The sequence below is a fragment of the Haliotis cracherodii genome, unplaced genomic scaffold (assembly GCF_022045235.1).
Source record: "Haliotis cracherodii isolate W230 unplaced genomic scaffold, xgHalCrac1.p SCAF_1, whole genome shotgun sequence".
Taxonomy (NCBI): domain Eukaryota; kingdom Metazoa; phylum Mollusca; class Gastropoda; order Lepetellida; family Haliotidae; genus Haliotis; species Haliotis cracherodii.
The window spans coordinates 79382182-79517518 of NW_027266264.1; the positions used below are offsets into that span (position 1 = coordinate 79382182).

General features: G+C 39.7%; 3 protein-coding genes across 7 annotated transcripts in view; 2 read left to right on the forward strand and 1 right to left on the reverse strand.

The window, feature by feature from the left end:
• LOC139469331 (15-hydroxyprostaglandin dehydrogenase [NAD(+)]-like) overlaps nt 1–4871 on the forward strand; it is an 8187-nt gene extending 3316 nt beyond the window's left edge. Inside the window, exons 4-8 of the mRNA XM_071251475.1 lie at nt 950–1056; nt 1870–1966; nt 2833–2909; nt 3509–3654; nt 4637–4871. Coding sequence (XP_071107576.1) covers nt 950–1056; nt 1870–1966; nt 2833–2909; nt 3509–3654; nt 4637–4784 — 575 coding nt within the window. The 3' untranslated portion in view covers nt 4785–4871. The remainder of the gene's footprint in view (nt 1–949; nt 1057–1869; nt 1967–2832; nt 2910–3508; nt 3655–4636) is intronic.
• Nucleotides 4872–15267: 10396 nt separating this feature from the next.
• Nucleotides 15268–36632, forward strand: LOC139469342 (15-hydroxyprostaglandin dehydrogenase [NAD(+)]-like). 4 transcript variants are annotated; one of them, XM_071251503.1, is made up of 8 exons: nt 15268–15356; nt 16619–16749; nt 21671–21794; nt 27519–27625; nt 27955–28051; nt 30578–30654; nt 31093–31241; nt 35250–36632. In XM_071251503.1, exons 2-8 carry the CDS (start codon nt 16657–16659, stop codon nt 35386–35388), a joined length of 786 nt encoding a protein of 261 aa, XP_071107604.1. In that variant the 5' UTR covers nt 15268–15356; nt 16619–16656; the 3' UTR covers nt 35389–36632. The 4 variants fall into 4 exon arrangements, with proteins under 4 accessions (XP_071107604.1, XP_071107611.1, XP_071107597.1 ...); XM_071251510.1 differs by lacking the exon at nt 15268–15356 and adding an exon at nt 15579–15697; XM_071251496.1 differs by lacking the exon at nt 15268–15356 and adding an exon at nt 15714–15830.
• A 9996-nt stretch (nt 36633–46628) lies between these two features.
• Nucleotides 46629–93169, reverse strand: LOC139469366 (synaptotagmin-C-like). 2 transcript variants are annotated; one of them, XM_071251522.1, is made up of 4 exons: nt 92967–93169; nt 55162–56625; nt 54675–54789; nt 46629–46963 (listed from the first exon to the last, which is right to left on the reverse strand). In XM_071251522.1, exons 2-4 carry the CDS (start codon nt 56596–56598, stop codon nt 46629–46631), a joined length of 1887 nt encoding a protein of 628 aa, XP_071107623.1. In that variant the 5' UTR covers nt 56599–56625; nt 92967–93169. The 2 variants fall into 2 exon arrangements, with proteins under 2 accessions (XP_071107623.1, XP_071107632.1); XM_071251531.1 differs by lacking the exon at nt 92967–93169 and adding an exon at nt 63965–64046.
• Between the last annotated feature and the right edge of the window lie 42168 nt (nt 93170–135337).

Here is a 135337-nt window from a genome sequence, read left to right on the forward strand (position 1 = left end):
ACAATATGTGGAGCTCATTTTCCAGTGTCCCCCGCCGTGATATTGATGAAATATTGCTAAAAGCGGCGTAAAACCATACTCACTCAATCTTACAATATGGAAAACGTGCTGTGAGTATGGGACTCTCGGCTAGAAACTAAACTTCTGTTAATATAACAGCATTGGACCAAGACGGAATGAAGAGATGTGAGCTATTGTCACTGAATTGCCTGAATTGTTTTCATGTTGAGGTGAGACCCGTGAAAATCGGGGGTAGAATAGGTCTTCAGCAACCAATGCTTGCCATAAATGGCGACTATGCTTGTCTTAAAAGGCGACTAACGGGATCGGGTGGTCAAGGTTCGCTGACTTGGTTGATGCATGTCATCGTATCCCAATTGCGTGGATCGATGCTCATGATGTGAATCACTGGATTGTCAGGTCCAGATTTGGTTTAGTATGCTGGTGAAAACAATGTTGTTTGGCGTTGTTGTTGGGGCGGTCTTTGCTACACGTTAAAATAAAAATTCTTTTTCGAAACAAAATTATTTTGGACTCATACTGATGTTTAAAGCAGGTCAAGGTTATTCTATTTAATTTAATTAACTTAATAAAATAGTGGATAAAACGTTTGCCCGAAGAGCGGAAGGTCAGTGGTTCGATCCCCGGCCGCGTCGTTAGAAAAAAAGCATAATTTTACTTGTACTTGGTACTTGTTGTTACCATGTCTTCCACACGGCATTCAGGGGATAAAACAAGGACTCGACGATTCCGCACACTGTGTGAGTGGGTTATCCATCTTAAACTGCGGCATGGTATCTCACTTGGCTAGCACTATAAAACCGGCATATGCACGCGCGCACGTCCCTGTATAAAGGGAAATAATTCTCTTCAATGCAACGTTGTAAGCCATTTCACCTCACCTCTTAATAAAGTCCTTCATAAAACATATGGACATGTTATTATCTAGATGCTTTCCAATCTGCCGTGACAAAATTTGGTCGAATTGATGTCATGTGCAACAATGCAGGCATACTGGATGAATCTATCTGGGAAAAACAGCTCGACATCAACTTCGTAAGTATGTGAAACTTCTCCTACTGTTACTTTTGTTTGTCTGTTGTTTAACGCCGCACTGAGCAATATCCCAGCTATATGACGGCGGTCTGCAAATAATCGAGTCTGGACCGGACAATACAGTGATTGATAACATGAGCATCGATCTACGCTATTGTGATACGATGACATGCATCAACCAAGTCAGCGAGCCTGACCACACGATCCCGTTAGTCGCCTCTTACGACAAGCTTAGTCACCTTTTATGTCAAACATTGGTTTGTGAAGACCTATTCAACCCCGGATCTTCACGGGTCTACACTGTGTTACTATTATCAACTTCATCCACAGCATCGATATAACAATTTATACTGTTTGAACCTTCTGAATGGGACAGTCAACATTAACGTGTATGTCATATAATATGCTTTTGCTTTTGTGTTTGTAAGGCAATATAAAGCTGAAGGGTTTCATTTTACAAAGCATAACTCATAACTATTCAATATTTCTTGATTAATAAGATACCATACATCACACGAGGAATATGACATGCTGCAGGTGATTTTATGCACATATCTCAAAGGACGAGGTGTCGATGACTTTGTATTCCTGTTCTAATAACACTGCCTGTTTTGTGTTTAATAACGCTCAAAGCATTAGTAAACTATAAGTAAGAACCAACATTCCCCACCCCCTTCCGCCCCACCCCTTCCCACAACCCACCTGACAGAGTCAACACAGCCAATCCCCACTGCTTCTCTCAAACGTATGCCTCAGTGGTGTTTCTCACTGCTATACTTCTCCTCTTTATTTATCTTTCTCCTCTACATACAGGGTGGCGTTGTGCGAGGGACCGTGATGGCGCTGAATCACATGAGGAAGGACAAAGGGGGTAGAGGCGGCGTCATCATCAACACCGCTTCAATGGCAGGTGGGGCGGTCGGTTAGCCTAGTGGTTAAAGCGTTCGCTTGTCATGCCGAAGACCCGGGTTCGATTCCCGACATGGGTACATTGTGTGAAGCCAATTTCTGGTGTCCCCCGCCGTGATATTGCTGGAATATTTCTAAAAGCGGCGTAAAGCCATACTCACTCACTCAATGGCAGGTCATACATTGTTATTTCTTTCGTTCAATGTGTAATTGTTTTTCTGGACCTCACGTCTGGGCTATGGTGCACATAGATGTTCCATGGGGTATGCGTGGATCGATGCTCATGTTGTCAGTCATTGGATTGTCTGGTCCTGACGCAATTATTTACTGACCGCCGTCATACAGCTTCAATATTGCTACGTATGGCGTTAACAACAAACAAAACAAACATTTGATATTATATGTATGTGTATAATGAATGATAATGAGTTGATGTGACATCTTCTAGTCAATTTCTTTGGGATATTGTGCGAGTGGCGGGCTGCTACTGGTGGGACAGAACGTGGGTACCTTTTTCGCCTGTACCTTGTATCATCACTAATTTTCAGTGATCTATTCATATACAGTAAACTACGGTTATAGCGAACTCTAAGGGACTACTGTTTTTAGTTCGTTATAACCGTAGTTCGTTATAAGCATATATACAGCATAACTACAGCAAATAGTCGGGACTAAAAAGTTAGTTCGTTATATCCGTCAGTTCGTTATAAGCGTGTTCGTTATAACCGTTGTTTACTGTAACTTCATTATTTTGCCTTTTCGCCCCACAGACTCTGTGTCGGCAGATAATGGAGACTGGTTATTGTCTAGCGTTGACCTTATGAATTTCGAATGCCAGTATTAAGCTCACCTACAATTCTGTTGAAGGTTTGCGTCCTACATACTGGTTTCCTGTCTATGGAGCAAGTAAGAGTGCTGTTTATCATTTCACGGCGAGTTGGGCAGTAAGTGAGTCTTCTATGCGCTCGACACAATCAATTTGAGGGGCAATTAAGAAATACATTTGTACATAATTATTATATTATAATAATTTTGTTATACATATCACAGTCATGTCGATCCTGGCAGTGCCATCTAAAAAAATCGCTTCACATTTGAACCTTATTTCTACTTCGCGTTTGAAAGTCACAATGTACAAACAGTAAGTCGTCATTCAATGGAAAGACTTCAATGGAGCAATCACAGGTGGTCAATCACTTGATTGTTTTGACCCGTGAAGATTCGGGTCAGAATAGGTCTTCAGCAACCCATGCTTGCCGTAAATTGCGACTATGTAAGAGTGTGGCCAGGCTCGCTGACTTGGTTAATGCATGTCATCGTATCTCAATTGCGTGGATCGATGTTCACAATGATCACTGTATTGTCTGATCCAGGCTCGATTATTTATAAACTGCCGTCATATAGCTGGAATATTGCTGGAAGTGCCGAGTGTGGCGTAAAACAACAAACAATGGAACAGGTGAGTGACCGCAGATGATACTTCATTGGTTGGTTGGAAATGTGTTTACAGCATACTTAATTATGCATTTATATATTTCATCAGCAAAATCCTGACTTGACGTCCGCTGAGGTCCGCCTGGTCAGCATATGCCCATCGGGATCCAAGACAGCTCTTCTGGAAGTGACTGATGAACAGATGATTAACATCGAGCACTTCAAGCAGGTTATGGAACAGGTTTCCTACTGCACGTAAGCATGCATCAATAATATTCTGAAACTGACCAGGGACCTCAGCAACAGTGCGATTATTGCTCATACAAAGAAATGTGTCAATCGTTGATATGTTTTTAATTTTTGCACAAATAATAACATCAGGTAACTTTATTTGGCACGTTAGTTATAGAATTGTTCATGTTGTGGCATATATTTATAATGCGCAACCAGATGCGCGACTGGTCCAATCACATGAAGGTCCGCAATTGGGTGTAAAGAGTTGCGTCCCTTAGCCGTCGCAAGGCCCGGATCCCCCTGGCTTGACTTCGACAGTGGCTTTAATTAATATCTTTATTTTAACGCGCTATGCCCGTGCCCTTGCCAAACCGGTGTCTGTTGTAACCATTTGAAGCCTTACCCATTCTACACGGGTTAAAACGGTGTAATACCAGAATATCAATCGTTTAAATGTCATTTCCTTCCGGATTGTTTTGCACTGAGCATATATAGTCCCCATTACACGTTGTTTAACTACAACGAATACTACGAAGCTACTCTCTGCCACGGTTACAAATAACGGAAACGAAAATTGTTAAATACATACACCCATATAAACACTTTACATGCATAAAAAATACAAAAGCACACTCGTTCTCGTTAGATACGAGGAGGTTGGGGTAGCCTAGTGGTTAAAGCGTTCATTGGTCAGTCATAGGCCCAGGTTTGATTACCCACGTAGGTACAATGTGTCAAAACCATTTCTTGTGTCCCCTCCCATGATATTGCTGGAATATTGTCAAAATCGACGTTAAACCATAACTGTTACGAAACTCACCTCCGCTTGTGCGTGATCAAGGAAATGGTATCAAACAAGAACTGTAAAGGCCTGTCGACTGCACTAAATGAACGTATCTGGAAGAATGAGACAGGTGTAGTATTTACGAAATAATGGATTTATTACTTATTTTATGTTCGGATAGGAAATTCAACATTTGTTATGTTCTTCTGTACGTTCAAGGGTGAACCAGGTGGTTGAGGCGTTCCTGTTGGCAATGGAGGACGACACCATCGACGGCACCGCCATCACCATCAAGGGCAAAGAAGGTGTTGAAAAGGGAAATTTTCTCCTTGACCCCACTACTAAGACGTACGACATAAGAAAATAGTCTGTGAATACCCGACCTGAAAGAAGACTTAACATTCCTCAGTCTCAAATTATGTATCAGCCATGGTCTGCTTAATCCCTGTGTCAGAGAATGGAAAGAATAAAAATAAATCTGATTGAAACTTGAAACAATCAAAATGTTTCCATTAATTGCATTCGCCTGGTTTTGACAATAATAGTTGATTGTGTACATTATGTTTGGTTCGTCACAGCAGATCAAAGCTTTCATCCCGGTTTCAGGATTACGGTCAAAATGTCAAGAATACCTTGGACCGAGTTCGACACGAGCTTTGCGGATAAACCCTCTTAGCTGATAATTTACGATGTTTCTAATGCTTGTCGTACCTGACATGCATCCAATACGTGTACGTGTAGATAACCTCCCTTCGTATTCTTAACAACCCTGTTCCTGCTTGAGTTACATGATGTGATATGAAATGGGGTTCTTTTATATCCACGCACGTGTGCGTGGCTGCATGTACTAGTCCAGAGTTATGCTGGTTTTATAGTACAAGCCAGCTTAACGTGGATAAACCACTCAGACAATTTATACTCCGAGCCGGCCTGTCCTTGTTTTATCCCATCAATGCTGAACGCCAGGCAAAGTAGTGAGTGAGTGAGTTGGGTTTAACGCCGCTTTTAACAGTATTCAAGTATATCGCAGTGTGTCAGCTTAATGTGGGAGGAAAGCACGAAGTGATACAGATCTCAGCGTTTACCACTTCGGTGAAACCCACGAGCATGGGTATGGTGCCGACAAACCTAGAATTATAATCGGGGAGAACCGGGATTCAAACCCACAATCCTAGGTTTCTGGCGTGCCCAAGGGACGCAACTCTGCACAGCGAATCGCGGCGCCTTAGACGACTGGGCCACCCGTGCCCCCGCCAGGCAGAGTAACAACAAGTACAATCGGCCAGGGATTCGAATGTGTCAGTGAATTCAGCCTGGGAAGGGATAATGCTTTTGGATGAAGTCTTTTTTCTCAACGACCTCAACTGCTTGAGGCACCTGTTGTACATGTGCTTAATGCACCCTTACACGAGGGTGGATATACACCCTTGAGCAGAATTGAAGTCAGTGTATCATTAAAATATAACTTGGTGAATGTACGCTGTCTGTTCACATAAGTATTGTGCCGCAGCCTCCACAGCTAACATAATTCATACAAATGAATATATTCATGTACAGTAAATTTGTGTGTTTGGTTGTTTGTTGTTGAACGCCGCAATCTGCAATATTCCAGCTATATGAGAGCTGCCTGTATATAATCAAGTCTGGACCGGACAATTCAGTGATTGACATCATGAGCATCGGTCTATGCCAATGGAATACGATGACATGCATCAACCGACTCAGCGAGCCTGACTACCCGATCCCGTTAGTCGCCTCTTACGACAAGCATAGTCGCCTTTTACGGTAAGCATGAGTTGCTGAAGACCTATTCTAACCCGGATCTTCGAGGGTCGAATCAGGATGGTATTATTGCAGTAGTATATACTGTGTGTTTGGTTTTGTCCGTTTTAATTACAAAGCTCTTCTTCTGAGTCGGCGGCCACGAGGTGAACCACGGCCCGTAACACAAGGAGTTTGTTACGTTTTGAGGAAATTTCGGATTTTGGATTTTTTCAAAAACATGTTTCATCTCGAATCCTTAGTTGTGTTGGTAATATTAATCCCAGTGTATTGTACCTATCAGGTACATTGGTAGACGTTATCATCATCAGGTATTAAATTGTTATACCAGTCAAATTAACGAATATGGAAGGAAATGACCACTTGCTAGGCATATACATCGATGCATTGTCTGCTGCAATTCGCTATTGTGAGGTTTATGTTGCTGTGTTAGATATTTCAGCTACAAGTACAAAACCAGATATTTTTTGTTTTCAAAACTATGCAAGCCTGATGTTTTTAAAGCAAAACACCTTGCAATCATGTCCAATAGTCTGAATCATTGTTTTTTGGTTCAAGAATCTCGATAGTGTGCGGACATAATTGTTTCACATGTGTGTATGTGTGTGCAGGTGTTCAGATCCGATAATTGGGTTATGGATCGTTGCTCACAATATCAGTCATTGGATTCTTTATCTCCTTCAGATGTCATGAATATATTTGTAATGTAACCTGCGAGAGCGTGGAAGGGCGTTTTCATATACAATATCCCTGTCTTCGTGGGTTGATATAATCAGGTAATTGGAGTTAACATTAGCGCCTGTTGATATTAATCGATGTTAATCGATACAAAAAGCACCTCTGTCATTATCATATTTTGTGGAGCAGTTATTTAAACGTCACATTCATTACAACACACATCATGCTACAAACGCATCTCAATGAAATAATACGGATTACAATATTCGTATGTCAGACCGTCATTATTGCTTTATGTAATTATGAACTGATTTTATAATGCGTTTACTACGCAGTTTCAATAATGATCAAATATCATTATGTAGGCATACTTTACATCTAATGAATAAGAGAAATTGTGAGAGAGCGTAAGCGTGTTACGCAAGTTTTATAGTGCTAGTCCACTGAAATACCTAGCCGCAGTTTAACATGGACACCCCACTCATACAACGAATACTGACACTGAAGCGACATGTAGTTTCTTTTATTCCCCTCATGCCGACCCCGGCAAGGAAACAAGTACCCCCTTTCACGTGTTTTTGTACAACGCAACCGGGGATCGAACATCGACCTTTCGCTCTCCAGGCAGACGCCACTCCACCAAGGAGACAGTAGATGACTGACCGGCCTGTGCTCCTGGCATGCAGTTTGGCAAAATAAAATGCTAGGAAAGTACAAGTTCTGATCAACGCTGGATAATGTCAAAAGGTGAGTTGGTATTCTCTTAGTTTCACAACACTATTGTATGCGAGATTCAAAACAAATCGTTAACATCATAAATCAAAATAAAATAAACCGATCGCACAAACAAGGCCATTGCATCCTTTCTGAAAAGAATTATTAAACTCTTTAGTCAAAAGGCCATTGTATTGTATTGAGTCAGGTCATCGTGATGCTTTCCGTGCTTCCGTCGCAATCGTGAATGTACGTACACAACAAACATTTGCTTCCTCCGTTAAATAAGTTAAATTGTTGTTGTGGCACACTCAAATGTGCGTTCAACCATTACTTGACATAAAACATCATCCGCCTTGCGGAAACATCTGGTGAAGTACGTATGTTGAATAAACATTCCAGTTATTGGTTTTAGGATAATATCATAGATTCAATTCAGCTGAACATAATAATATTATGTTTAATATCATATTGTTTGCTTATTCACGCGTGTAGATGGCGGTACAGGACATGCTGTAAATGTTTTACAAAACATTAATTATGTATTAATCAAATGATTATTTATCAAGAGATAGAAAAGTCTTTGTTATGCTTCAGATTCCTATCCAGCAATAAAATGACAGGCACAAAGCCATGTTTCCGATGTATGAGTCCCTGTATATATACTGACTGCCAAAAGAAACTTTACCTAAGTTGTAAATCACTCTAGTTTAAAAAACACAAATTGTCTTGAAAAAATCAAAATCTCAACAAATCAACTTTAAAAATAACAGTCATACATTATCCGATATTGCCAGTCACGCTACTTCCAACTACGTACAGCCTGGGTCGATCTAAATCTCTAACAAGGATGTTGTGCTGTCAATAACTCTCCTCTGTAAGGTCTGTAAGCCATAATTCCTTGAGTCCTTAGGCGCAGGTCCACTGTCTGTCGTCTAACCATGATTGTACAGCCTATGGTTTGTTTAGCAGGTGTCAATAGGTTGAAATAGGTTACATTCATATTTCATGCGATAATGACCTATGATTCGAACCGAGTGCGAAATCTTGAATAAGAACCAAGATGGCGGGTGTCACTCCTTGTCTCTATGTGTATAGAGGGGTGTGGTTTTTTTCTATACGAATATATTATGTTATACACGCTATCATCGAGTTCCTGTGGTGGTGAGGTGAGATGAAATGGGGTTTGACGTCGCGTCGTTGCACTTGTATAGCGATGCTGTGTGTTTGTGTGGCTGCTTGTACTAGTCTGGACTGATGCCGATTCATCGTGCTAGCTCACTGAGATACCATGCCGCAGTTTAACATGAATACCGACCAGTTCTTTAGCCCCTTAATGCCGAGCGCCAGACAGGGTAACAAAAAGTACCATATTTTAACGTCTTTTGGTATGACGCGCCCGGGTTTCGAAACCCGGACCTTCCGGACGATCCGCTCTCCGGGCTGACGCTCTACCACTAGAACACGGAGGTCCATCCAATTTATGGTTGATGTTTTCTAGGGTATTAAATGCACGATTGTATGACCTAAATTTATTCTACGCGCATAATAAAGCGACAAAACCCTTCCAATAAACATAAGAAATATCTGCTGAAAGCAGAGTCCATTTACGATTCCAGCAACATCCTAAGCATGTGTTTATGAATGACTATCAAATAGTAATGACCGCGTGTTCCCGAAAGGTGACGCCGTTATATAATTATAATTACTAACTACTATAATTACTTAATTAATTATAACGGAAAACAGTAATTGTGCTTCGTATAAATTTGAATAAAAATAAATATATTCAGACATTAAAAAATGTATCTTTCAATTCATATGCCTAAAGACATCGCCTCGTCGTGATTCACAACTTGCACGTGCATGTTAATATTGACGCACAATATGAATGCTTGCGTGTTTGTTGCAAGCATGCCACTCATACACGTGTTTGTTTAATACGAACAGCACACAAATATTGTTTAGCTATCAGGAGCACATAAAACACTTTTGTTTAACCGTGAATAACGCTTACGCAATGCCAAAATTAACGTCTACGCGCCGCGTGTATGCTGCAAACAGGAGAGGCGCAAGATTTTTCAGGCATTTAAATGTTCATCAAAATATAATGTTATCTCTTTGGAGAAGTTATCTACGGCAGGGCAATATTCATGTCACGTCAATATGACAACCATATTCGGTTGGTGCATCTGGGATTGCGACCAATTAGTGGCAGAACCGTTTCATTTTGACATTTTGGGACATTCCCCAATCTGTTTTGTATCTTCAATGCACCACCGCCCATTCTCCTGTATCATCGCAAATGGTGGTCACACCCGATATTGACATTGTTAATAGAGCTAAAATATTATATTAAATTTCTATTTATTTGATTTGTATGATATATACCAGAGGGAAAAAAATACTATGCTTCATATCAAGTGGTGCAAATGTTATGTCATTGAAAATAACAACTGCATCCATTTGCTCAGTGCCTTTGTATTCATTTTATTCGATGACGCCAAGCCCACGCTTTCATTGACGTGGCATCAATAACCGAAATTGTTGCGTTACCAGTTCATCAAACCGTTAATAAACATGTTTTATTATGTTTGTCCAGCGACCTCCACGTCTGTAAGATTGTATGTACGCTTCCCACAATAACCTACATTAGCATACGTAAGATGGCATTGAAGCAAGTCAATGGGAAACGAAAAGGCTATGAACTGCATCAACCAGATTGCCAAAATATGATACAAACACATATCTACATAAATAGACCCGAAAAGGCGACCATGCTTGTCGCAAGAGGCGACTGACGGGATGAAGTGGTCAGACTCGCTGACTTGGTTGATGAATGTCATCGTATCCCAATTGCGTGGCTCGATGCTCTGGTTCAGATTCAATTATTTATAGGCCGTCGTCATATAGCTTGAATATTGCTGACTACGGCGTTAAACAACAAACAAACAAAAACAAAAAATAACTAAAGTGTACGTTTGAATTCTTTGCTCCCATTGGTCACTCGTTTGACGCTGACGGGACCATGGCTGTTGCTTCATTCTTTGATTACGAAAAGCAGAACTCCCCATATCGGAAAAATGTACTCACGTATGATGCATTCCAAGGACAAATTGTAGATGGCTTGAATCTTGTACAATTGATAGTAAACGGTCCCCAAAATAATTCATTTTCAATTAGACCGCCTCTGTGGTCTAGTGGTAGAGCGTCCGCCCGCAGAGCGACCGCGTTATACCAAAAGACATTTTCAATGAATGTTGCGATTTCCCGATCTGGTGAAAAGCGAAGAAAACCTTTCCCTCAATCATATCAACATACACATATTATTCCTACTTGACGATCATCACATAGAGTAAGATATATTAATGTTACATGTCCACAATCACACAAAAGTGTACATTTATTACATGCCGATAGTCACACAAAACTGCACATATTCTATTGCTACGTTACGATAGTCACAAGAAAGTACTATATTAATGCTACGTGATATTGCTGGAATATTGCTAAAAGCGGCGTAAAACCATACTCACTCACTCACTCACTCATAATTTCAGGCTCACACATAGCTCGTTGTCTCATTCTTTTCCATACACTGTTAGATGGAGATTCCCCTGAGTTGATGACATTTTCTAATACGCCTGAGAATCCATCCTTATGGGCCACATTCGGTAGATCATGTGTTATGGATCTGGTACTATATATGAGAGAGTGGTGACATACTGGGAGAATCCGAGAAGATCGGCTTCACAACGGTTGTGCTTGCTGCTCTACAGAGTCGTCCCAGAAAGAGAAGCTTCATTTTCTCCACCTTGCCCAGCATTGACCATAATCCCAGGACCTGAGTTGCTGCAACTGCAGAGGATCTTCTGTGAAGGTTTTAAACTCGTCGTGCAAAGTAGCGCTGTTAGGTTTCCATCTCACTGATCACACGATTGTTGATATTAGGCCAGAGCTCATATACATAGAAAGCAAATGGGAAGATTACTCGTTGCCAGATAGTCGATGAAGATTCTGGGCTCAATCCTCCAGCTCTTAGATCAACATCTCTTAGGGAGTTGATTGTCTGTCGCGCCTTAACACAAGCTCGAGTAGTTCGTTCGCTTGCTTTCCCCGTGTGTATCAAAGAGCTTAGTAGTTTGGATCGTCATTGTCAATCGTGAATGTTGCGATGATACGTTTCGATATTCACAAAACAGTGTATGTATACGTATGAATTCTATCCACTCGTGTCACGGGGGGCACGGGTGGCCCAGTCGTCTAAGGCGCCGCGATTCGCTGTGCAGAGTTGCGTCCCTTGGGCTCGCCAGAAACCTATGATTGTGGGTTTTAATCCCGGTTCGCCCCGATTGTGTTTCTAGGTTTGTCGGCACCATACCCGTGCTCGTGGGTTTCACCGAAGTGATAAACGTATGAGACCTGCATCACTTCGGGCTTTCCTCCTACATTAAGCTGACACGTCGTGATATAACTGGGATACTGTTAAAAGCGGCGTTTAATCCAACTCACTCACTCACTCACATGTGTCACGCCTCGTCGGGTACTCCAAGGAAAGTATGTGTGTCACCAGCTGATACACCAATCCAGTGAGAGAGTAGCCTCCCTTGGACTAAGCGGTCAGTCATGTTCAGTGTGATCGTTGACGAGGTATCACAATTGGGTACCGTGACTCGTGTCTGACACATGTCCAATCACACAGACAACTGTCACTGCTCCAGTAACATTATGGAGCTAGAACGTGTCTTTGGTTGTAGATTGGGCTTATCCGATAGCCTTGTGTAACCATTACGTCATGAGACAGCCGAATCATCCGCCAAGAAAACTGTACTCTTATAAAGTCGTCAAAGGTCATAAGTCATTGGAAGTCACGGGAGGCTCCGTCGTTAGAGGCGGAACAATTCCATATCATAGTAATACATAATTACCTCCCTTGATCGTGCAGAATCCTATAGTTCTTGGTTTCCCACCCGTGCTCATGGGTATCACCAAAGTAATAAACATCTAAGACCTGCATCACTATCCTCCATCCATCTCCCTCCCCTCCCACACACATACGTTAAACCGACACACTGTGATATAACAGGACCACTCGTCGATTCGGTGTTAAACCAAAATGACCTACTTGCAAATCATTTATTAAACACGTACATTTATCTGGATTCGCCTCCCTTGTTGTTGGAGCTAGTCACGTGATGACGCACGAGCAGACGACAGCTTCTCACATCAGCGAAAATGTCAGAACGTGACACAAATCGGTACAAAGCTTCTCACGAGTTGCATAGGCGTTCCTCTCTCTACTGGGGCCGGTCGGGTAGTCTAGTGGTCAAAGCGTTCGCTCGTCACGCCAAAGACATTGATACAATGTGTGAAGCCCATTTCTGGTGTCCCCGCCGTAATATTGCTGGAATATTGCTAAAGGCGGCGTAAAACAATACTCACTCACTCCTCTCTCTACAGTGTACGATAATGTAAAGAAGTTTGGCTCGGGCAGTAATTCATCACGTCAGCTTTAACCAGGACGACATATCGCTCAAGTTGCGCTGACGCATCAGATATGGTCTGCCAAACTTGGTTTCGAAACTGGGTTAGGGTCGGGGGTCCCATGGTAGCTGGAAATGACTGCACATACACAAAAACGCCTGGGCCGATGTACTTGAATCACTGAAACGTTTGATGATGTGAATTTTACAGAACAGTCAGTGTTCCAGCTCTAGGGTCCGTGAAAATGGGGGTTCCGAAGATTTCACCGCGTGTGTCAGCATGGGGTGTCATATCGTTGATGGACCTTACTCCTCTTATATTTGTTGAGGGTAAAATTATCATTGTCAAACTCTTCAGGAAGGCATAATAGAATCTGCCAAAGGACGAAGTTACATGATTCCATTTGTGCTTCAGCATGTTGGCAGATAACAACGTTGACGTGGTGGAATTTCCAGTCGCTTCATTTGATCTGAATCCCATTGAAAATGTCTCGCAGCTCATGAAGGACATTTTGCAGGATGGCAAACTTACGGGATGGAAGGACGCGATCCGCGAGACATGGTTGAATCCAACCTATTCAGCCATAGAGAGTTTAATAGGAAGTCTCGCGAGGCGTATGAACCAGTGTATCGACAGACAGGGTGCCCTAGCTAAATACAAATAATGTGTTTGTGAAAGACAGGGTGCTCTCACTGAATATCAATATTGTGTTAGTAAAAGAATGCGCCCTTACAGCTTATCATGTGGGCCAATAATATTGAAATATATGATGTATTTCTTAGATAAATTTATGTTTGAAAAATTCTTGATGTTTTCCTTTGTTATTTACATGTATGTCAATACCACACACCAGTGTTTATGTGTACATGAACACATATTATTATACATTATATGCCGCATATAAATAAAACTGTGTACATTTATGATTGATAACATGTTGAGATAACTGAAGTTCGATATAAGCAGAGTGCCGTTATTAAGCCGTAATGTCGATACACATTTAACTCAGATCATAACGTCTTAAACTATAGAGCAATTTCGATTCCCTAGGAAATTCTGCGGAAGAAAATGTCCCAATGATACATCCCGACTTGGCTAGTCGTGTGGTGTGTCATCTTACCAAAAGAGTGGATCGTCCAGACTCGATTAATTACAGACCACCGTGATATAACTAAGCCGCTCAACTCCTCTCCTCCCACCCCCCCCCCCCCCCCCGCTCCGCTCCATTCCACTCCACTCCTCTCCACTCCACTGACCCTGAACAGCTATCCAGACAGTTTGAAAGTAACCCGAGCAGTAACCCGAAAGTAACCCGAGCAGGATAATTGTTACACTCACCAGCGGAAACCAAGGCAACATTCGAGGGAGTGAGTGAGTGTTGGATGGGTTGCTGGCTTGGTTTGGGGTGGGTGGCTGGCTTGGTTTAGCTGGCTGGCTGGCTGGCTGGCTGGGAGATGGGTCAGTGAGTGATTTAACGCTGCTTTGAACAGTATGTCAGTGATGATGGGTCACCATAATGTGGGAGGAAAGTGACGGAGGTCTCAGATTCTAACTAGTACTCGGAGAAAAGCTAATCTGCGCATTGAATTGCCGGGCCTTAGCCAACTCACATCAGTTTTGACCATTTACTAGACTAGGGAAATTCAACATAAATATACGTGATTTGCACAAAACCAAGATCCCTTCATTTGTATTAACACCAGGTAAGTGTGTGTTTATATGTGATGAGAATCCTCCCCCATTTTCTATTTGCTGGCTATAATTGTAGCTTAGCTTTTTTGCGATTTCAAACACCAACTTTTTTCTTTAGAAACCGACACCGTAATACCTTAGAAATACATTCGCTTTGTAAGTAGAACACAGCCACATCCTTATTCAATGAAGACCACACTAATCCTCTAAGCTGTGGAGTAAGTTCGACAGACGCCTTGGTGCATATCATTGAGGTTAACAATACACGTAGCCCGTGTGGCTAAGCGACCGCTTTGAATGACCCACAACAACGCACGATGTCACAGCTGGAAATCTGCTTAAACTATTTGCATAGTCAAAATACGCTCAGACCTGTTCAATAACATTCAAGATACGAACCGATGTAGACATACCTAGGCCTACTCAAATAGACACTCGGCCTTCGTACACACGCATACGTACTGTGGTAAAACAGGTCACAGACGGTGCAAAGTCCCCAACAAGGAATAGGTCGGGTGTGTAGTGATTTAAATATGCAATAACTGTACCCTTCGTCCATGAACCTTCAGTCTCACGTGGGTTCTGTGAGGTAAGAGCACTGATTTTCACTGGCCATAGCAATTATATTCAAATAACAGGGTCTAGATGTATACTGGTTTATTTTAGTTATTATTTCTTAAAGAGTCAGCATTGCATGTTCGAAAACTTTCATAGTTCAATATCAACATAACCTATATACAGTATTGATCGCGTGCGGTTAATATAACGATTTATAAGCTGGTATCATGTGACACGACGTATGTCGGTGGTATGTGTATTTTAACAAAGGGTTCAGCAGTCTTGTATTATGTATGGCAGTTAAATTCACTTATTTCTATCAGCTGTATCTTTTATTGACGGTTGACAGCATCGGCACATGTGGCTGGGATGGTATGTAAGCAGGGCGGAGAAGGCAATACAATATCCCCTCTTTCAAAATGGAGAATGAACGTAGCCGTGTATTGTAGAGCTGTTACAATCTAGGGCAGTAGATGTTTCCGTGCAAACAGTTTCGTGATAACAGGTACGTACATGTGATTATGTTAACGTGAACTAATTTTAAACATTTGCTAAGGATATGATCTCATATTGATTTACAGTGAATGTAGGATGGTTAGGCGTGATACAAGGATTGGGAGATGACCGTGTATACAGACGTAATGTTGTCATTTAACCAGCATTAAGTGATATCAGGGCCCCGTTCCACAAAGCGATCTTAGTGCTAAGTTGGTCGTAACTCCTATACTTTATCATAGGCTTACGACCAACGTAGCACTAAGATCGCTTTGTGGAACGGGGCCCAGGACGGTAGTTTGCGAATTTATATGGAAAGCCCGAAGAAACATCAATGAGCAAAACTCTAGATCTGGACCATCTAGGTATAAACAGTCAAATTAATATTATTATTGGGACGAATGTGGACGTCACACGCCTGGCAGGTATACCCTGTATATTAAGAACATACAGAGAGGCCGTTGTAAACCACGGTCCATCACATACATGCATACATGCATGCAGGCGGACAGAGCGAATGAGGGAGTGAGTATGATTTTACGCCGCTTTTAGCAATATTCCAGCAATATCAAGGCGGGGGACACCAGAAATGGGCTTCACACATTGTACCCATGTCGGGAATCGAACCCGGGTCTTCGGCATGACGAGCGAAGCAGGCGGACAGACAGACTGGTATATGACAATGGGCAACATTGTTGGACACAGACAATTGATGTTCGACAAGATTGGCATAACGTACAGAGAACATCGTCAGTGAAATATTTTAAAGTTAAATCCTGTTTCCCTGACTTCATTCAGATAGAAGAAAGGAACGTTCGGCGATTGAGGAGGAAGACATGGATGTCAATGGCAAGACTGTATTTGTTACCGGCGGGGCCCAGGGAGTGGGCCGATCTCTAGTCGAGGCTGTGCTACAGAAAGGAGCAAAGGTAGGCTATAGTACTTCTGTAGTCAAAGGTAAAAAAATATTGATCTTATTTGTCATAATGTGATCTAAAAAAAATCAAAGCTCTCTTCTAAACTTTTAAAGTGTGGGTGAGTGTGGGTGAGTATGGTTTTACGCCGCTGTCAGCAGTATTTCACCAATATCACGGCGGGCGGTCGACACCAGAAATGATCATCACACATTGTACTCATAAGGAAAATTGAACCCGGGCTTTCGGCACGACGAGCGAACGCTTTAACCACTATGCTACCCGATCGCGTTGATATCGGTATATCTATTTACAGGGTTCGCTAAAGACATTTCTACAGGTAACATTTTGGCATTTGATTTCCCCTGTAGAGTAATACATATATAGCAATTTAAAAGAAAATGAAAAGTTGAGTGGTTAACCTGGGCTCTGGTTATTCTTCCTAACTGTTAACAATGTCCAGTTATAAAAAAATACATATGACCACATGTACAGTTACTATTGCCTTTTAGCATATTATTACTGTGGATCTAAAACGTAACTGCCGGGCAAGAGAATGTATACACTTGAAAATTGGATTTGACCAAACAATTACAAATATTATAAAACCGTTACATGGCTGAAAACAGTCGCCGCAACACTGCAAACTTGAGTGAGTGAGTGAGTATGGTTTTACGCCACTTTTAGCAATATTCCAGCAATATCACGGCGGGGGACACCAGAAATGGGCTTCACACATTATACCCATGTCGGGAATCGAACCCGGGTCTTCGGCGTGACGAGCTAACGCTTTAACCACTAGGCTACCCGACCGCCCCTGCAAACTTGAGATCCCAAACACAACTATTAATACGCGATAGGTTCAACGCGCGAATCACGATACTATTTATCGAATAACAATATACGTTGATTGAAAATAGCGTTATCATGTTGGGACATTTATGCAGATCTGTACAGCTTATTATACTCAATCTTGTATGTACTCGTACTAATATTCACTGATGGAATTATTTACGACGATGACTAATGCACACACGAGGAAGTTGACGAATATGAAACCGACATTACAAGCTGCAGTAATGACACATGGTCATGTTTCGAATACTAACCTGAAAGAGCTTTCTTAAAGGATAAGACCCGTGAAGATTCCGGGGTAGAATAGGTCTTCAGCAACCCATGCTTGCCGTAAAAGGCGACAATGCTTGTCGTAAGAGGCGACTAACGGGATCGGGTGGTCAGGCACGCTGACTTGGTTGATGCATATCATCGTATCCCAATTGCGTGGATCGATGCTCATAATGTCAATCACTGGATTGTCAGGTCCAGACTCGATTATTTACAAACCGCCGTCATATAGCTGGAATATTGCTGAGTGCGGCGTTAAACAACAAACAAACTTAAAGGTCAATGTTGTCAGGAACAGTCCAATACACTTGTGCTCAAGTATAGTTTAGGCCATATATCAATTACTGTGTGTCAGTAGTAACTTCAAGTTGGATGATAGATTCTACTTAGTGTCATGACTGACAAGCCAAAGGCTCTATACAACAAATCACTTGTAAACGTAGTCCTTACCGTTAGGTTGGGTAACCATAGGTAGACAAAGTTTAATTCACATTCTAACTTTTATACGTTCAAATTGAAATAACTAGATTTATTTTTGTCATTATGTATGTAGGAAACATTACATTAGACAAGAAGCGCGTGCATTTGAAACTTAGATTTCACAATTTATCGTTCTTCTAAGCCTAAAATGTCTCTTCAGTCCATCTAAAATACAAAGCACGTACAGTTCAGTTTGAGTATTTGCAAAGAATATCAATTTCAGTGTACCTTTATCCGTTAACATATCTGTTACTTGTATGAGTTGCCTACGCCAGCTGTACTCCAAACCACCCGCAAATTTGAAGATACGTATTGTAAAATGCAAAGGTAATGAATAATGTCCCGAAACTATGTTTCTTGACGTGAACTCGCACAGTTGTGAGACAGACATGACGTCACTCTGGGATGCCATGACGTTGGAACGCTACAAAGTCATAATACAATGAGTGAGTGAGTATAGTTTTTTACGCCACTTTTAGCAATATTCCAGCAACATCACGGCGGGGTACACCACCCATGTCGGGAATCGAACCCGGGTCTTCGGCGTGACGAGCGAACGCTTTAACCACTAGGCTACCCGACCGCCCCCATAATACAATGAATGACAAGTGGTAACTACGTTATGCCACAGACATTCGCCGAGAATAATTATATTGTCGCCGTCGACAATATATGCCAGCGTTCACGGCCCATATTGTCACCGGCGCATTATGTCGCCGGGCATACATTGCTGCAGGCGGTAATATATGCCTAGGTTCACTGCACATATTGTCGGCATGCGTCAGAGCAAACAAAAAATAAGTTGGAGATGACGATGTTGTTGATGATGATGGTTTTGTTGATCATGGTGATCATCATTATATTTACAGAGTGTTTGAGTGATTTTTATCCCCCTGACATATAACGACGGGGGATATATGGTCGTCAGTTTGTCAGTCTATCTTTCCGTCCGTCTGTAATCTGTTTTTTCCGGAATATATCTCGAACACTGTACAATCTAGCTTCATGATACTCCGGGGGCACGGGTGGCCCAGTCGTCTAAGGCGCCGCGATTTGCTATGCAGAGTTGCGTCCCTTGGGCACGCCGGAAACCAATGATTGTTGTTTCGAATCCCGGTTCGCCCTAATTATGTGTCTAGGTTTGTCAGCACCATAACCGTGCTCGTGGGTTTCACCGAAGTGGTAAACGTCTAAGACCTGCATCACTTCGGGCTTTCCTCCCACATTAAGCTGACACGCCGTGATGTAACTGGAATACTGTTAAAAGCGGCGTTAAATCCAACTCACTCATGATACTCCATACACTTATTGATCACATTGAACACTGGTGCTATTTGGAGATTTGGAGATTTTCTAAAGTTGTTTGTTGGACAGTTTCCATGGAAACGTGATGACCTTTGAAAATTGAAGCTTTGTGATATTCCGGAGCATGTATAGCTAAAACTATACACAATCTGTTAAAATCATTGTTTAGAAAACCTTCAGCATTTCTTATGCCAGTATTGATGCCTTTGGGATATTTAGATCTTTTATAGCATTATTATTTACCATTTCTGGGCGTTATCAAAAACTTAAAAAGTGTAGGCCTACATGGCAACTTCGATTCGTGAGCTAATATGTCAGGAAGTGTATACATGCCTTTGGATTCAGAGATGTAAATTCCAAATTGTATTGTTTTTGTTTGGAAAAAATGACAGAAAATATTATAGAGTAGAATGTTGGAGAGGTAATGTATTTGCATTTAGAAATAACATAAGTTCAAAGTATATATTTCTACAATCATATGTTCATGGATACTCCAAAGTTTTAGAGAAAAATAATTAAAATTAAAGCAATCTATAGATGTCTAACTAGAGTATCACTTGTATATCACTAGTATAGAACAAGTGTATCAGCGGTATATATTTCAACACTACCCATTTCATTAGATTTCATTAGTGGTAGATTAATATCTTCAGTTAAATTTGCATATAACAGTTAATTTTTAAGATCGTACCCATTCTCATATATGGAAGTGACAATTACATCTAATAATCGCAAATTGAAGGCAAATGCAGAGATTATGTAAAGCATCTTCATAATGGCATCCGCATTAACAATATTCTGAGTCATCATCAATGGCTTCTCAAATCACAGCTCCCCGAACATGTATCGTTGCCGGCGATAATAGGTGACGATTGGCGACAATATGTGCCGTGAACGCTGCCTGGCGACAGTATACAGGTGCTAACAAACCGTTAGTGTCAACCCCCTGCATCACCTTGGTCTTTCCTCTCTAACTCATGTGCTATAACGTTAAACACATTCACTCCATCAACCAGTTGAATATTTGGAGCTATAACGATAAATCACTTGCAGACACATTTCGCATGCTTTCGCAATAATGCCTTTGCAGAATGTTTGTGAGTGCATGCGTGTGCGTACGTTCATGTGTGTGTTTTTAGGGGGACTAAATCGAAGTTTTTTTTGTCATAAATATTGATCGAACGTAATGTTTAATTATCTTGGTATCTATTTCGCCAAGGACCCGAGAAGATCCAGGTTAGAACAGGTCTTCAGCAACCCATGTTTGTCGTAACATTCGACTAAAGGGATCGGTTGGTCTGGCTCGCTGACATGGTTGATGCATGTCATCGATATCGTATCCCAATTGCGTGGATCGATGCTCTTGATGTTAATCACTGCATTGTATGGTCCAGACTCGATTATTTACAGACCGCCGTCATATAGCTGGAATATTGCTGAGAGCGGCGTAAAAGAACAAAGAAACAAAGCAAACACACAAAACAAACAAGCAATCCGCCAAGATGACTGACATATGTTTTCTTTCTAAAATCGATATGGAAAAAGACTACATTTGTCGAGAAACGCATTCGTACGCATTTATACTCAATTGTCGTTATTGATAATATAGAGAGATTATATTTGACTCCTAGTTTGATTGCTGAAAAGATAAAATTCCCAAACACTGTTTTTGAGAATTTCAACCGAATTTTCAAATCAAATATATCATCATAAAAAGTTTGAAAACTCCGAGGACTCTTTTATGGACTTGTGTTGATGTATATGATATCAAACGACTCGAGGGTGAGATTCTATTTACCATCCAAAATCATTCTTTCAACATTTTGTACACAGTTATAACCAGTGGTTTGGGTGTAAATAGTACAGCTAATCAACATCAGAAGCGATGAATAAGTTGTGTGATTTGATTGTGACGTCATGGTGACTGATGACGCCACCGAGGTCTGCAAAGCTTGATTTCCTCCAAGCGATACCTCCCGCCAGTTTGCTACTCGATTATTGTTGTTTATTATTTTTTATTCACCAGGTGTGCATAGCAGATTTTAATGCAACACAAGGGAAGACAACTTTAACTGAACTTCAAGAGAAATGGGGAAAAGAAAAAGTTATCTTTGAGGCATGTGATGTCTCGGATTCTAAATCCTTTGAAAGTAAGTAGATATCGTACGTCAAAATTGGACGAGAGGTAAGAGGACCGTAGTTCATTTAGCTTAAAGAAGCGCCCATAACGATCTCCATATATTCCTAATGACTATGCAATTTCCATTGTGCCCGTAACGAAATGACTAAATATGACGTCATCGTACATATGCCACTTGGAGGGTGACTATAGCGCTGTCGCTGATACATATGATGTAATGATGTTTTATAGCATGTCATCGGCTGGCGCGCTTATTTTAGGAAGTAAATAAAACACAAGCCAACCAATTGCCAATCTCATTAAAATCAGACCTCAGTTCTCGCTAGCGCTAAACAAAAATCTGAGGACATCCCATAAGGGGTCATGTCAGAACGACCTTTCATCCGACCAATCAGAGCATCGCTTATCAGATTATGAAAGTGACAGTCGGAATGTGATTTCTAATCATGCAACCTCAAAAACTCCAAACGATAGTTACAGGTTTAACGACTGAATCCATACAATTTAGACCATCTAATAGCCATTCCAGAATATTCTTTTGTTCAGGTTTCAAATTTGTTATCGAGAATTCGCAAAATATGTTTCGAAGCGTAGTCGCCAATTTGAAATTAGTGCCGTAAAGCACGAGAAAGCTGCCTTCTGATTGGTCATTCCATTGGTCAGTCAAAGTTCGCGCAAGGTCGGTCTGACGTGACCCGTAATGGGATGTCCGCAGATCTTTGTTTGGCTGTAGCGAGAACTAAGATCTGATTTTAATGAGAGTGACCCACTGCAGGTAATGAATTGTAACTGTCGACGCAGTATGTGTCGCTGGGTGCACGAGGAACCTTTGAGGCCTAGAATATGTAAATGTTTGGTTACATTTTACCATAAAAATAAAACAAATGGGAAAGAAAGGATTCTTGACCAATATCGACCAAATCAAATGTGTCACTTCTGGACGTCCTCATTACCAACCGATTCACTTGCGTGCCATGAATAAATAGTGCGCCGTACTTGATGTTGCCTGACGGTAATGCTAATGATATAATTGGAATCGTACAATCGACTCCGCATGGATTTTCACTCGTTGTAATAAAAAAAAATGTCTAAAGTGGACTCGTTTCGTAATCTAAATCTTCCGTATAGGTTAAATTGCTGAATAGACAATAATTAAATTTTCGTTGTGTTCATTTAAATTCCTGCATTCTGATTAGCAGTCTGCTGATTTGGTCACATGTTATTTGATTCATTTCACAATGACTGTAAACAATTAAGCCACGCCCACCGAGGCGCACTACTTTTATCACGGGGATGTGATCCCATTATTACAGTCAAGGGAATTCCCTTTCTGCTCACGTGTATCGTCATGCACAGGATATTTAGCGACATTCATGCATATTCATTGTCAAAACTACCCTTTGAAGCCAAAGGCCGAGAAGGAATAAAACAGCAAACGTGCATGGTCGCTCGCCTGTTTTTTTACGCTCGCCTCGGTTCCACAATTTTCCTGTCTTCCGGTTTAACTTCGAACTAGCATTGTTCCACCTGTATTTTCCCGTTTTCATGGAACTAATGTTTGAATCTGACGGTAACTGACAAAAGCCGCCCTCTCCCGGACACATTTATTCCGGTTCGTTACAGTCTCACTGTTGCAGTTCATCTCGCCTCTTGCCTTGATTACCGCCTCCGTGGTCTTGTGGTGGAGCGTCCCCCGCCCGGAGAGCGGGAGGTCCGGTATTCGATCCCCGGCCGCGTCATACCAAAAGACGTTAAAAGTTATGGTATCTCAGTGAGCCAGCACTATAAATCGGCATCAGTCCGGACTAGTACAAGCAGCCACACACACACGCGCGCATACACGTCGCTATATAAGTGCAATAATTTTGAACGCGACGTTAAACCCAATTTCCCCTCACCTCACATCACGTCTTGCCTTGATTGACAGGTCCTATGGACATTGTATTGATCCTACTCTGATTGGCTACTGATTGTGTAGGCGCGTCAAGCTATGTGCATGAATTAAACGATCATCTGTTTCATGTCACGCCACAGTATGATCATACACCTGGAATGTTTATCAATCTCGTCATTTTTGTCTGTTTTGATATATACAACTGCTTTGGGTTAAACTACTGTAGATAAAACATGTTTACGTTGTCGAATTTGATAATAAGCATTGACTGTGTATTTTTTCGGTTCATTGAGGTATGAATCGAAAAACCGATGTGCAAATTTTTGTAAGAATCCTTAATTACTTGGAAGTTGACGGATGACAAAGTAGACACCGTTTATGGATAACAACTTCTTTATTAATGACAACGGCATACGGATCTATACCGAAACTTCGCCTTTACAGTAAATAAAGAAGTTGTTACCCATAAATTGTGTCTACTTTGTCAGTCAACCGGTGAGTCTCCTTTTGCACGCAATCTTTAAATCACTGGGGAAAATGTGTTCGTAGATGAGACAACGTTGCCTTGTCCCTATCTGAAGCAGTACTAAGTAAATGTCAATGAACAAAGACGTGTTACGTTTGACAATTCAAGATTTAGTGTGGTTCCAGGAGGGAGGTATGTTGTTGAAAGAACTGAAGCTGTACAAAAACATCAAACAAGTTATTAAAAGACTTCCACAAAGGTTCACAAACAAAGTTTAAGGCAAGCTGGTTCAAGTTAACACATTGTATTTCTGGAGCTAACATACGTCATGCTAGGTATTACCTTACTTATAACAGACAGTGTTGATAACGCTGGTTGTGCTGTGTTAATTTCTTCAAGACACACTTGACGTTGTTTTCACACCTCACCTATGGGCATTTGCGTGTTCATAATAAATAGTGCCCAAAGAATGCTGGTGCCGATCTGAAACGACGGGGTGCTTAGTGTGAAATATACATTTCAGTGCAAGAAAATGTCGCTTAGTGAGAATATTAATCACTAATTCTCGAACCCGTTTCTAGTTACAAGTATTTGGTTTCGAAGTATGAACGATCTCTTCCACGATTATGTGTCATCAATAGAGAGCTACGGGTGGAGACTCATTGTGTTGCTATGAAGCTCTTTATCTTGCCTGTGATATGTTAAGACGAACCATTTCAGTTGAGAGAGTGAGTATGGTTTTACAACGCTTTGGGCAATATTCCAGCAATATCTCGGCGGGGGACCAGAATTGTGCTTCACTCATTGTACCCATGTTGGGAATCGAACCCGGGGCTTCTGCGTGACGAGCGAACGCTATAACCACTAGATCTACCCCATCGCTCTCATTTCAGTTGAAAAGAGATTCGTATATCGGGGAGATAAAGGTGTTTTTAGTGTTAGTGTGGTAGTGTGTTTTTTAAGTAGAACACGATGAGTGCCTTCTTCACATTATACAGCTACATGATAGTCAGTGTATTATTAATCAGTATCATGCCTTGCTTTAAAAAGATATGTTCTTGATCAAGTCAGGTCAAACATATTTATTGTATTGCCGATATACAAGTTACCTATCTGTTCATATCTGGTCTAATGTCATAACACAGGGCATGTCCGAGAGTAGATTATTTCTCAGTGACAATGCAATAACCAAATTCCCCATTCGATGAGAACAATAACACTGGTTTAAGTATCATAACGGTCTGTTAATATACTTTTCTACCTTGAATTTTGAAAATGCTAGATTTAGAGGTTTCAAATAAACATAAACCCCATATCGTTGATATTTTGACGACCGCATTAACGCGGAAGCTAACATTTTTAGAATACTCTCTTTTACAGTCATTGTCGGTAAACATATTTACATAATTATTTGTCCAACTATAGGTTACACAATGCAAAGTTGCTGTTACTACAATATTCAAAGGATTTGTGTCAATACACACCATGCAGAAAACACGATAGAAATCTGCAAAGTTTTGAAGAAAACATAGAGCTTGCTATTTCCTGCTTTTCTATATACGAGTGTAACGCCATGTCTTTTGAGCACAATGAGCAGTATGTCGTCATAATAATGACGTGCGATGTGGAACGAAACCTTTGCACGGCTTGCTTAGTTTTCTCGAGGAGTAAACACCTCTTGTTGGCTTACGACACTAGCGTGCTAGATCCCTTCGGTGCCTGTCATAAGTTCGAATGAAGTAATACGTAGTACAAAAGCAGCTTGAGAATATGGAGCAACGTGTTTTGGTTAAGGCTGTTGTCAGCATCGTCCGAAGGCTCCTTCCCAGCGCGTGACACCTTCCTCTCGGTGACATCGCTGCCAGCAGTGTGGGCGCGGTCATTACAATAATCTTGAAACTTGCCATCTAACCCGAAATGTAGAAACTTTTGTTTATGTATTCGGGAATTCCATCACAGATATTTTTTAAAAGGTTTTCGACTTACCAAAAAATCCCAGATGAATTAACCTTTTTGTTTGTTTGGTCGGATTAGTTCGTGATTGCAGACGAATAAACCAAGTTCTCCCAAGTTATACCAATTACATGATTGCTGTAATGAAACAGAAATTCAAATTGACAAACATAGAAAAAAATTAGGAGGGGAAAGAATATTTGGTGTCACGAGTCATCACTTGTTTGTAAACATAAGGGTCATTCGGTTGTGAGTTCAACTCCCAGCATGTTTGCAGCCACCTATCACATTTTGGAGCTTTCACTGATGGCCGCAATAGTATAGAGAGCTCCGCGAATGGGATATCGCTGTAAGGAGCTTGATGCATCTTCCCCAAGCTCCTTCCCAGCGCGTGACACCTTCGTAACACTCTCGGTAACATCGCTGTTACCAGTGTGGGCGCGGCCATTACAAGAATCTTGAAATTTGCCCTCTAACCACAAAAGTAGTCACATTTATACTTTTGTTTATATGTTTGGGAATGCCATCACAGTTCATTTTGAAAAGCTTTAGGACAGACCATGTTTTCCAGATGAATTTACTTTGTTGTTTGTATAATCAGATTGGTTCGAGTGGCAGACTAACGGAAAATCAACCAACTTCTCTCTTACATTCTCACTTTATCAATAACATGATAGTTTTAATGTAATAGAAATTCAAATTGACAAACAAAGAAAGTCATTTACCAGGGGTAAGTGTATTCGGCGTCACGACGGTAGTCACATATTTGTAATCACAACGGTCAATCGGCTGCGAGTTCTACTCCAAGCATGGTTGAGGTCATCTATCTCTGCGGGGAGTTTTGACTCGTGGCAGCAATAGTACAGAGAGCTCCGCGAACGGGCTATCGCTGCGAGGAGCTTGCATCTTCCCTAGCAAGAGAGTTAACTGACTGTAAACGTCCAGTTTCCATTGGTGTTTGGTTTTAGAAAATAGTGAAAAAATGTTGAGGCGGTCTAGGCTACACGGTAATATAAATATTCGTTTTCGAAAAATTATTTTGGAACCTCACTGAGACCCAACTGATCGAGAACAAGCCATCTGATGTTAAAGCAGGTCAAGTTTATTCGTTTAATTTATAATTGAATGAATTATTTAATTAATTAAATAGTGGATGGAACGTCGATGGTACTTGTCGTTACCCTGCCTGGCGTTCGGCATTATGGAAATAAAACAAGGACAGGTTGGCTTGGGGTGTGAGGGATATATCCATGTTAAAACTGTGGCATGGTATACCAGTAGGTTGGCACTATAAAACCCCTAACTACGTCGCAACATAAAGTGCAATAGTCATGATTGCGACGTTACTCTCTATTTACCGTACTTCATCGTTATAATTGCTAGTATGTACTTCTACTGATGTTGTTCTTACGTACATTCAGGTAGCTTTCAAAAAGCTGTCAGTCACTTTGGAAGGATAGATGTTCTAGTCAACAACGCTGGAATAGTCAGTGAGAAAGATTGGGAGAAATGTATCAACGTCAATTTTGTAAGTTGATGGTTTCCATTGATGTAAATCATGTTTTGTTCAGTTAAGCTACGTTTTGGAAACACTGCTAAATTGCTGCACATGTCATTTAAAGTAAGTTCTTACCACCCTTCAACATAGGTTAACCTTGATGTGTTCACGGCACTGCCTACAAGCAGTCAGAACAATGTGAAGGCCGATCTGTTCAAATTACAACCATGACAATAGCACCATATCTTCGGCACATGCTTCACTCAGGGACAAAATATGTTTATATAATCCATACAATTCTATTCTATGCGACCCAAGGTATTAATTGTGACACTGTGTATTTGCCAACTTATGTTCAGATGGGAGTAGTCAGGGGAACTATGATGGCCTTAGAGCACATGCGGACAGATCGGGGAGGCCACGGCGGCGTCATTATCAACACATCTTCCACGGCAGGTGAGCGTCAGATGTTTACTTTACTTCAGCGATTATATACATTTGATCGCTTCATTTTATTACAAAACTACTATCACAACTACTATACATTATAACTGGCATAGTAGTACGACTATCTCCACCACTAACATGACAGCTAACGCTTTTACTTCCATGAGTGAGACTACCATACCAACTACTACTGCTACTACTACTACGACTACTACTACTACGACTACTACTACGACTACTACTACTACTACGACTACTACTACTACTACGACTACAGCTTACACCTTCACTATCGTGACATCACCAGTCTCCACCACTACCACGTCAACCAATAAGCAACACTATGATCGCTACAACTAGCACTTTCGTTTCAAAACTGATCACCGCCACTGCCACTGTTACATTGATCTCCACCATAAACAACCTCATCACGACTGAACACTATCGTTACAGACATCAATATCATGAACACCACGCAGATCTCCACTGATCCTTTATACACCGAACAACAAAAGTTCCTGTGACACTGAATAAGATTTAATGGTATGTTTTTTACCAAATCTGAAACAATTTCGGTTTGTAACAGATAAACGACTCCTGTAATTGTTTAGATGGTTTAATACTGACTTCAGAAAAAACGTGAACATGCCAAAATGTCAATTTACAAATCAATAGCGTGTGTGTCCACCTCTGGTTGCGATGCAAGCAACACATCTTCGTCTCATGGAATGGACCAGGCGTCGGACAAAGTCCTGTGGGATATCTGTCCATATCTGCTGGAGCATATTTCGAAGTTCCTGGAGTGTCAGTGGAACACGTGGTTGACGTCGAAGGCGCCGATCCATCTCATCCCACAAGTGCTTGATTCGTGAGAGGTCAGGGGAGCGAGCAGGCCGGGGGGTGACATTCACGTTGTTTTTGCAAAAACGGTTGAACAACAGAGCCGATGATCTCGTCGCGGTAGCGCTGTCCATCGAGATTCCCCTCTACCACTATCAAACGGGTCCTCTGTCTTGCTGTAATCCCATACCATAACGAACCTATCTTCTTCCATGACACAATGATTGACGTAACGTTCACCTCGACGTCGGTACACTCGAATCCGTCCATCGCTGTGGCTGAGGTGAAAACGAGACTCGTCAGTGAATAGAACTTGTCCCCACTGCATGGCCGTCCAGCGTAGACGCTGTCAGCACCACTGTAGACGTAGAGGGTCTTCTGGCGACAATCCCTGCACATCTGAGGCGACGACGTACGGTTTGTGAAGATATTCGTCGATGGCCAGGGATGCTTCTTGCAGTCACTGTTTTTGGCTGGAATCGATTTCGTAGGTGTGTTGTTCGAATCCAGTTGTCTTGTCGAGTATTGGTGACGCGTTGCCTGCCACTCCGAGGATGGTCGCTGACTGCTTTTGTCTGTTGCCAACGTTGCCATAAACACCAAATGGTGTTTCTGTGGACGTTAAATTGTCTTGCAACATCACGTTGACTCGATCCTGCTTTAAGCATACCAATGGCTCGCAGACGCTCATTTTCGGACAGACGTGGCATTTCGTCATGTTGAATAATTGCGTAATTTTGTTGTTTTTCTGAGTGGTTGTTGTCAGCACTATGCTAAACAATGCACATGGAATCCCGTTAACGCACATGTTTTTATACCCATTCTTGAGTAGTGAAATGAATGGGGCTTGCATAAAAGTCAACTTTTGCATGGAATGCATGCTTTACTGTAGCAGCTGCGTTTTTTTGTGACTTGATTCCATACATGTACTACAATATTGAAAACCAAACTTGACTTGTTTGAAAAATGCACTAAAATATTGGTGTCACAAGAACTTTTGTTGTGAGTATATAATAATATTTCAACAATGTAGCTATTACTTGGAAGTGTCCACTTTATACTTCTCGCTCCTAGAAAACCATAACAAATGTTTCAGGAAGTCATTATGTGAAGACAAATTACGAGTTTTGTTTTCATGATATGTTTAAAAAAAATTAATTATATTACCTTTGTGTTTAAACTCAAATGTGTCATGTTCTCCTTCCTGACTCTGCACTGCAAATAACACTTTGTTCCACCTCCGGGGTGACATGGGCTTTATGACGGTATATGTACTTGCATCAATAGGTAGGTGTGCTACAAAATGTCTTCGGGCCGCGTTGCTCCTCTGGATCAAAGGTATCTGGTTAATGTTATTACTACACAAATCAGTCCCCTCGACTTGTCCACCCGACTATGAGTACTGTATCCCATCTCCTCTATTTACAATTATATACACTCGCATGTATAACAGCTATAGTAAGTATATAGTAAAAATACTATAGGAAACCTGACATTGCATACAACAGGTTTTTTATGGCTTAACATCTCTGAAAGTGAACGCAAGAGCCTTTCGTTTATCTTTACTTTTATTTAACCATTGACTTTTGACATATGACTGACGATAATATTCTGTAAAACAGAGCACATGTGACCGACTTCAGTGTAGTAAATATATGACGTCAACGCCAGAGAACCACAGCATTACTGTTTCAGGACTCGCTCCTGGATTTTGGGTACCCGTGTATGCTGGCACCAAGAGCGCCGTTGTGAACTTCACATGCAGCTGGGCGGTGAGTTGTGCAGTTGACGCTGCCCCCTTTCACCTTTCACTTGAAATACTTATAAACGAAAAGTGTCCTCATGTTTTATCAGCCCCAACCACCCTCACAAAAAATCCCAGGACTCACAGAATATTATGGTGGGACCTTTAATGTACTGCATATGCTGGTAGACGTGTTTCATTTATCAATGCAGAGTCATTTCTATACCTCCAATATAAGTCAAAACAAGAGAAGACATCATCATTGTGGTCGGCGAAACTTCACTGAAAATAACAGGAGACATTTGGGTCATACATGTGTATCCACATGGGAAGTGCGTTCATTTGTCACGCCAATGATCCACGTTCAACTCCCAACATAACATGTGTGAAGCTCCTGCATGGTTCCACCATGATGTTGCTGGAGGATAAATAGTCTTCGCTCTCTCCTCATCTCCTTTGGTTGCAGGCTAATCCCGATATAACAAATGCAGGTGTTCGCCTAGCAACTGTGTGCCCCTCCGGAACATCTACAGCTATGATAAATGAGGCTAGGGAGGATCAGATGTATCACAAGGAAAGCTTCGTACAGGTTCTGAAGAAACATGGTTTATGCGAGTAAGTCATCAGGCCATCCATATTGTTTCGTGTGAATCTCATCTCCATGCACAGCGTCTGTGAGAATAGTCGAATAAAATAAATAGTAATCTAATAAAACATGTTTTTGATTGACATTACAAGAAAAAAGTCTGTTGTAGAAGATATGTGAAAATTAATTTTATAATTTTCTTTACCTGAAGAGTTAAAAAAATGTTACAGTTTTGTGTTATAAATTTGATGCATAGTTATTTGCTTATAAGTGTAGTTTCTAAATCTGTGTTGTGTTAGGAAGATAAAACAACAATAGGATGACTTTAATTTTTCATATAGTCTTCATATAAAGATTTGGCTATATTTGATATATTTGAAACGGGAAGTTCATCTATTCTTTCAAGAGCGGGGTAACAAGAATGCACGTGGAAGGGTGGATTGCTTTTAAAATAATATATACTAGGAACAATATTCCATGACACTGATGGAATAATATCGGCAAACAGGTCGGGTTAAGATTTGGGTGGGCAGAGGAAGACCTAGGAACATTACTCCCAAGCAGGATCGATATGTACACACCATTGCGTTGAGGAACAGATTCATCTCTTCACCAGAGCTGAGGACTTCTAGGAATCCGTCCTAGGAATCCGTCCTAGGAATCCGACTTTCGACGATAACGATACGGAACAGGTTGAAGACTGTAGGTCTAAAATGAAGACTTACTTTTAGAAGAATGCGTCTGACTTTTCACACGCAGGCGCCGCTGACAACAGAGAGCACAACAATTGTAAGGTCGCCAACAGCGACATTGGAGATATTCCTGGTTTCTGATGATCAAGGTCCGGTTTATGCATTACATATGGTAAACAGCGTGTTTGGCGACGGCGTGGGGAGAGGTACTACCCAGGAGCACTCTAAGGGCACGATAGGTACGGTGGTTGCAGCATCATGGTCTGAGCCGGCATCATACACGACAACAGGATAGATCTTATGATCTTGCAAGGGAACATGGCAGGTCAAAGTTATGTGTCCAAATTGTATGCCCAGTAGTCGCCCCATTTCGAAATCTCGTAAGTCAAACTTTGAGTTCCAGGATGACGACGCACGTCATCGAAGAGTTCGAATTGAAGTCGACTGTCTGAGGCAGCAAGGTGTCACAACATTGCCCTGACCAGCCAATTCTCAAGACATGTCAACGAACGAACTCCTTTGGGATGTTCTGGGCCGAAGGGTTCGCACCTGACCTCAGCATTCCCACAATTTGCAACAGCTGGGACAGACCTTACAACAAGAAGAAAGTATACCACGGGAGACAATCCGGCGTTTGATATCCAATATGCCCCGAGGATGTGCGCCTGCATCGATGCTCACGGGTCATGGACCAGATATTGACTTTACTATGAAGATTGAAATCCAAAGCGTGATTTAGATTTCTTTACATTTCCTTCCGTCAGATTACCTCCCGAAAATAACTACAGGGATACTGTTATCCTAATCGGCTCATCCGTCATGCCAGGATAAGCTGACTCTTTAAAATGTTTACCTTTCTCATCCATCTACATACTGTCCAGAAGATAATGTTTAGAACATGCAATTCAATCAATGAACCAATCCATCAAAAATCAATCATTCAATCAAATATGATCTGTTATGAGGTCTGAGTAAGACTGTCACCATGAAATCCACGAACATGGGCATGGTGCTAACAAATCTAGAAACATAATCGGGACGAACCGGGATTCGAACCAACGATCATAGTTTTCTGGCCTGTCCAAGAAATGCAACTCTGCAAAGCGAAGTCGCCTTAGACGACTGGACCATCCGTTTACTTCTTGTGGTGAGAAACTAATTATCCCTTGTCAATGAAGGCATAGCCCCGTAAGGGTACGCCATTATACCATTCTCTTTACTATAATGAATCTCCCGCCTCAATGGTCTAGCGGAAGGCCTAGGGTTCAATCCCCGGCCGCGTCATACCTGATACTTGTTGTTAACCTGTCTGGCGCTCGGCATTAAGGGGATAACACAAGGACTGGTCGGCTCGGAGTCAGTATACAGTGTCCGAGTGGGGTATTCATGTTAAACTGCGGCATGGTATCTCAGTGAGCTAGCACTATAAATCGGCATCAGTATGGACAAGTACAAGCAGCCACACAACCACCAACACGTGCATGCACGTCGCTTAGAAGTGCAATTATCTTGGACGCGACGTTAAACCCCATTTCACCTCACCCTATAAATGAGTCCATGTGGCCACGTCGCCTAAGTAGTTGTAATTCGCTCATCCTCGTCCCATACCCGTGCCAGAAACTTATGATGGAGTTCCGGTTCGCCCAAGTTTTTGTTTTTTGGTTAGTCAGCACCATACCCGTGCTCGTGGGTGTCACCAAAGTGGTAAATACATCGTCAAATCGAGCTTTCCTCCGAAATCAAGCTTACACGTCATGTGCAATACTGTCCAAACAGCGCAGCTCATTCACTTACTCTTTGGCATACACTGAACAACACGTTACTAAACTTGACATCCATTTATTGACAATTACATGAAGATTAAACTGACAATGGACATTGACATGTCTACAAATACATGTTTTAGAAAAGCCCGAGCAACGCGTAAAAAATTCAAAATCTACTAAACAACAAACGTTCCTGTGACATCGAATAAGATTTAATGCAAAGTTATGTTTTTTACCAAATCTGAAACAATTTCGGTTTGCAACAGATAAAAAGACTCCTGTAAGTGTTCAAATGGTTTAATATGCCACACTGACTTCAGAAAATGCGTGATTTCATAAAAAAACGAAAAAAACATGAACATGCCAAAATGTCAATTTACAAATCAATAGCGTGTGTGTCAACCTCTGGTTGCGATGCAAGCAACACATCTTCGTCTCATGGAATGGACCAGGCGTCGCACAAAGTCCTGTGGGATATCTGCTGGAGCATGTTTTCGAAGCGAGCCGGCCAGGGGATGACATTCACGGTGTTTTGTTGAAGGGAATTCTGAACAAGTTAAGCAATATGAGGCCGGGCGTTGTCATGAAAGGTAATGCCTGGGCCATGACGACGCAAAAACGGTAGAACAACAGGGCCGATGATCTCGTCGCGGTAGCGCTGTCTATCGAGATTCCGCTCTACCACTATCAAACGGGTCCTCTGTCTTGCTGTAATCCCATCCCATACCATAACGCTGCCGCCCCCGACACAATTATTGACGTAACGTTCACCTCGACGTCGGTACACTCGAATCCGTACATCGCTGTGGCTGAGGTGAAAATGAGACTCGTCAGTGAATGGAACTTGTCCCCACTGCATGGCTGTCTGCACAACTGTAGACGTGCTTGACGGTGGTTTCCTGTCAAAATGGGACGTCTAGAGGGTCTTCTGGCGACAATCCCTGCACATCTGAGGCGACGACGTACGGTTTGTGAAGATATTCGTCGAAGGCCAGGGATGCTTCTTGCAGTCACTGTTGCTGGCTGGAATCGATTTCGTAGGTGTGTTGTTCGAATCCAGTTGTCTTGTCGATTATTGGGGACGCGTGGCCTGCCACTCCGAGGATGGTCGCTGACTGCATTCGTCTGTTGCCAACGTTGCCATAAACACCAAATGGTGTTTCTGTGGACGTTAAATTGTCTTGCAACATCACGTTGACTCGATCCTGCTTCAAGCATACCAATGGCTCGCAGACGCTCATTTTCGGACAGACGCGGCTTGTCGTAATGTTGAATAATTGCGTAATTTTGTTGTTTTTCTGAGTGGTTGTTGTCAGCACTATGCTAAACAATGCATATGGAATCCCGTTAACGCACGTTGTTATACCCATTCTTGGGTAGTGAAATGAATGGGGCTTGCATAAAAGTCAACTTTTGCATGGAATGCATGCTTTTCTGTTGCAGTTGCGTTTTTGTGACTTGATTCCATACATGTACTACAATATTGAAAAAACCAAACTTGACTTGTTTGAAAACTACACTGAAATATTGGTGTCACAGGAACTTTTGTTGTTGAGTATATTTCATTTCTCATTTTCAGCATGGAACATGTCACAGGCGCTTTTATGAAGGCTATCGAGGAAGACTCCAGCAACGGTGTGATATTCATGGTAACAGCATCAGGAGGAATTCAGGCCGTTAAAACATCATTTAACGTTATCGTCGTGGATAGCCAGTGACCACGAACATATGTGAATCGCCATGAAGAAAGACAAATGCGTCCTCGGATCTGTGATGATAAGTGAAGAGAGAACCCTGAAAAATTCAAGATCCCACATGAACGATTTTGTTCCTCGTCTTTCGTTCACGTTTATACAACTGTTACACCACAACTTATCATTATATACACGTCCTGTGTGTTAAAACTATGTTTATAATAACACCTTGAGTTATGCACTTTACCGATAACAAATAGCACCGCGCTGAGGATCGAACTCACGTTGCCAATTTGTTAGGCAACACCTCACCATGGACCTAGGGCGCTATCACAAATTTAGTGTTCGTTTTTTTAAAGAGAAGAGCCCATTTTGTCTGCGAAACTCGAAACGTCATGTAAAATACCTATTGTCCTCACATTTCTTTGGATTATTTCGTTGAATAGCTAACCCATACACTAACTCAGAACTTACGCTGAGGATCGTAACGGGGTGTTTAACTGGCACATGTTCCCTACCCTAAGTATCGTTAAGGAGTTCCTAACCCTAATGATCGTAACCGGGGGCTTCATCGAAAAGGGGCTTCATCAAAAAGGGGATCCAAGGGCTTGGGATAGAGTGGGCGGTAGCCTACCAAAACCCTTACACAACTAACCCTAAATATCGAAGAGGCACGTTTGGTCTGTGAAATGAGAGCGACATCTGCGCCCGGTAAACTGCAATGTTGCCGTAATATCAGTTATGTTTACCTTCATGATAGTTATCACAGTTGCAGTAATATATTTTGTTTGTATATTTGTTGTTTAACGCCGCACACAGTAATATCCCAGCTATATAACGACCAGACAATCCAATGATTGATATCATGAACATCGATCCACGCAATTAAGATACGATGACATGCATCAACCAAATTAGCGAGCCTGTCCACCCACTCCCGTTAGTCGCCTCTCACGACAAGCATAGTCTTTTACGGCAAGTATGGGTTGCTTAAGACCTATTCCGGATCTTCACGGGTCGCAATATATTTTGATATAATCAGCACATCACATCTACAATGATTCCTTAAAACAATTGATATCGACACAGTGGATTCAGTTTACACAAAAAATAGTACTGTATAACTTGACATTTCATAGAGGAAAAAACAAATACTACGTGGCAAGATATATAATCATTCACATGTATTTAACTCTTCTTTATAAAAGTGTAATTTTTTCAAAATAGTTGTTTAATGATTCTGTCCTCTCCATCTGTATCGAGTTTGAATAAAGACAAAAGTTTATTTTATTTTGATTGCAATTATGATTTATCTTTTTCCGCTTTGTTCAATCCAAAAATAAGAATCTCAGAAATTAACTATCCAATATTGTTATACCACAAATGCAATAAATTTGAACCATACATACTTGATGCCGTAACTATTTACAGTCAGAAATGTATCACATTTTGTGACATTTTAATTTCTCCACAGAAGACGAAATTGTCAGTTAATGTACGTATATACAACCCGAGTACAATGACACCTTGTTCATATGGACAATCACCAGTCAATTCGTCAAATGTCAGCAGGATCCTAGCTGTGAGTAATGACCCGTTAATTGTCTAGACGTAGAACTAGTGTCTGGAAATGCAGACTAACGACAATATTTCACTCTACATGAACCAGGGCGACTGCATAGTGTGTTTTCCTGTGTCTTCTAGATGAAGACATCATCAGATTCCATCAAGTAGTGCCATTTCCCAACACTCCGTCCTTGACTTAAGAGCGCTTCTTCCCAGTGCAACCTCTCACTATCCTCTGTACTGTCATACCCGAGACGCACCTGCCCTAACATTTTATCATGGAATAAGAGTTCAACTTTGAATACAGAGACAGTGACACAAGTCGTCGTCAGATCGTCTAAATCGACCGATGGCAAATCAAATGTTAATGATTCATTAAACACGGGATAAGACGAGTTGTTTTGGTCTCGTGTTCGTTTTTGGATGACATCTCCAAATCGTTGTGACACATCCACTGTCACATAGGTATCTGAAAAATAGTGAAAGAGAACGGTTAAATGTTTATCGCATTTCAAGGCTGAAACCTCAAGTTAGCGTGAGTTAAAATGAGTTTAATCCATATAGCAACGAAACCACTGCCACAACACCTACATGACTAATGCTATTATATTATAATAATGATAAAACATAGCACTTACCACATGATTTGCCGGTAGAAGCAAGTCCCGTCACCCTCCCTATGTTCACTAGGAGTTCCTTTTGTATGGTGTTTATATTCAGACTCAAACCGATGTGGCCGATATCTTCCTAACGACCAAAATAAAAATACATGACTTTTTCATATTTTCATTATTCAAATCACAAGTGTAATGTATACAGAAGGAATCACATTTACAATACGTATCATAGTATAATTGTTAAGGTTGTATTACACATTATTACTGACGTGAAGTAATGTTGGTTGATTGGTTTGTTGTTTAACGCCGTACTCAACAATATTCCACCTGTATGACGGCGGTCTGTAAATGATCGAGTCTGGACCAGACAATCCAGTGATTAATATCATGATTAAGAAATGTTAATACAGGTGAGCCAGAGACTTAAATGTAATAAGGTGTATTCAGATACTTACCTTCCTGTTCGTCTTTTTTTCAATGTTCCTCCATACTCGTGTCTCTGCATGTATATCATACTTGCATAGGGCAACATTGATTTCCCCAATGATTTCCTTTGGCTTATATGGTATATTATTGTATATCTTCAATTGAAGAGTCATTGTCTGAACATCCCTTAACTTGATGTTGGAGAAGAAAAACTCTTCGTTATAATATGGATCTTTCGTATGCTTTTGTTCCTTTGAAAACTGTTTTTGGAGTTTGCATGGCACCAAACAAAGCTGAACATATACATTCATATTGTAATCCGATGTTTTGTAACCACCAACATTTACACCTCTCAGTAGTACTACTTTTAACTGTTTTTTGTCGCGCAAGTATGTAAAATCAAACTTGAGTTCCCCCAGTTCTGCACGTAGTTTTGGGCCAATGCTTGAGGTAGAGATCGGCGTTGTGGAGCCGCTGGGGACTCGGGAAGGATTGGGACTAGATCCCCCGTTTAATGAACGTGTTTTGCGGGAAGTATTCAAATGAGTCCAAACATCTCTAGTGTCCTTTACTGAGTTGTACTTTCTGTGAAATTTGGATTTCACGGACTGTTTGGCAATGCTTTTCCCATCACTGCTGGAGATTGAATGCGATTTCTTGCTAATGTCGCTCTTCTCAGATTCCTCCGTATGTAGTTGTGTCATGGATTCTATGCTAGGCAGTGAGGATCGCCGACGATATTGGTTCGGTGAACGTATGGTACAATCTCGTCTCTGAAGCGGATCTTCTTCCATAAATTCATATGATACCATCCGATGATGAATGATGTCTTGCCTCGGAGGTGACATCGGTGGTTTTCTGTTTATCTTTTTCCTGTAAAAAGATCCCACCTGCTCTTGATCAAGCTGTCCAAAATACACAGATGGAATATCTTCTATTGAAGGAAAGGAAGGAGATTGTGGATTTATGTTCCATGGAAAGTTTGCCAAATCAGTATCGTTGCCATCAAAATCCTCATGTGTGCTTGATTGATTACATTCACGTGTCTTCCATGACGTCATACATGCTTTGAACTGGTTCTGCTTTAGGAGTTCCAGTTTAGATATGCCAGCAACTGCTTTCGTCTTCTTAGTTTCATGGCTATGAAATGCAAGGCCTGAGTTTAACACCAGCTCTTCCTCTACACAAAGATTTCTTTCCTCAGAATGTTGTGAAAGGGATACCAAATCTGGTATGACGAATGTAGGGACTGTTTGCGGTGTCAGGTATGGACCGTCACTTTGTGGATTTTCCTTGGTGAAGACTTGTCGAACATCTTTTCGAATCCCAAGTAATTTGACTTGACACCACCTCCTGAATTCTCGGAGTGAATCCATGTTGAAATCCTTAAACAATTAAGATGCAAATGAAATTGAAATGTGGTTCTTCAGTTCAGTTATGAGAATGGCCATTTTTTAAGTATCCGTGCGTGTAACTGATTCATATATAATATACTGTACTTACAATTTGAACCGCTGGATTTTGATCATATGTGGAAGTCATAAAGGACTTTGCATAAAGTAAAATGTTGAGATGCTATGAAATGACTCACCTGTGAAAACGGTCTGTGTCTTGTTCTACGACCCGGCCACTCAATGATACGAGAGATATATTCTTTCTCTTTTTTAGAAGAGAAAATAGCTACGTCACACCACACCTCTGTATGGGTCGTCTCCTGTCGTTGTGTTGTGAAAAACATGTTTCACTGCTTCTTCACAGTATGTCACGGTTTTTAAAAACATTTTGACAAATACAATGTTTTTCTAGTACACCAAGAATAGATATATATATATATATATTCTTACGTGATTGTTGTCATGGGAAACGATCTAGAAACACAGGGTAATATGACACATTATTATCCAGGTCTGTAGCACCTCGGAATGAACCACCTCAGGAAGTTTATGTGCCCGTTTTATATTATATAACATATCGTGTGCTGTCTGTAACTTCCTTGGCCAACATCTGCCTATTCTTGTGTTTTAAAACGCCTTGACATTTATTGTTACATTAGAATGTCATATATTTATTTGATTGTTTGTATATTGTTTAACGCCACACTCAGGACTATTTCAGCGACATGATGATGGTTTGTAAATAATCGAGTCTGGACAAGACAATCCAGTGATTGACATCAATTGGGATACTATCACATGCATCAACCGAGTCGGCGAGCCTGATCACACGATCCCGTTAGTCGCCTCTTGCGACAATCATCGTCGCCCTTTAGGGCGGGCATGGGGTTGCTGAAGGCATATTCCAACCCGGATCTTCTCGGATTAGAAACTGACATGCAGAAATATTACCGAGAAACATTTCAACCCAACTCACACCCCCGATGCACAGCCAGTTACAGCGGTATGAGACACAGTATTACTGACAGCCTTCCGAGTCTGTGACTGTGGCTAATCGACTCGATGTCAGATTACCTACACGCTGAGATGTTTAGTTACATTAGAAGGCTTTCACCGGTAGATGAGGTCATCCAGAAGCTGCAACTGGCTGCGTAACGGGTGACTCAAACTTATGATAGTATATTTAATACGACACTATGCAGGCGTACACCGAGAGACATATTTCCCTGCAAGTAAAGTGATTCAGTGAGTTGAGTTTTATATATTGTAGTCATGTGGAGAATGGGACGTTGACCGACGCTTTAAATAACCACACAAACGTTCACATGTCTTATCTGTTGAATCGATTCAATACTGCATGAAGCGTGTATAAAATACTTCAAATTGGTCAAGGCGCTTCACTTCGAAGGGATGTCATCAGTGTTTTTCGGCAACAAATCGGCTTTCGGCAGATATTCTTGTTTCCGTGAATATAGCTGCACTCGAGGGCATTGCGAACTGTAACCAGTTATTAATAATATCAAATCGAAATCAACGTATCAATTCACTCCATTAATTACAAAATACATATGAAGTCGTAAAATGGTGGACCAGTACCCTCAGGACGTGCGTTCGAATTCCTGATTATGGTGCTTGGTTTGTCATTACTTTACCTACATTGTAGGCTTGTGGTATATGTATACGACCTGCGTCAATATATAATATACCATCGATGTGAACGACGGAAGGGCAAAACATGTGACTGGCAATATCTCGGTTAAGTCTAAGTTATATATGTATATATCCTTTACTGACGTGTTCATGTACTTTACGTGTATGGAGGATGAATAAAAGCTGTTTAGTTTATTGCCATTGCGTGCCTTGGAATTGTAAGTTCCCAATTCTGCAGACACGGAGCTGGGAATGAAAAGAGTAATTTCCAACTGATACAATTCTATAGGTAAGCTGAGAATGTCAATACCAGGCAGTTATTGCGGACCATTCAAAAAGCGACACTTTGTTTGGAAAGAACACTACTCGCATGATGTGTGGTATTGGTTGCTATACTTGTTAGAAAGTCCCAGAACACAGTGTCAAACGTATTTTTAAGGATAGATGGGACTAGATGATTATTGTAAAATGCACCTGCCCTTATCCAACCACGTCAACTCGAAGGGAATAAAAATACATGGCGAGTTATCTGGTGTTCGAAACGTTTGTCCTATTCAAAGATCATAGTTCCGACATGGATGCTGATGGCATGTTAAGCTTATGGACGTTTTATTGTTATATGTCAGTATTCTCTGTGAGTAGTACTCTCAAAATTTGTCGCGTTCATCCCTGTTGTTAGAATTAAATTTGATACAAGGCGTAGAACGCCCATCATCTCCCCTATACAATCCCTCACCATCTCACACTCACCTTTTCAATCAAAAAAAACCCTGAATGAATTACACCGTATGGTTTAAAAATTCACCTTCCAGCGTATCATTCAGAGTTGTATCTACGTTTGTCGTTTTTAATGGAAAAATAATCTGGAAACAGCTTGAGTAAGTTCATAGTACATATCCCTTTCGCCAACATGAACATTTGAAAAAGCTCAGAAGTATTAGTTGAAACAGACACGATTGCATAAAGAATAAGAACTACGAGTACAACGCAACCGTTATGGTGATATTCCCTACAAATATTGTCATTATGATAAAAGCAAAATTGGTGGAATAATTCAGACAAAGCTCATAAACTATATACGCGGTGTGTCTGAAAGATTTTGAGTCTAAATGATGGACTACGTTGATGGACATGCTTGCCGTAAAAGGCGACTATGCTTGTCGTAAAAGGCGACTAACGGGATGGGTTGGTCAGACTCGCTGACTTGGTTGATGCATGTCATCGGTCCCAATTGCGTGGATCGATGCTCACGATATTAATCACTGGATTGTCAGGTCCAGACTCGATTATTTACAGACCACCGGCATATAGCTGGAATATTGCTGAGTTCGGCGTTAAACAACAAACCAACCAACCAACCAACTTTGATGGAGATGGTTCCTAATTAATTTTGAACATAAGGCCCTCAGAGGTCCACACACTTCTACCAACGGGGCTGGATCCCAATGACATAGAAGGACTCCTTTTGGAGGAGTTAGAAGGACTCATTTTGGAGCAGTTAAAAGGCCTCCACATCATTTACATAAGGCTTGCCAGACAGTTATTTCTTCAAGTTTTGGAAGAGGTGGAAATCAATGATATCAAGATCACAACTACGGACTGCAGCCATTGCGACATCAGACTTGTTCATGGGTACATTCTCCTGATGGAACAACACACCTTTAGTTTTCCACGAAACGTTTAGACTTCAAGTTGATATTCTCATTGTGTTTCCCTTTCCCCAGACAACAGAAACCACAACCTTGTCAGCTAATGGAACAGACTTTGCCTTTTTCATCGGAGTTCTGTTACAGGTTTCCATTGCTCTGACTGTTGTTTATGTCTCTGGCTGATAGCTGTGAACCAAAGTCACATCCATGGTTACATTATTACTCAGCAAATCAGCTGGGTCTGCTTCAAAATGACGTAAATTCACACGAGAGGAGAGTGACCCGAAGTTCCTAAACCTTAGTCGAGCCAAGTTCATTCCTCCGAATGTTCTCACCTCTCGCATGAGAGATGTCTAATTCATTGGCTGTAACGTGTGATGAATAGACGAACATCCATTATCATATCATGTGACATTTATATCATCATCGTTTTCCAAAGTGCTGGCAGACGAAGGTCTTGCAAAACTTAGATCATCTTCCATCTCTTACCTCTTGAACTTCGCTGCCCTCTTCTTAGAAATGGAAGGACGTCATCCCTTAATGATGGCATAGAAGACTGTTAGAGTCTGCCCTTTCAGTTGGAGATACTTGATGACATGAGCGCAGAAGCCAGTTTTGTCCATTAAAATCAACAGAAAATACCCAGTCACTGTTCCAAATGCAGCCTGGACGCAGTAGAGTTTTGTACTTAATACATGCGAACTGATAAGGCTGACTTACAAATCAGTCGTATTTATGCTTTTCTACCATATCTCGTCCTTACATTACATCTATAGCAATCCATTTAGCACTCTACTGTGCTTGAAATCGGGACCAGCCATACCACTTAATCTAGTGTGAGGTCTGTTTTCTGTAGCTGGAGAGCAGGGTGCCGATATCAGACCAACGTGGTCATAATAGTTTGTAGATTTGATCATAAGGTAACATTGTCTGTACGAAATATTGTGCTGACGGACACAAGAAATGCCAAATGGGAACCTTTGTCTGGTAATCTGAGTGGAGCTACCACTAATTATACCTCTAATAAATTCATTAACTGAGGTTCAAGTGAATGACAACAAATACACAGGTTATACCAGTAAACATGGATGACAACAAGGGTGTAGCAATCGCATTATCCACACAATCCAAAATCCGAAAATGCTTTCACTTCAGGGATGCATTTTATTATTATTAAATTCTAACCATCAGGGGTATTATTATCCCCTGCCACGAAGTGGAAGGGGGATATAGGAATGGGTGCCGTCCGTCCGGTCTTCCGTCCGGCCGTCCTTCTGTCCGTCCGTCACATTTCGTTTCCGGAGCAGATCTTGAAAACCGTACCATATTTCTTCACCAAACTTGGCACATAGATAGATCTAGTGGTGAACTGGTGCCTTTTGATAGTTTGGGATATTAAAAAAAGTTATTTTTCGAGTTTCAATGGCAACGACTTTGATTTAGACTGAAAATGGTGGTAGTCCTCGTTTCCGGAGCAGATCTTGAAAACAGACCATTTTCTTCACCATATTTTGCACATTGATAGGTCTAGTGGTGAACTGGTGCATTTTGATAGTTTGGGATTTTTTTAAAAAGTTATTTTTCGAGTTTCCATGGCAACGACTTTGACTTTGACTGAAAATGGCGGTAGTCCTCGTTTACAGAGCAGATCCGAAAAACGTACTATATTTCTTTACCAAACTTGGCACATAATGTCATCTTACAGTATTGAATACATTTCCTTTCTTGTTAAGTTTTGCATTGCTTGAGCGTATGTTCCTCCAAAAGTCATGGACACAGTTGTTGCATTCACTGACTAACTTCATACAGAAACACAACTCATTACAAATACAACAGTGTAACTGATCTTAAACTTACTCAACTGTATAAACACTATATATTCTTGTCAACCATACTCTGTACTTCACTTGCTTGATAATGGTGTTAGAACCTACACCAAAACCATCGCTCCTGATTGTAATAATGAAGTTGTTCGTCCATATGTCTCATCCTTACTCATTACAAATTCAGTAACATATTCTATCATAAACTGCAGATGGAAAAACAACACCAGTAATAGCATTTTTTTAGTGCTGCAATTAGGCCATTTACAAAAAGGCCCAGTGAACATAGTTTACAGGAGCTAATGCATTGCACACACCCGACCTGTCATATTGGCGGGGGATGTGAGTATTTCATGCTTGTTTAAATAAGAACATCCGGGAAGCTTCGGCTTCCACCGTTCTTTTTGTCTGTTTGTTTAGGCTAAACATGCGCCCTTTTTCGAAATCTTTATTCATCACGGGTAACCAATCAGTGCTTAAAAATGCGTAAGCGTTGGACAGCCGAGAAGAAGTCAGCGATTAGTGCCCCTTTAAAGAAATGCCTGTAAAAGATAGTGAACTGATGAGTAAAATCCTGTGGTGCCTACGACGGTGACGATTGGTCATAGGGGACACACAGACGGGTCGACTTGGCCACCTTAATTTGTCTTGCAAAGTTTGTCTTTAGTTGCTAGAGGTCCTATAGGCCTTTGAGTTCGAAGCCCAGGTTCTCCCTGATGATGATCTAGGTCTGTCAGCACCATACCCGTGCACATCGGTTTCACCAAAGTGGTTAAAAACCTGGACTAGAATTTGTTCCAAGCAACATACATGTATGCTCGTCGTAAGAGGCAACATAATAGGTAGGCATTAAACCACCCACTCTCATTGATTGCATTTCGACAACATTTTGATTGTGAAACGTCACTTAATGGTCGGTAGTGCGAAAAATATAAGTACCAAACATTTCCATAATGATAAGAAATAATAGTCTATTGTACGATTCAGAAAGGTATCTAGAATGCAACCTCGTCGCAACCAAGGGAGTGATAGCATTCTTTTTACGGTTAGATGCATTTAAACTGGTTACATGAATAATTAAATTATCAATGCATGGAAGGAAAGGCATGTTGGTGTGTCATTTGTGTTTAATATCAGTGTACATCCATGGACATATTTGCATGATGAATAAAAGAATAACGATTAAGAGGATGACAGAATGAATATATACATTGATTAAATAAAAAAGACATTGTCTGAAGAGACGTGTAATCAAGTGTTTACTTGAATTTACTTGATTTTTTTTTTAATTCAACAATATTACCACTGAAACTTCTTGGTCAAACCATCGGGTCTCACCAATACTTTCTGCATTGGTCGAGTGTAAAGCGGAACAGAATCCTTACATTGTTTAATAGAGCTATACATGTTATTAACCTAATGTTAAATGTTAACTGAACTCTTGTAATAAATTTGTAGGCGTACACGGATTTATGCGCCCCGCGTTAGGTTTTAAATCACTGTACCCCAAGTGATACTGCTACAACGAATTTATTTACCGACATGATTTCATCTGCCAAAAATCAAAACAAATTCAAAATTTATAGAAAACAGCTGTTCGATTGAGCCGAGGTTATCTTGGGCTACATGTATGTCAAGTGACGTTCATTGACTAGGAAAAAGCTTCGAAGCGGGGTATAATGAATTCATTCTCCCGCTCAGTAATTCAAGTGCAGCGTGTTTTCTTCGTGGCGGGGTATAAGGGAGTTATTCTCCCCATGAGAAATTTATTTCCCTCCCAGGCGGGATACATAGTATTTTATCAAGATCACGTGAACAAATAAGGTCTCATTATTATGCCATGGAAGTATGATAATAAATGTCCGTGTCCAGTGGCAAACGCATAAGTCACTTTTATGTAGGTGCACGATTATATTACATAGCAAGCACTGTGAATTGTGTGCCATAGCAAGTACGACATCCTGCTGTTGAGTGATGATCCCAGTGATGATACAGAAGCATATGGCAGTTCAAGATAGTGCTTGTAGCCGTCATAAGATAGAAAACTGAATGTACTGTTCACAATATCTATTGTAGAAAAATAGGAGAAAGCGGTATCATAAACCTTTGATAAACGATTTATCGTCATTTGGTTTTACATTAATAGTATTCCTCCGCAGATTCCATGATGTAATGCCAACGACTCACATCACAACCCATGTTCTGTGTAATCTCTCGCCAATGGAGAATCTCACTATCTTCTGTTGCATCACACCCGAATCGCACTTGGCCTATTACAGTGTCGCTTCGAATACGGTCATGGTCCAAGACTGTGAGACAGACCGACATACAACGTAATATATCGGGCCTGATGCTGCATATGTCGAAAGTCAGCGCTTCCTTGAACACCGGATGTGACACCTTGCGCCGAATGCGGGTCTGCTGTCGTGTTGGTTCTTCACCCGGCTGACTAAATTCAACTCGCACATAGGGATCTGGAAAATTGAAAGGTTTTTTAATCTGCAGTACATGGTTTCAGAAATTGTTGTTCGGCATTCACTGTCTTAGTACAAACTGCGTCAATACAAAATGTGTCGCACATCAACAGTATACATCAAATATCAATATATCTTAAGGAACATATGTCACTTTATCTCCAGTAGTTCACCTCATCGTCATGTCACTAACAGTGTGTACAATTGAGTGAGTATGGTTTTATGCCGTTTTTACAATATTCAAGCAGTATCTCGGCGGGGCACACTAGAAATGGGCTTCACACATTGTGCCCATGTGGGAATCTAACCCGAGCCTTCGGCTTGACTAGCGAACCCTTTCATCACTGGGCTACCCCGCCGCTCAAGAGTTTAGGAGAACAGCAATGGGTTGAGTGAGCATGTTTAACGGCTCTCAGTTATATTTTTACATACCAGTTTCCTTAAGGAGGAAAGTCCGAAGTGATGCATGTCGTAGATGTTTACCACTTTGTGAAACCAACCAGCAAGGATATGTTACAGATACACCAAGGTTCATTATCAAGAAGAAACTCGAGTGAATGGGTTAATTTTTTAGTCACGGCGGCAATATTTCAGCCATAATGTCACTTGACCAAATTATACAATATTTATTTAAAAAAAACCTGTCGACGAAGGACAGTATTATAAGTAGCAATATATCACAGATTTACTTAAAACTAGTTGCAATATCTGATTATTGGGCAACGACACAATATAAAAATAGGGCTATAGATAGCCAGCAACACAGATAAGGTCACCATACTAGGCCCCAGGGGGACCATGCTACCCACATGATTCCCTCAGCAGGACACCTTTTCCCCAGTTAATGGCGAATGATGCAAGTTTAACAAGATTAAAAGTGAACAAATATTCTTCAGTTAAAAAAGAAGCAGATATAAATACACTTTGAACGAGGTGGTCTTACATACCCTCTCACAGGGACAATAATTTTTCGCCCCTTCAAATACTGTCATGGGCATTGCCACGAACAATCTCAGTTAATAATCAAATAATTCCAATTTATAAAATCAAACTGTGTGAATTAGTTATAAATCTTTTACAATGTTAATGAATTAACATTGCTAAAAAGGTCCTCAACAGTTTCTAACAGAAATATGTATCCCTTGTAATCGAAAAATCAATGCAGATAAGAAGGGCATGCTTCACTGTGATTCTTTCATCACAAGGGATACCAAACGGAGGATCCTCACCCTTTAATAAATATTCATGGGTATATCTACCGTGGTGAATACGGCATCGTCGCATAATGACCTCATCAAATCTGCACCGAAAATCCAAATAGGTGTATCCAATAGTGGGTTCATGTAATTTGTCTACTTGGTGTCTCACTTCTTTTGTATTTGATCACGGATGTAAGATCGAATTACAGGTTTAAGATTATTGCATGGTAAAAGAAATGCTGTCACAGATTTGCTGAGTGCTGAGTGCTGTTTGCTGCAGCATCGGCCATTGTGTTACATGTTATGTCCATATGACTCGGAAACCAACAAAAGACGAAGTCGTATTGGCCAGTTGAAAGATCATTGTATAGTTCTAAGATATTTAAAATATTTTGATAAGTCGACGATTCATTATTCAGTGCTTGAAGACAAGAAAGAGAATCAGAAAAAATGAAAAGTGTTTACATGCAGACTGTCGATGAATATATACTATGACTGTAAGGATAGCATATGCCTCAGCAGCAGAAATAGAGCTATTGTCTTGTGACATATAATTTTGATATAATTCTTTATCCAAGGACAGTGTCACTTGCTACTTTGTCTCCGTCCTTGGACCCATCAGTAAAGATTGATCGACGAATATCAAATATATTTCTTAATTGTAAATATTCCTGTTCATATGCTAGTTAGTTTGTGTCAGATTTTATAAACCGTGTCAAGAAAATGTCTACTAGTAGCTTCACCAACTGCCATGGGAGGAGTTGTCAAAAACCGATAAGGAGATTTAATATTCAGATCTAGATTGGCAGCACTAAGATGGGATTTGGTCCGATTCCAAGTGGAGGAACGAGCTTTGGTTTCTTCTGAAACAGTTGTTCATAGAAGGGATTAAAAACGGAGCCAGAAGCAGGATTGGAGGGATTTGATGGTTATTTAGAAATATTTTGAAGAGACAATTAAGTCCGGCGTTGTTTTAAGGACGGTGAATCAGCCTCCGCATAGAGACCGTCAATAGGAGATGTTCGAAAGGCAACAAGACATAGATGATCGATTGAATCTACTTTTTGAAAATTACTCCTGCTAACTCCAGCATACACAATTCAGCCATAGTCTAACTTAGACTGGATAAGTGATCTATATAAGTGGTGGAGGGTTGTCTGATCCCTTCGCAATTTGAGACGACTTTCGGCAAATCTAGGGCCTTCGGGCATTTAGTCTGCAGATATGTTATAGGTGGTAAAAACGTCATATGATGGTCGAAAATTAATCCCCGAAACTTGACTTCTTTTACTATCTTTATTGGAGGGCCGTCTGAAAATAGTTCGGTGTCTTTATGGGGTTCATATTTCGACACAAATGTATACAATTTGTCTTGGTCTGTGAAAATTAAAAGCCATTGAGACACAACTGTAATTTTCGTTGGTATGCATATTTTTACCTCGACGTGAAACTGTGATTCGAACCCACCATCATAAGACCATGGCACGCCCAATGAATGTACATGTCACTCGGCTATTAAGGGGGCTGGGTCACTCCTGCCTCGACAAGGTAAGTACAGAAGAGCCTACAATAAGGTGAGATGCTAATGGTTCACTACATCTGTGTCCTAAGTTTACATATAGACGTTTCACGCATGGAACACTAATGCATTTGTCCGGTGAGCGACAGAGACCCCGTGTTTCAGAATTGTGAGCAATTACAAATGTCAAAAGTAAACTGCCCTCAGTGACCTGCGCCTTGAGCTATTTGCCTCGTTAGATGCCCTATTAACGCGACAACTGTCTGGATCATTATCCTGAGGACGAAGCGAAGGCAAGGTACTTTCTTCCGTCCATGCCTTTCATTAGTTTGGACAGGCATGGCCTTAATCATCGCGACGTAGTCATGAAATAATTTACTGGATCTGCCTCAGGTGACCTTATGTACTTACGCATGTTTAAATTATACACGGTTCAACAATGACGTCATATGATCGATTCAATCTGCGAATGGAAATCCAACTATTGATGCAGCATTATGTATAATTCACAGAAAATACTAGAAAAATAACATTACGCCTCAGAATTTGCGAAATATGATTTTAAATTGTGTGTTTAATAAAACTGGATAAATAATGTGCATATCTTAATGAAAGAATATTTCATCTCTAACACCCAACCCTGCCGTGCTAATTATTCATTTCAAACCTGTTTGATATTGCACATTAAAGAGGCGTGCAGTGGTTACACGCAATGTATCGATGAAGCCATTCCGGTTAGTTGTCAGAACCCACTAGAGCCTTCTACGTTGTAACCAGCTTTGGACTTCTATTACACCCAAAGAGGTTAACTTACAACTAATGTTCGCATCTCTTTGGGCTAACGTGGCTAAACTTGACAAGATTTGATCTAAAGTTCACTTAAATTGATAGCGTCAGTGCCAATAACGGTGCTATTCTGCCTTAGCATTACTGCAGGGTATTGCCCAAAGACATAATCAACCTTCAAATTTCACAGATTCTTAGTAGGTTTATCCTTGCTCAAAGGAGTACGGAGAGGTATTCCCAATCTCTACACTCACAGATGACAGTTAATAATGTAAAATCTCACAATTAAGGCAATGTAGGATGAAATCGTAGCTTCAGGGCAGACCGTGTTTCAGGTCGTATCTGCTGTAAACAAACCAAATAATTCGTCATGGATAATTGTTTGGTGGTACTGGAGGCAGTGTTATCTATAATTGTGCCTCTGGTGCCCAGCACCAGGATGGATACAGCCTCACCAAGGTAAGAAAGACTCACTTCCATAGGATTTGAACGTTACAAACGTCCATCTAACCTGAACAAGATATACACAACGTGGGAAGAATCTTTATATCTCCATATCTCTGTGGCATCGATTTTTATTTGCTGATGGTCTTACTCGACAGGCTGACAAACGGACAGATCAAACGGTGGACAAATGTGATTCGTGCATGATAGCAATCGAGGTATTATATGTGTTTTTCAGATTTATATATGATCCTGTTCTCAAATTAATGAGAAACCCACATATGTAACAAAGGTAGAGGATAGAGGATATTTCATAGAAAATGAATTATTTGAGATTTGGAAAAGAATCCTTTGTCAAAAAAGCTTTAACACATTATATTATTTCATCTTTATTTGAAATCGTTGTTTATCACCGTCGTCAGAAAAACGTCCTATTAATAATTGAGTTTCTGACCCGACAAACCAATGATTGATTTTATAAGCAAGGTTCGTGTGGAGTATTGAATGGTAAACATAAAACATATCGTTCGTTGCCTTGTTATCTCGTTGCACTAGAATCACCATATGACTTATCCACATGGAGGTCCATGGGGGTAAACAATTGCAGGTACATTTCTGGTTCGGGAATATCATTTATAGAATAGCAATAGGATCACATTTGGGCGATTGAACACGATTTCTTGGAACGAACGTGTCAGCGACATTTGCAAGCATTGTAACACCCATACCGAATTGTTTACCTCAAGGCAAAATGAATTAAGTGATCTCTTGATTCTTGGTCTCTAAATTCCTTTCGGCAGATTGCGTGCCTTGGTTAGAACTGTAATATTGTGACATTTTGCCAGAAGGGAGGCTCTTGTTTTTAAGCCAGGAATGGATTTCTCGCTATTCAAAGCTGTTCTTTTAGATTCTCCGAGAGCGTTAGTTAGCAGCGTGAGGTATTATTTGTCCAGTAATTGTACATCAGAAAAATGTCAAATGCAAACGCCATGAAAATAATTATTATCTGTACTGTGTCCAAAAAAGATTTTTGTCACATATTAACAAGAAATTTTCGTATGACATGGTTATAAACTGTGAATAGAGGTCTGCTTGATATAATTCTTTGATAGATTTATTGTCAACAAAGTGAGAGCTAAGCCTAAGCCGGGAACGATGAGGGATGAGATCTGTTCGTGTGTGCACACCTTACTGTTCCAGACGAGCATATGTCCATGACGAGATTATTCCAGACCGAGTGTTCAATTTCGCGATTATCGAATGGTAGGTTATTATACTACAAAGGTATTCATGGTGTAAATCACTGGATTGTCTGGTCCAGACTCGATTATTTACAGACCGCCGTCAAAAAGCTGGAATATTGCTGAGTGCGGCGTAAAACAACAACCCAAACCAAAATTCTCCAAAGTTTGGATCTGACACACACACATCAAACATATATAAGACCTATGAATGTACATTCCTTTGTCTCGAGAAGCAGCTGTGGTATCAGTATGAACCATGGGCACCCAATATGATTCCTTCATTTTAAAATGACCTTTTTCGAGGTTTAATTTCCCTTGGCTGTAAATGGCGCCAGCGTTCATCAATTTCAGCAGGGTCTCCCGGGGCAACAATACAGACGTGATCCATCAGTAATATGTCGCCTCAATTGCTCTCGACAATTTGCAAGGCCGTACTTAGATGTCCCTTGAACTCACAAATGTCTGTCCAGGGACTAGACCGACTTATGAAAACAGGAAACGATTTCAAACCAACGCGTAACTTCCTTACTAACAGCATGAACCTCCGCTCTTTATAACCTGTATCATTCGAATTCATCAACCACCTACTCTGAATATTAAGGAATATCAATACCGGTTCCAGGATGTGTGACCTTCCAATGGAAGCCCAACTGACGATTGATTTGATATCAAATACATAAATGATCGGAGAAGAGGAAGGTTTGAAAGCAATATATGAGTATACAAAATACCGTAAATATTTGTATCAAACAAGATAACAACATATAATCTAGTACTCCAGAGATTGGCATTAGTAACGAGAAGGCTATTCGCAAACAATGTGCAAAGTATGGTTTCTTTAGGGCATCAAGCTGTGCTTGCACTCGCTTGTCTTATGGGGTCAACACATACATTGTAACACACCACGTCAAAACACACCAGTTACTGCACTCATGCATACATTGTTATAAAGTCTCCACAAGATGAAATAAATAATTTATGTTACCAAAATGATATGTCGCCAGTAACTCTAATGGTGCCACTACCTAAAATAATTAAGACAAGTAGCTGCATTATTTGAGTAATCTCTAGTACAATCTACAGCGCATCCTCGTTGTTCATCAGTCGCGTGTCTCACATGATCACGCCATTTTAGTATCTGGCGTCAGTCGTTATATTTGTTGGTTAATTTCTCAAAAGTAGTTGAAATAAAGCGCCGACAGCTTCATATCCGGGGATTGCTGACAGAGGATTGGGCGGATAATCGAGATTGGTTATTCTCTGGCGTTGACATTCTGTAAGAAAATCTTCAGGAAAATAGTGAAAAAAAATATAAATTGGCCTCAGGTTTTACCCCCAAAGCACATTCTTCATATGAAATGCTGGATGTCTTAAATAAATATTATGTTTTCGAATACGGCTCGTCCTTTCGGAAAGAAACATGTTTATTACCTACGATTGCAAACATATCAGGGTTCATAAAAATCGTATGTGCCCTAGGGTCATATCACGTCACGAGAAAACAGTGTATTGTTTCCGACAACTGGACGGCATTGTTGGCGTCATTCGAATCTTAATGTTACACACGGTTGGAATGACGTCACACTAGTAACGACGTCATAGCTGATGATTGTTGACGTCATTCGACAAATTGTCGTTCCGCTGCTGTTTCGACTTGATGTCCTTACAGGTAAACACTAAAACTCCTCTCTGTATATAGACATCTTCTACGGTAACAAAAGAACATGATATGAGTGATCATGTCATACTATGTTTACGACATTTTTGCATAAATTCCGGTATTTCCCGAAGCGAGGGAAATACCGGAATGGAGACACTCGTGTCGTAAACATAGTATGACATGAACACTCATATGATATCCTCTATATCTCTTGAACTGGTTACCTAAAATGTATCCTGTTTTTAAGAGACATATCAAAGAAGACCCTGATTTGTACGCTGACAGTAGCTAGCCTTGTGGGAGTTTACATGTCACGCCATTTAACGAGGGTTCGATCGATTGCCACAATGGTACTTTTGTTTTACATACGGTAAGATTGCTTTGGTTTTGCAGACAGTGAAGTAAAGTCAGCTGGAACAACCCATAAAGTCACCTCTATTTTGGCTTTTGCACCCGATGTTTGACGTGGGCGTTTTGTGTTTATAGATAGATTTGAATACATTGGCTGTGAACACAGTCCCGCGATTCAGTCTGTATCAAATAGGTCAAATATTAATGTCCATAATGTTGACTGTGAAACAAATGCTTGTTCTAGTCAACCTGATGTATACTTAATCATGCCTCAACGTTTACAGTCAGACAAATTCTGACCTACAAAGGTCACTCCCATCAGATTTAGGTTATTATTGCTACGATATTAAATCAAACCTAAGGTAGGTATCACTGCCAACAAATGCCGGTGAGTTTAGAAAACCAACTACGGCTCAATATGTGAAGGGGACCAAGGTCACACGATGGTGCCAAAGCACAAGAGTACATGCATGTCAACAAACCCGTAGGGTGTTTGTCTCTTATTTACCTGGAGGTCCTGTGATTTGGTGATGGGGGAGTCGTGTTGCTTGACCAATTGTCACCTTCAGCTGCTTTTGTTGGTCATCGATTTGCAAGGACACTTGAAGATGACCGAGATCCTCCTAGGAATTGAGACGAGAAATCAACAAAGTTTCTCAGCTATTTCATCTGTTTCATCTTTATACATCTTAAGAATGATATGCGTTAACAAAGAAATGCGTCGCACATAGAACAGCTTATCATGGCCATTTACAACTCAATTCTACCCATTCAAACAATTTTCCAGAATTTAAAAATTGCCTTCCAGGAATAACATATGATTTCAATGATCAATGTTTTTTCAGTCCTTACTAAGAGCATGTACATGTGGTTCTCAATCTGCTTTTCAATAGGGCTTGCTAAATATTATTTTTTTTATGTTGTTAAAGTAGTCAATGTAAAGAATGATGTATGTGAACGTTCCTTCTTATAAACGACACACACGAGTGAATTACCTCGCCTTCTCGTTTAGGCTCGATGTCCCGCCACATTCGATTTTCTTGAAACAGATCGAATTTCCCAAGAGCCATATTAAGTTCCCCCAAATACTCATTAGGCTTAAGATGTCCTTTATTGTAGAGTTTTATTCTTAGGGTCATCTTCTGCAAGACTTCAAACGATACATCATTAAATAAGATCTCTTCGTTGAAAACAGGGTCTTTGGAGTGCTTAGTGATTTCCGATGTTTGTTTCTGAACCTTGCCAGGCATAAGGTACAGCTTAGCAAACACATTGAGATGGCAGTCAAGTCGATGATGGCCGCCGAGGTTCTCTCCTCTTATCAATACAACTTTCAGTTGTCGTGTATCAGGCAAATAATGAAATGCAAATTTAAGCTCTCCAAATACCGGTTTCTGTTTCAATGGGAATGAGCTCCCAGGCACAATGAGACTGTTTACTGAGGACGATCTAGCTTGACCGTCGTTGAAGAAAGGGTGGGGAGTGGTAGTGGGGGAAAAGTCAGGCGAGGAGTGGCGTTTAGCTGTAGATCGATCTTTCGGTGACAGGTATGTCGTTCCTTTGCTTTGACATGTTGGAATATTTTCGTTTGAGCTACTCTCCTCATTTGAGTCATCCATTCCATCACTAGATTTGGACTGTTCAGCTAATCCAGGTAAAGAAGACCTTCGCCTGTAGTACTTCAGGGATCGTCTGCTACTTTCCCGCCTCGGCAGATTGTCCTCATCCACACACGCAAAATTCACAACAGTAGGCCGAATACTATGATCCACAGAGTTCCGCTTTAGATCCTGAAACATGGGTCCACACGGTTGGTCCAATGAAGCTGCCTTTCGGAATCCAATAACTGGCATAAAATGTAAGGATGATAAATCACCTGTGTGAAATAAAGACTCCTTTCTCCTTGTGTGGGGAACTTCTTTCAAAGTCGAAAACCCGAAGGACGTATTTGTCTTGAAATGAGATAGACTCATTGCTGCTTTCGACTGCGGATCTGCATTAGTATTAACATCCACATACACAATATTTGACAAAGACCTTGCTCCAAATGCTTCAGCTATACGTTTGCTCTCATGTCTAGGAGAGACAGGGGCAGACCGAATATGAACTGGGCTCTTGCTTGTTGGTACACCCAGCCCCGAAAAAGAACCTCTTGGGGATATTCCTGGACTTGTGTGAGCGGAACAGGGAAGGCTATTCTCACTCGAGTGACTAAATAGTTCGTCATCATTGGATATAGTGCCTATACTAGGGTGGCGTGAAGAGTCGTTGGATCCAGGTATGACAAACTCTGGTATTGTCTGGGGGGTAACTATGGATCCAAATGATCCCGAACTTTCTTTACCCGGTGGTGAGAGAGGCACTTGAACATGGATATTAGGTATTCGACATTTGTTGATCAACCAGTCTTTTATGTCTTTAATTGACGTCATGGTTCATTCCTTCGTTTATACTAGCATCTGAAATAGAAATAAAAAGTTTCAAAGAAAACAAGCGTATAGTCGCCGAAGTCATCTATATCCCCCGCCCATTTTAACACGTTATGTTCCCAAACCAGGTAACTGACCCAACATTTCTCTTAGCCCATGTCAAAATAGCTGCAATGGAAATTCTAAAATATACATTTCTAAAACTCCTTAATATCAAATGGCACCAGTTCAGTATGTGCTTTATGTATAGACATGCAATGTTTGGGGAGGATATTTTGGCAATTTAACAGTTATACAGTTTGTTATACCCCATAAGTAAACCCACCCTATATTAAAACTTAAATCCAACTTGTTCTCATGGAAACATAAGCAATATAAAATTCTAAAAGTGCTAAATTTCAAAAGGCACCAATTCGGTATATGCCTGGTAGACATGCAAAGTTTTGTAAGAAAGTATTTAACGGATTTTGAGCTACGCTCCGGAATCAAACTCTACCCTATAGAACCTAAGTCAAACCTAAGTCCTGGAAACATAAAAAATATAAATTTATTAAATTCACAAATAGCAAAAAGCACCAGTTCAGCATGAGTCTGGTGGACATGCAAAGTTTCGTAGAGAAATATTTAACGGTTTCTGAGTTATGCTCCGGAAACGATTTCGGGACGCACACACGGACGCACGGACGGACGGACAGAACCCATTTCAATATCCCCCGCCATAATAATAATAAACGGAAGTGAATAAATTGAAACAAATCACCTACATTTCAAATTGTATGTAAGGATTTAGTTATCGAAATCTTATCGTATAACGTAAATATGTATCTAGAACTCATACAACGTCTGATTATATGCTATGATGATGACGGTTTACACGCGTGAAGGCGATTGGACCTTACAGCATACTCATAATAATAAGACAAATACAAGTAAGCTTCCAGTGGCCAAAACACACATGAAATGGTTACCATTTCTGTCAATGAAAGAACGATATCATGTAGAATCAAAGAAGGCGCGGACGGCGTTCGCATTGTCTGTGACTGCTCGATTAACAGCTACAAAATCTGCCCACAAGCAGCTGCTTTCATTCAACTGTTCAGTCGAAGAGCAAAGCATCTCCTCTATATGTCTACTTGAGTCATTAGATATAACAAACAACAGCTTGTAAACTGAGTCATAACAACATATGGCGTAAGCCGATAATAATAGAAGTAAGTGAGGTAAACGTGTCTGGAGTAAAAAGGAAACTGTTGACAAATCTGCGTGTCTGTATCATATCTTTGAATGTAATATATCATGGTATATGTGTCATACAGTGACTTTCCTAGATGTCTAATAGGGCGTTCGGGGACAGAACCCTGTGGTGATTCCGCGTTGGAATAGGTCCCCAGCGACCTATTTTGATCGTAAGAGCGACTCACGGCATCGAGTGTTTGACTGCGTGTCATTCCGTCCCGTAGGCGATGTACGTTGCTCAAAATTATCACTGGTTTATTTGGTTTCGACACGACTGTTTACAGGCCACCGCCATGTAGCTGGAGTGAGTGACTGAGTGAGTTGGGTTTAACGCCGTCTTTAACAGTATTCCAGTTGGGGAGGATATGTGGGAGGAAAGCCCAAAGTCATGCAGGTCTCACACGTTTACTACTTCGGTGAAACCCAAGAGCACGGGTATGGTGCTGACAAACCTACAAACATACACGGGGCGAACCGGGATTCGAACCCACAGTCATAGGTTTCTGGCGTGTCCAAGGGACGCAACACTACACAGCGAATCGCGGCGCCTTAGACGACAGGGCCCCCCGTGCTGACTTGATTGATGCATGTCCTCGTAACCCAAATGCGTAGATCGGTGCTCATGATGTCAATCTCTGGATTATTTACAGACTGTTACCATGAAGCTGGAATAATGGGGTGTGCGTTAAACAACAAACAAACAAACACACTGATGTTTGCTTCCATGGGAGGATCCCGACAAAGTACCCCTTGTCTCAAGAACCGAGAAAAAATGTTGACTGGATGTCCGAGTGTTTGCCCTGACTGATTACGTGCCATGTCACCTCGACTGCATGGATTGTTAACGACGTTTTCAACAACTGAACATGGTTTATCTCATGCCGAGGAGAGTATTTTCATGCTGCCGTGATACTTTTTCAACCTAAAACAAAATTGATGAAAGGAAACACAAAAAGTAGATTCCGTCATTGTCAGGATTGCCAATACATGCTGACATTTGCAATAAATTGACAAGTAAAGCCACCTTAAGCATTTTACGCTGAACCACCAAAATGACATAATTTTACATTTGTTTTCAGTTTGACTCTGGTATTTAACACTCTGTCAATTGCAGAACTGTCAGTTACTTAACACGATGGCATATCGCAGTCTTTTCTTCCCTGTTTTCGTAGTCTTGTATTATTGATTTCTACGTTTGGTGGACATGAAGTCCGAAAAAGTAACGTCTGCAAGCTTGATATTCACATTTTGTATTCAAGTAAGCTGCTGCTCGAAGTGAAGGATATGACATACCTAGTTGTTCAGTAAAGAAACACTTTATTACACATTATAGGCATACCCTTTGGGTCAATCGTGTTGGTTTCTTCTTCAAATGCAACTGACAACTGATCTTGGTGCTTATTACTGACATTTGTTCGTGCTCATTCTCGCATTACGAGAGACCTCAACTTGGGTTTTGAAGTCGATAGCGCATATAACGAGGAACTCTAAGAAAACAGTCTCCCTGATAAAGTCGTAACAAGGTAAAATCGTGTCAGAGGTCAGAGTACGATGCCCCATTCCTTTGCATACGACATTCCATTCCCCTGTTTACAGTAGAGACATGACAGTGTCAAATGTACAGAATGGCTCTGTGGGTGTGTACATTATAGAAATACATACATGACCTTATTACTGCTTCTCAAAGTGATAAGAACGCGCAAGATTATTGCACATAGCGACGTGCATGCACGTGTGTGTGTCTGCGTGTGTGTGTGTGTGTGTGTGTCTGCTTGTACTAGTCCGGACTAATGCCGAGTTTATAGTGCTAGCCCACTGAGATACCATATCGCAGTTTACCTTGAATACCCCACTCAGACACAATATACTGACTCTGAGTCGACCAGTCCTGTTTTAACCCCTTAATTGCATGGGCCAGGCAGGGTAACAACATGTGCCATCTTTTAACAGCTTTTGGTATGACGCGGCCGGGGATCGAAGCCACGACCTCCCGCTCTCCAGTCAGACACTCTATCCAGTAGGCCAGGGAGGGGACAGGAGAGTAATACATCACCGTGTGCACGTGTTTGCTATATTCACAGATTGTTCTATTATGCTACGAGTATAAAACACCATTGAGTAAGCAACGAGTATTTCAGTTAATCAACGTGCGCCGTCGTGAATCCACAATAATTCCTTTTGAACCAAATTCAATATCGATTAATGGCGCTTCTTCATCGTTTCTGGTTTTACATAATGATCTTTCCTCTGATTCTTCAAAACTGCTATTTCAATTGCATCATATCCAAATATTACATCACAATATTTCACCTATAATACCTCAACCGCCTCCTTAATGTCTCTCGAGGAACATCAATAACAATATCGATTATAGTTCTTCTTGCTCAACTCTAAATATCATCTTACCATCATTCATTCAACATTCAGATTAAATATGTCTATTCAAAGGTATTAAACGAAATCTGCATCTTCCGACATCTGAGATGCCAAGTTCAATTTTCATCCCCCAAAGCGTAAATCCAGTCGCGCCATTCTGAGCCATTCTCGAAGGGCGTAATCCGTGATGTCTTTCATCTGATTAAGTTCTCGCAACCATCTTCCTGTTTTACCTTTGCTTTATCAATAACCCACGCAGATTTCCTCAATGTTATAACACCAGCTGTCAACATGGCACAAATAGTGATATTTCATTATAGACCCAACATCTTTTTACCACGTAAATTCGGTCCGAAGGGAGTAGGCCAAACGTGTCTTTTTGACACAATGACAACTGGGCGTAACAACCGTCTCTGTAGTTGAAGCTGTCCACAATGTGTTAATGAAACTCCCTGTGAAGTAGGGTCTATGGATTGGGTCTGACTGCCTTATCAGTGACGTGGGCAATGTGCCGGGGGGAGAGGTGGCTAAAATTAGCATGAGGCCAAGAATATAATATCATGTCTGTGTGAGATGGGTACAGTGCAAAGAGATAATTGGCTCAGACATTTCGAGATGAAGAACACTAATAGCAAGATTGCAACTAACTTTCTGGCAGAAGCAGGGTGGAAAGTGAACCCGCGGGGGACCTCTCTACCAGCGGTTATACCGACTGATAACGCATTATGTCTAATGTGTATGACGTTAACGCAATCTACGAAGTAGAAGTCATTTTCAACAGCGGAAATCATGGCGCGACAAGCAATGTTACTTAACACTGATCATTCAGCTATGTGTTAATCGAAACCCTTTTAGGTAATTAACATATTATTGTATACGTGGTCTGTGCAACAGCTGAGATCCTGTACCACAGTGAAATGTATTTTCTAGATACTGGGGAAAGTCACTTTAAATGTATTCTGATATCAGTGGTCACATAACGGGTATATCCTTATTATTGGATTGTTGTTACGTCACAAAACTGAGTACATATACTAGTATATGCTATGACAAGCATAAAGTACTTATTTACAGCAATATAAATAGAATGATAATTAAAATGAAAGAAGATACATTGTTATTTAGAAACTCACCTAAGAATCAATAAACTCAAACATACAAACAAATAAATAAATGGATACACGTTAGAGATAAAATATTCTATTATATTCTAAATGCACTTACTCGCAGTATGTACAATCGTCACAGTTCATAGATATATAGATTACTAAAGTCCCCGTTCGACATGTGTTTATTACAGCGAGTGTATTTCAATGCGTATATAACGAGCAAAGCGAGTTAAATACGTTTTGAGGTGCACGAGTTGTCATAAAACTGGTATCTTAAGTGTCTTAAGTTTAAAAAAAGTATTGCCAACAGCTTCATAAGCAGAGCCTCTGTTGATGCCATTTGATTGTGACGTCATGGTAACAATGATGTCACAATGGTCTGCTAAGCACTGTGATGCAATTTCATTGCAGCGATATCAACAATGTAGATATCCAAGCGAGATGTCCGTCTATGAACAATGTAGAGGTCGCAGAGTTCACTTGCACAGTGCTATCGACGCCTCCATTCGAAAGACCAACTGAAGCCTAAAATAGACCAGTTCGTACGTCATGTTAATAAACACTAAAGGTGTATTGTGATTAAACGGGTGATCCCTTCACAGGTGAGTAATAAACACTGTTAACAGTGCTAATGGAATCAATATCTTCTGAATGCGAAGCAGCGAGAAGAGATCAAGAACAAAAACGTCCTTCTACTGTGAGTGTCTGGTATCTGTATCACCCGGGAGAAATCGACGAAGCGTCGTGCAACTAACTGGTTGGTTGGTTGGTTTGTAGTTTAACGCCGCACTCAGCAATATTCCAGCTATATGACGGTGGTCTGTAAATAATCGAGTCTGGACCAGACGATCCAGTGATTGACATCATGAGCATCGATCCACGCCATTGGGATCGATGACATGCATCAACCAAGCCAGCGGGTCTGACCATCCGATCCCGTTAGTCGCCTCTTATGACAAGCATAGTCGCCTTTTACGGAAAGCATGGGTTGCTGAAGACCTATGTTACCCCGGATCTTCACGGGTTGCAACTAACTGAGTATGGTCTGTCAAGATACACAAAGGCAGTCGACCTATCACGAACAGTGTTTTATATTATCTTCAGGATGGTCCAGTCAGACTGATTGTCTGTGAAGAGTAACAGCAATTAATTATATGTTGCACAGCATGTATACATAGCAACAAATCACCTATTAAAGTCTGATCAATGCGATAAACGTGTATGTGTGTAAATAACATATGGTATTTGAAACTTTGTGTAACAATCACGTCTACATTGCAGTAGAATTAGGTAACTTTCGTAAGTAACAGCTACTGTCACTGTTTTCTTTTGTTCCAAATCTATATCTATGCCACATACACATCAAATACATTGGTGTAGCTACGGGTGGCACAGTGGAGTTGAACGACTGAGCTTTGCCAGGATCATTGTAGGTTTGAATCCCCGAATTGCCCTCATTATGATCCCTGGTCTATCGTCACCATACCCGTACTCATGGTTTTGGCTGTAATGGTAAACGTCTATGATCAAAACAACATTCAAGGACTCAGTAAAGCTTTCAAAAATCGTTATGGTAGACATGTGGAGGACATTTCCAAATTTGACGCATCAGTGACAAAAATAATGTCCGATGCAATTCCCTATTTTGACTTGTACCATATGGTCCCGTGTTTTTTTAGGTGAACAATTGATTTGCCTTTGCATGCATTTGTGACGGGTGCCACCGCTGGGCAGGACACGCTCACTTTTTCGCGAACACCTGTCATCATCACTTTTTGATAGTGATTTATAAACACGGAATCGTACAACCGACTCTGTTTTATGCATTGATGTCTTTTGGATATGGACTGGGTTTTGTCGCTTTATTTAAAGTTAATTTGTATAAGACATTTGCTAAAGATAACTAGAAGTAACTTAACGGTTAAAACAGGTCTGCTTTACCATCATTGTCGAAAACGGTAATCTGTGGGTGAACGAGGAACTTCCACAAAAGGCATATCAATCCAATATCAACACTCCGATTGTGATCACTCATTGGGAATATATAATATCAAAATATGCATTTAATAAACTATGAATGCTATCGAGTGTTGCATTGATGCTGAACCTCGCTAAATCAACCTCATTCGGAACATAATGTATCTATGACAAACGTTGATAATTAAAAATAGAATCATATTGAATACATACATCTACAGCAATAAAGAAATGTAAGTGTCGATAAAGATACAAATAGACGAATATGGCATTTTCCACGATAGTGAAAGATGTCTTCTAAATCGTCAAAGAATCTACATCTTATCAGAGCTAATTTTGTATATACAACGGTTTGAATATACACCATTTCACGCATTTAATTGTGTCTTGTGAAATAAATCGTATTTAGGACAAAGGAAATGACATACTTCGTATGAATGCTTAACCTCTCTTTCAGCTTTAAGTTCTATCAAATCTCCAATCTCAATCCAGATTGATATTACTGCCGTGATGGTGCTTGACTTGTCTGACATTTAGCCAGAAATTGGGCAACTGTCATCAAGGACAGCGAACTCCGACCGCAAGACAAGTATGTACCAGGCAACATAACTATCAGTGAATGCTACTACTGATACAGAACTAAACAGACCTTTGGATACACAACGACTTACCATTTGAAACTGCAAACTGCCTAACGAACGTGCACAAGTTGTAGCGTCTGTTATCTTGTATTAGGTCCAAACCACATTCAATCAATGTGCGAGTTGTACTGTCATCATGGCATAGAGAGATCCGATGAAGACAATACAGAGACAATGAAGAAAGAAATAAGCAGGTATTGTTGTCCTACCGACTTCTGTGGCAGCCTCCTCGTGATTGGTCTGTGGATTAACACTGGTGTATTAGAGGTTCCTTGTCTCAAAGGGTATAACCAGGGTGTTAATGAACTCCCATTGTTATGGTCGAATTGTAGATGCGGCAGTTGGCCTCAAACAGAGGTGCAAACTTCTCATTTTATACACATCTGATGTCCGTATAATTCCAGCAATCAACGACATCACCAACTCGATAATCGAATCATTCAATTTGCCAGGCCTCCCGAGGTTGACAAGCCAACGTGTCGGAGTGAAAAGGTGGACGGATTGGTTGGCGCTGTGGGTTACGAAATCATAGCAGATGCACACGCGGTTTAATACGCAACTTGTTAAGGTCGCATGTAGGACGAAGGCGTGTGACAGAATGGCAGATTCAGGCAACCTGCGACCTGTCCGCTCAGAAGGCTCAAGGGTGCCAGTATTGATCGTGGACACATTTATGCTCTGTTATCACATGGCGCCGGGCTTGGGCAATTTACGCCATACAGCTGACAAACAATTCTCCTTTATTTGTCATTTGGAATATTATTCATGCCGTATCAGCTTATCTCTTGCTGTAATATCCTGCTTTATAAATATTTTGACTGTGAGGAGACAAAATATGGTTTCTGACAACAGTCCACATATTATACATACAGTTATTGTATTATTTTAACATAGTCGATGTTCTGCAATGTAGTATTCACCTCAGACAGTTAGCATATTGCGAAAGGTATGTATCCATTGTGCAACCAGCATACATGTAGGTTTGAATTCTATTAAGGTGGATTTATCTAATTTGGGTTGTTACGACTGGTGTTTGGTTTTGTCTCGAACGTCAAAGTTTCTACTATTCATTAGATGTCAAGTGTGCCTACATAATTATATTTGATCATCATTATAGAAACTGCGTAGTAAACGCATTATAAAATCAGTTCATAATTACATAAAGCAATAATGACGGTCTGACATACGAATATTGTGATCCGTATTATTTCATTGAGATGCGTTTGTAGCATGATGTGTGTTGTAATGAATGTGACGTTTCAATAACTGCTCCACAAATATAATAATGACAGACGTGCTTTTTGTATCGATTAACATCGATTAATACCAACATACGCTAATGTTAACTCCAATTACCTGATTATATCAACCCACGAAGACAGGGATATTGTATATGAAAACGCCCTTCGACGCTCTCGCAGGTTACATTACAAATATATTCATGGCATCTGAAGGAGATAAAGAATCTCTCTCTCTCTCTCTCTCTCTCTCTCTCTCTCTCTCTCTCTCTCTCTCTCTCTCTCTCTCTCTCTCTCTCTCTCTCTCTCTCTCTCTCTCTCTCACTCAACCCCTCTTGTGCACATAATGCGTATTATTCTTCACACCAAGAGATAAGGTATCTGAAAGACAGTAAATGTCACTCATCTCAACCAGAAGAGACCGCGAGAATGCCCGCTAGCCTAGACGCAGTAGGTAAAGGCTGGTGGAGACAGCTTGCCTTGGTTAGCAGTCACATCCTCGTCTATTCCGATGAATGTACAAGCATACAGTCATACAGTCTTACACTGAAGAGATATCCGATACAACATCTGTACCACGGCGAGGTCTGGTTAATAGATATAGTGAACATACATTAACGGATCTAAAGAGCATGAAAACGAGAACAAAGACCTAAAAGACAATGACGAAGTGTTCGAGTATCTCATGTTTCTAATTCGTTCCCCACTGGACCCATACGGGTTTACTGTGTCATCTAAAATAAGGATGTGTTATCTGGTAAACCCAATGCTATGCTTTAAAGCGGTCTCAAGCTGTCAGAGTGAGTGAGTGAGTGAGTGAGTGAGTGAGTGAGTGAGTTGGGTTTTACGCCGCTTTTAGCAATATTCCAACAACATCACGGCAGAGGACACCAGAAATTGGCTTCACCCGGGGAATCGCACCCGGGATCTTTGAGAGAACGCATTAACCATCAGGTTCTCCCGATTCTGCCTTTGCTTTTTTTTCAATTACAGCTGCAAAACCAGATAATATTTTTAATTAAATAATTCATTACGTTTGAAAGAAAATTATTTTCTTCACGCAATCTCTACGACAATTGTACTTTCGATAAAAACTCAAGCTTCCCCCAGAATATCAAATGTTTGGTCCCTTAGAATTGAGAACAGGTATAGATAGTCAACGAGAAAATTGTGAGAATATGCGGGAAAGTCATAATTACCTAAATACGGGTACTATTTTAAAGCGTATACTGTTTGATAACATCCTTAAAGAGGCTGTACGTAGTGTTGATATCTCATGTAGGAAATAAACTCCCACTCGTCCCTTTTTTTTATATCATCAAACATTTTCAGTGATCCATTCATATTTTCACCGTTATTTTGCCTTTTACGCCCACTGGAATCTGTTTCAGGAGATATTCGAGACAGGTTAAATTATTCTCTGACGCTGACGTTTTATATTACGACATGTTATCTGATATGTCAAAGGTACATGTACATAAAAGTAACACATACACTTGAAGGGATAAACACGCAATGTTAATTTTGTATTTAATCGCTGTACCTATGAAATATCGGTGTTTAGATCAAATGAATAGGTCGCATAGGAATGTCATCGTATCCCATTTGCGAAGATCGATGCTCATGATGTCAATCACCGGATTGTCTGCTTCAAACTGGATTATTTCCACACCGCCGTCATACAGCTGGAATATTGTTGATTTCGGCATTTAAAAACTAACATACAGACTTGACAAGAAAATGTTGTTATGATATTACTTTGTACATTGTCTGTCTTGTTCATTGCATCTTTTCCATCTGAATCTTTCCACCCACATTAAGCTGACGCCCCGTAATATATTTGAAAAAATTGTTCAGTGACATTAACCCAACAACTGTGTTACATAACTTATTATAAGCAACGACATGTCCGTCGCACACATGATGCGTGATCGCTATAAATGGGAGTTCTTTTGTTCAGTCTGAGCTGCAGTACTTACAATATCGGATGTCCGCAATAATGGATGCTGTGCCACTTGCCGCCATATAAAATAGCTCTGAAAGCAAAACGGACATCAGATTTGAAGTAAAAAACACGAAAGTCGATTCAGCATTATGTGTTTTACTTGACTTCCAAACAAAGTGTTCCGACATTGTTTCTCTAGTAACATGAGAGCTTCGGCGCCAACGACAGTGTCTCAGAAACAGGAAAGAATTTCAACAGAATTATCTTTACCAAACGGGCCATATCATTTACTTTAAAAAAGGTGAATCAATATTTTGTTTTGTTTGGCTTTCATTTTAAATTGTTAATCTAATATATACGGAAGCTTTCTGTGTCAAACTATGATGGACTTGTATTGATGCAGTTGGTTGCTAATTATGTTTCATCATAACCCCCTCCGAGGTTCACACACATCTGCCAACGATGCTGAAGTGAATGGATCCTAATGGTGTAGAAGGCTTCACCTTGGTGATTTGAAAGGTCATCATCGTAAGCATATTTGGTTCTTTCTTCATGTCTGGGAAGAGGTGGAAACAACGGTGCCATTTCTGATGAGGGCGGAGGGTTTCAATGAGCTCAAAGTCACAGTCCTAAATTGTACTGGACGAACATGACACCTTTTAGGGAGCTTTCACGACGTTTATCGTTCATGATATTCTCACTCAGTTGCCTTAGTTGGAAGATTAGCATAATGATGGCACCGGGTGTAAGCAAAATGGTGTGCATATCGTGTCCCGCTGATGGCACACATTACAAACACATGCAAAGCCAAGTCAATTGCTCACTTTAAAAAAACAAGGAAACATATGGCACAACTAAAAGAAGGGCATCGGACATCATTCTTGCCAGTGATGCGACAAATTTGGAATGTCCCTCACATATCAATCATAAAATCTTTTGAAAGCTTTACTGAGGTCGTGAATGATGTAACCCTGATCGAACAACTTTTATGCAAGAAATACGTCATACGTGAAATCTACGTACAAAATCAGCATGCTCAAAAGACATAAGGCTCGCGTTGCTGGAATTTTACTGACATAAAGGGAAAAGTTAACTATTGGAAAGTTGAAGTTATTGAAGCCCATCATGGTTAGGCTAAGAACATTTCAGCCACCCCTCGTAGCAGTGCAACATGAAACACTTTCTATATGTACGAAATTTACGTTACTGAAATAATGATATCACCTATGCGTTTCGTTTTTGAGAAAGTATACTTATGAGGAGTTTTAGGCTAAAATATCTACAATAAGTAATAGAACTAAGCCTATAGAATCTATACCGTTAAAAATCAAAGTATAGTACTCTCGCTTAGATGTTTTGCGAATACTTGCGACCCTGCTACATACGAAACGCAGAGAATCGCCATGTAAAATATAGATAGTATGGTAAAGGCCTTTACAGTCTTGGGATGAAAAAATGGTAAAGATGATCGGACCATAAAGACTGGTTGCGTAACAACGGATTTATTGACAAGAGACTGCAGTCCTATAATCAATATACGTTTACATGAACATATATCAAATACCATAAAGTTTTAGAAAAAAATTAACATAAAGGTGAAAGGGTCTCGACTTGAGCTTGGTACTTAGGACTCGAGGATAATGGATTATATCTGCGCCTGCTGACCGAACATGGGCATGTATATTAATGTACATATATGATCAATGAAATATCCAGGCCATGTGTACCTTATTTTGCATGAAAGTGGGAACTATAAAACCGTCAAAATGTTTTTATTTCCCAGAGGGTTTGGTTACAACAACAATGAGTATTACAATTCATTAGAGTTGTTATTTGCCTTATTGCGAATATAAAGTGTTAACGTCCGATTTTTTTAGTGTCGTGACTGGAAACAAGAAGTTAAAATATGTAAAAGCATTGATAGGATAACATTTCTAGTAAAATGTTCGCAACGTTGTATGATGTGACAGCCATTTGCCCTTTCATCGTTTTGGCATGTCTTTCAAAGACGGTGGTTTTAATCTCGCGTGAAAGTCCTCAGCAGCTATTTTCTGCACCCTTTCTAAGAACCTTTTTGATCTCACATCAGCTTCACAAGAGAGAGGTTTTTTACCCTTTAATCACTGGGTTCTTCATATAGGACCTTTCAATGTACAGTACAAAATACAGTGACTACCCCGCTGTGTTCAAACTAATCGATGTATAATAAGATACATTAAATATATATTGAATACGTGAAAGACGTTCGTCAGCAAAACTTCTCAGATTGGCAAGGGACACAACCCCGGCATAGTAAACTGAAACTGGTGAGTCGGTACGGGGGAGGGGGCTGAATGATTAGGTTTTACTTCCAGATGAGAGATGAGAATATATAAATCGGTTCATTTAAGAAATATAGAGACATTTAATTGACGTAATCATATTCCCACACTATTCGATTACCCTATACATATTTTGACGTCAGTAGACAATGACTGAGTTGCACGACTGGATTTAACGCAAGTTTGACCTCAGCTGTAGATATATCGATGATGTGATTTCGTTTAATAACGGTCCAAAAGCCAATTCCCACTGATTTAGCCACCTGAACTTGAAATAAAGGACACCAATGAGACAGTCTCATCTGTTTCATAGTTAGGTCTATGCATAAAGGTTCAGAAAACAACTTAAAAACAAATTCTGTATGACATGAGGGATGACTTCAACTTTCCAATAGTCAACTTTCCCTTTATGTCAATCAATATTCCTTTGGTGTTTACATTTCACTTTGAGGTACAAGCAAGCATGCTCTTTCTACGAGGACTTCGCCATACGACTCTTGTAAAAACGTAATTTAATCAAGGAAACACCATTCAACGCCTCATTAAAGTTTCAAACCGTTTTATGGTAGACATGTGAAGGACATGTCCAAACTAAGTATTGAGGTTGGCATCTGATATGGGCTGCCTGTGCATCGAGTGTGCTGACACAGGTCTGTGTTATGGCAGTTGTAGTTAACGCTGGTGTGTGGCGTTTACGCAAGTGAGGACGGGCGATAAGCCATCTTGACGTAACGACGTCACACGTCGGGCTCCGCTTCTTTGGCAATCCTTCGCACTGTTTGTAAGTGAGACGGTAGGTCTTAGTAGGGTATCCCTGTAGATTTATCGCCACTCGTGTTGCCGTCACCCCAGCTTCAAGCATGCCCAATAGTCTATGACGAGATTTATGCCTCATCATCAAAGACCTGACTGACGCGTGTTGCCCCGTTTCGTTTTTATGGGTACCTTCAACACCCAAAAGTCCATATTGCACATTAGACGGGTGCATGATGTTCTTAGCATGTTCTCAGAAAGATGCGTGCTCACTGGTCTGTCCCATGGATATGAAGATTCTATATCTTCAGTGTTCAATGTTTGAAACTAAACACGACGAGTGTAACGTTTCTAGACTTGTTATTGTATCAATGTGCTCCTTTTGTTGTGCAAATAAATTACTGTAATTGGATATTATTGAAATCGGAAGTCTCTATCTGCGCCAAGAGATCCGGAGACACCAAACCTAGGCCACGTTTATTTCATAAGCAAGGTCTGCATACTTGCCATGCTTTACTTGAATCATGTCAAATCACGTTACTGTCAAAAGTCCAGAAAATTCAATTATATATATTTCTCCAGCAGCAATATATCCCCAGGTCCGGATAAGATTACAAATGAACGTAGTATTTAAGCAAGAGAACATCTGATTTCTTCCTTATGTATACTTTTTGTTATGATAAAACTGCAATATGTACCCTATGACTATAGACTTGACATGGTCATAGAAGTATATAGTGGGGAAATGAGAAATCAGATCCTCGAAATTATAGAGGTATTACATTAACATCACGTCTCGGTAATTTCTTTGAAAAATTTCTGTTCAAATGTATATTGTAATTGTTAATCTTAACCCAGATTTTCCTTATATGCTACAGTTTGGTTTTAGAAAAGAGCACGGAGCTATTATGTCAGTACTTACTTTGATAGAAGGCATTCAATATTACATACAACGGGACAATTGAAAAAGCATTCGATAGAATATGTCATGGTGGACTATTCTACAGACCATATGAATACTTGCACATGGAAATAGTTATGATTTTATATCCTACCAGGGTGTACAATCAGACAGATATATCGTTCAACAAGGTGTTGGCCAAGGCAGAATAATCTCTGCTTGTTATATGTTTGCTTTATCAATTATCTTATTACGGCCCTCGGACAAGCACGATGTGGTATTCGAGCATATGGTATGGACATCCCTATAGGCTTGCTTGCTGACTACAACTGTTAGAGCATCGACGAGCGGCTTACACACATTCCTTCATAGTGTACATACATACGCCTCAAGGTGGCGTCTATCATATAATCCATCAAAAAGCGCAATAATTGTGTTCACCAAAGCAAAACACAAGTGGCATAACCACTGATTCTACCGTACAAGTTACACACAACCAAATATTTTCCCATAGACTTCTAAAGTAACGTTATATATATTTTTTTAAGTAACTAAGCATTCAACAGCTATTACCTGTACGTGTGTGCACAGTTTGGCCTTAGAGCAGCAATGAAAAATGAAAAAATGACCAGCTTATCCAGCTCCTTTTCCGAGTACAGGAAGCTAAACACACCACTCCCAGTTTCGCACCAAATGAAACCTACTTGAAAATAGCTGTGGTCACATTCAGCATAAGTCATCATGTTGAAAAAGACAGTACTAAATATAGAAAAAACATGGTCAGTTTTAATAACTGGATGGATGTACATTTGAAAGACATAAAAATCTTACAGAATACAGAATCACAGCCTTCAGATATCTCTCGATCTGCACTGAAGGCTCCCTACGAAAACCGCACTGCCCAAACTAGTTCTGATTTGGTGTAGTAGAACCTACACGGTGGCATACTCTTAACGTATAATCTTTCCTGTAAACCAAGAATTGAAAAGTACTGTCCGAATGCAAGACAAAATATTAACTCCTTAAGATCTTCAGGATTATGTACCTATGATCTTCATCCAATTCCAAGCGTTAAAATATGGCTTGCAATGATACAGAATGACTCCGAATGAAGGTCTTTGACATCAAGGGTTCACTTGTCGATCTATTAGAAGGCACACACAGATATTTTGCACGCTTTGTACAGGATCTTGATAAAAGATCCCCTTCAGAATCCACTATTGCGAATTTGGGACTTGGACAATTACTGTATATATTCTTAAATGCAAACTTTTATTTCTTTGTGGCGTATTCAACCTGAACTGTAATAACTTTGCAAAACTATTATTTGTGTGTCCGTTGCAAGTCCTGTCAAATCAAAGACAATCTGTGGAGAACTTAAATTTTATACGTACGTCCAAAACTTTGCTGTTCCTCCAAACTGAAATGGAGAAACCTCGTTCATGAAACTATATGCCAATACGGAGAACAATTATGGTTCACAAATATATCAATTAGTACAAGCATGTCTCGTTATAAGATAATTTATTCGAAATTAATATACCGTGTACTTTGGCAGTTATCCTTTCTGTTCTGAATGCCGATCTGCTTTAAAACTTTCCACGTGTCATCCCGCAATGAACGTTCAAAAAGAACACATGTCTTCGCTATAATAAGCATGCTTTCGACTATGACAACCGCATTACTTTACATTGTCAAACGCTTATATCAGAAAGAAATGCATTTTCCTCTTTTCTCTTTGATTTACTTGACGTTCAAACTTATGTCTAAATTGCGAATATAGTATGCCTATCTAATGTGTTATTAAATATATTATTATTGTAATTTTCGCTTAAGATAATGTGTTTGTGCCAATGCTGGGCTTCATTGTATAATCTATATTAATATTTCATCATCATTATTATTATTATTATTATTATTATTATTATTATTATACAGATTATTACAAAATAAATGCGACAAAGAGGGTTCGGGTGATCCTGGCAGGCTGGTTAGGCTTATCGTGAGCCCTAGGCCCTTGCTCTCCCTTCACGCAGCCCAGACAGCGAATGAGACTTCTCCCAGGTGGGGCAACATAGTCGAACCCACAGCGAACTACTTAACGATAATAAGCAGGTTATGGCTAACACTACTGCTAAGGTGACCACACTCTCGGCTCCATTGTGCATTGTCTCTTCACATCTGTACATTCAAAGACAGCGTTATTAACCATAAGAGTGGTGTGTCTTAAACTTCAAACAACGACATCTTGTTTCAAGATATTATCGCAAAATGGAGCCCAAAAGTCACCACAGATCGCAGATAAATACCTAGCTGCCTGAATATAAATTCTTACCGATTCCATAGACACCTCATATCTGACAGTCTTGGTCAGTCTTATGAGGATGGATTTTAAAAGTGTACTTAATATGCGTATCATAGCCCCAATGAAAGTCTCCGTGGTGTACCCATGAAGTGATTATTATCTTGATTGTAAACATCTACTCACTTATATTTGAATACCCTATCCCGAAGGGAATCCATGACGCGATGTGATATTTCATTGCTGACAATTTTTGCATACGCAGACACTATCAACAAGCTAAAATTACAGGCTCATTTTACACTCGAACTGATGTCGTGGAAATAGTATAGTTTTGCCTTATGTGTTACAAACAATCTACAACATATACAATTCAAATGGGTCTGTTGTGTACGTGATTTCGTAAATGAACCGCCTAATTATTCCGATTCATAAATAAAGGTATCATGTGTGTTCTGTATTTCCCCGTGGGCGTTCAGGGTCAGTGAAGGTTCCCTTGCTATGTGCGGCGTTAAACAACAAACAAACAAATTATGTCATATTACTTGAATATTCCTGACTGCGGAGACTAAGTACACTCACCGAAGGTCTTAAAAATGCGACACCCCTATCCAATCACTATTATTTTTTCCCATCCCCAGCTCATTTCCCCAGAACATTTCTAAGAACATTGTGACATTTCGTCTGTGGCTTTAATTACGGCGGCCAGGCGCTATTAGTTTACTTGCTGTCTGTAACAAGGCGGATATATAACTGAAATTCGCAGTCCCAATAGAAGGTGAATAGTTATCATGAAGCGCATTATACATTCCTGGAATGGGATTTCAAACCTCAGTAAATGACGATCTGCCAACACGAAGGTCAAATTTTTCAGAGTGTGTTTTTTCACTCGGGGAAAATATACCAAGAGCGTGTGCAGATACCTGTTTTTTATTTTTTCAATATTCCAATGTATGTTGTGAATGAAGCGACGAAACTCTTTCCTTAGCCATAAGAAATATCTGCTAAAGGGAGAGTTGATTGTATGATTCCGACTATATATTCAGCATGTGTTTATTAATCACTACCAAAGAGTAATGATGGCAGGTGTTTGCAAAAGGTGGGCGTAAATTGGCGCAACGGTGGCATCCGTCACAAAAACATTCAAAGGCAAGTCAATTGTTCACTCTAGTTATGTAACCTTGAGCAAGAATCCTACGACGCTCTTTGAAATCTGGTAGAAACAGCATGGTCGATTGCACACGACCAAACGTTGTGAAATGTAAACAGCAACGGGTGGTGCTGCAGACCTATTGCTCGACATTTAGGAAAAGTTGACTATTGAACAGTTGAAGTCATTCCTCTTGTCAAACATTCTTGGACAGTGTTTTGTCACCCTGAATTTTTATGCATAGACGTACACATGAAGCAGATGAGGCGGTCTAATTGGTCTCCTTTATCAGGAGCAGGGTCTCTAGTGTAAAGAAGGAACGTACCACAACACCCTTCATTGTAATGAACCAAATGATATATGGTTGTATTCTGGAATAACATTAATTCCTTATCACAAGGCATACATATTTATAGTTCAGCACTTACAAAAGTGCCCATGTAGTGATTCAGGTTTTAAGAATGTTGATCAGGATTCACTGGTGATTGCCCCTGAGGCCCCCTTACCATAACGCCACGGAACATTGGGGTCTGATAACTCTCAGCCGTCTTGAAAATTTCCATTAAATGATTGCATTGACATGTTAATCAAATATTAACGAAGTCATATTTTATACCATGAGGAATAGCTGTCATTAAACTAGATCAGCGCACATCTGGTACCGGCGACGGAGAGAGTGTGTGTAATGACTCGCCATCACAGGTATCTGGCGGTTCTCAGGGACGGTGTTCTACACAGCTAATTGCGGCGCCTTTGACGAAATGATCATCCGTACTGTCCATTGTAAAGTACTCCGACGCCCGAACTGAGTCGCCCGTCACTTATATAAACTTAATGCTAAATATATATTTATATCTGTAATTCCTTCTGTGTATTTAGGTAGGGTCAGCTGTATATTATAACTGACTTGTTCCCATCAGAGCTGTGAGCATGTGTATGTTCGCCTGTTACACGTATATCACGCCGTGTGCGGTATATTGTTAACTGCTTATTTGTCGCCTTAATATAAGTAACGATATAGCTTGATCATTGTCTTGGTTAATGTTTCGACTTTCACGCACGCTATAAAATCCCATTTGACAATTACGAGTCGGCTCCTCTGTTGGTGAGGCGTTACTCTAGCATCAGCCTCGTTAGTTAAGCACCGTGACACTGGACCACCCGTGCTCCAGCACACAATAAGAGTACAGTAAACTACTTCTATAACGAACACGCTTATAACGAACTGACGGATATAACAAACCTACTTTTTTGCCCCGACTATTTGCTGTCGTTATGCTGTATATGTGCTTATAACGAACTACGGTTATAACGATTACGGAACTAAAATTAGTAGTCCCTTTGAGTTCGTTATAACCGTAGTTTACTGTACCAGCATGCGGATATATAACTACAACCTGATGTAAATTACTTGTTCAAATACACACTAGTCTTCAACGAAATGTTTTGGGAACATCAGCTTGTTCTTCCATTTATTTGGGCTGTTCTTTAAGCATCCATCCTCCCGAGGCAAGGGCGTTAACTGACTTTGAACGTCCAGTTCCAACTCTTGCCGAACCAGGCTGGAATTTCGGAGTTACGGTTTGGCTGGACTAATAAATCTATGCACAATCTATTCAAAATAACGTTATGAACTAGACATCCCCTTCGTTAACAACATTGCTATCGACTGCAGGATTTGTGAAGCATGAGTACCGCCAGCTGGTCGTCGACAGATATTTTGCAAATCTTATCATGCTTTTAATCAAAGTGCACGTCGCGGGGTAAGACCCGTTTTCTTACAATATGCATCTTGTTTGAAGCAAATGTCAGTTTAATGAGGGATCGATGACATGCATCAACCAAGTAAGCGAGCCTGACCACGGAATCTGACTGGTCAATAGGAGGGACATGACCACTGGTGGCGCATCGATCGAGCCTGAAAATTCCAGCCTGGGTCAGCAAGGATGGGAACTGGACTCTAGTTCAGTTAACGCCCTTGCCTCGGGAAGATGTTAAACACCACAAACGTCATTACTGTCAAAAGAATGACCACACGATTAAAGAGTCTGCTAATTATCCGATCTCATTTCCTTTTGATTTAAAATTTACATTCGCATGCTGTGTCAGAATGAATATATACAATTTCCATAATGAAAATGAAAAATCCTTTCGAAGACGGACGGTAAATTTTCTTTGATGTCTGCGACTGATAAAAAGTACGTCGAAGTGGTTATATGTGTCTATACACGAGTACATCTATATTGTATACCTATCGTCGTCTACGGCTAATAAGATAAGAGTGACGTGCGCCTGGTCACCTCCTTCAGATCCAGTTACCTTCAGTCGCCTATTGACCGGAAACAGGCGTCAAATCTGGTTAATGTGCCGACAGTCACTTGCCCCTAGTACGATAATGACGAACGCAAAGAAATGCTTTTTCCAGAGATGGTATGTTTGGGTGCATTTCGATGCATGATTCATATCTAATCCAGTCGCGCCTCAAAGCCGGTCAAATTATCATTCGCCATTTCCGCACGCGTGTGCAAGACCAAGGTCAAAAGGTCATGTCTTACGTTCGCATCTCTAAAGCTACTTCAACCAACAGGATTTGGATGTGTACCATATATTGCATCTCTTGTTTCTATAAACGTCACGCATAACTTGCACTATGTAAACATAAATGTTGCGTGAACTTCCAAACAAACATGCAGCGTACGGTACAAGCCAAATATCCAACGATATAACATTCATCTCTTACGCTTTCTTTCCGATATGAATTCAATACCATCATAAATACACTTCCGATTTATGGATTTATGGTGTACGGACAAAAGCCTTCATGGATAAACCCCCTTGGACAAAAGACCTATGGGACCCCCTAGAACAAAAGCCTCTATAAACTTCACTATTTAGATGTTTTCTTCATTAATACTCTGAGGCATCCCTCATCAATTGTTGATTTTACAAGTCGGTTAAACATGTGGGTGTTTTTACTATATTTATTGTATATTGTTAGTAAGGCGTTTACTATTATATATGACAAAATAATAGCTAATAGCTCATGTGGAGACTATTGACCCTTTTTGTCCTAATGGGGATTTGATCCAAGGGGTCTTTTGTCCTCAGGGGATTAGGTCAATGAGGGCTATTTTTCTACAATCGGATCTATAATCATCTGGAAATACAAGCACATTATTTCGATTAATTGTGCTAATTTCTACAAATGCCTACAGACTTGTGGCACACTCTGTTTCTTGCACATGCGTGGTGTAGTTACGCTGTAGTACCATAGAAAACGTTGTATCAATTAACAGTCTTGCCTTTGATAATGGGAAATGCCATTATTGTTGAGCTTCGGACATGAGAGGTAAATGCAAATTGATGAAAAATGCAGAAGGATGAGTGCAAGTTCAAAACATGGAGGTGTGCGCGAAAAACGCATATGTCGAAAAGCGCACGTTAAATTCCCAAATTAAGTAAGTAAACATAGAGGTTCTTCTTCACTTAGTCAAGTAATCCCAGCATAGAAACTTTGCACACTTAATGCCTCAAAATGAAACTTTGAAATATAGAAATAGCGTAGGACAGACGATACAAATGATGGCGAAACCGCCTCACAAACGACAAAATCGGCCACTGGGGGATTCCCCTCAATGGGGTTAAAACGGGTTTCCAGTGTTTGACGCGCCGCGCAATTGCAACTGTTATGACGATCGGACCGACGCCCAGTCACAATCTGTCTGTTTCCACCTCGGATGTTTAATGCATTACCACCTTCTGTTCTGTCTGGTCAGCCTTTTGATTGCCGTGTCCACAACTTATGTCACAATATGCCTTTGTTGGTAACAACACTGAACATACCTTTAGTTGTTTGTTCAAGGGATTAATCCCCAACAGGCATTCGTTGTGTGGAATAGGCCTGAGGTCAGCTGGTTGTTTAATACCCAATCAGAATGTTAGTAATAAAACGCCACTGTTAATTGTTATTGTAATTATCAAAATATCAAGACAAAAGGTCGTTTCACACATTCAACAATGTATGACATGTTGTTATTATTGTAGGATTAGCAGAAACAGCATTAATAGAATGCAGAAGACAAACGCAGAATACAAGTTTATATATGAGCCAATGAAAACATTTGCCACTTACCGCTGCTAGATTCAGGAAACGTCCCCAAATAGGTTTGATTTGGAAGCCGAATACGGAACGTGTGATTTCAGCAATTCCACTTGGACATTTAAATACTCTCTACGAATAGTATGATTTTTTTCTCACTCAGAAATTGAGTAAATGTATCAAGGGAAATTGTCTCCAATCGGTCGCCTTCTGGCTTCAGAGTGGACACCACCAAACAGAAATACATTTCTCGTTACCCTGCAATAGTTCCATCATGTGTCATTCATGCTGCGTCAGACGCACATAATTTGGCCTGAAAACCCATTCTGATAAAAACGAAGAAATGCTAAGAGAAATACAGATAGATCACTCTCTAGAAAAAAATAGGTTCCTGTGTTTTGGTGATCAGTTAATTGCCATCGGGGGATTTTCAAAGACCTGTACCATTCTCGTTAAATCTACAATCAATTCCTCGGAGCATTTAAACTGAGCAAAAACACCGAGCAACTAAACTGCAACGTCGTTATGTAGAAATCCTAACGCAACTCTAGGCATGTACACGTGCAAACTCTTGAAACTAATTTCAACTATCTGGTTTTGAGAAAACGTTAACGAAAGCAGCATTTAAATGGACTGACTGTAATTCCTACTTGACAAAAGATCAAACTTAATGGAACAGTTGACATTTTGGGTCCATTAAATGTACGTCCTACATGTATAAAAAGAGTAGTTTAATTACGCACGTCAGTATAGTAATCACACTCATATATCACAAGCTTGTATATTATAAAAGAATACTAAGACCATATGACAATGTGTGTTAGCTATTTGCAAGAATTGTTGGTTGGTTGGTTTGTTGTTTAACGCCGCACTCAGCAATATTACAGCTATATGACGGCGGTCTGGACCAGACAATGCAGTGATTGACATTATGAGCATCGATCCACGCAATTGGGATTGATGACATGCATCAACCAAGTCAGCGAGCCTGACCACCCGATCCCGTTAGTCGCCTTTTACGACAAGCATAGTCGCCTTTTACGGCAAGCATGGGTTGCTAAAGACCTATTCTATCCCGGAACCTTCCCGGGGAGCAAGAACTGTATTCCAACTGTGCACCATTGACTATCATGGAGAGTAATACATACACGAAAACAAAGAATGATTTTGCAACAGAACAATAAATTGATGTTCATGAAACATGAATTCATAATGACAGTGTCAAAATTTGTTCTCTGCATGTTTCATCTCATGCTGAAAGTGGTGTGGGGTTCAGCGTCAGTTCACGAGTCAGTATATGGTGTGACCACGATTAGCAGTGACACAAGCTTGACAACGGCGCCTCTTTTACGACATAAGATGGCAGGGTATCCTCCCTTCAGTCATACAGGCCATTTGTCATACAGCTTATAGCAACATAGGACTTCTACCTATCAATATCGACTTTTCAACACAGATCATTCACTGTGTTTATGTTTAAGTTTGAATTATAGGGAACACCAGGATTATAATTATGAATGATCTTGTGCTAATTCATTTGCAGATTGTAAGAAAACATATTGTAAAGCAGAAAAGTAATTCATAAATTAGTATGGTTTATTCAACATAATATTATAAATATGAACCATGTTTAACAAGAATTAATAACATAATTCAACATTCAAAGCATCATAATGGCGGATGATGGCTATCCAAGCTTCAATAGGTGACCAGCAGCATTAAAGAACTGGATTGTACTTTTCCTTCCTTGGGTCAGTTGATCTTTCTGTCTCTGGAGTCTATTGTCAACCTCGCGGTAGACCCGCTTTCTACTTGGCTCAGGTGCACCGAGGTTGATCTGCGCCAATTTCACCTTGTCAGCTTTCTCAATCATTCGGAAGAATTCTATGAGACGGTAGATGTTGGTGTGTTGTTGAGGAAGACTTCTTTTCAGCTTTTGGAAGCCTTCCAGGTTGTTGTTGGTCCTCGGGACAGTGTTGTCATGATGATTCCATAGGAGAATCGGAAAGCGAGCATCATAATCTACCCAAACAATACCATGCAGTCGTTGAAGGTGTCAGCTCTGGGTAGATCAGGTGTGTGCTGCATCGCTTCTAGCCAGGCGTCTTGGATATCATCTGCAAGGAGAAGCGCTAGACCTGCTGCCCGTCTAATCCACTCTTGCACTGCTGGATCTTCTTTATAGGCTACAGCCAATCCGAGGTCTTGTGTCTTCCTCCATATGGCTTGGCTGTAGTGGAAGAAGCAGAAGCATGTTGGGTCATACCATTACAGCTTAAGGTGAGTGCTCCAATTACCCCTCTACTCAACTGTATAACGATAGGCAATAACAAGATGTATGACAAATGGCCTGTCTGACTGATGGGAGGGAACAGATGGCAGAGGGAGGCATGTAGGATTTCATTCAACATCTGGACCTTGGCCTGTTTCAGCTGAACCAACGTCACCAGTTGGTTTTGAAGTCGGCATGCACGTTTCGTTTTATCCTCCACATATTCGATGGGCGACAGATCTGGCGAAACAGCAGGCTAAGGGAATGTGAGCATGTTCTGTCCAGTGAAGTCTGTGACCACACGCGCAACGGAAGTGCGTCCATTGTCCTGCTGTAAAGTGATGTGACGTCCACGGTTCCGAATAAACGAGACGATGTAATCAGGACGGATAACTTCGTGACGGTCTTGTACACCTCTGAATTTGACATCGATGACCACTAGAGGCGTCCTGAGATGTGCAGTGATTTCTTCCCATAATGACGCTCCCACCACCCAATGCAGAATGTTGAACACCACCTGCGTCAGCGTAATGTTCCATCCGACGTTGAGAAACACGCTGACAGTCACCAATGATGCAAGATGAAACCTGGACTCGTCTGTGAAGAGGACTAACCTCCAGTCCTGTTAACTGAACCTCAGATGAGGTCTTGACCATGCCAAGCGTGCAGTTCCATGACGTGGACAGGCCACTGGACTTCAAGTCCTTGCATTAATCAGATGTAAGCCATGGATGCTGCGGTTTGTCAAAATTATCGTCCAAAACCGATTTTGAAACCGAACCATGCAGATAATTATTATCTCGCAGGCGTGACGTTTCCCGTGAACGGTCCCTGGTGATGCTGGTATATTGTTACCTATCTTAGAGTGACTGTTTAGTGTCACGATAAACACCAGAACGCCAGTACAATTCCGTTTTCAAGCATTCCAGGTTAACGCAACCGCTCATTTTCAGGAAGGGGTGACGTTATGTTTACAAGGTCTCGCCATCAACATAGATGTTTTTCATAGTTAAAATACCTCAACGATTTACTCTGTTTGCAAGGACTCGGCAATAGTATTTAATTTTAATGTTATTTTGTATGGTGGGCATTATTCTCTTCCTACCAGAATACAATGTTTCACGAAGATGGTTAATAAGCGCCAACAGAGATTTTAGGGCATAGACGTATGCCTTTTTTGGAAGCTAGTTATGTTGTTATCATGTGTGCATGGATCTCAGGGCCATTATAGCGGTACAATCATGTGCATGATCACGTGCCTTGACAAGATAATGTGTGCATGGATGCAAATGCAACGATATCAAAATGTAGACATGAGTGTCCGTGTGACTAATAGTTATTTTTGCATTAATGGATCTTATATCATGATAACTCTTTAAAATTTAGTGTATACACGTATACTGACAATGACAAAATAACAATTAGTAAATTACTTTGTCATATAATGGGTAGGTTTCTCGACAGGATAAATTCAACGGATGAAACTATATCCGTTGGAGTCATATGCGTACAGAGATGCAAGTATGAAAGGTTAAGTAGGGACTACTTTCAGTTTATATAATCAAACATGGCGTCGCCCTTGTCATTCGGCGATCGAGTTAGAATTAACCTTTGGGAATCTTGAGAAATTCCTGGGATTATTGCTATAATTATCAAAAGAATAGTCTAATATACTGAAATTAAGTGTCTTACTCTTGCGTAGCTAAGGCATTTTACAAGTTTTGGCAACTTTGGAGATATAAATTGCGAAACAATTTTGCGAGGGCACTAGCCAAGCGGGATCAGTTGCCATATCTTTGCCTGTAGACCTCTGCGGCTTGGAGCCTTTTCCACAAATTAAAACATTTGGATTTGGCGGAATATGTCCGAATTGTTACCATGTTTTGTTTTGTCGCTGTGTGTCCATCTGACTGCAGTTCGTAACGTTATGACAGGACAGGCCGACTGTCAACAACGTCTGACTGTGGCCGTGACGTCTCGTTGACTAGGGTTAGAGTAGCTCCCCTTGTATGTAGGGCAGTTGCCCTAGCGGACAGACCGATGGATTACCGCGAGTGACAAGGAGAAACAATTTGTGTAAGCAATTGTTGTTTTGCATGATATATATAGTTAGTTTCAGTTGGAACTATATTGGCTACTGTCACTGTCCGACTGACACATCACTTACCTTCTGACGTATATTTACCATCCCCAAATACTTTCGCGTGATAACCTCTTTATGCCCATGAATATGTGTGCATGCATGATCTTGTGCCATCATGGTACTAGTAAATGACAATGGATACCCATGCAACAATAAAATAAGGATCACGTAAAGATCATACACTACAACGCAAAAGTTTGCTATCGCGTTCTGCAAAACTGTTTCATTGTTTTATGGCGACAATTAGGAATGTAATGGGCCTATCACGCGTGGCGGGCCATGGAAATACTCTTCATACGTGTGGTGAGGTGAGGTGTAATTGGATTTTAACGTCGCGTCCAAGATTATTGCACTTATATAGCGACGTGCATGTACGTGTGTGTGTTTGTGTGGCTGCTTGTACTAGTCCGATGCCGATTTATAGTGCTAGCCCACTGAGATACCATGCCGCAGTTTAACACGAATACCCCACTCAGACACAGTATACTGACCCAGAACCGACCAGTCCTTGTTTTAGCCCCTTAATGCCGAGCGCCAGAGAGGGTAACAACAAGTACCATCTTTTAACGACTTTTGGTATGACGCGGGCGGGGATCGAACCCCGGACCTTCCGCTCTCCGGGCGGACGCCCTACCACTAGACCACGGAGGCGCTCTTTCATACATTCGCAATGTAGATGAAGGAACAATGTGTGATAAATACATGTTAACAATAGTTTGTCCACTATTACTGCGGCAGCCGTGTCTGCTGTAATGTGGTCATGTAATAGTCTTTTTGACATGAGCATTTGATTAATATATCAACATGCATTGTCTCTCTTGCCTTGTACAAATCTACATGAAAACGTCCTTGCATATACATGCATTTATGTAGTGGTTTGATAAATACCACTTCGGCACTGTTTTTATCACAGTTGATGAATGTGCATGTACATGTAACTGGTTAAAAACACATACATGCATAGAGACATCCTGGGAAGTGTTGTCACACAGTTTACGTTGATAACAATACGAACGGCATTACTCCTACAAAGCTGATTATTATACACGCATTGGCATTATACACACATTCTTCAATTCCCATGTTATGTAAATGAAAATCAACTGTTAAGTGTGAATCTTTCTGTGTAGCATTAGCTAAATGTCATTGTGACATAACAGTAGAACCTAAACATTCAAACCCATTTTACACCTACTAAACATGGTATTACATTCAGACAGACGGTAAGTAAGACAACTAAATATCGTATATTAGTTGTAATCAAAGTCTTCGGTGCATCCAAGTTGTTTCCTACACCCTGAATACCTTTTCCACTGTATGTTTAGTAATGTGTGCCAACAGACAATGTTATAACTGAAGAATTAGCTACCTGTATCAGAATTTATGTATGTCAATATTTTCCATGTTTGGCCTTGTGCGGTATAATAACAGCGTGAGGTGTTTATATTCAGTCGCTCATACAACATGACATACTTTATATGCTGTCTATTCTGCTGTATACAAGGGTAAGATAATTAATAATCCTAGTATATTTCTCTAGGTATTAAACACCACATCCATGTAAAGTTTTCTTGAATGTGAGGGATGATATACCGGCAATGTTTAGTTGGTGGCGATGCTCTAAAATGGGTGATGTGTTATAGCGCCGACAGATGGAACATTGTTAGTGAATATTGTGACACGAATGAAATATTTAAATGCCTTGCCACTTTTGGTTTGAAATCGGGTTTCCGTTAGTCGCCTTTTACGACAAGCATAGTCACCTTTTACGGCAGCATGGGTTGCTGAAGACCTATTCTATCCCGGAATCGTCACAGGTCACATATCTATGTGGATACATTACATATTCTCGTTAATTATGGATATATTTTGAACAAAGACACATAAACGTTTTTGAAAGATGAATTGGTGCATTGATACACCAAGAGCGAATCTTGTTTTTTTCTCCGCGATCCTGATGTGAACCATCGATTAATTGTACTTTGTGTACCATCGTTTAATGGTTCATTCTAGTACATGTATGTTGGCAACCCATGGAGATCCGGGGTAGAATAGGTCTTCAGCAACCCATGCTCGTAAAAGGCGACTATGCTTGTCGTAAAAGGCGACTAACGGGATCAGTTGGGCAGGCTCGCTGACTTGGTTGATACATGTCATTGATCCCAATTGCGTGGATCGATGCTCATGATGTTAATCACTGCATTGTCTGGTCCAGACTCGATTATTTACAGACTGCCGTCACATAGCTGGAATATTGTTGCGTGCGGCGTTAAACAACAAACAGACAGACAGACATGTATGTTGGCAGGCGATAGGAAAGGCTCAGACAAGCGCATAATAATCAACAAACGTTGCGCGTGAATTACTTCCCCACCCTGTCGGTAGGAGTTGTGTATTCCGTACACAAACACCCTTGGGAGGATTTAGAAGGACGTCCGCCACTAGTCACATAAATCTTCAAAGTAGAGTTACTTTTTACAAGGCCACTGCCGTTCAAATAATCTGATGATGCAAGTACCTCTCGTCGACAACAGCTGTCAATCTGTCTGTTACAACTACCATTCGCCCTGTCACAAGTGTCTTTTCGTATACAGTCCTCTGATAAAAACAGTACGTAAGCTACTTTGGACATCAAATGGATGTTACATACCTTATATCATCTAAAGCTCTAGTTTGTGAACATATGCACCAGACGAATGGCCCAAAGACTAATAAAATCATTTTTAAGACCGTGCAGACAAAAAACAAACAAATGGAATATGTCTTGGTTTTAACGTTAGATAAGGAAGGAGCAACATGTTTTATGATTTGGGAACGCTAAAACATGTGGAAAGTAGTCACTGACATAAGCAATAAGATTAAACATTCATAAAACGGTATGGAGAAAAAGGTGAAAACAATTTGAAATAGATTCTAATTTACAAAATGACTGAACGAAACAACTGCACAAGCTGTTTCCAAGGTTATGATATTGCATAGACAAAACAAAATTGTTTGATTGATTTGAGTTGTGGGAGCCTGACGAATAGCACGTTTTCACGTTTTAAGTTTGCTTCCACATTGTCGTCGTTGTACAGTGTCATTACAGTCGGTGTCAGGGAATAAGTGGCCCGACTACTTCATTCTCTTGTGATCTAATGGCACACTCATACCGTGTGTTGACTTGATGTATGTTATCTCTTATATGTTCACTACCTTATTCTTGTATTAAACAAGTTTTTGTAACGATATTTTCCAAACACAAGAGGTATTTATATGTACACTTAGATATGTCTCATGTATTTATGATCATTTTTGCCCCATCAATAATTGAACATAGCTTGTAAATCTTTAGTAACACCGTTGGATAGCTTATAATCAGCGCTTTACTTTGAATCTTACATCTTCAGTAAGATAGATATAGTATTTAGTTGGATATTCGTGTTTTCCCCGTGTTAAGAAACACATGTTGGCCCGACTATCCAAGAGAGAGTTGTCTACACTGAGGTCCGCGCTCAGTGTATATAAACCTTTTCTCGATCTTGTGTCTTGACCCACCAGGATTCGTTAGGCCGTTTGTACGGGTCGGTGTGCCCCGGGGTTGATAGCTAATGTTCAGCGCTTTATTTTGATACTTACATCGTCAGTACAGGTATAGTATTTAGTTTGCTAATCGTGTTTTCCTCATGTCTAGAAACACACGTTGGCTTAGCTCGCCAGACTATCACATTCCCCGGCTGTCAAGGAGAGATTGTCCTCTTCGAGGTCCGCGCGATGTATATATATAAAACTTGTGCCTTTACCCCCAGGCTTCGTTACATCGTTCAGGATTATCTCACTACTGCGCGATTGAACAAAACTCAGGTCTCTTTAGTAGGTGAATACGGGGCACTTGTGATCTAGCTTATAGTACTGACTTACTCTGGTAAACCTATTAAATAGGGTTTCCAGTACTCTTTCCGTGACTGTCTAGCTTTTGGGGAATTTTAGTATTTCCTTGTTCAATCAAAGTGGCTGAATCTTTAGTCGACTAGACTAGTTTGGTATTTAGGTACTCGTCTATTTTATTGTCCAAGTGACTTATTTTAGGGATTGTTTATTTCCCATTATGTAACCCAGCCGAGGTTAGCCACTCAATAGAGTGTTGAGTTAACTAGCTCAGGTGTTAATTAGTTGTGGTCCAATACTGTAATACAGCTGCTTAGCTAAGCCGCTTGTGTAGTTGCTCTGATGTAATTATCCAGTGATCTTTGTCAGCGCAGTTTGGGTTTATTTGATCCTTTTATTGTCATCTATTAGTACAATTAACTGTTATTAACAACCCCGTGTACCGATAACCGCGTTTTCATTATTACTTTATTCTTGTTTAATGATAGCCTGATCATTGGAGCACAGCTCTGTGACACATATACAAAATGACAAGTTCAGATATACCACCGATGGAGCAGAGATCTGAAAAGCCTAGTATTACCTGGATTAAATGGATTAACAAACGGAAGATATAAAAATGTTGTGTGCATGAAACATGAAATAAATGTATCGTACAAATAGATGACAATACCAAGTCCAAGAAATTATGTGAGAGTTAAGCACGAATTTTGAATTCGTAATTATAAGCAGGTACAAGTTTGGTGCCAATTCAAGCTTTACAGAACTTTACAGAACTAGTAACTGTTTGACGCCGAGAGGAACTGAGCGTCAGGCTCATTAGACGCTTGTTAAAAGAGATTCTAAATATTATTCACAAAATTATACGTTTTCAAAGCTTTGAGTTATAGAATTTTTGTTTTTGTAGTTATAATGATGGAAGACTTCTATGAAAATATCATTTTATTTGAACTTCTTCGAATCATAGACGACATCCTTTCATCACATAACAATCTAAATATTGACTTTACCTCGTTCATAACCACTACATGACGTCATTGCTCACCTACAAAGTCTTATCTTTTTTATTTGGCTAAATTAACGAAACCTCAGGGAATACTGTTATCTTAATCTTAGGGAATATAACTAGGCTTAGTCGAACTCTTTTTACGAACCATTAAAACGACATTGCATTGACAAGTAATGGAATTGATCTGTACTATAATGAAACATGCAGGTTTTTTTATCTTGCACCTGTTTCTATTGTCACATAAACCGCTTTGTAGCCTTTAGCTATATTGATTTCCTCTCTCACTCTATATCCACACCACCTGCCAATTGCAACAGCCACACCAGGTGTGTTTTTCCTTTTCCCCAGTACGGTATTTTCTATAACGCAAACATGTACATCCAACAACGCTTACGGATATTTCAGTTTTTAATCATTGCGATTTGAATTTGAATGAACGTGCGTCCATTTTTGTTTTGTCAATGCCATAAGGATGTGACATCGGGTTACTGTATTTTGAGTCAGGATTCAATTTACAATTTTCACATACTGTTACATTTACATAATTAAAAAAACATCTCAGTTGGCTTAAATGGAGAATTCTGCGGGCTAATCTTCACTTAGTGTCAGGTTTCGATCAAATCAATATCAACCAGAGCAGAATAATGCGAATGTTCCAGGTCTCTAGTTGCAGGATTCAAGGTTTTGTCAAACCCAATATTCTTTTTGAACATGCTACTTGGGTTAAGTGCAGTTTAACATATGCTTCCAAGCCTTTAATTGATGGGATCTTGCTTCCAGCATTCAGTTACTTTGTGCGTGTATGTCATAAGAGCTCTGTATAAATCTGTTATTATTGATAAAGATGAATAGAACGTTTATGTTCCTGATGATAAATCTCAAACATGCATCCATTCCGACCTTTTCATTCGCAATGCTAGTATAATACAGCAATCTTTTGAAATGTGAAACGATATGAAATGATATACAGATCTTCTTTTAGTAAACCACGTGTTATATGATCATATCTATTCAGAAATGACAACATAAAAGTATAAATCCAGGCACGATGTCACTGGACACGTGTAATGAAACATTAATCTTGATGTTTGATACGTATTTATTTATCCGGTAACTATGAGATGTCGTGGTTCGAAGGTATATTAATGAATAATGAAAGAAGAGCGCAGGTTCCTAAGACGACGTACTCTTGTAGATAAAATGAAATGTCCCATTTATTGCACAGAGATGCAGGTTTATTGATATTAATGTTCAATATAACCAAGGCTGTTGTTTTTATCAAGGATACCAGATTAACATACTATACATAAAATTACTTCGCATCTATTTGATGTTGCATTTTGTGACACACGAATGACAAGTATAGCTCTGTATAGCAGTTTCCTCTGACAAAGTCACTTCCCTTAGGGGTGCCAGAAACCTATGATCGTGGGTTTGATAACAAGATTTGACCTGATCATATGTTTCTTGGTGTGTCAGCACCATATCCGTTTTCGTGGGTCTCATAAAATTAGTAACACTCTACCAATTAAGGTTTTCCTCCCACACCAAGCTGACACGTCGTGATAAAATAGAAATTCTGTACCATTCCAAAGTGATATTGAACAAACTCACATCTAGCTGACCTTCCGTGATAAAACTGAAATACTGTAACATTTCAAAGCGACATTGAACGAACTCACATCAAGCTGACAAGTCTTGAATAAAGGGAAATGCTTTAACAGTTCACATCAGAGCATCGCATTCCTAGATGTTCGCGAAAAGGTTAGCGTATCCTGCCCCACCAGTGGCATCCGTCACAAATACATGCAAATGCAGGTCAATTATTAACCTGAAAAATCAAGGGAACATATGGTACAAGTCTGATGCGTCAGTTTGGAAATGTCCTCCACATGTCCACCATGATTTAATGAGGCCTTGAAAGCTGTAACCGTGATCAACTTCTGATCCAGAGTTATATGACGCTCTTTGCAGTCTCGATAGACAGAGCATGTTCGATTGTACCTCGGAAGTTGTGAAGCCAACCGATAAAATCGGTTTTCGTTGGCGCATAAGTGTGCAAATATTAAAGTACCACTTTAGTGTTTACAGACAAACATGACACCGGCCTTATGCATCAGCGATGGGGTCAGAATTAACCATCGGGGATCAGGTCAAATGACCGAAAATCAGTGTTTGACGGGAGCCGTGAAGATCCGGTTTAGAATTGTCTTCATTAAACTATGCTTCCCAATCGGGTGATTAGGCTCGCTGACTTGGCTGATGCATGTCATCGTATCCACATTGCGTAGATCGATGCTCATGATATCAATCACGGGATTGTTTAGTCCAGATTCGATTATTTACAGACCGTTGTCATTGAGAAACATTTTGGAATTAAAAAGCAATTGGATTTGGAGGAGTTAAGTCCGATTTGTTACCTCGTTTCATTTTGTCGCTGTGTGGACATCTGATTGCATTCAGTAATGTTATGATAGGCCAGGTACACTCTAAATAAACGTGAGGTCACACAGCCATAAATGCCCATAGATTATTCAAGCATGTGGACAGCGAAAGGTGATTAGATAAAAAATGTGTTGGCAAATATAAATTTTCCTTACATGTTGTTACGTCACTGTCTAAAAATACTTGTTGCAGTTGAAACTATATTACTTGTTACTCTTTAACTGACTAATAACTGACCTTCTGACGTAATACCTGTCGATGCGCACATTGCAGTAAAAGCTGAAATGTTTATGTATCGTTATTAGTGAGTGATGAGAAAGACATTATACGACAAAGAAGTTATCAAAATGTCATGTGTGGATGGTAAATATGCTGTATTAGGAAAAGAAACTATGTATTTATTCCTAATTTAATATTATTTTCTACATATTTATAAGTTTTGTTACATACGTGTCATGAAAGCCATCTAAGCGTATGTATATGTTGCTCGATCCCGCCTGGTGATTGCTGTTCAACCTACACTTTTGTATTTTCTGTAATCAACTCCCGGACAATCCTAGTTTGTGATGGGCGGGTGTTTCTCAACAAATGAATCTTTCTCTCGGTGATGGAATGAAACGTTACAGTGTTACCAACCAAACAAGGAACTTACGCCCACACTATACATTGCAAAGAATACTTTGAAGTAGAAGAGACAGCACTCTAAATATATAAAAAAATCATTACAAGACATTAATTTCAGACGTGTACACAAAACCGTTAGCACCCACACACTTACTGGGGAGGCGAGATAGCCTATTTGTTAAAAAGTTGTACAATGTAAAATGTGTGAAGACCATTTCTGGTGTCCCCTGATGTGATGTTGCTGGAACACTGTTTAAAACAGTATTCAAAGAGGCAATATGTCATACAACGTTCTTGATGTCCCGATGGACAAACTCAGTGTCTGGTAGTTCAACGTTTATTTTATGTTATCACGAATAAATGATGTAATTATATTCTGTGTTCTGATAGCTTCATATCACGCCATCACACATAACAGTTAGATATCAAAGCAGACGTGGTGAAATTACGAATGTTATGTATCCATAAAACGTATCAAATGGAGTTATTTACTCTGGGAATTAGGTTTCTAGTCATGCGATATAGACACGGTCTTGAGGACTGCTGAGCTTCATGTAGCAGACAAGTCAATAAAGAGTTCAGCACAAGGTAATAGTATTGTTTTACTTTCATCCGTGTCAGCTATTTTTGTTCGGCATTTATGAACATTGATTTGGGCTTGTGTTATGGAGTTGGGTTAAGAACACCTTTGAACTTTGAACCTTTATAGTTCCACCAGTACACCATGTAATAGCATTACCGTTGTTAACGTTAATATGTGGCGCAGACAGATCAAGAGGCATAACTTCTGGTCACAAGGGCCACCTCTTCATAGCGTGATGTGGTACCTTAGGTCACAAGGCAACGGAGGAAACAAACAACCTTGTCTTCAGGAACAGAGGTTGGATGACACTTCAAATACTGGTAATGCATAGTGATTACACAACTTGGCCATGCCATGCATTCAGATGTACAGCTTCATGTCCGATTTAATTTTAGATAGCGAGAATAAGAAACCTACAATACCGACTGAGGATTGTCTCCCGTATGACTTAATGTCCTATGAGGTCATGAAGAGGAGGTCTGCTGTATGTACTACCAGTACCTTTCTATTTCCCCTTATTTATAACAGAAAATGTATAAAACGATTCCTTTATCAAAATGTTTAACATATATAAATGTACGTAGAGTGTCCAAGTGAGTATGGTCTTCCGCGCTGTTAGCAATATTCCAGCAATATCACGGCGGGGGACACCAGAAATGGGCTTGACACATTGTACCCATGTCGGGAATCGAACCCGGGTCTTCGGCGTGATAAGCGAACGCTTTAACCACTAGGCTACCCGACCGCCCCTACTCATTGGGGAGACCTTTGTAGATGAATATGTAAGTACATGGACCGATAACTGGGCATAACCATAGGTATCAGTCTGCTGTCCTACCACCTGTGACCATGAATCATGATCTCATCAGAATACATACAAATATTCAAATATTTGCAAGTCGCATTTACAAACTGGCTGCCACATAGTGTAAAGAAGGGGATACACGTACCAAAGACACAGGACACATACTTCACGTCCATCACGCACAGGCGACTCACAGTATTCTCACAGTTAAGCATAGCGTTCTTGAATACCCTCCTAAATACGATTGTCAAAATAATGTTGCTTAAACATTTTAGGTGCAAAGCTTCTTTGAAATTTTGTCCAATTTTTAGATAGGTCAATCCGCGTGCCGTTGCAGAAGACAACCTCAGCGCTACGACTGTCGTTAGTCTATGTTAAAGAATGGGAGTTGCGATCACCTTAGCGCCAAGATCGCTTTGTCAGAAGGGCACCACGGTCTCTGATCGTTGAAGTGGTTGGTCGGGAGTCCAAGGCACTTTACAGAAACCAACTGATGTCAAACAGCAGCGTTATAATAATCCTAGTTTTGCAATTCCTAATCATAAGTATTTTGTTTGCAAATTGTTCTTACTTACCTTATATCAAGGAAAACATTTCATTGATATACATTACGATCCACGAATCAGTCTCAGATGGAGTCCTAAATGTTCAGAAATGCCATCAGAATAGTGAGTCTGTCCCTTCCAACCTTCTTCTATCTGCACAGTTTGCAATTAATTGAAGCAAGTGTGTCACAACTAACATAACTGAAGATCATCAACATCAAGCGCCCATCTGTATACACCACCGTCGTCCTCGCCTGACAACATAGACATAGACAGAGGCAAGCCCAGGCAATGTACACATGTGTTAGCCCGTTCTCGTTAATGAGATTTGCCTCGTGTTTGATGGCTGCGTATTGATTTGTACTACAGGTGACTATATATGAACGGCCCCGCATGAGCCGCTGTCATTTAGTCCAGAGAGCACTTCGTATGGAAAGCGGAGGTTAATGAAAGTTTAGACATGATGTATCGTTTTGTTTTTCTGACATGATAATCTAAATCTAAGATATAAACAGTAACCAATACAAAAAATTGGCACACATTATCTTCTATGACTGTTTTACACTTGTACTTGCGTAAGTTCGTTTGTTTGTTTATTTGTTTGTTGTTTAACGACGCTGTCAGCAACATTCCAGCTATGTGACGGCAGTCTGTAAATAATCGAGTCTAGACCAGACACCATGATCATCGATCCACGCAGCTTGGATACGATGTCATTATTGAGTAAGTCCTATTGATATCTTAAACGGTTATTCATTCAGTGACAGTCACACAGGTTAATGGTTTCAAAGGGAGATATGGCTGTAAGTAAGGAAAGGGCATACGTGACAAAACACCGATTTCAATTGGTGTCACGTTGGAACATTGTGTCGACCTCTACTGTGTTTACGGAGGTGTTACGGACCTCTACCCTGAAGCCAGCAGTAATATTGACTGGCATAGGGAGCCACAAGCCACCACTCCTCGACCTCAACATTTGCAATGACCACCGGCAACACCCAATAGGCCAAGTACTTTTGTAAGCTTCCACAACAACTGGGGGAGGGGTGATATTGACGACCAGTGTCCTGTCACTCACCCCGCATATGCACTATATATTCTTAACAACCATATCCTGGAAGTAGGGCGTCAATTCATTTTTAGGTTACAGTATAACATATGTATTGCTATACTTAGATGCTCATGCTCTTACCGTCGCATATTTGAAGGTTAGTTTGACGCTTCGAGTACACTGCTACTGCACTCACTCAGTAATATAGCAACGATGAATTCGTATTTGTGAGACTATTAAGTTTCTTCTTCACTGTTTCAGTATCTGTCAGTTTCCACTGCATTATTACAGAAGTATTAGGTGTCCTCGTGTCAGGGGGTGGTGGGGTAGCCTAGTGGTTAAAGCGTTCGCTCGTCACGCCGAAGACCCGGGTTCGATTCCCTACATGGGTACAATATATGAAACCCATTTCTGGTGCTGTTGCTGGAATATTGCCGAAAGCGGCTTAAAACCATACACAATCACTCCTCGTGTCAGTTTTTTCTTCACTGTCATTTTCCACTGCATTATTACAGAATCATTAGTTGCCGTCTTTTCTATTTCTTCTACACTGCTACGGGATCTTTCAGTTTTACTATTGTCTCTTCTTCTGTACTGTTATAGTACAGTAGAATCTGTCAAAACCGGACCTATCTGAATATATGATCAATTACTAGTGATAATTTACCTGGTGCTAAATAACGTTATTTCGATCTCAAACTACACGTATATGAATATCAGAAATTAAACGGTTACAGGACGAATTGGTCATAACGGGATCAGTCAGTTCCTTTATTTATCATTTTCGGTTGTGCCGAACCACGGATATATCGAAATATTTACGTGGGGCCCTTCAACTTGGACACAACGGCGTTTGACTCGTATCTCCATTTAGAGAACCAGATTGATGAAAACTGCACATAATAGAAGAGTTGCTGGCGGTGGTGGTGGTAAGCCGCCTTTGTTTTCTATTTTCATAAAGCTCACGAGCGAACACTTGATACGACTGACTTGGTCTCTCAAATTTCATTCATTTCCATCATGTGTGTGCAAAGCACTCGCGACTACCGAGGAGCATTATCTTTAATTAAAACTAACATTATCAGTTAGAGATTAAGGTCAGCGTTATGAATCACACATTTTCTGATTCAGCTTCTTGAAGTTATTATGTCTCGATTTAATTGAAAAAACAACGCGTAATCGAGTTGGTACTATTGCATTTTTACCTCACTGTTACGTGGGAATCAATAAATAACATCAATCGAAATAGTGTTTACTTCATGTGAGACTGAATAAGTCCAAATCTATTTATGACAATAAAAAGCGATAAAATCATTTCTATAATCATGAAAACATAACAAGTGAGCACGAGAGGATAACCACCCAGGATCATCCGTCGAAACAGATTATAGTGAGCGTAAGGCACAATTGCGGTGAAAATTAGGTAATGATCGAATGAATCATTAAAAACGAGTCCTGAGACCAGGTGTTCGAGAAAAGGGTACTCAGGAACTATCGTACCTGTAGCACTTGCCACTTGCACAAAAGTAAATGTAAGAAGTTAGTAAATATAAAGCGTCAACGCCAGAGAATAACCATGCTTTATTATGCACGTGGTGAAAATACAGGTGGTAAGATACTAAATCCGTACGTATACGTCACACGTGCGTCGTACAAGGTTGACCTCGTTTTATTCGTTTTGATTGGATAACCGTGACCCCTGTCACACCGGAACTACCTTTTTCATTCATAAAAAATCGCGAGACGTCATTCGCTTTCTCAACTACAAAGCATAACTAAAGGAATCTCACGAAATCGAGAGATATTTATACACACTTTATTAAACCAAACAAGATCGTCACACGCCATACTTCGCTTTGCATTCTATATTAGTTATTCACAGAGCTACTGCAGACATTATATAATCAAGCCATGCATATCCATATGTAATGTCTATCGATGGATCGAGGGTCCCAGTGAGCGTGACGCACCCGGCCACTTTCGTGACTTTTAATTTGATTTAACGTCAAAGGTTAAGCGTGGTGAAATGAAGTCATTTTAAACTATCTGGATAAATATCTAGACTTACGTTCGATGCTTCGGTTGCGCCATCAATGTTGCCATTCGAAGCGTATTTTGTGACATTGCTTCCGGAGGTGTTTGTTCATGAATGAACATACACGACTGCACGACCAGATCACTAAAGGTGAACATTTCCGATACCAATCATTCAAAAACTCCGTAGAAGTGTGCCTGACTTCTGATTATGTGATCCAAAACCTCCCAAATGTGAACAATAACATTCCCTATCTCTAGCGTAAAACGTTGTAAGTAGATCACGGTTGTCTTTTCTTATTCCGGTGGTGACCTTGCCCTTCTTTCAAAGCTGTCACTGAGATGCAAACAGACTTGAGTTTGTTGATTTTTCACGTCTTCATTATAGAGTGGTACAGTTAACATGGGTGTCTTTGTCGAACACTCTTCCAAAATGGTACAGGCAGGATATAAATTCAGCTGACAGATCAAGAAAACCGAACCATTTTGATTGCACAGCCGGGACCCAGGTAGTGCGAGCCACCGACCATTGGTCCGATATTCAAGCGCGGCGCTAATGTGACTTTTAATATTTCTTATAGGTGTCCTGCGTACAAACAACAATGCGCTTGAATGACCATAAGTTGAAGAAATTATTTAAAAAGGATCGTGAGTGTCGGTGCTGTTTTGTTTGCAAACACAACTGCAGGCGCATGTTGTTAATGCGTATGTATAGAAATGTCAACAATGCCCATTTGGGGCATATATCACTATTCATGCGCAACCAGATTTTGCAACCTGTTTCAGTTTGGTCTGTCAACGAACGAAAGTTGTTATGTATTTACACTTAAACAGGGGCGGTCGGGTAGCCTAGTGGTTAAAGCGTTGGCTCGTCACGCTGAAGACACGGGTTCGATTCCCGACATAGGTACAATGTGTGAAGCCCATTTCTGGTGTCCCCCGCCGTGATATTGCTGGAATATTGCTAAAAAGCGGCGTAAAACCATACTCACTCACTACACTTAAACATAATTTATTTTTTATGTTTAACGTGGGTAATAGATAAAATACCACACTCATTCTCGTTAGATACCATTTTTACGAAACCAGTGAACTTTCTATGGTATTTGACCATATGGTCAGATACCATAGAAAGTCCACTCGTTTCGTAAAAATGGTATCTAACGAAAATGAGTGTAGCAATCTCTATGTATCATCCGAAATAGATTTCATTGGACGTGAAAGGCACATTTATGGGAGCGCATTTGTGCCACACTCTAAAACCTAAAAGCCATCTACGTAGAACACACATTCATCTACGTAGAAGATATCGCTTCACTAGATGATACAACTCACATCAACGTATAAGAAAAACGTATGCTATATTATAATCGTGCGTATGGCTACTCATTCAGTGATATTGTCTTGGAAAGTTGCGACCCTAGTTGTTCACGACTTATGCAAATATTTATATTTTTAATAAAGGTAATTACTTAATTATTGTAAATGTATTCAAATGTTGGTCGTTGATCGTTTATTTTCAAGTGTACTTTTCCGTATTTTTAAAACATACAGAGATCATTTCTGATTGTCAAACTATCAGCGCTAAAATAAGAATATGACGCCAAATATATTCATTTAACACAACTACAGATGGTCTACCTCAAGCGCTTTATATGATAATGAGGAGTGTTAGTTTGATAAGAGTTGTTATAGCTTGAGTGATTCTCGGCCCTTCATATTCACGTTTCACCTCAAAAAACTAATTTTCGAAATGGAGAAATCCTGAGAATCATCAGATTCGAGTCATGTCTCCGACTTAAACCGTGTTATTGTTGGTAATAATTTGGCAAATACTTTGCATAACGACCTATAGTTACGGCAGTTTTACTGGCTTAAAAAGCACGTTCAAAATAACTAGTAATTTCCTGGGTCAGAATCAACAGCAACAACAATATCGTGACATCATCACAAATGGTTTAATTTCAAAAGAGTTAATTACTTTTTTAACGAAATTTGAAACATTTAAAATATAACTCGACTTTGGACTTTGGACTTTGGAGAAGATTCCTCTTCAATACGGTCATAAGAGGGGGTTGAGGGCGTCATCCTTCTTGATTCGCGGATGTTAAACCTCAACATATATTAATGCATATAACACGTCCCATTTTAATTCTGGAAACCCAAAAGTCCAGAAACTCTACGCTCTTTGCCCAGTCTCGGTTAAAGGTATTTACAAAATTAAACATGCCGTTTTCATGGGAACATACCAAGGAAGAAAAAATGAAAAAAAAAATGTTTAAAAACTCAATATTTAGACTATGTCGCCCATGGGCCTGCCCATGGGCGAAGTTTGGCCCATGGGCCTGCCCATGGGCGAAGTCTGGCCCATGGGTAGGCCCATGGGCGAGAATATGTTCCTTTACTTAAAACTCATGTTTTTGTTTCGCAAATACATTTAATGTATTCATTCAAGTATCATGACACAAAATTTAACTCATTTTAACTTAATTCAACGATTTTATAGCGATATTGAAATATTTCGCCCATGCATGGGCGAGAATATGTTCCTTTACTTAAAACTCATGATTTTGTTTCGCAAATACATTAAATGTATTTATTGAAGTATCATGACACAAAATTTAACTCATTTTAACTTAATTCAACTATTTTATAGCGATATTGAAATATTTCGCCCATGGGCGAGAAAAAGGTTTGGCCCATGGGTAGGCCCATGGGCAGGCCCATGGGCGAGAATATGTTCCTTTACTTAAAACTCATGTTTTTGTTTCGCAAATACATTTAATGTATTCATTCAAGTACCATGACACAAAATTTAACTCATTTTAACTTAATTCAACGATTTTATAGCGATATTGAAATATTTCGCCCATGGGCGAGAAAAAGGTTTGGCCCATGGGCGAGTATATGTTCCTTTACTTAAAACTCATGATTTTGTTTCGCAAATACATTAAATGTATTCATTGAAGTATCATGACACAAAATTAAACTCATTTTAACTTAATTCAACTATTTTATAGCGATATTGAAATATTTCGCCCATGGGCGAGAAAAAGGTTTGGCCTATGGGCGAGAATATGTTCCTTTACTTAAAACTCATGTTTTTGTTTCGCAAATACATTAAATGTATTCATTCAAGTACCATGACACAAAATTTAACTCATTTTAACTTAATTCAACGATTTTATAGCGATATTGAAATATTTCGCTCATGGGCGAGAAAAAGGTTTGGCCCATGGGCGAGTACATGTTCCTTTACTTAAAACTCATGATTTTGTTTCGCAAATACATTAAATGTCTTCATTGAAGTATCATGACACAAAATTTAACTCATTTTAACTTAATTCAACTATTTTATAGCGATATTGAAATATTTCGCCCATGGGCGAGAAAAAGGTTTGGCCTATGGGCGAGAACATGTTCCTTTACTCAAAACTCATGTTTTTGTTTCGCAAATACATTAAATGTATTTATTCAAGTATCATGACACAAAATTTAACTAATTTTTACTTAATTCAACTATTTTACGGCGTTATTAAAATATTTCGCCCATGTTTTCGTCAGTCCCTTTCAAGCATCAACTAACTGTTTGCAAAGTATATTGTATCATGTGAAATATACTTTATATTATATCATTAAATTACTATTCAAAAAGGGCATTTGGTTGGATGTTTCCTTTAGTTCTACAAATTTCACCTGTTTTACATATTGTAGCGATCTTTAATGAACCCGGCCTTACCTCTCAAAACGTTTTGACAGTTTATCATACGAATTCATGTGCGTGTACTCCAATTCATTGGAGTTATTTTACACAACATTAAATTTTAGTTAGTTTCTATTTCATTTCCCATTTTATGTCCCGTTGATACATCACACTGGGCAATTACGTGACACTAGGTATGCAATATACAGGTTCGCGTGCGCGTATTTTAATGAAAAAAACTATTCGTCTTTTATTGCATAACGTTTGGCTGAATATCTTACATTCTAACGAAATCTCGAAATAATTATTTAATTACATGCGGTTTCGAACTGACCAGTGGGAATTATGTTTCAATGCGATTGAGGAAAACGTGAGTGAATATTGTGACACTAAAGCAACTTTTAACTGCATTGTCACTTTTGGTGTGAAAATGGTAACAGTTCAGAAAAAAACCCCAGCCTTCTTATGATAATTCTCATTAGTACGTTGTATCTAATTACAGTGTCGGCCTTATTTACAGGTGATTATACAATACCTGCTCTCGGTCAATTACGATCTACCACACCACGCGTGAATAAACAGTTATGCAGGTGTTGCTGTGGGCAAATACCTAGCCTGAAAATGTTTATTTTTTTTAGGATACATGTTTTACAAATGTTCGTTGATATGTTGATATATTAAGCACAAAGACAAAAAAATGTTTATGAAAGATGAATTAGTGCCTTGATATATTCATCGAGATGTGTATCATCGTTTAATGGGGTCATTCAATAAACGTATGTTTGGAGGAGATATCAAAGGAGCCGCCCAATATACACAGTGTCGTCCGGTGAACTACCACCCCACCCTGTCCATTAGAGTTATGTAATCGGTACACAAATATATTTGATGCGGTGTCAGTGCGGAAGGAGTTTGAATTACGTCCGCCACTTGCCACAGAAATCCTCAAAGTATAGAAACAATAAACAAGGTCAATCCGTACTAATTACCTAGTGACGCACGTAACAACGACTGTCAATAGGGAAAATGGTGAAAACAAATTGAAATAGATTTTAATAAAACATTATTGTACTAAAAAACTCGCAAAAGCGGTGCCTAAAATTGTTTGACCGTGTTATGTGTGTTGTAAACTGACGAATAGCAAGTAATTGTCATGCTGTACGCATGGTTCCATATACAAATTCAGTTATACAACCGGTATGCAACTGAGAACTGAGATACCAAGTACAACCTGCATTCACACACGGAAGCAATATACTTGTGTGTATGCCCTCTCCTCTAAAAAATGTATCACTAAAGTATTTGCATTGTAATAAATATAGTAATGATAAAACTTGGTAATTTGGTAGGTCTCCGACAGATATGATTTTCAGTTTTTTTACACCTTTGATTGATACGGATTACGTACCTGTAGTCTAGTCACTGTCTCTAATGTATCTGCTTGTAAGAAATTTCAAATGTCTTGTTATAGCACTGTTCCTAAAATACGACGTTTCTGCTGGTCGTAAGTTCATTGTTTGACTGAGCACACGCGTGTCGGGGTTGCGATATTTTCTTCTCTTTGTTGGCAGCCTGCCACCGGTCTGAATTTTGAGAAAGGTCTCAGCATGGGACTGTTAATTACTTCTTAATGATGTCTACAAGCTTACAAACTTGTAGATGTTGGGTGCGGTTAGGACCAAACTTTTTCAACTCAGAGTGTTAGTGGTCCTGGAACCCATAGTGTCAAACAGGTTCTGCACAAAACGTCCATCAGATTCTACTGTTCAGCAACATTGTCACTGAATTTCAGAACTCTGGCATGATATAATAATCAAGGATTTCGAAGGTGAACGAGGGGAAAGGCAGACGCACGTGGATTTACCCTCAGGTTATTATTGTCATGGAGTTCACATTTTGGGGCATTTCATATACTAATTGAAAAGAGTTCACCTGCACATGTCCACTTTAGTGATACAGACTGTAACCAAAAATGCAATGAGCCGTAGCTCTTAATCCCTTATAACAACGGTAACAACAACCAGGGTGAGGACACAGTAAGGTTAAACCGTGTCCAACAGACAATCTGAGGTGGCTATCTCCCATCAAGTCAGCTCTGTTTTTAAGCGCAAAGTTATGTTTTTACATATTGAAATAAAAGGAATTTAAAAAATTATATTTAACAAACCTACACATTACCAAATACAAAACTTTATAACCCTTTCTAGACTTCGTTCCAATTAACCTGGATCATTCAACTCGCTCGCGAAGGTCGTATGCGACTTTAAAGTGAATACGTCTACAGTGTACAAGTAACTTTTAACTGTATCATATATACTCATGATAAGCAATTATTTTCGTTCCTAATTCGAATGAGCACATTCTGAGGCTAAATCTGCAAAAGGACAGATAAAATATTTCTTTGTACAATGCAAACGATACAAACGTAGCGGCTGATAATAGAGACAATGATTTAATAATCTGCAATATATCAAGTGTTCTCGTTCAATCTATTGTACATATTGAAGTGATTGTAAAGTTTCAAGGAGTACTAAAATGTTGTGGTATTATGAATGTATTTAGAATATGAATAGCGAAAAACAGTCACCATATCTGATGTACATGTATAACTTGTCTTCCAACACCACGCTTGTGCCGAGGCCCATGGTCATAAAACTAATCGGTCCCATAAAAGGAGCAAATAGTTTCGCAGATACTTCTTGCTATGGTTCACTCCCAATTGTCAGACGACCTAATCATCAGTCAGACCAGTCAAGTGTGACCAGCGTACCTGCCTGGTTTTGGCTCCTAATTACTGAACTGCCCAATACTGACATACTGTGGGCAGAGTAAGCGGCCTCGTTGAGTGATACAGACTAACCAGATTATGATTGTGTTTGTAAGTTGCGTTTAATCTGTGTCGGGTTGTAGTTGTTTTATTAGTCAAGACTAGGGGTAGTTTTTTCAATGAAACCTTTTAGCCGTTGAGTTTGTTTTGCATTCATTTCATTAAATACATTGTTAGGTAGAATAATAACACGTTATATGGATTAAACATCTCCCTAATCTGAGTATAATCTCACATGTACTCTAAGTTCCGTACTATATTACTTTGCGGAGACACTGAGTATAATTTTTTAGTTGGCATTGTATGCTGTCTGATGACTTTACACAAATCCCTGCATTCAATAGACCCGTGAAGATCTTCAACAAACCATTCTTGGCGTAAAAGGGCGACAGCGCTTTTCGTAAGAAGCGACTACCGGGATCGGGTGGTCAGGCTTGCTGACTTGGTTGATGCATGTCATCGTATCCAAATTGCGTGGATCGACGCACATGATGTCAATCACTGGATTGTCTGGTCCAGACTCGATTATTTACAGGCCGCCGTCATACAGCTGAAATATTGCTAAGTGTGGCGTTATACAATTAACAAACAAACAAAACACAAAAAGAGAAAGTGTATGAGTACTAAAACTTGCAATAGATATGCGTACCCTACGTACACACATGAGTCCCATTCGACAGTCTACAACACACGAATAACTGTCAAACAAGTTTGGGTACCCCTTCTGTTCAGGCAAGTTATTTAGTTCGATAATTTTGTATTAAAATCCTTTTCAATTTGTTTTCATCCTTTTTCCCTATTCCATGCATGTTTATGTTGCTACATCTTATTGCTCATGTTTCCAAGTATTGTAAAATACTTTAATGTTTCTCCTTCTTAATCTAACGTTATAACATTTCCGGTCATTGCCATCATCTAATACACAAGAGATGATACCAAGACATATTTTATTCGGTTTTATGGTCTATGCGGTCTTACAATTGATTTTATTAGTCTTTAAATCTTATGTCTAGTAAATATTTTCACAAACAGGGCTGTTAACTGATAAAAGGAATGTGACATCCAGTTGAGGACTGAATACGACGTACGTTAGTCTGGTAACGACATTTCTACAATAATTTTTTGAATAAACCGTTAATACGCCAGTTGTGACAGGGATGATGGTATGGTAGATGTAGCAGACATATTGACAGCCGTTGTTACGCGAGTCACTAGGTTATTAGTACGGCATTGGCCTTGTTGATTGGTACTATACTTTCTGTGGCCACTGGCGGACGTAATTCAAACTCCTTCCACACTGACATCGCACCAAATATATTTGTGTACCGATTACATAACTCTTACTGACAGGGTGGGGTGGTAGTTCACGCGAAACGGACGACACTGTGTATATTGAGCGGCTCCTTTGATATCGCCTCACAACATACTTTTAATGAATGACCAATTAAACGATGATACACATCAGGATCGCGGAGAAAATACAAGCTTCGTTCGCGTTGAATATATATATCAAGGCACTAATTCATCTTTCATAAACTTTTTGTGTCTTGGTGCTTAATATATCCACATATCAACGAAAATATGTAATACATGTATCCACAAAAATATACATGTACAGGCTAGGTATTTGCCCACAGCAACACCTGCATAACTGTTTATTCACGCGTGGTGTGGCAGATTGTAATTGACCGACAACAAGTATTGTAGAATCACCTGTAAATAAGGCCGACGCTGTAATTAGGAACAACGTACTAATGAGAATATGAAAATTATCATAAGAAGGCTGTTACGTTTTTCTTAACTATTACCATTTTCATACCAAAAGTGACAATGCAGTTAAAAGTTGCTTTAGTGTCACAATATTCACTCACGTTTTCCTCAATCGCATTGAAACATAATTCCCACTGGTCAGTTCGACACTGCTTGTAATTAAATAATTATTTCGAGATTTCGTTAGAATGTAAGATATTCAGCCAAACGTTATGCAATAAAAGACGAATAGTTTCTTTCCATTAAAATACGCGCACGCGTACCTGTCACGTAATTGCCCAGTGTGATGTATCAACGGGTCATAAAATGGGAAATGAAATAGAAACTAACTAAAATTTAATGTTGTACACGCACATGAATTCGTATGATAAACTGCCAAAACGTTTTGAGAGATAAGGCCGGGTTCATTAAAGATGTTGGGTGCGGTTAGGACCAAACGTTTTCAGCTCAGAGTGTTAGTGGTCCTGGAACCCATAGTGTCAAACAGGTTCTGCACAATACGTCCATCAGATTCTACTGTTCAGCAACATTGTCACTGTATTTCAGAACTCTGGCATGATATAATAATCAAGGATTTCGAAGGCAAAACCTTTTCTCGTCCATGGGCGAAATATTTCAATAAATCTGTAAAATAGCTGAATTGAGTAAAATTGAGTTACATTATGTGCCATGAAAAGAGTAAGAACACCTGCATGTATTTGCGAAACAAAAACATAAGTTTTAAGTAAAGGAAAATATGCTCGCCCATGGGCCAAACCCTTTTCTCGCCCATGGGCGAAATATTTCAATATCGCTATAAAATCGTTGAATTAAGTTAAAATGAGTTAAATTTTGTGTCATGATACTTCAATAAATACATTTAATATATTTGCGAAACAAAAACATGAGTTTTAAGTAAAGGAACATATTCTCGCCCATGGGCCTACCCATGGGCCAGACTTCGCCCATGGGCAGGCCCATGGGCCACATTTCGCTCATGGGCAGGCCCATGGGCGACATAGTCTAAATATTGAGTTTTTGAACATTTTTTTTTCATTTTTTCATTAAATTTTGTGTCATGATACTTCAATGAATACATTTAATGTATTTGCGAAACAAAATCATGAGTTTTAAGTAAAGGAACATATTCTCGCCCATGGGCCAAACCTTTTTCTCGCCCATGGGCGAAATATTTCAATATCGCTATAAAATCGTTGAATTAAGTTAAAATGAGTTAAATTTTGTGTCATGATACTTGAATAAATACATTAAATGTATTTGCGAAACAAAAACATGAGTTTTAAGTAAAGGAACATATTCTCGCCCATGGGCCTACCCATGGGCCAGACTTCGCCCATGGGCAGGCCCATGGGCCAAACTTCGCCCATGGGCAGGCCCATGGGCGACATAGTCTAAATATTGAGTTTTTAAACATTTTTTTTTTCATTTTTTCTTCCTTGGTATGTTCCCATGAAAACGGCATGTTTAATTTTGTAAATACCTTTAACCGAGACTGGGCAAAGAGCGTAGAGTTTCTGGACTTTTGGGTTTCCAGAATTAAAATGGGACGTGTTATATGGTTTTGAATTAACGTCCATACTTTATATGTCCTTCATAAATTGAAGGCCAAGTAAGAAAGTATTAAAGCCAATCAGAATATCAGATCATATGACCAGCCCAGCCTTGGCAAGATGCTAGTTTCTGGTCAGTAACTTCGACACATTTAAATGAGTTATTTTATTTGATGTTGAGGTAGTACCTCAATAAGGACATGTCAAGGTTGAGGCAATCAAATCCGTCATTACATAATTAGGTAATGTAAACCTGACCCAAATCGACAATTTGATAGTTGATTATAATATCGTATACGAAGATGAAAGTATCACTAATACGTAAGCTTCCATATATAATAGCGGTGAAAATTATATGACACTCTATATAGGAAATTAAAATAACAAAATCGGAAATAAGTTTGGTCACTGATGCGTATTTGGAAAGGTTCACATGTCCACCATAAAACACGTTGAAAGCATGTTGAAAACATTGAATACTCTTACCCTGATCAAGCAATTATTGAACGATTTCAGATCACCAATACATCTGAAGCTGAAGTTAACTTCTTGGCCTAATTTACCTGTGTTTATTTTACCATTCCGAGCAGAAATTCCTATCCACATACAGAAAATCACACCGGTAAGAAGCACAATTTGTGTCCATGGGGATGCCAACTTCTTGCCTGAGTATACGTGGTTGTGCCAGATTCATTTTAAGCTACCTCACTGTCCATATCTGTAGCATTATTTGATATACCAAGTTCTGGGATCAAACAGCTAATGCAGTGATGCTTACATACATTGTTAATACTATTTGAGGCCTTGTCAGTGTTCACAAGCCCACGGCAATGATCTTAATCAAGCTGTTTGAAGGCCGCACAGATGTTTTCCAGCTTGTGCATATAACGTTACGGAAATAACCTTGTGTATAGCATTTCCATCGGGAAATGCATGCTTATTCCATAGGATCAATACTATTGCCATGGAAAGGTACTGTATGTTTCGATTCGTGTCGAGAATTCATACATGTCAACTGTCATTCCGCGAGGACCTAGCCTTTTCAATCAGAACGATAATCTTCAAAGTGCCGTCCAACATGTAGTTAGCCTTCTAATGGAGGCATACGTCTTAGTTGACACACATAATGTCTCTTTTTACTAACAACTAATGGCTTTTTATTTTCGTTTTCCCATTTGTTTCATGGGGTTAGTGTTGTCAGTTACCCTTAATGGACGTTCTGCAGATTGTCCGATGATTGCTGTCAAGCTTGTTTGTCATAATTGTGAAAACATGTCAGATTATAATCGTTTGGGACGTTTCTTCTGTATGAATTGTGGCAAAGTATATCTATTCCTTGATAAAACTTAAGTTGGATGGTAAATGAGGTGCACAGTGAACTAATTTCTTTTGACACGAGGAAGGAATAAGATCAGTTTTGATCTATTAGCCGTCACTTGGGACTACCCATCCAGGCATGCTAATGGTTGAAGCCTCTCGATGGACATGAAGTTGCTTAACCCTTTCCTGTAGTTGCTTGTGTCAAGTATTGCTCTATGGACATAAACTCTACTCGGGCGACCTGGGGTAATTTAAGTCACGCATACCTACAAAGACGAATCTGATAATCCATGATATCAATATCAATAATTTTTTACTGTATTACAATTAATAACTGAGAACAACAGCGACCCTATCTCATAAGGTCAATCCAAATATGACGGGTATGTAGCTGTTGGCTAAGTACAACGGATAATACTCAAAACAATCGAGGTGAATGAGTGAGTGAGTATGGTTTTATGCCGCTTTTAGAAATATTCCAGCAATATCACGGCGGGGGACACCAGAAAGGGACTTCACACATTGAACCCATGTCGAGAATCGAATCCGGATCCTTGGCGTGACGAGCGAACGCTTTAACCACTAGGCTACCCGACCGCCCCACAATCGAGGTGAAGCCTATAGAAACGTGTATGGTGCCGACAAACCAGGGATGATATGTGGATGCGCACTTGATTCATCTGTATGTATGTTTGTAATTTGACCATGTGCACAAAAGGAAATACACAAATCAAGAGCAGATTACGAAATAAAAAGAATAATTCATACGATATTGAATTTTAAATATATTTTATCTCCGCGTTTCGATAAAGAGCAGTATATTAAGATAACGATACACATATCAGAGCATTTAACAAATAATGAATACATACAGTCACAGCGCAATGTCTGGAGTCATCAAAGTGAGATTGGGATTATTATGAAATTATAATTAAGTAATCTAAATCTGACTTATGAAACAATTTACAGTTGTATTTTATTCGACAGCCCGTAAATATACACATGTACACATCAAAACACATGAAGTATGACATCGTGTGCAGGAAGACTGTTGTCATGAGACTGCATGACGTCATATACTTTATGTAATGACAAAGATCTTCTATCTGTAAAATGTAACATCAGCGACCATACATACAATACAAACAGCTGCGTTTTACATATAAATATACATGGAGTCTTTCGACATAACATTGATAAATGGACCCAGCATTTGATCGTATGAGGGATCTATGAGAGTATTTTTGTGCGGCCTGTCGTAACCGTAATACTCATTCGTTCCAGGATAAAACAAATACATGTCCAGAATAAAAGCAGATTCAGTCTTAAAATACATGTAATACATCTTTCGAGTGTGGTCCGTACACAATAACCCAGTGTTATAGAACAAAATAAGTCATGATTATGTGTCATTTGAACCCCAATCCCCAAATAAAAGGTCCATCTAAACCACAATTTCTATATAAGTAGTTGCAGTATGCAATAAATGCGGTGCATTTGCGGTACCCAATATGGCAACAGAAGAGGGAATGTGCGAGTAACCGTTGATGCAATCTATTTTTCCCGCGACCACATGTGCCATTTGTTTAACATTGAGTAATTGATGTCAGTTTATTAGGAAATGGGACCAGACAACGACATCAAGAGTACCAGCACTGACTGAGTTCCACGACATCAGTGTAAATCACTTTAGGTCGAGTAAATCACTCTGACATCTGAATAAAGAGATGTTGCACGCATCTTCACAATGCCTCTCGATACTTCAATCACACAACTACACAAGGTATTCACAACACATGACTGTTTGTGCTGTACCACATCAGGAAATGAATGCGTTGTCGAGAGATGACCCATTTTCCTTCATCAACACTGACGTTGGACGCGTTGGCTACACATTTGAATGTTTGATTATACAGAGCAAATCATGCCTGTTGTGACACGACTGACAGTGCATGTGTCAGAGGTTTGGCCTATATTTGCCTGTTGTAATTCAACTGAGAGTTTGTGTGTCTGATGTCGGGGCTGACAGAGCTGATGCAGTCGGAGCTGGCATCTTACATCTACACACATAACTTACAGTTGTCACCCAACACTCCTTACGCAAAGAAAGCCACTCACATTGGACATTAAACTGCCAATAAACTTTTGATTTTAACCAGGAAAGATTTATATTTGGTTTGGCATCCCTGCTTAAACTGAAATGACTTAACTTCGCAATAATCTTTAATCCCCCTCCCTCCAGTCTCCCCCTCCAAATAATATTATATCTGAAAATGAAAGTATATACTAGCCACATAAAGAAACTGTGCACGGAGAAAATATAGATATAAGGGCACACCGTCCATATATGAAATATAGGTTTAAACACAGCAATTATTGGAGACATTCAAACGCTCATGCACGTGCCATGCGATATACGTCATTGATGGGTGTCTATGGACGTGCAATGTGTTACTGCACGTGCATCCTGTTCAGCTGTACACAGCATGTGCAACTCAAAATTCGCTGTCACTTTGGAAAGCATGATCTGTGGTCATTCAAAAATTCAAAACTTCTCAGGCGCAGACACAAGCATATCACAAGCAAATCATGCCAAGATTGACAGCTGCACAGCGTCACGAAGCCATTGGAATGATCCGAGCGGGAATGAGGCAACAACAGGTGGCAACACATTTCCAATGCAATAGTAACACGATATCGGCATTGGTGAGGCGTTATCAGAACCCAAATGACGTTGCCGACCACCCACGTTCAGGACGTCCCCGAGTAACGACGCCAAGACAGGGCAGATGGATTCGAGTTACACATCTCCGACGCAGGTTCCAAACGGCAGTAACGACGTTCACCAATGAACACCTAAACGTACTGTACATGTACATCATGAGCCTATGAATGCATGTTTATTTTGATTACATTTTACCAAACACTTTATCAAACGCCCGTTGAGGCAACCTTAAATTTAGTTTTATAAAAGAGTTTTGTCCTAATGTGGACGCTTTATAATTTAATGCCGTCTGTGAGTCAGTGTTTACAATTTTACATGTTGATTTTGTTTGCATGGTGACATTTCGAATGCCATTAGTCTCATGATCTAGATCTAGATCTAGATCTAGTTTCATCGGATAAATAAATCATTGTGGCACATGGCACACATGAATGTATGTCTACAATCAATGTTACTATAACTCAACTTTAGAAATCGTACGTTAATTGCCGAGTCAACTAACTAGATAAATAGTTGTTCCGTTTGCACACACAGGCTGGATATAACATTTCAGATCGGGATATTGAGATTGACAGTCGTTACAAGATTTGATTACTTTTACAGCATTAATCATTACGTGTTTTAACTGGTGTTTTGTTCACTGTCAGGTATGTCATCAAAGTCGTGGTCCCTAAGGACTAATGATACATACAAAGATCAATCAACTCGGGGCACACTTGTTTCTAGTCCCTGATCTGAAAAACGTGGTCATTAGTTTCGCAATTACTGCCTGCAAGCAGGGAAGGTCGCGACAGAAGGCCACTTGGAGGCCGATTCCATTGTCATATAATCAAATATACACGCCTACTTACGCCTTAGTACTTGGGACAATTGGGACTGTGAGAAACAGTACCAAGACAATTACCGCCTCACAAGTTATTTCGGGACATGTTTCACTGGCGTTATGCTGCCAGAGAAACTATAGGATTATCCTAACCTGGCAACTGTTCCCGCGGATCTGCATAATATGTACAGTCGATAACAACAACGAAAATGGAAGGTTTTGTCGTAGCTAAGCTACAATGCTTGTTTTTTGTTTGTTGTTTAATGCTGCACTCAGCAATATTCCAGCTATATGACGGCGGTTTGTAAATAAGCGAGTCTGGACCAGAACAACCAGGGATTGACATCATGGCATCGTTTCATGTAATTGGGAAAACGATGGCATGCATCAACCAAGTCAGCGAGCCTGGCCACGCGATAATCGCCTCTTACGACAAGCATAGTCGCCTTTTGTGAAACGCATTGGTTGCTGAAGACCTATTCAACCCCGGATCTCCACAGGTCAGGCTACAATTCATACGCCAAAACTCCGGCGCAGTTTCTGCCGGTACACTGCGTCATAGCAAAAGATGGTATTACTCTGCCTGGCGTTCGGCATTAAGTTCATAAAACAAGGACTGGTCGGCTGATAATCAGTACACTGTGTCTCAGTGGGATATACATGGTAAACTGCCACATGGTATCTCAGTTGGCTGGCACTTATGCAAGCAGGCACAGGCACTGTTCCGGACTAGTACAAACACACGCACACACGCACACGTTATACCCCCATTTCACCACCACCATCTCGACGGACTTTGTGTGTAGGATCTTTTCAATCGTAATTCATGTAGTAAAACAATTACGCACCTTTGTGAAGGTTTTCAGGTAAACAAAAACATGTGAGTAGTCAAGAAAAGGTTGTGAAAACGAAAATACATATTTCGGCGCAATTGGAGACATAATGCTGTCAGAATAATGTAGGGGGCACGGGTGGCCCAGTCGTCTAAGGCGCCGCGATTCGCTGTGCAGAGTTACGTCCCCTGGACATGCCAGAAACCTATGATTGTGGGTTCGAATCCCGGTTCGCCCCGATTATGTTTCTAGGTTTGTCAGCACCATACCCTTGCTCGTGGGTTTCACCGAAGTGGTAAACGTCTGAGACCTGCATCACTTCGGACATTCCTCACACATTAAGCTTACACGAATAATGTTAAAAGCGGCGTTAAACCCAACTCACTCACTCAGAATAATGTTACTGCTTATAAACTGAAATTGAATTATATATTGACGTTGGCTTACTTACTTTAACCTTTGCTGATGGATGGGTCTACACACACTGTAAGAGCCAACAGTATGGACTAGGGACTATACTTCTTCTTATTGCTTTGAAACATTTGGCCAAACCAGAAGCACAGACACCTCTAAATCTCAGAAAGACTGCATGTTTCGTAATTTGAAATTTGCAAACAAGGGAATTGATCCGATTATTTCCCTTCATTTTGAGCAATATTCCAGCAGATCCAGCTTTGGTGTCTATATTAAACAACTTCATGAGGTACAATCGAATTTTTCAACGAAGACTTCGCCATACGACGCTTGGAAACGTAGTTTAATCGAGGTAACAACATTCAAGGCCTCAGTATTCGAAGATTTCAAAGAGCGTCGTCACACAACTCTTCTTCAAAACTTGTTTCATCAGGGTTTCTGTGTTCAATGCCTTGAGTAAAGCTTTCAAAAAGTTGACATGTCGAGGTCATTTCCAAATTTGACGCATCATAGATTATGATCCAAATCATGACCAATGCAATCCCTTATTTGCACTTGTACAATATGAACACGTGTCTTTGCGTGTTTTTGTGATGATTGCAATCGATGCGACAAGGTATGCTCACCTTTTCGCTATCGCCTGGTATCCTCCTTGTCTGATAGTGATGTATAAAATCAAGATTATGGTTTTGTGGGGACAAGAGTTCTCTTCTGATTATGATTACGGTTTTCGCTCAAGACGAAAATGGAGGCACATACTGGTTTGATGGGTTATTGTTGAAATACCGACATTATAATGTGCAGTATTAAAATAATTCCAATTCAGATTCTTCAACTGGGCATGGTGAGGATAGCTTTCAATATTTTATTGACAGTTCAGTTTGATTATGTTTCCCCTTGTTTTCGTAGACAGACATTTTAAAAGCACAATCACATCAGAGTAAAAGGCGACTATACTTGTTGTAAAAGGCGACTATGCTTGTTGTAAAAGGCAACTAACGGGGTCGGGTGGTCAGGATCGCTGATTTGGTTGATGCATGTCATAGTATCCCAATTGCGCGGATCACTGCTCATGTTGTCAATCACTGGATTGTCTGTTCCAGACTCGATTATTTACAGACCGCCGTCATATAGCTGGAATATTACTGAGTGCGGCGTTGAACAACAAACCAACCAACCAACCAAATGTATAACGTCATCTGTCTTAAGACAACATCGTATCGCTATGCTAGTTGCTACTTACATGCCCCCAACGCCGTTGAATAAGCTTTGTGACACACAACACCAATAATATCGAAACCTTGCATCTAATGTGAAGCGGAGCTAATGGTCTTGTCATTTGGGAAATATTAATCCCTGGTATACACCTACAGAAAAAAAATTAGTTGCTTCAAAGAACCAGTTATCATGACTATTCTCAGAGGCAGGTGACTACTGTACATGCCTAACCTGTTTAGCGCCAGTGTTCAGCAGATCTCTCAAACGATGAGTTGGTATGAAGGTTAATGGACGGACCAATGGACGTAGCATTGCGGATGCAGCAGAAAATAGGACATCCGTCTTTCCTCAGATTCCCGGGGGTTCATCTGCTGGTTAGACATACAATGTTGTAAAGCGTAAAATGTTGATCAGAGCCAACTTCACAACATTTTATATCAGCATACTGTTGTACAAATCGAAAAAAAGACTGACATTATAAATAAGGTTGAAAATTAAATGGGTACTCCAAAATGGAATAGGACCTGATTGTCTGTGTTACATCAGATAATGCGGATGAGTGAGTGAGTAAGCGAGTGAGTTTGGTTTAACGCCGCTTTTAACAGTCAGTATTCCAGCTATATCGTGTCAGCTTAATGTGGGAGGAAAGCCCGAAGTGTTGCAGGTCTTAGACGTTTACCACTTCGGTGAAACCCACGAGCACGGGTTTGGTGCTGACAAACCTAGAAACATAATCGGGGCGAACCGGGATTCGAACCCAATCATAGGTTTCTGGCGTGCCCAAGGGATGCAAGTCTGCACAGCGAATATATAGCTCATCTTTGGACTTTTGTATTATATATATATCTTTAGTAGTTTCTCTTTCACTTCTTTCTTTTGTCGGTAAAAGGTCAAATAATAGTATTTATTATCACAAATTAATACCGTATCTTTATTATGATTATCCGGCTCGATTCACGTTTCATTTCAAGCGGTACAAATCGCCAACATTGCTCAATACAAAGTTTACGTTTAGCGGCGTCGTGCGAACTGAAATAGAACTGCATTTAAAGAAGCTCAAGCAGGAAGAGTGGTAATTGTTCAGAAGGGAATTTACACAACCATACTACACCTGAGTAAAGTCCATCAGCTGGACAGTAAGAACACACTGTACGCAATCCGCAATGTGTCCTTGTCAGTGTCTTTAGCATAATCAGTGTCCCAGAATAAAATATAGACAGTTTGTTCATGTCACCTCATAGACAATCCAGAGCGGGTTTTATAGAACATGTTGCCTTTGCTATCCCAGATACTATCAAAGGATTGAGTATTTTCATGTTTGGTTTTCTAAAGATGTGGTGTTGTGAGTATCGTGTTATCACCAGTGTGTTACATTATCAATGGACCTTAACGTTGACGACTGAGAGATGACTAAATGTCTAGTGGTCCCATACATTACCTATAGAATATCAGTCATGACAGAAGTGTTACTTCCAAAGTGTTGTTTTGGAACACAAAATCTGAGTTTTTAGGACTCTGAAATCATGATCTGATGATGCTAAGGCTTGTGAATACGGATGTTCAATGAGTCACGAATTGCAACCATGACGACAACAGACTTGTTCACATGCAATTTCCTCGTGTTTCCACCATGAAGGAGATGTTTGATGTTTCTACTGCTTTGACTCTTGTTGACACAATGTCCGCCTGCATAGCTGTTGCAGTTTCATTTGGAGTTACTTGATAACAGCTTGGTCACCGGTTTTGTCCCTTTTCATCAACAGAGAATGACTAGTTACATTGATGACTGGAGATATATGCTGCCTGGTTGGGTATAAGGTTCAAATGCAGTCTGTAGGCATGGAAAGTATTGTACTTAATACATGTGTACTGTACATCCTTCGTAGTTAGGCTCAGAACTACTCAGCCACTCCTGGTTAGCAGGTGTTTAAGGAAGACTTTTGATTATCCGGACAAACATAAGTATTGCGGGAACTTGTCAGTACGATACGGATATTTGCAAGGTTTTGGTGGTTTAATGTGTTTTAATAATTGCAGAAATGAATTCGATCGTGACTTAAAATGACTGACTGTCAATCCACACCAAGTAGATGAGCAAAATACTTATATGTTTTGTGATATTTTCTTAAGAGAAGTAGAGGACCTAAAACAATACACTGTGTTATATATTTTTATCTTCGTATTGTACACATATCAATATAATTTTAAGCTATGCATCAGTTGGTTGAACCGAATCAAACTTTCATAGAGCTATTAAAAAAAGAAGTACTTTATGACGCTGTCAAACCCTGGCGATCGGAGTCCAGTAATGAAGACGTCCATTTCAATGGAACAAGACCGGGTTAGAAAAATCCTTTTGATCAGCAACCCATGGGATCGGGTGGTCAAGCTCTTTAACTTGGTTGATGCATGTCATCGTATCCAAGTTGCGATGATCGATGCTCATGATGTCCATTACTGGATTGTCCAGACTAAAATATTTACACACGGCAGTCATTTAGCTGGAATATATCTGAGTGCGGCGGTAAACAACAAACAATGCGATATTGTCAACACGAAAAAAGAGGTGTGAATGGATCCATGTAACATTTGCAAATATTATGAGTGTTGAGTTACAAAACTGTGCAAGTAGTTATGCACTTTTGCGGAAACTTTTTATCATTTAATGGTCGATATGTGGACATTTCAACATTTGACGCATCGTTGGCATAGATGATGCCCCAAAATTTGCCTTTTGTTCAGGTGGACAATTGAGTTGCCTTTGCATGTGTTTGTAACGGATGCTACCGGTGGGGCAGGATACGCTTACCTTTTCGCGAACACCCTGTGTCATCACTTTTTTATGATTCACAAACAGATGTTCGTGATATCGTCGTCGTAATCGTTCAATCAGCTCTGGACCCGTGAAAATCCGGACTAGAAAAGGTCTTCAGCAACCAATGCTTGCCGTAAAAGGCGTCTATGCTTGTCGTAAGGGGCGACTAACGGGATCGGGTGTTCAGGCTCGCTGACTTGGTTGATGCATGTCATCGTATCCCAATTGCGTGGATTGCTGCTCATGATGTCAATCACTGGATTCTCTGCTCCAAACTCGATTACTAGTATTTACAGACTGCCGTCATATAGCTGGAATATCGCTGAGTGCGGCGTTAAACAACAAACAAACAAACAAACAATCGCTTTTAGCGGCGTTTTCTTGTGAATATGGAAATGGCTTTGTCGCTTCTGTTTAAAAGGTGGGTCATTTCTGTGAGACAATCACACGAGGGTACACAGGGTATTCAACTTTAACCATATGACTGTCTTCGTGTGTTTTCAATTATGAACTTAGTGTTTATAATATCCTGCATCTAGTTTGTCCGTTTCCCAATTACATGGTCAATAACTGCAATAAGATGTTGTTTCCGAAATACATGAATTCACTACGGACGTTTTATCAAGAGGACTGTACATTAAAAGGAGTTCTAAAATATCTACACTGTATTTGTATTTGTTATATTTGATATATTGTGTGATCACATAGAAAAATCAAGATGTCAAGATGTCGGCCCCACACTAGCCCGACGACGTTAAATGTCGCGTCCAAGATTATTGCACTTAGATTACGACGTGCATGTACCTGTGTGTGTTTGTGTACCTGTGCTAGTCCGGACTGATGCCGATTTATAGTGCTAGCTCACTGAGATACCATGCCGCAGTTTAACATGATCGTGAATACCCCACTCAGACACAGTATACTGACTCCGAGCCGACCAGTCCTTGTTTTAGCCCCTTAATGCCGAGCGCCAAACAGGGTAACAACAGGTACCGTTTTTTAACGTCTTTTGGTATCCGGGCGGACGCTCTACCACTAGACCACGGAGGCGGGCCAAGCCAGGTTACCTGCAGGTTCAATCACTTAGAATCAACATTGTAACGTTATATAGCGGTACCGTAAAAAGAACAAACGTCTGTCGTGACATTTCTCATGACATATGGGATTTATAAGAAACAATAGGTGCCATTATCTCCTGACTACAGCTGATGAGTTCAGTGTGCTCAACAAACAAAAAAGGAATTACCAAACCTTAGTACGTGCACATTTTTCACCCTGACATTTTCCTAAAATGTGTATTTTTGTAGAGGGATAAAGTATAATAACATTTCAAACTCATTATATTGTAAAGGATCTGAACACTGGTTTTAAACAACCAGAAACAGTGATTTGTCTAAGATTTGTTTGGTGCGAAACGCCAACACTAAGAAATACCATCCAACATGAACGATATCATTTACGGCAGTTTTTTTACTTATATCAAATTAAAGGAAGCTTGCAACTTATAGAAAGGACAAATCTAACATTTTGTATAAGAAAGTGAAAGAAGTATTCCGGAAATTGTTTGGGGGGTTCTTTGGAAAATGCCAATTACGTTTTTTTGTTGGTGATGAAAATAGTGTAAAAAAGGCATACGATAATTATTTTCTTCCAAATTTGACCAAATTTCATGGAATAACAGTTTCACGCAGTAACAGTTCCATTTAAGAAATACACTGATTTCGTTACATGTTTATTTACCTAGATATATAACACGAAGATAGAAACAATTATGGGTTTTGGTTCTGGCGAGTTAACATTTGATGCAAATACAATGCAACACCGGACGGTTGCACATTTATTAAGTATTAGGCATTGGTCAGTGTTGTTTCATATGCAATAGATATTAGATTATCTAATGATTTTAGAGAGTTACGTATGTCAATCTTTTATGAATAAGATGCAAACTTAAATACTTTCAGGTTTCATAATTTCTTGATTTAATGAAAATTAGGCGGGAAAACAGGCACACACTGACAGTGTATTCTAAAATCTAATACACAGAGTAACACAAAGAAACACTTTGAACATCAAATGTGAAATAACCAATCGTGTTCTTTGTCTCCGAATACATGAATAGATGTTTAGTTGATGTCTACTCTCCGGGGATATTAGGGTCTGCAGGATAATAGATATCCTCGACAGCAGCATCTATCACACAAGCCCCACTTTGTATTATACAAGACAGTAACAGTGAGACATCACATCATTATTTACATGTGTGTCCAAAAGTCCATGAAGCACACCGTCGAGAGTTGGTTTTATAGTGCTTTCTGATACAGACGCCTGGGTGCCGTTGTTCAAAGCGACATTAGCGCTGAGGTGATCGCAACTCCCATACCCTACGTAATGCCCGGTTGTTTAGGTCAGACACTGTGACGCCGTGGTTAGTTCTTCATAATAATATTCATGACAAGTTTGTCTGGTCAAGACTTGATACTTAACAGGCAGCCGTCATATAAATTGTTAAGTACGACACTAAACAAACAAACAAACAACATGTAAATGTATCCATACGACACTGGGTTTGCTCACTTGTTTGCTCATTTTGCAACAGTGAATCGTGTTTAACGCCGCCAGACAGTCAAACAAGTGATTAGAAACAGGAACACAGATTCGCCTATCCATGTCTGAGCACCCGATCAACCGAGCCAAATAAAACCGTCTTTAGTTGACTCTAAATAGTCATGGATTACTGTTGTCATACTACTTCCAGGGTTCCCTACGTGATACATTTGGAACACACACGGTTCACGTACGTTGACGGTAACTACGGGTTGGTGACGCATTTTCGAGTAGTTTACTTCTTAAAAGAATGAAATGGGTTAAGCGCTGGCAATTTTCACGAAGTGTGATTACAAGTCTACAATTATGCTTTAATTGTAACAGCTGTTAATAAGGAAGTATGAATCACTCCAACACTTCCCCCTGAAAATGTCACATTTGTAGGTGAGATTGGTACGAAAGGTCGGATTTTCTGCGTGATATTGTTCACACAATGACAAAATACGCTCAGAACGTGAGGTCCTGTCTTTCATCTCTGACGATTCACATGCTGATAAGGGGGCACGGATGGCCCAGTTGTCTAAGGCGCCGCGATTCGCTGTGCAGAGTTGCGTCCCTTGGGCACGCCTGAAACGTATGATTGTGGGTTCGAATCCCGGTTCGCCCCGTTTATGTTTCTAGGTTTGTCAGCACCATACCCGTGGGTGCTCGTGGGTTTCACCAAAGTGGTAAACGTCTCAGATCTGCATCACTTCGGGCTTTCCTCGAACATTAAGCTGACACGCCGTGATATGACTGGAATACTGTTAAAAGCGGCGTTAAACCAATCTCACTCACTCACATGCGGATGATGCTCAATCTCAACACTTCCCGTATGACATGTACACCCACCTTTTGTTTCCCGTTTTAAGAAATAAACAACTCCCACTCGCCGTTTACTTTTTATGTGAGATTTCAACATGTTGTAGTGCCTCTGGAAGGATTTTGATAAAATGTACAAGCTTTGAAAATGTTTACTAAAGTATTATAATGATGTCTCCCTGAATAGAATCCGACCTTGGAAATGTCGGACAAATCCATTTTACGAACAGCTGAATTTACCACATATTCTCACAACCCTCACGTCGAATATCTGTATCAGTTATCCTTGCAATGTTGCACTATTTAATGTCAAGAGATGTTCACCTGACCTAATTCTTTTAGCCAATAGACTAATTGTTCTTTTTCTTCGTATATTACTTGAACGCTGGTAATTGGCGAAAAGGACCGTGCGCAATTATAAATTTATGATTGATTAATGTTGTATGTCAAAATAATTTAAAATTGAAAAGGAAATACTTATTTCCTAAGTAATTATCTGCGCCAACAATCTTGGCGATTAGTCTCAACAGGTGGCTAATGAAAATGCCATCTTGGAACGCCTATCGATGAATGACACATGTGTCTCCTATAAAACAAGTAAACGAGGTTTTACCTTGGATGCTTGGACTAGAAAAGAGTTTTCAGTCAACTAACACTCCTTATACTATGACAATATAATATTATTAATTATTAGATAAATAATACTAAGAAAAGCTTGAAGTGCGGTATCTCCTTTGATGATGGTTCAATGTTGTCAATTCTGTTTTATGAACCTGCTTCATTTTCACTTATGCCATATGTTCCCCTGTTTTAGGTGCATGTACTTGTGACTCAATTGTGCCTTTACAAGGGATAACTATTTCAAAGTTTCATTCATCCAAGGATCTTTTTTATTAATAATAGTTATCATTTAATTATTGGGTTTTTTTTACACAAGAAATATTATTGTATGAAAATTTTTGAAACACCTGTTCTGTAGTTAACGCATTGTCTTTTCAAAGACGTTTAACCTTGATATTCTCAAGCAGTTACCTCGGTAGATTTGCACAGTATTGGCCGCGTTTCTGATCAGGTGCAAGTGCAAACCTAGTTTGCTGAAATTGGCCTTCCTCAGATTGTTCTCAGCCCTCTCCTGAGAGAAGGCTACTATATTGGCTGTGTGAGACGTGGTGAGTCGACGATCATCAGTATCACATCATGCATGTATACTGATCATCTTCCTTTGTGGTGGCAGTTGCAGTTCCTGTTGAATTTAGATCATCTTCAACGCCCTCTGCTCATCTATTAATGGTGGCTAAGGAAGGAGCATCTTCGCCTATAATTGACACCGTGTCCGCATTGATGGCGGTTGGAGATACTTGACAACAGCACGGGGGACCATTTTGTCCGTTTTCACTTTGATTTCAAATATGATGCCTGGATGTGTATTTGCTTCAAATCCAGCCTGTAAGCATGGACATTATTGTGCTTAGATTAGATATATATTTCTACAAAAATAGATATTTTTTTATATATTTAAAACGATGAGACACTTTCGGGGACAACTGATATCTTTTGATGAAATCCAAGCAAAATATATCACATACCCCCTTTACTTTCAAATTCACATATTTGTAAATTCATATAGCTGAAATATTGCTGAGTGCGGTGTTAAACAACAAACAAACAAAGAAAAGATAATAATGTCCAGTGGTTTGAATGTGTTGATATCTATTTGACATGTCAATACAAAAAATGGTAGCGCTACTGGCAAAATCAATGTGCAAGTTAAACTGATCATAAAGGTAGACATTGTGAAGTCACAAGGTTTTACTGTTTTTTACTGTAGTTGAGGAAAACATGCGCGTTTAGAGTTAATGGGAGTCTTGAAGTCGTATATAAATAGTCCTACATGAGATACACAAAATCCACGAAAGTGAAAGAAAGTCCTGGTAGGAAATGGAAGGTTATACCAAGGATAAAGAAATAACTACCTATGAAATAGAAAGTCCTAAATGTTTAACAATAGTCCTGCGGAAGAGACAGAGGGCGCAGTGTAGGAGATAAACATATATTTGAATGAGGGACGCCTCTACATTTCTGAAGGTGATTGGAATTCTGTAGCCATATTTATAATCATATTTCTAAAGCAACACTTTTTAAAGAAATGGATGTCGTTTTTATTTATTTCAATTGACCTCAACATGACAATGAGAAATCACGATTATCAACTAAAAACCTCAATATAGTTCTGTTATTTAGCGATGAATTGATGGAGGAGAACTGGTGACGCAATACCTCATTATATAGTACTGTCAAGGGAGTTGAAGTGTGTCATTTTTTTATATACGAGCTTTAGGCAAAGGAATAAAATGACTTCGTGAAACCATCAAAAATAGTTATCTTCTTTATTGATAAGACACGAAGGGCAGAGCGGTGTAATGGTTTGCAAACAAAAGAATTGATGTTGTAAACTAAAGTACCATTCTCAGAGAAAAATCAGTTTCCCAAAATGTCATTTCATTCAAGTGTTGCAACGCGTGGACTCAGCTTCTTATGATGTAACTGCCATTAGTTGTCTCTGGCAAGACGCATCATACAGCCTGATGGTCATATAATCAAGTGACATTAGCAACCGTCGTCAGTTAATCAAGTATGAGTGAGTGAGTGAGTTAAAGCTTTACGTCAAATCGGCAATATTTCAGCCATATCGTGACGAGAAATTTCATTTATTTATACATATGTTTGAACTAAATTAAAACCTGTCATCGATGGACAGTAAAATTACTAGAGTATCACAGATTAATATTTAAAACTAGCATACAACTATAAAAGATATCACTATTTATAACGGTACAATCTTAAAAAGGGCTATAGATCGCCAGCAGCTGAAGGTAGATCACCATGCTAGGGTCCATGGGGACTTACAGTACTTTTGCTAATCAAGTATGAATTTAATATAGTGAGCAGCCTCCTATAGTTGGGATAACAACTTTGAAAGACATTATGAACAATGTTGAAGCAAATGCTAAAAGAGATTAATATGTTGAATGTCTTTCAGAGTGGGTTACGTCAATGCCTGACGTTGTTATTGGTAGAAAGCACAAACTGAAAAATTAATGAAGACACAAAATTATTATAATGTCATTTTGTCCGAGAGAGCTGTCAGTTTAGTTACAACTGGTTACCACTGATAATGCGCCAATAACATTACCATTATATTTATGTACGCTTCAAGACATTAATTTTTGTATTTTTTTTTTTTTGTATAAGTGACATATCAAATAGTGTTGCACATAAGGCAAATATGTTAACTGATGAAGAATTGTGCCCCAACCGCGCATTAGTGCCATCAATATTTGGCTCTAAAACCTGAAGACATGTCAATTCTTCTTTCGTACTGGGTTCCTAAGCTACAAAACAAACCTTTCTGTGCCCAGTAAAAGTACATCTTGATCCATGTCTCACCGACTAACCATAATCCTGAAAATAAAATCAAGGGATGTTCTATATATTCATAGAAAGTATTTGAGATAAATGGTATTTATACCATGTGGATTTTCCAAAACTCCAAGGATGTGCTTAATGTTTTTGCAATATCAGAAAAGAACCAAGGTCAAGTGAATCAAATTGCTTTCAGTAGAAATGTCTTATGATTTGGAAATGGTTTTGTCGCTCTAAGGTATTCGTTTTATCTGAGCGTCCATTAAGAACGATTACGATGTTGAGACAATGACATCATATGACTGTATACCTCAACCGCTGCTCGTTAAGGATTCCTGGACCAGAGCAAATCGCAGTATCACATTTATCCATGGCTTCATATTGTCACTTACGTATGCTTTACGGGGCTATGACAATGACTGTGTGAGGTATAGGTTAGTCTATATCTAGCTATAAATATATTTATTTGTCAGCACGCGTTCTCGTGGGTTTCGGCTCGTGGATATCATTGCGGGCTTCACATCAAGCTCCCACTCCCTGACATAACAAAGGTATACAAAATATCACTATCACGTTCACACTCATGTTGGTCATAATTATTCCAGAAATTCGTTACATACAATTCCAAAAATACAGTTTGGCATTGTACAATGTTACATTTTCTATAACTCTTTGAGTGAAATATTTCCAAATTAATATAAGTGGGGTATAATGTCCTTTGCTTGATTATATAGGATGAACTTCACAAGGGAAGATGAGCCGGGCATCAACATTGCTCGACCTAACCACTGTGCTACAAAGACTGCTACCGGCACGTCTGTCTAGACGGTCAATTTTAGCGACCAGGAAAAGGGACATCAAAACAGTCTCTTATATTGTCATCTATATTTTGCCTGTGACTCTATTCTATCAGTCGCCACGAACATTGCATGACACACAAAATTGACTTCACTTCTAGGAATCCATTGTCAAGTGTTTCTTAGGCTGAAATATTCAGCTTTCGTGATTTGGGGTGTTTGCGTGAGTAGTAACAATGATGATTTCAGTGTCTGATTGCTGACAAATATGTTATCTGATAATGTTAAGGTTTGTTGCTTTTAATAATATAATATTACATAATATGTGATGTATTAGGTGTGTACAAATTTCCATGAACGAAACACATATATACAGCAATACAATGTATTTTAAAAATTAGTATTAGTTCACACATCGTTGTGAGGCTATTTGTTCCTTTTCAACAGGTATATGGGTAAACTAATGACACATTATATTTGCAGAGATTCATGTAACTGACATATCACGATATTATCATTCGAAGAAGAGAAGAGTGAGACTTCTCTCATAAAGGATAAATACGTTCACATTATTTTTTTCATGTCGTAAATGACCTGAAAACTCCAAATGCCGCAGTCGACATTCATCAAGATGTAGAACTCAGAATCAGTCTCCATGCCGTCAGTGTTGTCCTTATCTCAGTGTAAAAAGAAATAATCAAGTCAGTTATTCTCTTTGGATTTCACGAATTACTATTCTGTATGCTTATTATTTGCCATTATTGATGATATCTTGGCATTTTCTCAAAAATGCTTCAACTTATTCTTAGACGTAAAGATAATTACAGACATGGATATTCAATTTGTCCTGTTTGTTGAAGTGAAATAAGTTACTCCTGTTTTGCAGAGATGACACGTTGTTATGGTTGGTTGGTTGGTTGATTGTTGTTTAACGCCGCACTCAGCGATATCCCATCTATATGCCGGCGGTCTGTAAATAATCGAGTCTGGACCAGACAATCCAGATTGACATCATGCGCAGCGATCCACGCAATTTGGATACGATGACATGCTTCAACCAAGTCAGCGAGCCTGACCGCCCGATCCCGTAAGTCGCCTCATACGACAAACATAGTCGCCTTTTATGGCAATCATGGGTTGCTGAAGACTTATTTTACCCCGGATCTTCACGGGTCTGTTGATATGGGACGACTTAGATGAAAAATAGCATGTATATAAGGAAAATCAATCACACGTTTGTAAGTGTCAGCGAGTCTTATCGTTAGACATAACGGTGTCTTGATTTCACACAATGTGCTTAATACGATGTATTGACTAAAACTCGAAATAGGAAACAGACCTTGGATCATATTGTGTAGCATTCAAGTTGGGTATAACTACATCGGGCATCTGCTATTTCTAAATGTCATTAAACATGTTTTCTTTCTCATCATCTTAAATACAAAATACATATATACATCCAGGTCACATACAAAAGTTATGAGACGTCTTCTATGAATCAGCATTTCATATTTGTGTCGAGTGTCTACGCGTGAAAATATCTCCTTTTCCCCAGTCACGAAATGAGAGAAACATGATAATTCGTGAGACACTTGGAATATCCTGTTTATTATATACGTTTTGTGTAGTTGTGTACCGAAAATCTAAATTGTTTCATTAAAAATGACGGCTCACCACACCTTGTATTTGCGACTAAAAAGTAGTCTCGTGTTTGAAAAATCATAAAAAATATAAACAAAAGTAACAAAAAATATATAGGGTCGTGAAAATTCTGTATCATACATAAAGATATGAGTATATATAAAATCAACTTTAACAAAAACTACTCTTGAAAACTTCCAAACCGCTGTTGGAAGCGACAGAATATATGCTGGTCAAGTAACTAAAATGGCACTTGCGAACGAACGGTCTCGATTGACGAGTTAGGTGAGAAATTCTCAGTTAATAACGGAACATTTTCAAGATAATAGCAAACGCCATGAAGAGATATTAACTCCATAAATGACCATCTGTCATTATTTTGCCTTGTCAATGTGGAACTATGGTAAAAAAGAAGTCAAAAGTTTGCGAACCGGCAAGGCACTTACGATAAAGGGAGACAATTTGAGGGGAGGTCACTCTTGTACGACTATAGTTCCGTCAAAGTGCTATGTTCACAGCAGTGAAATATCAAGTGATGTGTTTACTGCGGTGAAATATCATTTATTATGACAACTGCAATGAAAATATATCTTTTCTCAACATCGGAAAACTCAGTCTTTCGAACATAAGTATATACAAATAATATCTTTCAGGTGTTTCTTTCATTTTCCGTTGATGTTCCGATGAGGTCATTAGAAGACACTAGTCCACACACCAATCAAATGGCGATGGATAAATACCATCAACATGCTTCATGTCAAAATGAAGTATCGTACACATTAGAAGTATATAAAAGCGACAAAAGCTTTCAATAATCAAAATAATTACAATAAAATAATAAAGGTAACAAAGCTATTTCCACAATCAGAAGAAAGTCTTCATTGTACGATTCCAACTATATCATAAGCATGTGTTTACGAATCACTGTCAAACATGCTCGCAAAAAAGTGAGGGTGCCTGCTCCAACGGTGGCATACATCACAAACACATACAAAGGCAAGTCAATTGCAAACCCGATACAACACGCGACAACACTGCACAAATCAAACCAGGGAACCGTTAACAATGCGTCAAACGCGTGAACCTCCAACAAATGTCTGTCATAATGCGTTTTAGTTATTTTTTAATGTTGCAACGCAGATCAAATAACTTCAGAAATCATAAGAAATCTTTGCAGCAGAGTACATTGTACGATTCCGACTATACCATTAGCAGGTGCTTGTGAATCACTTGTAGTGTTAATACCAGAAGTTCGCGGAAATGTGAGCGTATTCTGCTCCATCGGTAGAACCCGTTACAAACACATGCACGTCATGAATTCACTTCGAAAAATACAGTCCACGTCAATATAAAGAATTGCATTTCAAACACTTTCTGAAAACTTTACTGAGGCTTTGAATGATGTGGACAGTTAAAGGGGGATTGCACTCGACTGACTGATGTTTATGTCCAGTCTCTCTCTGAAACTCACACTGGAGTCAAACCTTTCAACTGTGACAAGTGTGAGAAAAACTTTACAACATTTGGTAATCTAAGGGGACACATACACAGAAGCCACACTGGAGTCAATCTTAAAAATATATACGTTGTTATTCGTGTTGTGTTAACGTAACACCTGTTAACTGATATGTTTATCTACACTTTAAAATTTGATTTGGCAGACACAATTTAGCAGGGTTGTAATGATTTGAATCCCCAAATAAAACTGTCTGTAATTTGAACATGTGAATGCAGTATGTCAGGGATGCCACACAGGAATTATACTTCTACTTCAAAAGCGTTGTATTTTGTGTCAGATGTGCACTAATAATTCCCAGTTCAGCCAAATAATACATTTCCATAATGACTTCGCCGACGATGGCTTTTATACCGACACATTTAATTCGAGCGCGAAGTTGAACGCATTTACTGTTAGAAAAACATTTTCAGGCAACAGAAGTGAACAACATGAATGTACACAATTGACATAGGAATATATACACACAATCGTTTTCAAGAAATATAATTACGGAGACGAAATGATATGACGTAACTTAACGCCCATACTTCACCCCGAAATTGATTTAGAAACGAAGGCACTAACAAGAAGAGAATAGACTCGCTTAATAATGTTTTTGTTATAAAAACGCCAAACGCCTCTATTAGCTAGATGAACGCTGTTTGTCAGAGAATCCACACCAAGTATGTAACAAATGTATTTTAATTCCCAATTGAAATGTGAGGCGAGGTGAAATTGGGTTTAACGTCGCGTCCAAGATTATTGCACTTATATAACAACGTGCATGCACGTGTGTGTGTGTGTGTGTGGCTGCTTGTACTTGTCCAGACTGATGCCGATTTATAGTGCTAGCCCACTGGGATTCCATGCTGCAGTTTAACGTTGAATACCTCACTCAGACACAGTATACTGACTCCGAGCTGGCCAGTCCTTGTTTTAGCCCCTTAATGCCGAGTGTCAGACAGGGTAACAACAAGTACCATCTTTTAACGTCTTTTGGTATGACGCGGCCAGGGATCCAACCCCGGACCTTCCGCTCTCGGGCGGACCCTCTACTTCTAGACCACGGAGGCGGTCCTTCATTGAAGGCATACAAGGAATTCAAACATGTATCTTGTTACTGCGTGTAGAAGTAGGATCAGGAATTTCACTTGTCCTCTGATGACAACACACCACAAGTCGCAGTGCATAACTATTTCTCTTACTTAGACCCAAAGATCGTTGCTTTGAATCAACAATTCAACAATAGAAACCGTGCTTTATCAATACCCTATTCATGCTTACGAGAGTGTGAGAATATCTAGAACCTTCATCTCCGACGCATTAAGATTAGACGACGTGATATTAATGCTAAACGAACAGTTCAAAACGGTCTGAAACCTTTACTTACTCACTCATACATTTTTAGGAATCATTCAAATGGTTATAGCATTAAGTTCTGCTCTCTTCTGGCACCATCTGTGTTCCTGGAAAGAGTCAGACATGAACATTACTCCATCCGGAAATTACCTTGCAAAGGTCTGAAGATTGCTACAGGCACAGCTGTCTAGACTAACAATGATAGCAACCAAGAGGTAACATATAACAATGATCTCTTACCGCCTCTGTATTATCACAATTACCCCTGCAAGTCTGTTTTATTCGCGACAATCCTGATCACATTTCAAACTAAATACACCCGCGATTATGAACGACAAAACACAATGGTAAATTCTACTGCTCTGGTAAAGATCGCTGTCAAAATGAATAATGTCCTACCCATTCAATAACATTTATTTGATGGCGTTGAACAAGCGATATACAATTTTAATAAAATCTCTTGTGATTTAAATGATTGAGTATCTGGGTTTTTTTCCAACCGTGCGTCCTCAAATACAGGATCAATCGTCACAGATCGAGTGCATGGCTACACAGTGACGTCATGATTCTGTCAGCATTTTGGCAGTTGCTTCTTTACTGTCTGACTGTCAATTTAATTTTTTTAAGTCTCTGAACTACTCCGCCATGTAAGATGATTCTGTTTGAGTTCATCTAAAGGAGCTTCAAGTCATTACTTTCTGAGAGAATCTATTGTCTTGTGTACTCGATGACAAAACGATGTCGACCGACCGCTTTTTTCTGTTGTCAGTAAACGCTTTGGAAATCAATTCCTAGAGCTCTGAATGAAATATTCATGTTACAGGAAACGCTGGACATTGATAATGATAGTCCAAAATTTCGCTGGTTTGACCAAACTTCGTGCCTAAGAAAAGAGACATACAGTCTATATAGTCCTCTCATTGTATACCTTGATATCGTAAGTTCTGATTCCACTGAAATGTATCCCAGAGTACTGTAAACAGACGTAATGCTGAGCAAATACCTTGCATATTGCAAAAACAGGAGAGAGATAGAGAGAGAGGGAGAGAGAGAGAGAGAGAAAAACAATACTAATGCAGAGAAACAAATATAGCAATAATGGAGAGATACTAGAGCAATAATAACAAAGAGAGACAAATACAGCAATAATGGAGAGAGACAAAAGCAACAATAATGCAAGTTTCAAACTCACTAATAATGTAGAGTGAGAGATAATGTCAAGTGACAAAGATATTATATTAGTGTGAATAATAAACGGAATTATGATGGCGAGTGACTGCAACTAAAATAGTGCATGGTGACAAACTATGTACCAAATGTGACGAAGAAATATTGTACGGTTTTCAAGATCTGCTCCGGATCCGATATCATGTCCACATGTTCAACATAAGAGTTTTTGTAAGGTCTTGAATGCTGTAAACCCTGATCAAACAACTTTAGAGCAAGAGTCGTATGATGCTCTTTGAAATCTTCGTAGATAAAGCTTGCTCGACTGTACCTAAACAATTGTTAAATGTAGACACCAAAGGCTTCAGCATTTCACTTATTGTTTTCTCAGTAAACTTTAGATGACATTTGATTTTTTTAACAAATAGTCCTGAACCTTCTAAGATATGTAACTATATCTATGGTCACCACGTCCTGCAACAAATGCGCCATGGCTCAAGGAATGAATTGTCATGTGGGATAGTGGTGTATTAAGAAGAAAAATAAAAAACTTTGACATTCGTGGTTCTTTTCTAAGATGTTTTGAGAATCCATATGTCTTTAATTTCATTTGTCTCAAATACTTCCTGTGACGATAAAGAACGATTAAGATTGCATATATAAAGGATTATGGTTTAATAATCATTGTGACAGCGATTTGGTGGTACATTTACTGAGCCCAGCATAATATCTTTCTTTGTACGGATAGTTATGGTGCTCGGAATCCAATACAAAAGAGCAATGTAAAATATGTCTTCGGTGTGGACTTAGATATCATAGAAGTTATACGAGAAAATAATTCATGATTATCACATGATTCAGATAAAGGACCGACTTTGTGTGTTGGATTAATAGATATCCCATCAATTCCAATTTCTGTGTATAGACAATTTACATAAAACAATGGGGTTGCAAATGAAAGAGATATTGTTTTACTGTTTGTTGTTTTTGTCAGTGGAATTCATTACGATTTAGAAGAACCTAATTTTGAGATAACGGTGGTCTTTGGTACTCATAGGAATCCCAGAACTTATGAATCTTTACAATAACTATGTTACGAATGGATTTGATCCATTGGGAAGACAGTTTGGCCTACTGTGTGGCATACACTTCAACAACATCTATGACTAACTTGAAATTGTAGTCCCATTTGAAGAAGAATTTGCATTCTTCGCAGTATTTCGGTCCACTCTGAATTAACTGTTGATGGGAAACATTGTCAGTAATCAAGGGATCGCCAGTTATGACACGTCAAGCAGGTGCATAGCAAAAAGCGGGAGCTTTGGCAATCATATTTTCTAGATGTGCATTTAAATGCATTTTGCTGTACACTTTTGTAGTTATATACTTTGGATGCAGTGATGTTGGTAGAGGAGTAGGAAAAAATTGGTACCTCTTGAAATGAAAATGTGTCTTGTTTCTTGTTTCTTGAAACACATTTGTTTCTGAAGAAAGTGCCTAAATTTATTCAATCCAAGCCCTTGTTGGAAATTTTCAAATGTATGAGCAGTTAATTTATCATCTTTGTCGTTTTAGTGTCGTTGGGCCACATCCATTATGATGGCATGAAATCGACAACATAACTGCGCTGTCTCGAGAAACGCGATACTGTATGCCTAAAATCAATCAACTCAGTTCGTTCAGTGAGATTACTTGAGCTTTTCCTATGTCAATTTATCAAATAACTAGTAATAGTAACCTGATAGCAGCGTGATAGAACCTCCTGGGGGAATTTAATTAGCTATATACCTGAATATATGAATGAAAAGGCTACTGAGTTCAGTTACGGACACTATAACAATGAGATGGCTCGTGTTACCTTGGCATGAAATATGAATGTGGTTGTTTGTTGTTTAACGCCGTACTCGGCAATATCTAGCTATATGACGGCGGTCTGTAAATAATCGAGTCTGAACCAGACAATCCAATGATTGATATCATGGGCATCGATCTATGCAATTGGGATACGATGACATGCATCATCCAAGTCAGCGAGCCTGACCAACCGACCCCGTTAGTTGCCTCTTACGACAAGCATAGTCACCTTTTAAGGCAAGCATAGGTTGCTGGAGACTTATTCTAACCTCGTGATGTCAATCACTGGATTTTCTGTCCAAACTTATTTACAGACCGCCGTCTTATAGCTGGAATATTGCTGAGTGCGGCGTTAAACAACAAAACAAACAAACAAACATAATCACAAATGACCACCTAAATCGGGACCTATATACAGCAATGCCTTATTGATGTAAAGAGAAAGCAGAAACAGCAAAGTTGGCAGTCTGTCTAACCAACGAACAGTGGACTACTTCTGTTTCCGGCATCCCAAAGTCACGGCCCCAGCCATGGTCACAAGAATGGGCGAATAGTAGCCTAATTAGACAAATAGGTCCCACAATAAAATGTCCCACAATATTTCAAATTTCAGGAATGACCAACATGTGTCCACCATTTCATCCAAGTTGTTAAATTATATGAACGTGTCGCAGACCGGTGACTTGGCAGCTCATCGTGTAAACTCAACACCTTGTGGCTGCTGTTGGGCATATAATTACAGGGAACTCGACACTAACAAACTTCGTTAGTTATTCAAATATGACCCAAAATATCGTGAGCAGCCTGCCACCGATTAGGATCATAACGTTGCAATCAATATGGATGTTGACAAGGCGTATGCCAATAAATGGGCTAAAAGAGGAAATAGAATTGGAATAAACCCTGTCTGAGACAACTGTCATCGAAAGTCTGGCTTCCCTTGAGTAGTTGTTTATTCTTAGAGATAGAACTGGGTCTGTCTTTACTTTCTGAAGTCTGATTGTATTTCTGAAAACGTGAATGAATACTCCTGGTAAGGACATCTTTAGCAAATGAATCATCTTACCTATTTGTCGATATTCTTCATTAACATTTTTCGCTGTGAGGCAGGTTTATTCTTAGTTTTACATTAGGTATCAGTAGAGAGGAAATATTATACAGTATAAACGAGCTCAAATCTTCCAAATCTGCTGATATGCATGATGTCACTGCTGAATTCCAAGTTCTCATCTGACATAATAATAACATATGTTATTTTTAACATTTTATTTGAGATAGCACATTTGGCAACCCCATGGACCATGGGAGTTATCATTCCTCTGTCCATTGACAGTTGTAAATATTGCAATGTACATATATCATGCGATGTTCTCGAGACAATATAAATTGAATTATTATAAAATATATTACCCTCTCTCTCAAACATGTCCAAAAGGTACCACAAAACTATATTTACGTGCTTATTCGCAATTTATGAAGTGCCGTCTAATAAGAATTAAAAGTTATACTTGGGTAAACGTTAGGTATATTTGCTGTGTACAAAATAAAATTTAATTCGAAGATCAATAAATAAAAAAAGTGGCTAAATTATAAGAGAAAGCTTCTTCAAGCAAATAATGGCTTTTTGCCATCCTATGGCACAACGCCTTCATCTAAACATTTTTAAGTCAGTAATCAGAGCTGATATATTATTCATTAGCTACTTCGATAGAATACAATTAAATGTAAGTAGGCCTGCATGTATCTCTGCGTGGAAATGAAGTGAACAATAACTGTTTTTCTATGCCCCAGACAACGTGAAATACGATTGAAACATACATCCCGGGACAAGTAATAAAAAGCTTTAAATACAGTGACTTGTCTTCCAAGACAACATACTGAAACGTTGAACTACTCATACATATGCTAGTGATTTATTTAATCCCAAGAGAAGGAGGAACCATAAAATAATACATAACATGTACCTTCATTTTAAGGTCATAGGCATAGGGATGACGAAACACAAGAAACACGTATAATTCTAGTGACAGTAGGTCTGTATAATAACAGACAATAACTACACTGATCATCAAATAGCCCGACACTTTAATGCGAATCTGATGCAAATCGTAAATAAGATTAACATCACTTTATCCATATTTTTTCTCGAAGTGTAGTTAAGTCGATACTAACACAATAGCAAAACGCTTCTATCATCAACTAATCAGATTTATAGATTCAGTGGTTGATGTCGAATCTGCAGAGAACATTACGATCGTGGAATAATGTATGTCTTCTTTCATATGAACACTCAAGATTTTTTTCAATTGTGTTCTGGTGTGGTTGTACATTCATATGTGGCACATACAAGTGACAAGTGTGTGAAGGGGGCGCATATATAACGAGTGGTTGCCCTAACTTATTCTGTGATCATACTGCTCAACGCTATCTACATCGCCATTACAGTTATCACTATTAGCTAGATATTGATATTCGTCCCAATTAACAGTACTAAACTAAGCAAGATCGGAAATCCGTATTTGTAACAATAAGCTAAACCAAAATTAGCTTTTGCGCATCAGAGTAAATGAGAGAATATATTTCATATGTGTAACTACTAAAAAAGCAAAATATGATTTTCAGAATCCGTTTCATGGTCGTGAATTTGTCAACAATACTGAAATCTACTTTTTGCCTATCAGAATCAGGGTCGCTACTTTTATATTTGTAATAGTTTAAAAACCTAGATCTACTTTAAAAATGTTCGTGTCGAATTCAAAATCAACGGACTGGTATTCAGGAACGATTCATCTTCGATGTTGAATCTTTACACATGAATGCTTCATACTATGAATTTTGAGAACGGTTTTTCAGAGTTCGAGATTATTGTCTTCACAGAATCGCAACTCCACGTTCTATTAATCTATCGGCAATAGCTTTGCCCGTAATATTTCAAAGAACAGACTGCCTTGTTTATTCTCTTTGTACAGTGGATGATCAAAAGATGAGCAGGGAGAGTAAACACTATCGAAAGATGTTGATAACACGTGAACGGGAAATTGAGGCGTTACTATGAATGAATTAAGGAAACAAAACAAGTACATGCACACGACATATGAGTCTGTTTAGAAGGAAATAGAAGAAAATGAAAATGTGAAGGAAGGCATAGTGCATCTTACGTTAACTCATTTAAGATACTAATTCGTTTTAATAGAGAATTTATTTTTATGCATGGAATTGAAACGATTGAACAAGTAGGTGAGTTAAGTTCTGCGTTGCTTTGGACGATATGTAGGAGGAAAGCCTGAAGTGATGCAGGTCTCTGACGTTTACCACTTAATCAGTTTTCTGGCATGCCTAAGGGACGCAACTCCACATACCGAATCACCACCCGTGTCCACAAGGAAACATGTGTAATCAATAGATAATGTCATTGTGCCACTCTTTATGTTGTGAATAGTTGTGAATTATTATTAAAGAATAAACGAACTGACATTGAACATGAATGAGCCTGAATGGTCGTATCTTGCCAATTTGTAATGGAGTCAATCCCTGGTTGACGTCACCCGCCTACTGGTAGAATAGAAGAAAAACATTCGTCGCCCAGGATATAGTGCAAACAAGAGCCACATGTTTATCGTGAGGGTCATTATTAGACACGAACCATCTGGGACTTCGTGTGGCAATAGATTTACTATAATATGTATTGTCCAGTATGACGCAATAACTGAACACATACGTGTCGAACGGATCGTGGGCCTACATAGAAGAATGTTTGACAGAAGGATTTTACTATAAAATTCGTGTATAGAAGTAATCGTGTTTGCATTTCATCCTATTATCCAACAAATGTATTATAAACATGTCAAAGTATGTACATGCCGCTAGGTGGTTGCTCGTAGCCATACATAATACGCCAGATGGTTCTATCAACTACTCGTAATATGTGGTGTTTGTTTGTCAGTTTTCTTTTTTTATTTGTAGGTCAAGCATTACACTCAGGACGATACCAATGTTGACGACCCGATCGTGATGCGTTGGCTTGATAGATTCTCGTCTTCTCAAATGTTCTGTGTAAAGTTAATTATCAATAATGTATTTTAGCAATTACTTTTTGTCATCTAAAGTTTTTCTTTGGTGACGATTACCAATTACAAGAAGCCCTGCGTTGTAATGATGCATCCTTTTGTTCACC

Bases quoted from the DNA above. Each gene is read 5' to 3' on its own strand.
- LOC139469342 (XM_071251510.1), top strand. From the start codon at position 15,619: ATGGCAGTTAAATTCACTTATTTCTATCAGCTGTATCTTTTATTGACG. The intron at 30,655-31,092 runs GTGAGTTGTGCA...CTTTGGTTGCAG, and splicing joins ACTTCACATGCAGCTGGGCG to GCTAATCCCGATATAACAAA. The intron at 31,242-35,249 runs GTAAGTCATCAG...TCTCATTTTCAG, and splicing joins AAGAAACATGGTTTATGCGA to CATGGAACATGTCACAGGCG.
- LOC139469366 (XM_071251522.1), bottom strand. From the start codon at position 56,598: ATGACGTCAATTAAAGACATAAAAGACTGGTTGATCAACAAATGTCGA. The intron at 54,790-55,161 runs GTAATTCACTCG...CTCAATTCCTAG, and splicing joins AGCCTAAACGAGAAGGCGAG to GAGGATCTCGGTCATCTTCA. The intron at 46,964-54,674 runs GTAAATAAGAGA...TCAATTTTCCAG, and splicing joins CCAAATCACAGGACCTCCAG to ATCCCTATGTGCGAGTTGAA.